This window comes from Delphinus delphis, chromosome 1 (assembly GCF_949987515.2).
Source record: "Delphinus delphis chromosome 1, mDelDel1.2, whole genome shotgun sequence".
Taxonomy (NCBI): Eukaryota; Metazoa; Chordata; class Mammalia; order Artiodactyla; family Delphinidae; genus Delphinus; species Delphinus delphis.
The window spans coordinates 144,181,962-144,326,140 of record NC_082683.1 but is presented as its reverse complement, the minus strand read 5'-3'; the positions used below and the strand labels follow the sequence as shown (position 1 = coordinate 144,326,140).

Below are 144,179 nucleotides of genomic sequence, written 5' to 3'. Positions count from 1 at the left end.
TCCAATAGACTACTAAGCGTCATCGGAATGTTTTTACTTATATTAACATAATTGCTTGGTGCTGCCATGGAAGTCATTTCCTTCTGGTTCTTTCCTCCAAGTAACTAGAGTACAGATGCTTCTGGTTTTTAAGGTAATACTCCAGCAAATCCTTAACACATGTCATGAAAAGACCTTAAGACAAACTCCCCCAAGATTCAGGGACTGCCTCACTGCTTCGCTGAAAGGAGATGATCCAAACTGAACCCTCCACTCCAGGGGACAGGAGCTGTGTTCTCATCTGTGTTCCCCTAACTTGGTAGAAAGTTTGTTGACGGCCAAAACTTTCAACTAGTCAGTATTTGGGGCTACTCAGAGGAAAGAAAACATGCTCTTCCATATATTTAAAAGGGAAGGGCACACTGTGTATCAAGCATGTTATATATATTATATCTTTTAAGTCTTACAACTATCCCAATAGATGTGCATCACTCCCATTGTACAGATGAAGAAACTAAGGCTAAGAGTTAAAGGCATTTGCCCAAGGTCACAGAGCTGATGAATGGGTCTGGCAGAACCTTCTACTGCTCATTAGTATCCATTTTCTCCTTTTCTTTCTAGGCACGTCTTAAACTGTATTTCCTGGTCCTCTTGCTATTAGGCTGACCGCATTACTGAATTCTGCCAGTGAAATAGGGACAGAAGTGACTTTGCCACTTCCGGTCCTAGTGCATAAAAACTTTGGTCCATCATGCCCTTTCCCATCACTATCTGGATGACCCAGGGCACCAGGAAGCCATAAAGATGGGAGGAGCTTGCTCCCTGAGTGACTACATGGAACAGAGCACCCTTCACCTTGTCCTCTGCTACCTGCACTGGACTGTGACTTGGATGAGGTAAACCTTCACCGTGTTAATCCACTAAGAGTTTAGTTTGTCCTGACAGCATGGTGAAGGCAGGATCTAAAACCAAATCCATCAGACTCTAAAGACCATCCTCTCTCATGAAGACATATTGCCACAAATACGGCAGAAATATAAAAGCCATCTATAAAATATTATCTAATCCCACAGTTCACCTCTCTCCCACCATGCCTCTCCCACAAAAAAGAATTAGATTCCTAAAGATTTTAGAGGAAACTGGGTAAACAAAAACATAAAATCAAGCAAGCAATCGACAAATATTTGTTGACTGCGCACTACCTGCCAATCATAGACAAATCTGCTTTTGTTGTCACCTTGAGGTCATGAACTCTGCCCTTTGCTCTCCCGGATGGGAGGGAAGCAGAGGACAAGGTGGGAGGCAAGCCTATGCTTGTTCTTTTCAGCAATGAGATTCTCCTTGGTTCTCCCAGTGTGTTAATGAGCTACCTGGGGAGTGTCTGATTTTATGTTTGAGAAGAAGAATAGACTTTCGATCTGAAAAACATTTTTTAAATTTAAAATACATTGGGACTTCCCTGACGGTCCAGTGGTTAAGACTCCACACTTCCACGGCAGGGGGCGCGGGTCTGATCCCTGGTCAGGGAACTAAGATCCCACACGCGTGAACACAATAAAAACACTGAGCATTAAAAAAAGGAATGTAACTATATATTCAAAGGAGATTTTTTAATTCTTTTAAAAATAAAATAAAATACATTATTTTCCTGAAGTTTCACATTTTACAGATGGGCAGATTGAGACTCAGAGAAGCTTAGAACAGCCCCAGGCCACAGTGACAGAAGTTAAATTTGAACTCAGCTTTGTCTGATTCCAAAGTCCTTGCTCATTGCACTATGCCAGTGTTTCTTAAACTGGGCTGCTCTTCAGAATCACCAGGGGAATAGTTAAAACACAGATTCCTGGGCTTGGCGCCAGACTTCCAAATCACTGACCTTGGGCACGCCTCCCCAATCTCTCTTCGCACACACCCCAGGCCTGAGTGAAGACCAGCCAAGTTTGGGATCCACTTCTCTGCATCTCGCAGTGGGAAAGCTAAGAGGGAACATGGATGCCAAGGGAGTGGAGGGGTAGAGAACAGAAGGGGGCCTTCTATGGCCTTGTCCAGGGCTGGCCCTGCTCACAGTTGAGATCCTGGCCATGAGACCCAGAGGGCAATTAACGAAAGCAAGAAAAGGCCTTTTGACTCAGCTGTTTTCCTTACATCTCTGCTGTGCGAAGAGGGTATCATGCCTGTGGAATTCTGCTGCATCCACAGGCATCTCCAGACCTATTCTTAAATTCGCCAGGAATGAAGAAAGAAGAGTCTGCCAAGGTTCAGAATAGGCTAGTCATTTTCCTGATTCAGTAAAACCGCCTTGATTTAGTGTTCATTGCTTCCAAGCCTGTGCTCTCTGAGAGGTGACTGGGATGAAACTGACTGCCACACTATCTTGGAAGCCAATTCATGAAGAATGGAGACAAAACCGGCAGGAGGGTACTGCTTAGCCTTGAGGAACTAAATGGTTACTTGAAGAAACATTTTAGCATATCTGTATATATCAAGAGGCACTACAGGAGCTCTGCTGGGGAACAGTAATAACTGCTGCCATTAACTGAGAGCTTAGTTTGTACATAGGTTGACCCTATAATTTATCAACCAAACTGAGCAATTGTGAAAGTGAAAGTTGGGAGAGCTATTAGTAATTTCACCAGGACAAGGGTAAACCAGAATATCCCAAGCAAACTGGGATGTATGATCACTCTATCCAAAACCCTGAGCCAGATGGGTTTCAAATTCACACTTTTAAAAGATTTTATAGGTAATACTGTACTTGCGTGTGTATCACACACACATACAAATACCCTAGAGGGATCCAGGGCATCACCTCATGATCAAACATTGTATTTCTGCAGCAAATATATGAATATTCACAAGAGGGATAAACAGATACTTCAGGTCAAATTTTGCCAGCCAATGATTTCTGAAAAATACTTGTTTTCAGAAAAATTTTTTTCAAATTGTGGCAAGGGCTTGTGGACCTGTACCAGAGCTTTAAGTACTTTCCATACTGTGGCAGAGGTGCTAGCTGTCCCACTTTAAAGCTCCTCCCCTTCTTTGACAGTAGGTAAGTGCGCCCATGGTCGTCTGGAATAAAGACTACATTTCCCAGTGTTCCTTGAAGCTAGATGTGGTCACGTGACTGAGCTGTGGCCAATGAGATTTGTTAGTGGAAAGATGTGATCAGGACAACCCACAAGTACAGGTACAGATGTACCTGTTGTTGACAGAGGGCATCTATTCTGATTAATTGAAATCCATGTTGTAAATACTTTGAAAATTACTTCTGGTGTGCAAAAACTTCTAGGAAGTCTCTTTAGAGAGATGGGTATGCTCTTCTCCCCCCACCCCCCCTCACCCCCCCCCCAATCCTCCTTCCTCTTGGCTGGAATGTGGACATGATGGTTGGACCTTGAGCATCCACATCACTTTTGACCACGAAGCTGAGGGCCACAGCTTCTGATGAACCAGAAAGCTGGTAGGGTCTTGGGTCTGGATAACTCCCTGGATGGCCTACCTCTGGACTTTTTATGTGAGAAAATAAAACCGTTTTGATTTACGGCACAATTCATTTGTATTTTCTGTTACTCACAAAGGAACCTGTATTCTAGGATTTGCTCTTGGCCACGCCTCAAACTCTCAGATGGTGATCATGTTTATTTCTCATTCAAAGGCCTGCAAGTGGGCTGCGGTGGCTCTGCTTCAGACTGGGTCGTGTTCACATCTGCTCCACGCGTCTCCGAATTCTGAGACTAGTGGACGCTCAGGACGTGTTCTGTGTGTCAGGGTGAAGCTCAACCACACGAGCACATTTACAGCTTCTGCTAATGTTATGCTCCATTCCTTTGGCCAAAACAAGTCACAGGACAGCCCAACATCAAGGGGAGGGGACGAGGATAAAGGGAACACCTGCAGGTGATCATCTACAGAACTGATACACGTGTCACCCCGTCCTACTGCCGCACATGCACCAGGGGCTTCCAGGCATCACCCCTAGCATCGCGGCGAGCCAGCCACTTCTCCTGATCACTTCCCATAATTCCTGGTATGCTGCCCTCTCCGCCCCTAACCCCCAGAGGGCACTACCAAGGGGAGGGCCACAGGACAAGATGTCCTTCTGTTTGGTGTCCCGTCTCTGTGCTCTCCTCAAGACCACACACCAGGCTACGCCAGTGCACCTGAGAGAGGTTACGCGGGGGGCCCTCCTACCTCACATCTGTGTCTGTCTCCCAGGGGCCTCCTTCTTCTGAACCTCCTCTGAGAGTTTCCACCCTGTGTTGTGCTTAGCCCCTGCCCCACCACCACGGACAGTGAGGGGACTTCTGGAAACGTCCTCAGGAGACTAAGGAAGTGCATTTCCCACAAACCTCTCCTCGGGCCTTACTGTGCAACCCCAGGTCCCACCCCCACCAAACAATAGCTGTTTGAGGAAAAGTTTAAGTAAATTAGCCTCAGGCACACCCGAAAGCCTGAAAAACAATAGTGAGAGAAGCTGGGGGGAGGGGGTGGATGCTGGGTGTGTTGCCCACTCAGCCAATAGGGAGCTGGGTTTGAGGGAAGAACAGATGGGCAGATTTTGCCACTAACTGGCGGTGTGACCGCTGGCAACCCCTTTTCCAGGCCTCCATGTCTTTCTTTGTTAAAAGAGGGGGTTATTCTTCATGGCATTTAAGGTGTCTTCCAGTTCTGACAGGTTGTGACCTAAGGGGGAGGGAATAGGAAGGAAGAGCCAGAGGGTGGGTGTCTGGAAGGACACACACGGTGAGGCTCAGGGAGCTGGGCTAGCATGAGGCGGAAGTTCATGTCCTTTGGCCCTTTTCAAATTGTAACGCCCACCAAGCTCAGCCCTTACCTGCCTCTGGGACCCATTCAGGGCCATGGTCTAAGGTCACAAAAACTGTCCCCAGCAGAGGGATCCATCGGCACTGACTACAGTATGATGACACCCCTGGGCGCTGTAGCAGCTCTGGCCTCAGGGCTCACCACTCCCTGCCTTAAGGTCCAGCAACTCTAAACTACCTTTAGTTCCCAGCACACACCTGGTGACTTTTCACCTCCAGGCTCTTACTTGCGCAGTCCCCTCTCCCTGCGATACCACTGTCTCTTGCTCTCCCGTCCCCCACCCCACCTTTCCCAGCCAATGCCTCCTCATCCTTTGCAATTCAGCTTCATCCCCACCCAGGTTCAGTGCTCCTCCACATGGCTCCTGTAATCCTTCATCATTGCACTCACCACTATCCGCTTGTGTAACTGTCCTGCCCTACTAGACTCTGAGCTTCTTGAGGGCAGAGACCATGTCTTATACATTTTCTTTCATGCTCTTTATCTTTCATAGCACCTGACACATGACAAATGAGCAACCTATGATTGACGAATGAATGAACGAATGAACGAACGAACTGGAAACGAAAAAAGCTGGAAGGAATGTCATCCATGGATGGTAAAGACTACCTTTAGCTTCCCACCCCTTCTATTTGCTACACACATCATATCTGTAGTCTAGGGAAATCACGCTAAAGCAACACCAGAGGTGGCCTTTAAGCCAGGAAAAAGAGATCGCCAAGGGAAGAAGCACTGTGTCTGACTGGAGGGAAATAAACGCCTTGCCTTAATGATGGTGGGGGAGAGAGTGAGTCTGGGGTGCGAGGTCTGGGAGGGGCAGGACAGTCAGGAAAGGAGTCTTTGAAGAAAGCAGGCCTTTACGGGATCATTGAGAAGGTTGGGTTTGGTGGGCAGATGGAAACTGAGCTGTCACACATCCATGGCTGCACCTGGGCAAGGAGACTCTGAGGAGGAAATCTGAGTGTGTGAGGGGTATGTGAGGGCAGAGTGAGAACTTCAGCTGGGTTCCTGAGTCACAGAGGAATCCAGGTGGCAGAAGGAGGGCGGGCTCCCCTTCTCCCCTCTCTCACTCTTTGGCTGTGCAGGGTTGCCTCAGGCCTGGTGATGTGAGCACGGGGGTCAATCCCTCCCGTGGAGCTCCTGGTAAGAGACTTTGTGATGGTCCCTCAGGAGGCTGCTTAGTGGGCCTGATAAGCGGCGGGGCGGGGGGCGGGGTTTAAAGAAGATGATTAAAATTGCATAGTGATTAGATATGAATATTCTAGTCAGGATTTTATTTTTAAGAGAATGTTTCTTTTTAGATGACGTGACAACCACCATTGTTGTTTCTCCGCCAAGGTGGAGTGTGCACCGGGAGGAAAAATATTAAATATCTGAAGCGTTTAAATTGTAGTGGATGTAGAAAAGGACATTTGACGTGCCCTAAGCTGACGAGCCCCACCCTCGTGGGCCCCCAAGAAGGGCGGACCTCGTCTGTCCCTAAGTGTAAGCATGAATGGAACCCTGAAGCCTCCCGCAAAGAGGTCACTTAGCAACAATTAAAATACAGGCCATTACCTCAGCAGACTCCGTGGCTTCGTCCTCTCCAGAAGCAGGAACAGCCGGCACAGGATTCTCAAGGCTGACTGGACGGTCACCACGACCCAACTTAGCTTCAACGAACGACGCAGGAGGCCGGCGCCAACTGGCGGCACTGCCCACGCATACGGTTTGTGCTGTGTGCGCAGGTGCGAGTGTACGCATGCGCCGGTGCGAGTGCGCGCAGGCTCAAGTGCGAATATGCGCATGCGCTGGTGTGAGTGTGCGCCTGCACATCACTAGCTGCTCGAACTCTTGCCGCATCTTTTTCACCATTCCAGACCAGGGTCTCCGCAATCAGGGCTGATGAAAGAGGGCTGTGTAAACTCGTATTCAACTCATTTTAATGGAAGGTCCTGCTGATGACCAGAAATTTTGCGTTAATTCAATAGAACTTGTAAAATGCAAGAACACCTGCTTCTCTCCGCCTAATCAACTCAACCCATCGCCAAGTCACTGGAGATGTAACCTGGGCCCCTCAGGAGCCTCTGCTCCTATCAGTGTCTTACCTGGGCGGCGGACGGGGCTGCAGAAAAGACCCAAGGGAGAAGCAGCTGCAGTTAAGGCCCTGAGATCAAACTCCTCCCCAGTCCAGCTTCCTCAGAGATGATGTTCCTTCTAATGTTTGTTGTTTGTTTTAACCATATTCTTCTAATTCCTTGAAGTTGCGAACAGCTAACCACACTGCCAACTTGGCTGACATAAACAGATATTAGTGTTGTAAATAAATTGAACTTACCCAACAGTTAATAAGACTTGCAAAATGATGTGGAGCATATAGTCTTTATTTTGTTTCCTGGTAATTAATCATGGTGGAAATAAATAAGCCCAACCACTGCTTCCAAGGACTGCATCTCCCAAGCCACAGGCTTCACAGAGGCTTTTTTGATTCCTGGATATTAGCTGTGCTGTCTGGCTTTGTGTTGGCTGTACAGCCTCCAACTCCTCTTTCCTATTGGGTGAGAATCTCCCACTGGATAAGGTCTTGGTAAGTGGCTACTTTGGAGACTAAACAGACCAGGTGCTCCACTTCCCAGCTCCTGTAGCCCAGGGATCTCTTGTTTCTCCACTGGCCTGGCAATGAGGTCCTCTTCCTCTCACGGATGAGTACTCTTTGTGGTTTCTGGTTGGTTTCATGCCCTGTATTTTGCTCTACTTCACAATTTTTCTTACAGCTGTGCTTGGACCAAAGAGAGCTTGAGGAAAGGCTAGAAATTAACTTGTGTACATACTATCTGCAAAGCTGCAAAAGAGTGAACCAAGCCTAGCAGGAATGTCAGCCATGGACAGCAGCCAGCGGGCTGAAATGCCAGTGTGCTGTGATTTCTTCACAGGCTTCCGAAAGACCCCTACACCCCACTCAAAATCATACTTCCTTTGCGTGGGAAATCAGTGCTGAAATTCCACAATTAGAGATACAGTGTAAATATTTCTGGGATGCAAAATGCCTCATAGAACTCTTCAAGGTGGATGACTTTTTTTTTTATGATCCTTTCAAGAGGGCAGACATTGAGAGGATTATGAGTGGGGTGATGGTTAATTTTATGAGTCAACTTGGCTCAGCCACAGGATGCCCAGATATCTGATCAAACATTATTCTGGGTGTTTCTGTGAGGGTGTTTTTGAATGAGTTTAACGTTTTAATTGGTAGACTTTGAGCAAAGCAGATTGCCCTTCATAATGTGGGTGGGCCTCATCCAATCAGTTGAAGGCCTGAATAGAGCAAAAGACCAGCCTCTCTCAAGTAAGAGAGAATTCTCCAACTGACTGCCTTCGGATTTCATCTGCAACATTGGCTTATCCTAATTCTACAGCAGATGGCCTTCAGACTGGATCTAGCATTGGTGCTCCTGGGTCTTCAGCCTGCCAGCTCAGCAGATTTCTGAGTTGCCAGCTTCCATAACTGCATGAGCCAATTCATGTATATATACATACATTCTATATATAAATCTGTTCCTCTGGAGAACCTTGACTCAGTAGACCAGTGTATTGGTGGGTTGAGGGTAGCATCAAAAGATTCCTTTTTTTTTACCTAGGATAGTCTCTACAATCTGTTCTGCTGACAGAGCATACCCTGGGGAGCAAGAGGGTGGTGGGGACAGTGATGTCCCATCCAAGGGGAAGAGTTGAGAGAGGGAAAGGGCAGGGAGGAGGGTGGTGGGATGCGTCAGGCCATAGTGTGGAGGACCTGAACCGTCAGGGTGAGGAGTGTGTAGTTATATTAGTAGTGGCCACTGGGGAGTCACTGGAGGTTCCTGAGGAAGAGAGTGTCATAATCCAAAAGCTAAATCTGGTGGCTCTGTGGAGAGGGATTGAACAGGAGCACTGATGTCAGGAAGCCCAGGGAAAACATAACGAAAGGCTGAACTTGGGCACGAGGAGATGGTAGAAAGTTCACGCGAGGAAGGAACAGAATAGAATCCAGGTGACCAGACCACCAAGGACATGTAGGAGGAATGCTAACTCCAGTAAGGGAACTAGAAAGTGAGGCCAGGGAGCTGGTTTGTGGGGAAGAAATACTGAGTGTAAGGTACTTGTAGGTTGTCTAAGTAGAGATATTATTGGAATTATTATTGACTGACACATATTGAGAACATACTCTCTTCTGGGTACCATGTTAAGCCCTTCACACTCATTATCTCATTTAATCCTCACAGCATCCCGTTGGGTAGATATTATTATCCCCATTTTACAGATGAGGAAACTGAGACTCTGAGAAGTTAAGTACTTCCCAAGTTCCCACAGCTAGTAAGAGCCCAGGCTCGTTACTCCAAAGCTCCCAACCACCTCTAGGCTCTGGCAATTGGACAAGAGGTTAGAAGCTAGTCCACAGCCACAGAGATGACGGTGGGGAGGGTCTTAGGAACGTCCTGGGACCTCCAGGAAATTTGGAGGAGGAAAGGGAGAGAAGAACTAGTCTTTATCGAATACCCTTAGACAAGTCACTTCACTGTCACCATCCATCAGTTAGCCTTTAATCAGACCTCAATTCAGCAGGATTTGAATGGGGTTCGGAGTTGGTATTGATGTCCCACTACAGCTCACTAGCCACAGTGCCATTACCTGAATGTGAAAGAGATCCCTTGCTCTTTCCACTTTCCAACTCAAATTCCCAACTTCTTTTTCTTTTCTAATCAATACTTCTTTTCTGGTTGTGAGTGATGGGCAGAACTTTGAAGCAAAATCTGGACAGCAGATGCAGAGGTGGAGCCAGGGTCGGGGGAGCAATTTTGGCAGTCACTGTACTTTTCAATTATTCCTCAGGAGCTTCAGAGGTAGTCTGGGATGGAGAGGCGTTGAAGAGACAAGAGGGTAGACAGGATAGCCAGAGGAAGAGGGGAGATGCTGGAGACAGAGAAACAGGGAAGGAAGGCTTGAGGGAGCTGGGGCCAAGGAAACATTTACCCTTTCTCCGTCCTCACTTTTATCCCCCAGTATCCCCACAGTGGGCTTCTTGACTCCCTTTTCATCTTCTAAAAGAAAAAAAAACTCAAGAAAACAAACTGAAATCAAGTTGATCTCCTCCCCTTCCAAGCCAGTTCTATGGCAGCAGCTGTCAGTGGTACCTTCTCTTGGTCCCCCGGGCACTATCTTCCATGCTTCCTCCATCCCCATCCCACATCCCTTCAGGAGCCAAGTTCAGCGCGATTAACCTCAAAAACTTCTCCTTCATCAGGCCTTTTCTGTGACCCCATGAGAAAGGGGGTGAGCCTCCGGAGCCTGGAGGGAAGCTCTGACTCATCCACCCCCCGCCACTCAGAGCCTGATGAGGAGAGGGGGGGATGGGTGGGAGGTCACCCACCTTCGGTCATTCCCCCTTCAAGTCTGTCTTCCTCACCCAGGCCTGTGCTCCCAGGGCCCAGCACATTCTGGGTTCCTGACTGGTGTTTGCAGAATGAATAAATATAAATGAAGGAACATGAAACAAAAGGTGCTGGGCTTCCCTGGTGGCGCAGTGGTTGAGAGTCCTCCTGCTGATGCGGGGGAACGCGGGTTCGTGCCCCTGTCTGGGAAGATCCCACATGCCGCGGAGCGTTTGGGCCCGTGAGCCATGGCCGCTGAGCCTGCGCGTCCGGAGCCTGTGCTCCGCAGCGGGAGAGGCCTCAGCGGTGAGAGGCCCGCGTACCGCGGAAAAAAAAAAAAGAAAAAGAAATGCACATTCTTGAGCCTCACCCCAGACATACTGATTCAGAAACTCCGGGTGGGGCCCAGTGACTAGTACTTTAATAAGCTCTCTGGTGATGCTAATACATACTAGATGCAGTGTACTCAGTGTTTTACGTGAATACCTCCTTTAATTCCACAAAGCCTGAGGAACTGGGAGCTGAGATGTCTGACTTACAGATGAGAAACAGGGGTTTGGACAAGTTAGTGACATGCCCCAGGTCTTCACCCGGCAAGTGAACTCTGGGTGTGTGGAATCCCCTGCATTATTGCCTCCCCCTCACTACTGCAGTGCCTCTCAGAAGTGGGATGTGTTTGTTCCCAGAGGACTTCCCTCAGGCAGACGTGGGAGGCAGAAGTAAATGGTGAAGATGGAGCGTTCCCCTGGGCTGGTGAACAGATTAGCCAGCTGTTCCTATGTGGTTTGCAAGACCAACTGGACTGTTATCTTTTATGAAAATAGGGAAATATTTAGCCCTGGGGCTATCCCACTATTAAGCTGGCACTAAGAAGGCATTCCTAGTGGTTTGCAATGCACCCAGAACACCTGCCATCTGCCAAACATGAGTCTCAGCGGCACTGAGACCTGTTGGGATGACTGAGGATTATGGCACCATCGATGACACATTGAGCTCCTACCGCTTGCAGGAACTGTTCTAGAGGCTTTGCAATTTATCTTCCACCAGGTATTATTATGCCCCTTTAACAGATGAGAAAACTGAGGCCCCAAGAAGCTCAGGGACAAAAGCTCATAAGCAAGGGGGGCAGGGCTCTGGCCTGTCCAGCTCTAATGATCATTCCTTCCAATGTGCTACGCTCTGAGAACCCAGTTCTCAGAGCCAGGCAAATCTGGTTCCGGCCTCGGCAGGCAGGCCCACTTTCCCTCTCGGCTCCCTGCCCCAGAAGACAGCTACCTGAAAGCCACCAGCACAGGTGGGTAGAGCGCGGGATACCTGAGCCAGAGGAGCCCCAGAGGCACCTGTCAGCGGCCACACGATGGCGCTGTGGTTCAGGAGACTCTGGGTCCTGCCTGACACCGTCTCCGAGGACCGAGGGTCAGGACCCGGGACCCTTGCGGGACGGGACCCACCAGGATAAGAGAGCTGCCTCGCGAAGGACTCGACCCCGAGGGGGTTAGAAAGACGCTGTTGAGGACGCTCTCCCACGCCCACCCCACCGGAATCTCTCTCCCCTCCATCCTCCTTCCCAGCTGTGACACGGAGGCCCCATCAGGGAGCGCAGGATCCAGAGGCAAGCCTGGGACTCCGCAGCGACACGCAGGCAGCCCCCAGGAGAGCTGCTTCTCCCTCCCGGCCCTCCCTCCCTCTTTCCCCCTCAGCTCCTCCCCTGCCCAGCCAGCCAGTCCCCGCCCACTGCTCGCGCACTTTATAATTTTTTTATAATTGAAATATAGTTGATTTAAAATATCATGTTTGTTTCAGGTGTACAGCAAAGTGATTCATATATATATTGAATTATTACAAGATATTGAATATATAATTTAAAAGCATGCTCACAAGTTGAGGATTTTAAATATGGCAAAACTAAACATCAAAAATGATCTCTCAACTGTTAAGGCATGCTCCTACTTTAAAACTCAGCCATTGAATTTCCTTCTCTATATCAAAAATAAGTAACAAAAATAGGAGTCAGAGTCTTGTACCTTCTGTCACCTCTCATTCCCAGAGTCCTCTCCCATCTCTTAAGAAAAACACACTTGGGGGAGTGGAATTTTGAGTTCAAATCCTGGGTCTACCATTAAAAATCATGTGACACCAAGCGAATCATTTAATCGCCTTGAGCCTCACTTCTCTCATCAATGAAATGAGAATAATACTAGTACCCACCTTACGGGTAGTTGGAAAAACTAAATATATATAAACCATTTACAATAGCACTCTCCATCTCTAGGAGTCACGGTCGGGTCTTTCTTTAACATCTGTCTCTGTCTTGTACTAACCAGTGCTTGGCAAAAGCCCTTGCTAGCAGTGTATGATCACTCCATGTGTATTGACTGACTTTTTGACAAATTGGCTCTGGAGGGGCTCAACCAAACTGGATCTCGAGCAGATCTTTTTTTTTTTTTTTTTTTGGCGGTACAAGGGCCTCTCACCGTTGTAGTCTCTCCCGTTGCGGAGCACAGGCTCCGGACGCGCAGGCTCAGCGGCCATGGCTCACGGGCCCAGTCGCTCCGTGGCATGTGGGATCCTCCCGGACCGGGGCACGAACCCGTGTCCCCTGCATCGGCAGGCAGACTCTCAACCACTGCACCACCAGGGAAGCCCTCGAGCAGATCTTTTTTTTTTTTTTTTTTAACATCTTTATTGGAGTATAATTGCTTTACAATGGTATGTTAGTTTCAGCTCCACAACAAAATGAATCAGTTATATATATACATATATTCCCATATCTCTTCCCGCTTGCGTCTCCCTCCCTCCCACCCTCCCTATCCCACCCCTCCAGGCGGTCACAAAGCACCGAGCTGATCTCCCTGTGCTATGCGGCTGCTTCCCACTAGCTATCTACCTTACGTTTGGTAGTGTATATATGTCCATGCCTCTTTATCGCTTTGTCACCGTTTACCCTTCCCCGTCCCCATAGTCTCAAGTCCATTCTCTAGTAAGTCTGTGTCTTTATTCCTGTTTCACCCCTAGGTTTTTCATGACATTTTTTTTTTTTAAAATTCCATATATATGTGTTAGCATACGGTATTTGTCTCTCTCTTTCTGACTTACCAGCAATCCCACTACTGGGCATATACCCTGAGAAAACCATAATTCAAAAAGAGTCATGTACCAAAATGTTCATTGCAGCTCTATTTACAATAGCCCAGAGATGGAAACAACCTAAGTGTCCATCATCGGATGAATGGATAAAGAAGATGTGGCACATATATACAATGGAATATTACTCAGCCATAAAAAGGACGAAATTGAGCTATTTGTAATGAGGTGGATAGACCTAGAGTCTGTCATACAGAGTCGAGCAGATCTTTTTAAAAGCTGCGATCCAACTGATTAGATTCCATTAGTGGACCCTGCTGAAGCTATTCACAGATCACTCAGCTGTCAATAAAATCTAACGGCATATGCAAATGAGGTGTTGGAGGTGTGAGCGTGCCCTGGGGTGGAAATGGCTTCTAGTTCATCTAGGAAGTCTTCCTGGTCATTGGGGTAGGGGATAAATCTGTAAGTAAAATGGACGCAGTTTGACAAAGTGAGAGGAGAGTGTGGTTTTAGGCCATAGCCCACCCTTTCCTGGTTCAGGTCCTCACTTGAGTCATTCCAGAGTTCCCCTGCCAGCCCCTGGGAACGTTCCAGTGTATGACATCTCTCAGGAAGCTAGCTGAATTTCCTGGAAAACACCATCCACAGAGAGCCGATCCACCACCTCCACCCCCCAAATCTTTCTTAGAAATCCTATCTGTCAGCAGCTAGAAATGAATGGAATAGAGGTGGAAGATTAAGCAATAACCAAATAGTGGGTTTGGGGTGCCGTGCTTACTATCTGGTTTCTTGTCAGGGCCCCTCGATGGCATCTACTCTCTGGGGCAGGACACATTCAAATGAGAAATGTGAGTTGAGCCCAGGGGAAGGATGTCTGAGGGGCTCTTGGATGCTCTGAGCTCTCGCTCAGCTGGCGGAGTGGGGCTGGCACAGCCAGGAGCTCTCTGAAATCCTCGCCTTCCTGTTTCCCTCTTGGGACTTTGAGAGGGAAATCTAAACCGTGAGTCTCTGATTCATTTACTGTGAACTCATCAAATTGGTGCTTGGCAAGAGTCCTTGGATGTCTCAGAAAGGGCTTTTGGTTTGGTTTCGTTTGTTTTCTGTGGTGCTTTTCCTTTGAAATAGGAAGTCTGTTTTTGCCAAGAGTACAGTGAAACACTAGATTTGAGGTTGGATCAGAGCACAAGAAGAAATTAAGATTTTATCCTTTGTGCTTCCCAATTTTTAGCTGTGCAAAACAAGTAATAGATAACGTTTAATTTTGCAGATTGGGTCTATTATTATCCTCATTTTATGAATGAGAAAACTAAACCCAGAGAAGTTAAGTAAATTGCCCAGTCCACATAGCTAGCAAGCAGTAGCCTTATATACCTGCCGAGTGCCAAGGGCCCACAGAATTTTGGGAGGCTTAAAAAAATGCTTCAATTTTCTTTTTAATCAGAAGAAAAAAATTAATTTTAGGTCTGAAGATGTTTTAATATATGATATTAATATATTTGACTTATACCAACACAGCCGTAAAAGTCTGAATTATTTTAGAAGCTGGCACTGTGTTAGGTACCAGGCAGAATTAGAGCATAACGGTGGCAGTTACTTGGTGCCACTGCCCTATTGTAAGCTGACCATTAAGTGCAAAGTGATTCAGACACCACGTTATCCCCTCCCTGGGAGAGCCAGTCCCACATCCTAACTCAGAGCAGCCTGTGCTTGACATAGTGCTACAAGGTTTGGACTAGGTAGGTTACAAGAGGCTTCATGGAGTTGGGAGTTGAGAAGAAAGAGGGTTAAACATGAAAGGAGGGAGACCGGAAAGTGGAGGCATTTTGAGGAATGGGGAATTCACTGGTATGGGGGAGACAGAGGCAGCTGATATAGATGTTGTGTCAGTTATCGGTTAAAACTCTGTTCCAACGTGACTTTTGAATTTTTTTCTTGTACATTTCACATCAAGGACCCACGTTTGGGCTTCCCTGGTGGTGCAGTGGTTGAGAGTCCGCCTGCCAATGCAGGGGATACGGGTTCGTGCCCCGGTCCGGGAAGATCCCACATGCCGCGGAGCGGCTGGGCCCGTGAGCCATGGCCGCTGAGCCTGCGAGTCCGGAGCCTGTGCTCTGCAGCGGGAGAGGCCACAGCAGTGAAAGGCCCGCGTACCGCAAAAAAAAAAAAAAAACACGGACCCACATTTAACTGTGACATTCCATCACAGTTAATATTTAAGACCAAATTGTTACTTAAACTCACAATGATTATCTTTTGTAATAGAAGAGTAAATAAGACTTGTGTTTGTTCGTAGTTCTTTTCTGTAGATACTAGTGAATTCTTTAGCATTTCATTCTTCAGCATTCCACCAATAGTTCGCAAATTGTCCAAAAGGTCATAAGAAACCATCTCACTTCCTTATTTTTTGCATCAAAATGACATACTAAATATTGCAGCATGTTGTCCATGGAGCAGACTGGTGGCTTACAAACAGGGCTCCCCAGAGCTAAGGCTTGGTAAGGATGCCTCAGGAAAAAGGGAACGGCCAGGGCCTGGGTGCTCGGGGTCCTTCTCCTGCTTTAACTGAGCAAGATATATATATATATATAGAGAGATATAGATATAGATATAGATATAGATAGATAGATATGTACATATATACGTATATATATACGTATATATATACCATTTTATTTTTTATTGCACTTCACTTTATTGTGCTTCACAGATATTGTGTTTTTTACAAACTGAAGGTTTGTGGCAACCCGGCATCAAGCAAGTCTATTGGTGCCATTTTTCCAATAGCATTTGCTCGCTTCATGCCTCTGTGTCACATTTTGGTAATTCTTGTAGTATTTCAAACTTTTTTGTTATTATTATGCTATGGTGATCTGTGATCTTTGATGTTACTATTGTAATTATTTTGGCACTTTTTAGTGATAAAATATTTTTAATAAATTTTTATTCTCTCTCTCTCTCTCTCTCTCTATATATATATATATTTTTTTTTTTTTTTTTTTTTTTTTTTCGGTGCACGGGCCTTTCACTGTTGTGACCTCTCCTGTTGCGGAGCACAGGCTCCCGACGCGCAGGCTCAGCGGCCATGGCTCACGGGCCCAGCCGCTCCGTGGCATGTGGGATCTTCCCAGACCAGGGCTCGAACCCATGCTCCCTGCATTGGCAGGCGGATTCTTAACCACTGCGCCACCAGGGAAGCCCCTTATATATTTTTAATCCATTTTTTTTAGACATAATGCTTTGGCTTAATAGATTGCAGTACAGTGTAAACATAACTTTTATATACACCGGGGGCCCCCCAAAATTGTGAGACTCGATTTATTGCAATATTCACCTTATTGTGGTGATCTGGAACCGAGCCCACAATACCCGAGGTATATATAATATATGTAGAGCTTCTATGAAATATTTCATTTTTGAAAAAGGATTTCTCGGGGGCTTCCGTGGTGGCACAGTGGTTAAGAATCCGCCTGCCAATGCAGGGGACACGGGTTCGTGCCCTGGTCCAGGAAGATCCCACACGCTGTGGAGCAACTAAGCCTGTGCGCCACAACTTCTGAAGCCCGAGCTCCTAGAGCCCATGCTCCACAACAAGAGAAGCCACCACAATGAGAAGCCTGCGCACCACAACAAAGAGTAACCCCTACTCGCCTCAACTAGAGAAAGCCTGCGAGCAGCAGCGAAGACTCAATGCAGCCAAAAATAAAAAAAAAATTTTTAAAGAAAGAATTTCTCTGGACTTCCCTGGCAGTCCAGTGGTTAAGACTTTGCCTTCCAATGCAGGGGTGTGGGCTTGATCCCTGGTCGGGGAGCTAAGATCCCACATGCCTCATGGCCAAAAAACCAAAACATAAAGCAGAAGTAATATTGTAACAAATTCAATAAAGACTATAAAAATTGTCCACATCAAAAAAAAAGGGGGGGGGGCGGGGATTTCTCTCAAAAAAAAATGTTTGAAAATCACTGCTGTAAAAACTTCAAGAAAGGTAAACGAGAACTCCAGGAACAAGTTTATTTATTTATACTCTGCGTATTCCAAAAGCAACCTAAAGTGACTTGCAAGACTAGATATGACACAACAAGGGTTTTTTGCTTGTTTGTTTGTTTTGTTTAAGTAAAGAAGGAACAGGAAAGAGGGAAAAATAGTGGCCGGAAAAGTCAGATGTTGCCATGGTAAGGTTTAGGCACCGGTGTCTGGGCTGAGGGGCTGCTGGCAGGTTGGGAAGCAGAGGCTGCAGCTGGTGGGCGCGGTGCCCCAGAAGGGTCATGTAGACACAGCCATTCTCCACCTGCAAGAGGAGATGACACCTTGGGCAGGGCCCCGAGCTCCTCATGGATGCTCCTAGAAAATTCGTTAGAGTCCTTTAAAGGAACTTTACGACCTTGGACAAGCACATCCTCCTCCCTCCTGGCAACCAGTCTTATCCTCCCCTTCCCTGGCAACCCACAGACCAGGGTGAAGGCAGGGCTCTGCCTGACCACCTGGGTGTCTTCAGTCCTCTTCCACAAACCTCCCCCCCCACACTACCATACACATGCCGGCCACCTCCCAAAAAATTATCAGAGAGGGACAAAACCCAGAACGTCATACCCAAGGATCTCTGCTAAATAAGAATAGCAGAGACTTCCCTGGTGAACCAGTGGGTAAGACTCCACGCTCCCAATGCAGGGGGCCGGGGTTCGATCTCTGGTCGGGGAACTTGATCCCACATGCATGCTGCAACAAAGATCCCGACGCGGTGCAGCCAAAATAAATAAATAAATATTAAAAAAAAGAATAACAAACACTTCGGTGTGTTGATTCCATGCCAGACACTGTTCTGACCCCTTTGTATGTGTTAACTCCTCTGAGTCTCACAACAACACTATGATTATCTCCATCTGACAGATCAAGAAACAGAGATGCAGCGAGGTGAAGGTCACTTTCCCAAGGGGTTATGAATGGTGACAGTGGTGAGATTTGAACCCGGTTTGGCCCTATGCTCGTAACTACTCACCATGCAACCTCTCAGTCTGTCAACCCGTCCCAGCCAGCTGGCTGGGGGTAGAAAGGGAGTGATGCTTTCTGTCCCTGAGGCTGCAGTTCCGAGGTTTACCCTCAAGTGGACCTCTCAGCCTCATTCTGTTCTATCCTGTTTGGTGGCCACAGGTGGCACTTTGCCCTCTGTCCAGCCGTTCACTGGTGCCGTAGATTCCAAGGAAAACCCAAGGTTTGAGGGAGTGAGGGAGCTCAGGGCAGGCCTTCCTCACAGTGGAAGGCTAAATATGAAAGACAGCATCATGGTTGGTCCGCGGTTCCATCCTATTGACAATAATAATTGGGACAGATGCCACTGACAGCAGATGCTGCTCCAAACATTTTATATGCATTCTGTCATTTCATCCTCAAAGCAACTGAGCTGCTAGGTGTTACTGTTTCACTGCGGGATGCGGGGTTGGGGGTGGGAATTAAAGCCTAGAGAGGTTAAGTAACTCCCTAGAGGACACAGCTAATCTCCCTCTGCTTCCCCCTGCCCCCTAGGGGTGCAGCACCTCTGCTGTCTCCATGGTCACCACCCCGTGCCCTTGTGCTTCCTAAACGCATTTGCCCAGAAGTTCCTTCATGATTTCTCAGGATCTTTCTTTGCTTCTCTTCCTGCCTCAGACTCAGTTCCTCAAAAATCAGGGCTGTATTTACCAGTTCTCTTTATGGCCTCTTCTCTCCAATGCCAAGGGCCCCACGTGAAGCTTTTCATAAGGTGGACCCTAGTGAGATGCTCCAGCTTCATGGCTACCACTGCATTAGCAGCTGGCACCCCTGGTAGAAATGCACAAATTAGGAAACAGCCAAAAATCTGGTCATCACTCCAAAGAACTCTTCACTTGCATAGATATGCATAAAGCATGTGTCTGTCTAAACCTTTCAGAAAAATGCCTACCCATGAGTGTCTGAGACCCAACCATGTAAATCATGATGCAAATGAGGCAGCAGCCACGGGGCTGGTTGCCAGTCCACAGAGCCAATTGCCTCTGCTCATACCCAGAGATACCAGAATACTGGCAGGAAAACCCCACTCCTCCAAGCTCATCCCTGCCCTGATGACTCAGAGATAACCATGCAGCAGTTTACTTGGCAGCCTCTCAAAGCAGCCTCTTAGCTTCCCTGCCAATCCTCCTGCATCCCCACCCCGACCCGGCACAGGCGGGGAGAGGTGATCACAGAAGAGCTGTTTCTGGCTGTCCTTGCAGGTCAGCAACAGTGACTGCCCAGCCTTGCTCAGGAAAACACATTCATGTAACCCTGAGTAATCCCTGGGCAAGCAGGGGCAATAGAAGGAAACAGGTGTGAGCCTGGCTTAGGTTTGGGGAAAGCATCATTAACTTGAACAGTGCACAGGCTTTGTGACAACGTAGTGATGGGACCAGAGTTTACTTTTGTACAGTGAGGAAACTAATTTCTTAGCAAACTAATCCAATTCTTTGTGTGTTTATTCAATACATAGATAAGAACACACTCAAGGAGGGTTAGAAAACACCCTAAAAATGGCCAAGAAAAAAAATGGATAAGAGAATCTGTCATAGCACCCTGGCCTATTGGTGAGAATCAGGCATTTTCAAGCTGTTTCGAAGACCTCACATGTAGCAGGAAAACAGACCTGTGACTCTTAGTGCTTCCCTCTTTGCTGCGGCAGATTCACAGGACTCTCTTTTTTAGCCCTCTGTCACTCCACTCCGTGATAATACATATCCTTGAAAGAAATAAAAGTCCTTGTGCTTTACAATATTTAAATTATTTATTTTTAATTTTATTTATTTTTTAGGATGTATCTTTTTTAAATATTTATTTACTTATTTATATATTTTTGGCCGCGTCGGGTCTTAGTTGCAGCACACGGGACATTTTGTTACGGCGTGTGGACTTCTCTCTAGTTGTGGCGTGCAGGCTCCAGAGCACGTGGGCTCTGTAGTTGCAACACGCAGTCTCACTAGTTGTGGCGTGCGGGCTTAGTTGCCCCGCGGCACGTGGGATCTTTAGTTTCCCAATCAGGGATCGAACCTGCGTCCCCTGCATTGGAAGGCAGATTCTCAACCACTGGACCACCAGGGAAGTCCCAATAATTTATTTTTAATTCTGATTGCTCTCTGTACCTATGAGATGACCCCAAAGAATGACTTTTTAAAAATCGCTTTGGCTTTGGAATGTACTAAGTCTTTGCCACTCAAAGTTTGGTCCACAGACTAGCAGCATTGGCATCACGTGGGAGCTTGTTAGAAATGCAGACTTTCATCATCCAGATATCCTGGGTCAGGGTCTGTGGTTCAGCAAGATCCTCTGATGCTTCCAATACAAATTAAAGTTTGAGAAGCACCTTGCTGGATATTATCTTCATGGGCAGTGACTCTCCTTGCAGAATTTTGCTTTGCTCCCAAGGATGCTAACAGGGGCTGGTCTTCTCTGAGCATGTGCCTTGTTCTGGGGACAGCCAGCCCTGGGCATAGTTGAGGGTGGGAAGAGCAGAGAGAGAACAACCCAAGGACTGCAAGGACAGATCACGTAGGGAGTGTGTGCATGTCATGACCTTGGCAACTGGCCTCTAGATCAAGAGGGGCAATGAGGGGGAAGAAACCCAGAAAGCAGGCTCTCCCGGGAGGGCAGCAGTGGGGTGAGAGGAAGCACCTGTCTTGATGCAGGTGGTAGGAAGGAAGAGAGAAGCCCTTCAGGCTCAGCACAGTGACCCACGGGGTCTCTATTTCAGCCCAGCCCACAGGGTAGGTGGGCTAGGGGCCGAAGAATGGTCAAAGGCAAGGAGCCAGGCCGAGAACTGGACCCAGATCTAATCCAGATGTCCTGGCCTGTCCGCCCCTGACTTGTGCTGAGAATATGAGAGAAACAGGTTGTGATTCATGGGCAAAGAGGTAAAAGCTGGCCTTGCCTCCAGCTGACAGACCAGAGGAAGCCAGTGGGAGGGGGCGGGGGGTGTAGATGGCACTGACTTAGCGCCAAGTGCTGCACGGGAAAACTTGTGTAATTTTCTCTGGAAAAATCCTGAGCCCACAGGATGAGCACAGGCAGGAGCCACACCACTTTATACCCTTAAGAGATCATTCTAGTATTTCTTTCCTCCTCAGTGTTTCCTAGACAGAAGTCAGACCCCAGACTGCAGGGACATATACTGAGCCCTTCGAATTACCTATTGAATAAAGTATTCCTTGACCTTAAAGGATGGAGGAAGCCCTCCCAAATCCCTTCACAATCTCTTCCCTCTCCACCCTTTTATATCCTCAGTGTAGCTGAGAGGTTTCAATGATCATGTGACAAGCTCTCAGCTACTTTTGTGGTAAATTTTGCTTACAGGCCAGCACTTCCTTTGGAATGTAGCATCTACTGTAAGTTGATAGCTGAGTCAAAACTTTAACATTATATCTTGTGGTATGTGAAACAGAAAAAAAACAAAACTGGGAAAACCCTAACTGTTTATCAATATTGGTTCAGTGCACTGTAGAATACATGCAGTGGTTAAAAAGAACAAGGCCTGTTTCGATGTGTGAACATGAGATGGTATCCAAGCTGTGTTATGGGGAAAAGCAAGTATCTTGTATTGTCTTAGTTACGTCTAAAAGGAGAGGGAAAGATGCTCACATCTTGTCTTTATGTGCATAGAATATTTCTGGATGTACATACTAGAAACTGGATTGTCCACTACTTCTAAGTTAGGGGCCTTAAAGGTCAGAGTTCAGGGGAAGAGTTAGCTCTTCCTGTGTAGGGTGTCTCTGAATTTTTTTTTTTTTTTTACTGTAAGTAGATATTACATTTTCAATTCCCAAAGGATTATAGAGTCATTTAAAATGGTGATTATGAAAATTAATGAAGCAATATGGAAAATTTTATGATGTAACGTTAAATGAAAAAAGCAAGATTCGAAGTCATTATGTGCGTTCTGATTTCAGTCATGCAAAGGTAAGCAAACGAATGAAGACATGACAGACATGAACAAAATTTAAGAGTAGGTTTGTTATGGTTGCTGAGATCTTCTATACTTATAAAAATTAACTTTATTGAAGTATATACGCAAAAACGCACCCATTTTAAGTATACTTTTGGATGAATTTTGACAAATTTATACACCCATGTAATCAAGTTACAGAACATTCCATCATTCCCCAAAGTTTCTTTGCCCCATCTCATTCAATCTTGACCTGCAATCAGTAATGTCTCTAGAAATTAGATTTGGCTTTTCCAGAGTTTCGTATAAATGGAATCATACAGTGTGTACACTTTTTGTGTCTGGGTCTTTTGGGCTCAGCATAATGTTTGTATCCATCCTCCTCTTCTTCCTCAGTAAATCCTGGGCGATGTACCTAGCTAAAAGATTACACCTCCCAGTGTTCCTTGCAACTAGATGTGGTCATATGATAAAATGATGGCCAAAGAAACATAACTAGAAGGGTCATGTGGGACTTCTGGAAGGCTCTGTAAAAGTGAGAGGCAGACAACCTTTTTCTTTTCTTCCCCTTTCTCTTGCTGATGGCCTAGAATATGGACCTGGTGAATGGGGCTCCAGCAGCCATCTTGGAATGTGAAGTGACCCTCAGGATAACCAGGAAATGAGCCTAGGTCTCTGATGACACAGTGGAGCTGCCATACCAGCCTGACTCCCTTCCTTTCAGACTGCTTTTAAATGAGAAAATATATATATCTTGTTTAAGTGCAAATATTTGGGGTTTTTCAATTATTTGTAGTTGAAACTAATGCTATTTACTCCATAAGCCTTCTAGCACTATCTGATGTTTTTAAATTATGTATATGTTTGATTAAAAAATAAATTTTAATTAAAAAATAAGCTTTTATATCAAAATCTGGCAAAAACAGTTCAAGAAAAACATCACAGACCGATATCGCTCATAAACATAGCCACAAAAATTTTTGACAAAATTTTGGCCAGTTGAATCCAGCAATATGTAAAAATAATGCACCATGACCAAATGGGGTTTCCCAGGAATGAATGGTCAACTCAGCATCCAAAAAACAATCAGTGTACTTGACCACGTTAACAGAATAAAGGATTGAAAATCAAGTAATCAGCTCAATAGATGCAGAAAAAGCATTTGAAAAAAACCAATAATCCTTCATGATAAAAATGCCCAGAAAACTAAAAATAGAAGTGAACTTCTTAAATTTGACAAAAGGCAATTCTGAAATAAAACTGCAGCTAACAACATACTTTACAGTGAAAGAATGAATGATTTCCCCTGAGAGAAGGAAAAATGAAAAGATAACTGCTCTTAACCCATCTATTAAATACTATACTGGAGCCTTTAGCTAATGCATAAAGCAAGAAAATGAAATAAAAGGCACACAGTTTGGGGCTTCCCTGGTGGCGCAGTGGTTGAGAGTCTGCCTGCCGATGCAGGGGACACTGGTTCGTGCCCTGGTCCAGGAAGATTCCACATGCTGCAGAGCGGCTGGGCCCGTGAGCCATGGCCGCTGAGCCTGTGTGTCCAGAGCCTGGGCTCCGCAACGGGAGAGGCCACAACAATGAGATGCCCACGTACCGCAAAAAAAAAAAAAAGGCACACAGTTTGGAAAGGAAAAAGTAAAACTCTCTTTACAGGCAGCAAATTGTCTACATAGAAAATTCCAAGAAATCCTTGAAAAAAACAAACAAAAAACACCTAAACTAGAATTAGTAAGTGAATTTAGCAAGGTGAAAGGATACATGATCAACACACAAAAACCAATACACCAGAACAAACAACTGGAAAATTATAATCTTACAAATCCCATTGACAATAACATCAGAAAGCGTCAAATATTTAGGGATAAATTTAATGGAAGATGTGCAAGACGTCTACAGTGAATTTTTATAATACATTGTATAAGCTGAGAGAAATTTAAAATATTTAAATAAAAGACTAGATAATATCACCTGCATGCATTAGAAGATTTAAGATTATCAAATGTCAATTCTCCCCAAATTGATCTATAAATTTAATGCAACCCAATTTGAAGACAACTGTGGTTTCTAGACATTGACAAGATAACTCTAAATTTATATGAAACTTTAAAAATAATACAGTAAATCTAAAATTGAATAAAATAAGATCAATGCTGTAACAGAGGCACATATGAGATTCTACAACAGCACAGAGGAAGGAAGAATAGCTCTGATTAGGTAACTCAGGGGAGGCTCCTCAAAGGAGGTACCATTTGAACGGGGAGTTGAAAGATGACCGAGGACTTACCAGGTGGGCATTGATTTACTTAGGCTTTGCTGATCATAAAAAACTACAACTCATCTCACTTAGTCAGGTAAGGGGGTTGCATGTGGAACTGTCCAGGAGAGAAGTCTCATAGAAATCTTTGGTGAGGACTTCCCTGGTGGTGCAGTGGTTAAGAATCCGCCTGCCAATGCAGGGAACACGGGTTCAATCCCTGGTCCGGGAAGATCCCACATGCTGTGGAGCAACTAAGCCCATGAGCCACAACTACTGAGCCCACGTGCCACAACTACTGAAGCCCACCCACCCTAGAACCCGCGTGCTGCAACTACTGAAGCATGCACATCTAGAACCCATGCTCTGCAACAAGAGAGGCCAACGCAATGAGAAGCCTGCACACCACAAAGAAGGGTAGACCCTGCTCGCCACAACTAGAGAAAGCCTGTGCGCAGCAAAAGAGACCCAACGCAGCCAAAAAAAAAAGAAAAGAAAAGAAAAGAAATCTTTGGTGAGACCTCATGGTTTCTGGGCTCGGAGGGAAGTTCTGGATCTGAGGTTCCTTTCCTGACCTTAGCAGCCAGAACCCCTAAATATTTAATGTAGTCTTATGTCTGTGTCTATCTTTTCTTGCCTCCTCCTACCTTTTGCTTTATTCTCTGCACTTTCAGGTATGAAACTAGAAGGATAGGTTAGAAACAGATGGTGAAAGGCCTTGTTTGGACACACAGGTTCATTTTTATCATTGTAGCCTCTGAAGATTTTTTTTTAACGTCTTTATTGGAGTATAATTGCTTTACAATGTTGTGTTAGTTTCTGCTGTATAACAAAGTGAATCATCTATACATATACATATATCCCCATATCCCCTCCCTCTTGTGTCTCCCTCCCTCCCACCTTCCCTATCCCACCCCTCTAGGTGGTCACAAAGCACCGAGCTGATCTCCCTGTGCTATGTGGCTGCTTCCCACTAGCTATCTATTTTACATTTGGTAGTGTATATATGTCCATGCCACTCTCTCACTTCATCCCAGCTTACCCTTCCCCCTCCCCGTGTCCTCAAGTCCATTTTCTACATCTGCGTCTTTACTCCTGTCCTGTCCCTAGGTTCTTCAGAACCATTTTTTTTTTTTTTAGATTCCATATACATGTGTTAGCATACGGTATTTGTTTTTCTCTTTCTGGCTTACTTCACTCTGTATGACAGACTCTGGATCCATCCACCTCACTACAAATAACTCAATTTTGTTTCTTTGTAGTCTCTGAAGATTTTTAAGCAAGAGAAAGAAATGATCAGGCTTGGTTTTTAGACAGATAGTTCTGTTGGTGTGGAGAAGTTAGAGACAGGCAGACCAAGGAGGAAGGTATCTGAAGGTCAAAACCAAAGGAACTCAGTGAACACACAGACTGGGTAGTAGCAAAATACATCCTACCCTGATCAAAAATTTTACATTCCCTTAGGGGGATGAGGGGATCCCCTCATCCCCCTAAGGGGATGGGAGAGGGAGAGTTAAAGCATCTGCATTTTGAAAAAACTCTCCAGTTGATCCTGCTTGAAAACTACTGGTCCAAACAAGTGACACCCATGGGGGCAGAGAAACAAGAATGGATGGAAGATAGATCTGGAGACCAACTGGACTTGGTGAAAGAAGTCCTGTTAACTTTGCAGCCTCCGGCTCAGGAAACTGAGTGGATAATAGTTTCCTTTTCCAGGACTTGGGAAATGAAGAGCCAAGTATGTTGATATATGGGAGTGGAGGGTGAGAGAGGTTGAGAGAAGAATTATATCTACATGTCCCATAGAGAGCTCAAGAATTCAGTCCCACTAAGTGTGCCCAGCAGGCAGAGAACTGGAGGTAGACTGACTCCAGCCAGTCCTTTAGTTGTTCTCCCACAGGGCAGACCCTGCTGGCAAGAAAGGTGTTACCTGGGCATTAATTAGTTGAACAGATGCTGAGTCATAGGGCTCTGAGCAAGTACAAAGCAATTTTCTCCATGGCTTTGGGGGTGATGGTGGTGTTCTTTAGCATGGATGTGTTGGTTGCTAGCCAACTGGCCCTTGGTTTAGAATGCTGGAACAAATTTGACCAACATTTCAATCACGTTCCTGGATGCCACTCTATGGAAGAGCTTTTAATGAAAGGACAATTTAGAGGGATGTGGGCAGGATTAAGGGGACCTTAAGATGCTGAGGCACCCAAAGGATATCAACAATCGAGAGCTGTTACCACATCTAGGCCCGAAAGGGCAGAAGGAAAGGCTGGGACCCAGTGGAGGAGGGGGCTGTCGCTCCAGGAGTAGCTATTGTCACAGAGGAATGTGGCACTGCCAGATCTGAGGTTCCAAATCAGGGAGAGACAGTCAAGAAACGTCCCAGCCAACCTCTTCCACCTTTCCCCCCCCAGTCTCCTACTGGTGCCTCCCATTGGCTAATGTCAATTAGAAACCAGCCAACAGGGGAGCAGGGGCTGGAGTATGTAAGGGTCAGGTTTGTGGACTCGGAGTGAGGCAGAGAGGGGTGAAAAATGGCTCGGGTGTGTGGCAGCAAGCAAGATACACCAACACAACCACGTCCTCCAACACAGCCTGTGCAAGGCAGTGGCATGGGTAATTCTGTAGAATGGCAGGTAAATCACACCCCAGGATATCAAGATACATGGATCCCTGACAGTCCTGGCCCTGCCATACACCAGCCGTCCTCAAGGGCACGTGGTTGGCATCTGGGACTTCAACTGCTTCAGCTGTTAAAATGAGTAGGCTGGACCACATGACCTTCATAGCCTTCCAACGTGGGGTCCCTTGGCTCTCTCACAAGCACAGACTGAGCTCCACCACACACTCCCTACTCCCAGGGCTCCGCCCCATGCAGATAGGGTGCCAGGCCTGCAAAGGGCAGCCCCGGGGAATCCTGGGACTGGCCAGCATCTGGGACTGCACTTGGTGCTCCTCTCTTCCAGTGAAACCCTGGGACGTGCTGAGTCGACCAGGGGCTTTCTTTCACTGTGATGAGGTACATTCAAAAAGAAAGAAGAGTGTATTCATCTCCAGAGAGCAGCAGCTTCACAGGCCTGTGCTGCTGCAGCTCCGGTCCTGGTGCCCCCCACTCAGTTCCTGATAACTGAAGATGAAACTTGAACAGCAAAAGGGAAGTCTCCTGTCTCCTACTGGGTATCAAATCCTGTTTCTAGACAGTTTCAGTTCTTAAAGACACAGGATTCCATATTTTCTCACCAATAAGCTGGAAGGCAAAGAACCTTCAGTGACCACCAACCACATTGCATGGCCCTGGGGTGAAATGGAAGTACACCACAGAGCTTTTCTGAAATCCTGGTTTGAAAGGGGGTCCAGATATTTCTGAACTGTATTATCATCTTTCTCTTTATTAATGTAAAGAATTAGTCTGGATAAGGGCACAGATTTGCTCAGTCTGCTCTGGGGCCCAGAGTGCCTCTTATGCTTTTACTTTCCTAGCTGTCTACAGGGGTCAGATGACTCAGACATGTGCACAGCATGGTTTTCTTGCGGAGGCGTGAAGACTGTGCACTCCGGCTTCAGGGTTACTCCAAGGGTGGCCTCAGGGAGATGCCCGCTCCTTTGTTGTGCTCAGGAGTGTCCCTGGAAAACAGCCCGAGGTGAAATGTGTCAGGATCTTGCTGCCTTCAAAGCATTTATTTGCAAATACGGGTTCGATCCTGTGCTATTAGTTTTGTGGGCTCTGAAGTTCAATAAAGACGATAGAGGAGGAAAAAAAGAAAGACAAAGAAGAAAATATGAAAAGGAAAAAATGAAACAGGTATCAGTAAGCATTTTCAAGCACAAAGGTATTTCAATACAAACTAAATTTTAAAAGGGAGTGTGTCTGCTGAAAATGAAGAAAGAGAAATATTTCCACGAAGATTCCGTTTATACCCAAGAAGTTTTCTCACTGAAGTCAGGCACCAGAACTGGTGGCTATAAGGTGCTGCAGAATCTTTCACATCAGGATCCATTCATTTGCATATTCATGTATTTAAACGAGCTATAACGAAGAATGGGATGTATGCTATAACTCACTATACAGTGAAGGGGAGCACAGAGTAAGAGCACGCAATCAAATCCTTCTGGGAGGGCTTCTGGGAAGAAAGACCTTTAGCCTATGACATAAAGGATGCTTAGGAATTGGAGAGAAAATGAGGAAGAGGAACAACAAATATGACGGCTTGATTCAGGATAACGCAGCCCAGGACAGCGGAACAGGAGAGATGACCCCAGAGACTTTGTCCCTTGGAGATGACACTCAATGTCAATACACTGTCTCTAGCCACATGGGGTGAACATCTCCCAAACAACAATACTAGGATCATTTGACCCTGATTAAAAATAATTTTTTTAAAAAAAAGGCAAAATCATGGTTCTCATTGAGATATGAAATGAACATGTGTTGAAATTTTTACTTATTAAAGATTAAATAAGATCATAAAGATTAAAGATCATTAATCAGTGGGGGAGCTGAGCAGTTACAACTAGCTCAGAAGAGAATCCAAAGGACAGTCATATTGATAGATTTGGAATATTGAAATGATTGTGCAATTGGAGGCAAACTGGTTTTTGAAGGCAGGGGAAGGGAGGAAGTTGAACTGACAGTCTTTTGACATAATTTGCATGTCTACAGGCAAGAATTGCTTTGCATTGCTATCAATTGGCCACTATTTATAGAATTGTGAAATAGCTCAAAAACACTGAAAAACTGTAGTTAGATAACCCGAAGCATGTCTTCTAGACAACGTACAGGCATACTTCATTTTATTGCTCTTTGCTTTATTGGACTTCACAGATATTTTTTACAAATTGAAGGTTTGTGTCATCCTTGCATTGGGCAAGTCTGTAGGTGCCATTTTTCCAACAGATTTGCTCACTCTGTATCTGTGTCACATTTTGACGGTAATTCTTGCAATATATCAAAATTTCATTGTTATTATATTTGTTATGGTGATCTGTGATTAGTGATCTTTGATGTTACTATTGTGATTGTTTTGGGGTGCCATGAAATGTGCCCACATAAGATGGCAAACTTCATCAATAAATGTTGTATGTGTTCTGCTGATCCACCGACAAGCCGTTCCTCCATCTCTGTCCCTCTCCTCAGGCCTCCCTATTCCCTGAGACACAACAATATTGAAATTAGGCCAATTAGTAACCCTACAATGGTCTATAAGTGCTCAAGTGAAAGGAAGAGTCACACATCTTGCACTTTAAATCAAAAGCTAGATATGACTAAGCTCATCAAGGAAGGCAAAAGCCAAGATGGACCAAAAGTTAGATACCATGCACCAACCAGTTAGCCAAGTTGTGGATGCAAAGGAGAAGTTCTTGAAGGAAATTAAAAGTGCTACTTCAGTGGACACACGAATGACAAGAAAGAGAAAGAGCTTTATATCGATATGGAGAAAGTTTCAGTGGTCTGGATAGAGGATCAAACCAGCCACAACATTCCCTTCAGCCAAAGACTAATCCGGAGCAAGGCCCCAACTCTCTTCAATTCTATGAAGGTCAAGAGAGGTGAGGAAGCTGCAGAAGAAAAGTTTGAAGCTGGCAGAGGTTGGTTCATGAGATTTCAGGAAATAAGTTGTCTCCATGACATAAAAGTGCAAGGTGAAGCAGCAAGTGCTGATGTAGAAGCTACAGTGAGTTATCCAGAGGATCTAGCTGAGATAATGAAGGTGGATACACACTAAACAGCAGATTTTCAATGTTGGCAAAACAGCCTTCTATTGGAAGGAGATGCCATCTAGGACTTTCATAGCTGGAGAGGAGTACTCAATGCTTGGCTTCAAAGCTTCAAAGGACAGGCTGACTCTCTTGTTAGGGGCTGATGCAGCTGGTGACTTGACGTTGAAGCCGATGTTCACTTACCATTCTGAAAATCCTAGAGCCCTTCAGAATTATGTTAAATCTACTCTGCCTATACTCTATAAATGGAACAACAAAGCCTAGGTGACAGCACACCTGTTTACAACATGGTTTACTGAATATTTTAAGCCCACAGTTGAGGCCTACTGCTCAGGAAAAAAAAGACTTCTTTCAAAATATTACTGTTCATTGACAATGCACCTGGTCACCCAAGAGCTCTGATAGAGATGTACAATGAGATTAATATTGTTTTCATCCCTGCTAACACAACATCCTTTCTGTAGCTCATGGACCAAGGAGTAATTTCAACTTTCAAGTCTTATCAATATTTAAGAAATACATTTCATGAGGCTATAGCTGCCATAAATAGTGATTCCTCTGATGGATCTGGGGAAAGTGAACTGAAAACCTTCTGGAAAGTGTTCACCATTCTAGATGACATTAACATTCATGATTCATGGAAAGTTAAAAATATGAACGGTAACAGGAGTTTGGAAGAGGTTAATTCCAGCCCTCCTGGATGACTTAGAGGGGTTCAAGACTTCAGTGGAGGAAGTAACTGCAGATATGGTAGAAATAGCAAGAGAACTAGAATTAGAAGTGGAGCCTGAAGATGTGACAGAACTGCTGCAATCTCATGATAAAACTTTAACAGATGAGGAGTTGCTTCTTATGGATGAGCAAAGAAAGTGGTTTTTTGAGACAGAATCTACTCTTGGTGAAGATGGTTTGAAGATTGTTGAAATGACAACATAGGATTTGTAATATTAAATAAACAGTTGATAAAGCAGTGATGAAACTGATCAGGACCTTGCAGGGCCTTCTCAGGGACAGACCCCACTTCTCCCCTGTGTCCCTCGCCTCTTGTAGGCCTTCCCCGAGTTCCAAAACAAATTTAATCAGAGAAGTGAGGAAATGCAGAAACGAAGGAAAGCAGTCAAGTAAGACACAATAATAGTTTAGCCATAAAACAAAGTGAAGGACTTTTAGTTCCTCCTCAAGGTCTATAGATAATATCCTGAGCCTATTTTTGAGTTGTTTTGCAGATACTAAAACCCCCACCAGGTGGGAAAAGTTAACTGCATGCTGACCACCAGGAAGACCCCAGGCCACTTAGAACCAAAAGGTTGATAATTGAGATTCCAGGCACATCACCCTGTTACCTCACCACCAACCAATCAGAAGGATGTACACAGATGATTATGTACCCTGTGACCCTCTCCCTCGTCTCGCCTTTAAAATCTCTTCCCTGGAAGCCATTGAGGAGTTTGAGTCTTTTGACCATGAGCTGCTCATTCTCCTTGCTGGGCCCTGCAGTAAGCTCTGTACTTACCCTCACCACAGCTGGTGTCAGTAGATTGGCTTTACTGCACATCAGGTGAGCAGACCCAAGTTTGTTTCAGTAGTAGTGACAAGGTTTGAGAGGATTGACTTCGAGTTTGAAAGAAGTTCTACTGTACGTAAAAATGCTATCGAACATCATTGCACGCTACAAAGAAATTGCTTGTGAAAGAGTCACGTGATGCAACAAACTTCCTTGCTCTCCTGGTTTAAGAACTGCACAGCCACCCCAGCCTTCAGCAACCTCCACCCTGATCAGATCAGTCAGCAGCCATCACCATCCACCAGCAGCAAGATACTCCACTAGCAAAAAGATGATGACTCATTGAAGGCTCAGATGATAGCACTTTTTAGCAACAAGGTACGTTTTAGACATAATGCTGCTGCATACTTAATAGACTACAGTATAGTGTAAACATAATTTCTATATGTGCTGGGAAACCAAATAACTTGTGACTTGCATTATTGCTATGATCATTCTAATGCAGTGGTCTGGAAATGAACCCAGACTATTTCCCAGGTATGCCTGTATATTTTTCCCCTGAATTTTTCCCCTACCACTGTTAAATTTCTTTCTTTTTTCTCTCTAGTTGAGGGCCACTGGTGATTTATGTATCCAACTCCTCTGTGCACAGGTGACAAGTTAAGCAATCCTAAATAAATATTAAAGGTTTAAATAGTAATGAGTGTAGGACAAATAAAAGATAACAACTGTATTTACAACATTTAAATGAAATTGAAGGGCTTCCCTTGTGGCTCAGTGGTTAAGAATCCGCCTGCCAATGCAAGGGACACGGGTTCGAGCCCTGGTCCGGGAAGATCCCACATGCCACGGAGCAACTAAGCCCGTGCGCCACAATTAACAGAGCCTGCGCTCTAGAGCCTGTGAGCCACAACTACTGAGCCAACGTGTCACAACTACTGAAGCCCACACGCCTAGAGCCCGTGCTCCACAACAAGAGAAGCCACAGCAATGAGAAGCCTGCACACCGCAAGGAAGAGTAGCCCCTGCTCATCGCAACTAGAGAAAGCCCGTGCGCAACAATGAAGACCCAACACAGCCAAAGATAAACAAATAAATATTTTTTTTAAAAAGGTAACTATCCTTTAGAATAAATAAATAAATGAATAAAATTGAAGATGACATCTGAAGAGATTTGCTCCCTGTGTGTATTTCTGCCGCCCTCCCCCAATCCTCATCAACCAGCCTACTGTTCCTTTCAACAGTATTGTTACCAGGGTTTTATGAAGCAACTTCACTGCTGATTTATGGGAATCCCTAATTTACGACAGGCAAGCTGACCCAGATGTTGAATTACAGGAACAAGAAAAGTAACTTAGGTTCACACTCTTAAATGGGGAAATAACCATGAGAAATTCCTATCACAAATAGAGTCATAGTAAGTTCTTTTTTGGATTGGAATGAGGGTGAGGCCTTAATTGGGATGAAGACTAGAAAAGGGGTAGCCATTCACTCCATCAATCCTTCAAGCAGGAATTCTTAGTGCTAAGCACACGTGCTAGGTACCTAAGCACACGTGTTAGGCAAGTAGGGATATGTGGATAAATAAGACACAATTCCCTAAGACCCCACTGTATAGCACAGGGAATTCTGCTCAATACTCTGTAATGACCTATATGGGAAAAGAATCTTAAAAAATATATAGAGAGTGGATATATGTATATGTATAACTGATTCACTTTGCTGTACACCTGAGAATAACACAACATTGTAAATCCACTCTACTCCAATAAAAATTTAAAAAAACAACAACAAAACAAACAAACAAAAAACACAATACCTGTCCTGTAATTGCTTACATTCTAAGGAGGGGTATTCCCTGTTCCGACCAGACGGAGAAAAATCATTAGATTTCCTCTGCTCCAAGTGAGATAGGTCTGGAGGTAAGTTTTCAGAAATTGTATGACAAGGTGCCCTTTAAGGTGCTCTGGGGCGAGGGGGGGTCTTTCCCTTACTGGCCCTGCTCCCCTCCCCACACGTGCAATGGGTATTTCACTACTAATTGTTTGAAAAATAGCTAATTCGTAAATTCATAATAATAACTATTAATAATGCATTATTTTTATTATTTTAAAAGAAATATTTTATTACTTCATAACTAAATATGTTGGTATATTACAACAATAAATAATTTATTTTATCATTTATTTTTATTAATAAATATATTGGTTTACTGTAATCATTAATGACGATGAATTAAAATAAGTAATTAATTACTAATAAAGTTTCATAACGATTAATCGAAATAATTTACAAATGTGCTGCAACAGCTCAAGAACTACCGCGGAACATTCATTGGTTCTTTCCACTCTTTAGCCTCAGGACACCGGCCACTACTTGTGGTTCTTGAACTCTTGCTTTCTCAATTTCAAAAAAGTACTGCCTGGCAAATTGAGCCTTCTGTACGTTTGTGACATTTCGCAAGGTACTTTTTGGCCTTGCTGCCAGCCTAGAGGAAAGACTGCGAGGAAGCTTGGTGAACCTGGGATGCTCAGGAAATAGTCCTGCTTTCCAGGTCCCAGCACCATCCAAGAATGATTTCCTCTGGGATTTAGAAGCGCAGGGGGTGGATTCAGAGCAGAGCAGAAGTACCACCCTGCACAAGGTGATGGAGAACTCAACCTGGTTCAAGAAGACTCTTGATTAATGAATGGATAGATAACAGTGGGTTATTAAGGGAAATCAGGGAAGTTCCAAGTACACCTCAGGCCTTTCAGGATGCTGTCTTAGAATGCAAACACTGGACTCTCCCTCACGCTTCCCCTCCGTGTCGTGGTTGGAATTCTGGGCTAGTGGCCTTTGGTCTGATCTGCAATGACATTTCTGATCTTCTTAAGAATACCATACCAGAAAAGGTCATGCTAGAACACCCAAAGGAGCAGGTGAGCTGTCTCTAGGGACAGAGTGTGCCCCGAACACAGCCCCAGACTGGGGCACAAGTTCAAGCACGCCACACCAAGCACACCTGCATCTGCTAACTGCAGACTTTCAGTGTGCGTCGTGCTGATGGCGCTGATGTCCATGGCGACAGTAGTAACCACATGGATCTCCTTTGCCCCAAATATCTGGGGAGGAACAATTTCATCAAGGTGGTCAGTTTCCAAATGGGCAATCCAGGAAATTTCCCCTGACTCCAAGCATAGAGGGGTTTCCAGAGACTAGCCTTGGCTAGCTCCACTCTCATGCCTGCAGACGTGCGGCGTTGTTAGGGGAGCTTCCCAATAGCGTACCCTCCTGGGGCTTCAGCATAACTTCCCAGGAGCAGGGATGGTTTAGGTTCAGAGCTCAAGGATCCCCATCACCCTCTTCCCTTCCCCCTTCCCACTTCCTTCTCTCCTTCTCCTTCCCTTCCTTCCTCTCTCCTTCCTCCTCTCCATTGTTTCTTCTTTCCACTTCCCTGGCTTTTGGTTACGAGCCTTCCTGCTGTGGCATGGATGACACTGCCAGGACTTCCTGGACATCCAGGAGGGAAGACATGTCAGTGAGATTGGGGCTACCCCTTTTCTTCTAGCTCCTTCTACGGCAGAACCCACAGCCCTGGTGAGTACACCCAGACTGTGGAAACCCTAGCATTGATGGGAAAGAAGAGAGGGGCTTTTGAGTCTCTCGCTTTCCTGTCCGTTAGAGTCATCATTCTCAACCAAGGTTTGAGGCCAAAACTGGGGCCTGGTTCAGTGATGGAAACCCCAGGCTTCAAGGCTGAGGTGGTGCAATACGGGGCAAGATTGCGGACAGGAAGTGGTGTGGCTGCATGGGTGTGAAGGAAGGGCTTCCTCCCTCTCTGACACTTTCTATTCTAAAGGGGCCTTTCTCAGCTTGCCTCCCTTCCTCCCAGCCCGACAAACAGTCACTCTCAGATTTAATTCAGATACCCAGCCCAGTGTCTGGCACACAGCAGCAGTGTGAATACAGCCAATCAAATCTAGTCTCCAGAACTGGTCTACTACCCTTGTAGCTCCGGGAACAAACTAATCATTTCTCCGATTTATACGGAATTTCTACTTTTTCAGAGGGGAGCTGAGATGGCCCTCAATGTTACTGGGATCTGGATAAAGATGTTTCTAGCAACAAGTTTCATGAACATTTGGTTTTCAGAACTCTGGTCACCTCTCCAGTTATCTTGGAGGGGACTTGTCCCCATCACCATGACTCACTACCCTGGACTACCCTAGTTTTGGTTCCCTAACTCCAAATTTACTGTTGACGTCAGAAATGGGAGCCTAGGGCTTCCCTGGTGGCGCAGTGGTTGAGAGTCTGCCTGCCGATGCAGGGGACACGCGTTCGTGCCCCGGTCCGGGAAGATCCCACATGCCGTGGAGCGGCTGGGCCCGTGAGCCATGGCCGCTGAGCCTGCGCGTCCGGAGCCTGTGCTCCGCAACGGGAGAGGCCACAACAGTGAGAGGCCCGCGTACCGCAAAAAAAAAAAAAAAAAAAATGGGGGCCTAACCCTCCCTAAATGTGAGCTCAACCTCAGTGAACACACAGCCTAGGGAGGAAGCCCCTGTGCCCAGCAGATACTTTGAATAAATTTCTTGATAGTGGATAAGGCAGCTGGCACATTGGAGCCAAGTGGCTGGATTGGGGTATATCTAGGAGACACAACGGAAGGATTTGGAGGAATCAAATATGATGTGTTGGTTTCTGACCAGATGGATGATGGAGCCCTTTATTAAACAGGGAAAAACAGATTGAGAAGCAGGTTTGAAGGGAAGATGATGAGATCACAAGTATGGTTTTGAACTTGTTGAGTGGGAAACGTTTGTGAGACGGTCTTTCAGAGACATGTGATGGGCAGCTGAATACACAAGTCTGCCCTCTGAAGGGAGAGCAGGGCTCTGGGTACCGATGTGGGAGTTGTCTTATAGGGATAGGTGGTGACTGAGGCCCCAAGAAGAGGAGCCCCTTTATACTGAGAAGCAGGTAGAGAGGGTAGAAGCAACACCAAAGCCAGTGTCACAAGCTGTTAGGAAGTAAAGGAAGATAAAGCCTGAGACATGCCCATTAGATTTAGCAAAAAAGCGCCTCCTGGGGACCTCCAAGGGGGCAGTTTCAGTGAGGTGGCGGGAGCAAAAGCTAGGCTGTCTTATGGCAGAGGCTGACAGATGTTCACCTAAGCTCCCTCCTCCAGCTCCTGGGCACGGGGCTGAGTTTCATTTCCCAGCCTCCCTTGTGTCTGGGTGAGGCCACGCGTTTGAGGTCCGGCACAAGGACTGTGCGTGGGAAAGGATGCACTCTTACCTCCAGGATACAGCCCTTCCCCACCATCCTCCAGGGACCCTTCCTACAAGTCGCCCAGTCAGGGTTGAGGATCTAGGGGGACTCCAAGGCCTCGGGGGCCCATAGCAGCTACATGGAAGGAAACTGGTCCCTGGGTTGTTACATGGTGCCAGGGGGCTCTGGCCAGTGGGGCTGGTGGGCACAGACTCCCTGGGGTCAGCAGCGGAGTGGGTGAACAGCCAGCTGGACAGCAGTGACCATAGGGGTCGGAGCAGATCAGCAGTAAGACAGTGAGAGGGGTCTGCAAGCCAGAGCCTGGAAGTACTGCAGGGCCAGGTGAGCCCCAGCCAGCGTGTAAAATGCTCCCTTCTGGAAAGTGCTGGAGTTGAAAGCAGCAGCAAAATGCCTGCTGGTACAAGACACATACTTCACGTGTCCATGCTCTCCTCAGCTACATAGGCCCCTGAGGCCCTGGCTCTGCGTCCATCCTTCACATATGGGCCACTCGCCTGGACTGTGAGGTCCTGGCAGCCTGGTAAGGTGCTGACAGAAGGTCACACCACAGTTAGCCACCAGCTGAGCAGGATCCTGACACGGCGGCAGCCTGACTCTATCAACTACAGTGGATCAGCAGTCAGATCCCCTGGGGTCTGCTTCTGGTTCTGCTTCTAACTCAGAGGTGACCGTGAGCAATCCCCTCCCCCTTGCCACACACCTCAACTACAAAGTGAAGGGATGAGGCTGGATGATTTTAAAGTGTCTTGTGCTGGGAATTCCCTGGGAGTCCAGCGGTTAAGACTCCACGCTTTCATTGCCATGGGCCTGGGTTTAATCCCTGGTCGGAGAACTAAGATGCCACAAGCCGCGTGGCTAGATAATTCCACCATCTCCCTGAAAGAGCTGTATTCAGGAAGCTTTGGCCTGGTCCTGCCAGCAGGCACAGGCCCTGTCTAACAGCAGCCTTCCAGCGCCTCTGACCAGGGAAATCTTGCCACCATCAGCCTGCGTGAGTTAGAAGACAGCAGGCCAGCCTCCAGTAAGCAGGGGAAGAAAGAGAGAAAAGAGGAAAAAAAGAGGAGGCTGGTGGGGATTAGCCAGTATGAATCCTGGCATGAGGTCAGCAAGTTCTTCACCCCTGGGAAGAGCTGCTTTCTATTTCTTTTCTTTTTTTTTAACCATTTACATTTACAACAAAGCACTTTCCCTGCTGTTCCCATTTCTTGTTCCCTTTATGATAGGCTGGCTCCACTTTCCACAACCCCCTTGCTCCAGGAAGAAAGAGAATTGGGAGGGGATGGGATGCGTTCTCCCATTTTGCTTTTCTTGCTGGGACCACTTTCAACTTGGCCTGGTTCTGATTTTCCTGAAAGAATAGAGTTGGATGGGACCTTTAAAAGGAAATAGCTCCCCTCTCCTCATCTACCCAGATATTTGCTTGTTTACATAGGGGACAGATCTCCTCCATTCGAGTGTGATTCAGACTTCCATAAAGTACATTTGTCCCCTAATCCTATGACTACCAATGGAATGGGAGGTGACCCGGGAATATACAGAGCACATGGGAAAACCAGCCTGGAGTAGAAAAGCTTCCAGGACGGTCCAGCCTGGGTGGGAAAGCTGACCAGGATGGAGGGTCACGCAGCGCATAAGACAAGCACGAGTCATGCCCAGCACACCCCTGCATGACCCAGCTGGGGTGGCAGGGGAGTCCCACCCCAAAGGTGCCTCCTCATCTAGCATGGATGTGACCATGGGGGAGATGACCAGGAGGAGAAGCAAGACCCAGGAGCTGCAAAACCACCTGAGGAGACAGGAGATGACCTCTTCAGGAAGAGGAAAGGTATTGTGTCTCTAAATTCTAAGAACTTGGCGAAAGAAGAGAAGATAACACCTTTATTATCCATGTGCTAGAGGAAATGATTCTGCACAAAAACGGAACCTACTAGCTGCCAGAGTGGATGCGCAGTGATTCCTGAAGATGGCCTCCCTGCCTGGATCCGCTAAAGGCTCTGAGTCAGGGGCCTGTGACAGCATCATGCTGAGCCTGGGCTGCTGGGGACACGGCCCGGAGCTCCTAAGAGCTGACCCGGCCACAGGTCCCCCGGTACATGGATGCAGAGGGAAGCCTCTTCCCAGGTGTGAGAAAGACCAACGCTCCTTGCTGGGCAGAGGAGGACCGTCTCTGGGCTTCACCGGGGCAGGCAGCCAGCCACGGGGTCCAGCCGCGGCACCGGCACAAAGTTCACGGGGCAGAGCAGCAGCGGGCATATCTTCTCGTGCTCTTTCAGCACCTCGCTCAGGTGCTTCAGCTCCTCCGTCAGCTTCCCGATCTCTCTCCGCAGCACTGTGTTTTCTTGCTCCAGGCACTCATACTCCTGGGAAGACAGAAATCAGTCTTCAGCATCGGTTCTGAAACCACGTGCCCTTCCTCTGTCCTCCGGGCAGATCTAACCCCGGGCACGATGCTCACCTCCTTCCCTGAAATCTTTCTCATTAGCCGCCTCCACCACTCAGATTTGTTTGTTCATTTGCTTCACGTCTCTCCCCTCCCACCAGGATTAGGGCCGGGCTTTGTCTTCTGAATCATCTTTATTATCTTATTTATAATTGACATAAAATAAAATGCACCTAATTTTAGGTGTATAATTTGATGAGTTTTGACAAATGTAAACACCTGTGTTGATCAAGACAGAGAACATTTCCATCACTCTGAGAAGTTCCCTGATCTCCCTCTGCAGTCAGTGACCCTCTCCCCACAGCCGCTGATCTGCTTTCTGGTGGTTTCTGCTGGGTTCACTGTTACAGCCCCAGCACCTGGAACAGTGCCGGGAACATAACACATGTTTGTCGAATGCTGAGTAAATGAATGAAAACACCCCTTGCCTTGGCTTTGCTCCAACGCTCACCTGTTAAGCTTCCACTATATCAGAGTTTACAGAGGCTTAGAACTGCGGGAGATCAGAGAGCCCTTAGCCCAAACCACACAGTGCAGAAACCTTCCCTATGTAATTCTAGCTCCGACACCCAACTTGTGCTGGACACTCTCTCCTTCAAAAGACAGTTCCTGCTATTTCTGAGCTGCTCTATTAGAAAGCTCCTCTTTGTACTATCCAAAGTCATTCTCTCCTTTAAACCCACCCACTGGGCTTGGTTCCACCTATGGAACCACATAGAGTACATGCAATACTTTTTCAACATCACAGTTCTTGAAATGTTAGGAGACGTCCCCATACCACTTCCCCTTAGGTATTCTCTGAGCCCAACTGCTTCAGGTCCTCTGAGTTTCTTGGGTTTCAGGACTTCTGGTTCCAACGCCCTTTGGGAGGCCATTCCCAACACACGTTCCAATTTGCCAGGAGCTCTGAGAAAATGTTCCCAAAACACAATGCACGATTCTGGGGATGGTCCCGCCATTCAGAGGGCAAATGCGTGAGGTAGTCTGCTCTGGGTGGGACCCAAGTGCGCAGCCACCTAGCTCTGGGGATTCTCTCTGAGAATGCAGAGCAGTGCAAGCTTCGTCTGCATCGGCCGCTTCTCTGTTCGTACTTGAACTACAACTGATACTTTGGCTTAAGGGTGGGCCTTACATCCTCTTCTACTGAATGTCGCCCTGTTTGCTTGGTCATCTGCCAGCCTAGCAAAATCTTTTTGAATATCGATTGTGTCAGCTCCTGGGTTAGTGATACCACACAGCTCTAAGCTGTCCGCTAACTCGATGAAGTAGGTCTTCCTTTTCTTCACCCAACTCATTAATAAGTCCTACAATACTCGGCCACTTACAGAGCCCTATGGCATATCAAGAGAGACCTTCTTAAGGCTGACGATCTTATTTGCATCTTGTTGAAATGTTGTTTTCAATCATTTCTAGGTTGATTCATATGGTTAGGCTTTGTTGAACCATGCATGCCATGCATTTCCTGAGCTGGGAGCCCAACCTTATTATCTTACCAGTAACTTTTAAGAAATAGTACTAAAAAAGTCTGATCTTCTTACAGGCCATGAAGATACATGCAAATTCTCAGCTCTGCCTCTTTACTAAAGCTGTTATCCTCAACTGGGCTGCCTTCCTGCTTGTGTGTGGAAGGTCAAGCCCAACACCTCCAGGAAGGCTTCCCAGATCATAGCACCTAATGGAACCACATCTCTCATTACGTGTTCTATTCAGTCTTGCATCATAGTCAATCTTACTTATATTAAGTAAGGTTTCTCCCCAAAGATCAGAAATGTATAGCAACTAGGGGCCTCTGCTACCTTCTCCTGTACCCCTGCCCGACAGGCCCCAGTGCCAACATCTACGAGCTCAGTGACTCCACAACCCTCGCCCTTGGTCTCCTTCTCCTGCCCCCTTCCTTCCCTCCCTCCCACTCTAGGCACTTTCCTCCCTCTCAGAACAAGGGCCTCAGAGAGGTTGCACATAGAGGCCATCAGAGCTATCTCTCTGCCTCCTGTCTTTCCCAGGCAGGCTCTCAGGGTGACCCGGAATACTCTCCATGGCAGCGGGCCTCGCCCACCCTGCCACAGGCTGAGCTGGGCCACTTTGGCCCCCTAGTACCCTGGCTGCATTACGCCTTCAGCTCTCCTCCAGGCCTACCACCCCCAATGCCCCAGGCTCTCCTCTGGCCTCTGACAGCTCTAGTCCGGGAGTCAGAATGCAGTCTCTCAATGCAGCAAGAGGCCCTCTGTGGGCAGGAAGGGTCTGGCTGGGAGGAGGGGATGGGGACCTAGGCATCGTGGGGAGCGCTGCCTGTAGCAAAGGGCTGACAGAGGCCACAGCTCTGGGTAGTTCGTACATGCGCGCATGCGCGCGCACACACACACACACACACACACACACACACACACTCTCTCTCTCTCTCTCTCTCTCTCTCTCTCTCTCTCTCTCTCTCTCTCTCTCTCTCTCTCTCTCTCTCTCTCCCTCTCTCCACCCTGCAACTGGAAATTCTCTTCACCTCCAAGTAAAATGAAGAATACATTTGAATGGTTCCGATGAGCTAAGATTTTTTTTTTTTTTTTTTTTGCGGTACGCGGGCCTCTCACTGTTGTGGCCTTTCCGTTGCGGAGCACTGGCTCCAGACGTGCAGGCCCAGTGGCCATGGCTCACGGGCCCAGCCGCTCCGCGGCACGTGGGATCCTCCCGGACCGGGGCACGAACCCGTGTCCCCTGCATCGGCAGGCGGACTCCCAACCACTGCGCCACCAGGGAAGCCCAGCGATGAGCTAACATTTTAACTAGATTCCAAAGAACAGAATTCTTCCTGTAGCAGAATATTCCACATGCCTTTGTATAGTTACTGAATGCTGTGGCAAGATGCTTCTGAGCTTCTGAGCTCTCCCTCTGGAAGCCACAGGGGCCATGCTGCCGAAGTCCACGGCTCTCCCCGAGCCCCAGCTCAGAAAGGCCACAGAGCTGCCTGTCGCGGGCCTCCAGCAGGCCCCTCGGCTGCCTTCTCCACAGGGACTTTCTCTTCTGGGATTTAAGTTTTACTCATAAATCTGCGGAGGGGCTTTTACTGAGCTGAGGGAATAAAAAGAGAAGAAGTCAAAATCTTCTTCAAGCGAGACCAGTTCCACAAAAATAGAAGAGGGAGCTGAGAGGGGAGAAACAGGAGGTGAGAACACTGAGTGGGTACAAAGGGGAATAGTAAGACCCACTTCAACCTGAGGAGAGATTACCTGGACTTAACATATGTGAAAAAGAAGCCAAGAACATTAGATCCTTTGTTATTTCCAAAGAGATGATCAGTTTAGCTCAAATATCACTGACTTTCCAATCTCCTATCTCAGGAGGATTTGAGGTCACTGTGTTGCCTTCTCTGGGTATGTGCAGGACACAGTCACAAAGCAGAGACCAGAAATGGGAGGTGTTGAAATCTCTGCAAATCCCACTTCTGCCTCAGAAATTAAGCTGTCTAGGGCAATAATTCTCAACTGGGCCAATTCTGACAGTCCCTGGGGAACATCTGGAGCGGCTGGCGACAGTTTGGGTTGTCACAGCTGGGAAGGGGGCACTACTGCCCCCACCCCAACGAGGAAATAGCTGACCCCAAAGGCCAATAGTGCTGCGGCTGAGAAACCCTGGTCTGAGCTTCTAAAGAGAGGCTGATTGAGGAATGAGGTGCCGTCTGGGGGGGGATTCAGGGTCTAGGATGCCTCTGAGGCAAAGACTGGTAAAGAAGCTCATGTGGGTACCAGGGACCAGAGGTGATAACTAAGGTGGGAAGGAAATGAGGGGAAGGAAAAGGCCATCAGGAGGACACAGACCCCATTTCACAAGCGAGACAACTGAAACTCAGAGGTACGGTGGCTTTTCTGAGGTCATGCAGACTTGGGGCCTAATCCCTGACTTCAAGGTCAACTGCAGCTCTCAGGCAATGACAGCAATTCTGCTTTCGCTTGGCAGCGTCTGGGCCCAAATTTCCCCCCATGGTGGTTACCAGCAGTAAAGGGCTACGTGAGCTCAGGATTTTACCATAAGTCTATTCCCAAGCCTTAAGCTCATATACTTCCCAGCAGAAAAACTGTGTCACCAGCAAGGGCTGTACAAATTAGTGTCATCATCAGTTTCTAAACCCAGTGAGGACTGACATGAAGGATTCTCTTAGAGTATGCAATATCTGAAAACACCAGGGCAACACGTACCACAACCATGTTGCCCAAGAAAGTTGTCAGTTTGTGACATTTGGGGCTCCTGAGGATGGCATCGCTGCCTTCCTTTTCTGACTCAAAGTTCTTTCTTAGTCTTACACCTTTGGGTGCCTGGCTTGAACCAGTGTGACCCACTTCTGAGACACTTTCAACTGGGCTTAGAGACCTGGACTGTTTTCTTGGGTTCCCATTTGTGAATCTGCACCCCGGCCATGTGCCTAATATTCAGAGATGAATACGGGTCAAAGTCTCCATGAGAAGGGTAAGTGCCTTGAAGGGAAAACTCGAAAAGCCACAGTGAACAGCGAGGTGCACAGATACACACTAGGAACTGCTTCTCATCACTGTGGGGCGACTTTTGGCAGCCACCACCCTGAGGGGGAAACTCAGACATCTCTGAAGAGTGACCCCAGTCTCTCTCTGGCTTGGCCTGCTCAGCTTCTCCTCCCGCCCTGCCCTCCAAGGGGGTTCTGCCCTGATGGATAGTCCCCGGGCTTTGGGGATGGAGAGCTGGGGGAGGAAGAAGGCAGCTGAGAGACTTGTAACAGCTGGGACTGGAGGAGGATTTTCTGGATGTTGGAGGTGAGAGAGGCTCAAGAACTGAGTGGGCAGGAGAGGAAGTGGGAATTTTAAACATGTCTTGCTCTAAATATTCCCCTTCATGGTGTTCAGGAAAGGCAAATAAAGAGCTTGAGTTACTTGGAGATATTTAGCAATGCTAGCCCACAGTATAGGATAGAGGAATTTATGGGATAAGGGCTTTACTCAAAGCCCTTTTTTTTTTTAACATCTTTATTGGAGTATAATTGCTTTACAATGGTGTGTTAGTTTCTGCTGTATAACAAAGTGAATCAGCTATATGTATACATATATCCCCACATCTCTTCCCTCTTGTGTCTCCCTCCCACTCTCTCTATCCCACCCCTCTAGGCGGTCACAAAGCACCGAGCTGGTCTCCCTGCGCTGTGCAGCTGCTTCCCACTAGCTATCTATTTTACATTTACTCAAAGCCCTCATGATGGGCTCAGCTCCCCAGGGAGTAGTGGGCAGTCGTGGCTACCAGGTGGCAGTTTTCTGTGCCCTTCGGTGTCTCCCCATGAGCTGGCCTCATTCCAAGTCTGAGGAGAAGGTTTCCATGCACTGTGTCTGGCTCTTACTTTTCCCAACCTAGATGTGTCCTGGGAGCCCCAGGGAGCCTGAGGGGCTTTCAGCTGTGACCCAAAGCAGGGTGCTAAGTCCTCTGCCGGCAGCTCACTGGAGCACAGTAACATTATTCATCACCACATTTCTTAACCAGACATCCCACTCTCAATATGTAGATGTTTCTCAAAATTTAAAAACTAGTCACCAAAGTGACTACTGACACCAGTGACCAATGACACTTGTGTGTAGCTAGTGACGGTAAAGGGTGGACTTCTGCTTTGGGGCCTGTGTATGGATGGAAGCACTGTCCTGGCCTCCTTGATACTATGTTTCCCAACAAAACTGGCGTTGCTGAGGTGATCTGCCAGTGGTGCATGACCCTAATCCATTCTTGTAGCTCCACAGAGAAAGAGGAGAAGGGCGTGTTCTTCTGTGGAGGGACTGGGTTTCAGATCAGTCGGCCCCCTTCTGGAAAGGGCAACTGGCACAGTTATGTTTATGGACAGCAGAACAAGCTAAGAATCCTATGAAGGGCCCTCCACCCACCATTCTAAGAGGGATTAGGCAGGAGTAAATGTGGCAAATCACCCCTAAATTTCCCGGAAATCTAGTTCATTTCATTATCACATCCAACAATGACAGAAATTGAGAGAGACCCATCTTTTTGTGACACTGTAGTAAAGTATTTATGTTTGTGGTAGTCAGAATAATGCCAACCCCCACGATGTTTACATCCAATCTCTGGAACCTGTGAATATGTTACCTTACATGGCCAAAGGGACTTTGCAGATGTGACTAAGTTGAATATCTTAAAAGAGGGAGATTATCCCAGATTATGCAGGCGAGCCCAGTGTAATCATGAGAGTGTTAGGGAAAGAGGAAGCAGAGAAGGAGATGTAACAACAGAAACGGTGTCAGAGTGAGGCAGGGTGAGAAAGACTCAACTGGCCAGTGCTGGCTTTGAAAATGGAAGGGGACCAACAAGCCAAGGAATACAGAAGCCTCTAGAAACTCGAAAAGGCAAGAAACGGATTCCTCCGCAGAGCCTCCAGAAGGAATGCAGCCCTGTTGACACCTTGATTTTAGCCCAGTGAGACCCATTTCATATGCCTGGCCTCCAAAACTGTGAGATAAAATAGATCTGTGTTGTTTTAAGTCACCAACTTTGTCACGATTTGTTACAGCAGCCACAGGAAACGAATACACTTTCCTTGAGACTCATGCCTCCCAAGGACAGGAATGAGATCTCAATCCTCTCCTTGTGACCCAGTGGCAATGCCTTGCCTGCAGTGGTTCTTGATCAATATTTGTTGAACGAATCTACTCGACCTTGCTCCATGAAAGATCTTGTCCAAGTCATTCAGTCACCTCCACACACATAATCACTTGGGAGTTAAAACCAGGTGTTCTCTAGTGTGTTTTGATATTGATGCATCTGGCTGCAACTAGAAGTTCCTCGAGAGGAAGGGTCCTGCTAGCACATGTGTTCTGAATATAGGGCCTTGCACTGACCAAGCCACAAGTCCCTTCTGGGGGTTATTCGGTAGCATGAAGCTAGAACCAGGCTTGCTTCAGGAGCAAGGGGGAGGGAAGAAAGGAGGCAAAGGGCACCCCAATTCCTCTGTGGAAATTTTACAGAACTAATCCCGGCTGGGACAGACCTTCCCTGACCCTGGTCTGAAGATCCTAGTCTCTTTCTACAGCCCAGACTTCCTACTTTCAAGAAAGAACGTAATATTTATAATCTATGGCCCTCTGGGAATTTATATCAGTGGGTCACCTCTCCCTGGAGCCTGTGCATTCTAAATCTGTTCTCTGCTCAGTGTGAAGCGGTTTTTAGAGACTGTCATTTCCCCCTCATAACACCTCAGAGTCTCCTGTGCTATCAATGTCCCTCAGACTGGCCTTGCTGAGACAATCTATGGCCAGAAAGTGTGGCAGGAGAGAGCTGAACTAAAACCCTTAATACTCACACCAACCCTGTGCAAAGACAAGAGCATGGGAATGCCATCCATTCCTTGGACAGATCCTGGGATGCCTTCGACGTCGGTTCCCATGTCCTGACTGTGAGATTACGTGGGATTATGCACAGGGATAGAGGAAAATGGAAGAGTTTAGAATAAAGCTCAGGTTCCTGATTTGGGTGATAAGATAGATGGTTAGTTAGCTCCATTAACTACAATTTGATGACAGTGAGAAGAGAAAGTCTCAGGGTGAACAGACAGGCTATCGTGGTCATGCTGCAGCTGAGGAGCTGTGGCGACCCATTTGGAAGTATCTAAGCAGACGCTGGTCATGTGGGGTTAGGGCCAGAGGTCTTGGAGTAATCAATGCCTACCTGAGAGTAAGTGATGTTGGGAGCTGACGTTGGCAGAACAGATTAATAGATTAAGCCTTCCAGGGTGAGAAGAAAAAAGGGCAGGGTCTGAAAGCCTGGTCAGCACCAACTTTTAAGAAAACAGACAGAGGTAGAAAAGTGAACAAAGAAACTAAGAAAAAAGTGGTGAAGAGGGTCAGGAGAAATAGGAAACTGGTCTTTTAGAAGCTAAAGACCTTGAAAGAAGGTTTCAAGAAGGCGAGGATCAATGGTGTCAGAGGAGCCAGCAAGGCGAAGGATGAGGGGACTAGAAAGAGGTCCCTGGACCGGGCAGTGCCAGGGCACTAGTGGCCTCAGCGGAGCAGCTTCTGTAGGAAGTGTGCATGTGCGTGTGTGCGTGTATGTGTGTTGGGGGAGCAGAAACGATACCACAGAGGACTGGGGAATAAACAGGAACTGAGGACATGGAGACAGCATGTCTCTTTTTAATAAGCAGGGGAATAAAAGAGGGAAAGAAAAGAAATGGGGCACTAGCTTGAAAGGGAATCAGGATCAAAAGGTGGGTTCTTCATTTTGTAATAAAGGAAACGTGAGTGTGAGATGCAACCAGTGAGGGAGAAATGAAGACACCAGTGAGTGAAGACTCAGAACACTGGGCTGGAAGGACACAGCAGAACTAGACATGCATGTGGCCGAACTGGTGAGGACCAGGGTGTGACCTTAGGTCCACCACAGTGCAAGGGTGGAGGATGACTCCTTGCCGTGGCCCTTGCATGGCTCTGCCCTAACCACACTCTCACCTCATGGAGTTTGTCAGCCTTCTGGGTCTGCTTCTTCCGGCTTCTCTGAGCAGCAACTCGGTTTTTTTCCCTCCTTCGGACCTTCCTGTCATCATCCTCAGGGCTCTGGGGGGGAAGGTTTGGTCAGGTGTGATGCTGAGGCCCCTCGCCTCACCTTCCCTGCCCTTTCTCTTCACCCAGCATTGCTTACGGAGCGTCACCATTTTCTTTGCAGCCACAGCAGTGCTTGCTGCTACATCAGTGGGGTAACAGTGGCCCCACGTCGAGGAGCACTCACCATGCGCTATGACTGTGCTAGCTGTTAACCCCTGTCGCCACCCTGAGAAATGTGTGGTGGGACCGCCATCTAAAAGATGAGGAATAAGAAACTCAGAGATGCTGAGGAACTTGCTCCAGGTATCACAGCTAGTAGCGGGGAGAACGGGAAGTGGAACTCAGGTCTGCTGGACTCCAAACCAACGTTCTCAAACCTCTCCCCTGCAGGGCCTGTGCCTGGAAGAGGTGTGGTGTTGGTGCTCATCTGAGGACGGGAAAGGCAGAAGGCGGCTGCTATCTGGGACTTGCTGTGGGCCGGGGCTTCTGCCACCACACACAAACAGGTACTTTTTTTTTTTTTTTTTTAATTTAGAAGATATCATTTAAAATTTTTAGTTGGTAAAACATCTACATAGTTTAAAAATTAGAAAGAATAAAACATTGAAAAGCAGACCCCTAGTTAACCACTTTGGTTTCTTGTAGATAGGAAGCATCATTTCTAAAACATATTTCTAAAATGTTTGCAAACAGGTCCTTTTGAGACTGTGTACAAATCACCATTACGCTGATAACTAACTGCAACCACGGAACTCTCCCAACATACCACGTGATCCTGAACGCCACAAGAGGTTCCTTTGAACACTGTCTGACTGACGTTTTGTTTCACACACAGGTCAGGGCGAATGAGAAAGCAAATTTATGATGTGTCTTGAAAGCTCTTGGCTGTATATGAGATTTAACCAAACTTGGTCAAATCCTTCAAGAGTTATCCTGAGGGCTTCCCTGGTGGCGCAGTGGTTGAGAGTCCGCCTGCCGATGCAGGGGACACGGGTTCGTGCCCCGGTCCCGGAAGAGCCCACATGCCGCGGAGCGGCTGGGCCCGTGAGCCATGGCCGCTGAGCCTGAGCGTCCGGAGCCTGTGCTCCGCAACGGGAGAGGCCACAACAGTGAGAGGCCCGCACACCACAAAAAAAAAAAAAAAAAAAAAAAAGTTATCCTGAAACAGGCAGGCAGAAAAATCCACCTACCATGGTAAAAACACTTTATCCAGTTATAGAAAACATGGAGAGGTGGGGCAGTATTTGCTTTCCAGAACCCTATGAGGAGACACCCGGGAAATACTACCTTTAAAGAGTTTAAAGGCCAAGAGATTAGTGGGATACAAACACAGGAAAGCTACTCAATTATTACTATTAATGGAAAGCAAATATTGATAACATAAAATAATGGATGTTTTCAGTTACCATTTTATCTGGTCTAATATTCCAAATAAGAAAAGACCCATATCACCTCCCCAAGTTACAGCAGGTAAAGAATTTTCAGCATATGCAAGAATATAAAGCTATGAAAGGACAAGAAGAAAGAACATAACAAATAGAAGTGGACTGGAGGCAGTGCTTAAGGGAACAGGCATAGAACGTTAAAATGTAGTCCCTTAGAGGCAAAGAAGTCTTGGTAGATATAACCGGAACACAACAGCGAGTGCAGCAGACAGAACTTTTAGCTTTAGAAATACACAGTTCCTGGTTTTGTCTCTTACTATCAATATGGTGTCGGGCAAATGATTTAAACTCTCTGATTTTTCCATTTTCTCATTTGTTGTGTGATTCATTCATTCCTTCAGCAAGTATTAACTGAGTACCTGCCATGTGCCAGGCACTGTCCTGGGCACTAGAGACACATGCCCTGAACAAGTGGTCAGTAATCTCTGCAATGATCATCCTAACAGCCCAATGCTTGGGGCTGCATAGGATAAAATGAGATTTTATCCCAAAGCTACCAGCGCATGGTACGCCCTCAATAATCTCTGTTAAGGCTGCTGCTAGTTTTTATTGAGTCCCCCATAGTGCCTGTCACCAAATCATGCCTCTCTGTTCATCATCAGAAATTCATAGGGCACATGAAGCAGTCTGCATTCCGCCCTGTAGGAGCAGACACTCCAACTGGATTTATCACCTATCATATTGTCATACCTGACAACCAGCAGAAACATTGAATCAAGATGGAAAGAGGGGGGCTTCCCTGGTGGCGCAGTGGTTGGGGGTCCGCCTGCCGATGCAGGGGACACGGGTTCGTGCCCCGGTCCGGGAAGATCCCACATGCCGCGGAGCGGCTGGGCCCGTGAGCCATGGCCGCTGAGCCTGCGTGTCTGGAGCCTGTGCTCCGCAACGGGAGAGGCCACAACAGTGGGAAGCCCGCGTACCGCAAAAAAAAAAAAAAAAAAAAAAAAAAAAGATGGAAAGAGGGGAGCAAACTGTTGAGATATTCATGTATTATTAACCACATCTCAATTAGTTCTCATAAATATCATGAGAAGTTGATATTGTCATATTGATTTTACACGTGGGGAAATTGAGGTTCAGAGAGGTTGAGCAAATTGCCCAAGGCTACTCAGCCTGTGTGTGGCAAAGTCCAGGCCTAAACTCAGATGTGTGGCTCTCTAGCGTCACCCGATGACATCCTGTGCCAGGCACCGAATTGAGAAGGGCATAACCATGAAAAGACTCAGTCCTAAAGCAGCAGAGCGGGAAGTTCTCATACTGCAGTCCCTGCGGGCAACTTTGTGTCAGTTTCCCCAGTACGCGGTTGTAAACGTGGTGGTGGACAGCGCACAGGACCGAGCGCCAGCCAAGAGCTTTCCACCAGTTCTGAGGGTGGAGTCCGCCTACTTCTGGCCCCTACCTCGCACCGCTAGGCCATTCGGGAGGCAGCCGGTAGATGTTGGGAGTGCCTGGGCACGAGTTTCCCCTTGTAGCGGAATTTCCCCTCTCCACACCTTGGCCCCCGCTCGGAGCGGCGGGGAAGGACCACGCGCTCCAGCGGTGGGGTGGCAGCCGGCGGCGACGCATGGATGGCGACGCCCAAGGCAGCGGGGACCCCACGTGCGGGGGAGCGTGGACAGTGCCCAGCCCTACCAGGCGACGGCGCCCTCTGGCCTCTCCCCCTCCCAGGCTCAGGAGCCCAGTCACCATCCCGGACGCCCCGGGCACCGTGCGTGCGCGGGGACGGCAGGGCAGAGGCGCACGCCAGGGTCCCTGGCCCGCCCCCGCGGCCCCCACACCGCTCGCGTCTAGCTCCCGCAGGGCCCTCCACCCTTGCACTCAGTGGTCGCCACACTGGAGCCCCGGCACCCACCTCCTCGCGCCCCCAGGCACGCCCACCCCCGCATCGCCCGCGGTCCTCCCCGAGCCTCTAGTTCACTACCTGCGGCTGCGCCTGGTTCCCCGGAGCCGCGAAGCTCCTCTGCAGGACGCTGCCGGCGGCCGGGAGCCCTTGCGACATGCCGCGCGCTTCTCCGGCCCGGCCCGCCCCGCCGCGCAGCCTAGCAGAGGAGCGGCCGCCCGGCCCGGCGCGCCCTGCACGCGGGGAGCTGCCTACCGGCTCTCTCCAGCCACCGGCATCCCCGCGCCCCAGCACCTGCCGGCCGCCGCCTCTGCCGCGCCCCCTCGGGCTTCCCGCTTTCCCGGCTCCAGCGCCCTCTGCGCAACGCCCGGGTTTCCCCACCCCCCAGTCCAAGCCCGCCGTCCTTCCCGTCCTCAAGTCCGCCCCGCCCCCTCCTCCCACCCCCGCCTCGTTTCCTCCTCTCCCCGCCCTCTCGCCGCACCTCGGGGTCCCAAATACCACCCCTGTGGCAGCTTTCCGCTGGGGCCTCACTCTTCGTGGAAGTCACGTGGTGACTCCGAAACCCGGGAGGGAGCGCGAAGCCCACCCACAAGAAGCGAGGCTGGGCAGGTGGGGGTCGAGGAGGTGCGGCGCAGCTTCTGGGGTCTTTCGGCCGCTCTCGGTGAACTCGGGTTGAGAAACACAAGTGGGTGGTTTGAGGTTGGTGTTTTTTTTCCCGGTCCCATCACGGCATCTTCCTGCGCATCGGCCCCGCCTTCCCCCAGCGCAGGGGTCACAGTCTCGGGGGACTTTCTCCGCCGCGATCAGTCACGCGGGCGCCACTCTCGCTCCTTCCGCGGCCCCCGGCTGCCCTGCCCAGGAGGCGCTGTCCCCGGGAGGGGACAGCGGCTTTACCGAGTCCCACTGCGCACCCTGAGAGCCACGGGGCACTCCAGGGCCTTTCTGAGGGGAGCACCTACTCCAGTCTTCGCAGGGCTGTGGGAGGGAGCCAGGCGGGGCGGCCCCGAGGGTGAATTCCCTCAGTGGAGGGTGGCAAGGAAGAGATTGTCCTGGAATTTAACAGTGGCTGGGCTTCCCCGAGAGCCAAGCTGGCACGGTGGACGTCTCTGTTTAACAGGTTCGGGGATCTGGACTCTCCGTGCTAACGTTAAATGGACCAGATCCTTTTTCTTTCTCAAGATTAAAGTGGCAGATGCTCTGTCAACAGGTTAAGATGCATGACTTCTTCATGCCAAACAGGATGAGACAGAGGTCCTGAGGCGCGTTCCCTCCACCTGCCTGCCAGTTAAAAGATGCAAAGTCAAGACCATTGTTGTACATGGTCCCAGCAGAGGAAAAACAAGTGGTTATGGGTTTGCGGTCTGCCTTACTGTGAGCACCGGGAAGGAAAGATAACCGCGAACCTGGGTGGGCGGGTGGGAACCAGAACCAGGAGGTCAGACGTGCCTTCCTTCCGAGTGTAGCCGCTTAAGCTTTCAGGCTCCAGGCTCTTGGACAGCAGTGGGGATGGGGGGGGGGGGGAGGGGAGTGGGGGCGGGCACTTCTGACTCCCAGTCTAGTGCACGTGGCTCTCCGCCAGGATTAAGACCCTTGCAAAAGCTTTGAGATGCAGCCTGGCCGAGGGCAGGGAAGCAAGTGGAGAGTCTTGTCTGTGTGTGCAGGGGCTTCGACCAACTGAGAGGAGGGTAGAGGTGCACAGCGGCGGCAGGAGGATGGAGGGAGGGCACAGCCCTTCACAGGGACAGTGCCGCACCCCACACCATTAAGGCTGCACAGCGGAACCATCTCTACATCTACCTAGATTTCTCTTCTCATCTCCCTTTTATCGTTTTCTTCTCACAGCATAACTCATGGTTGTCCTGGGGCTATTATTCTGCCTCGTACACAGGCACACACAATGTGCCTAGCACAGGCTCCATGCACGAGTGATTAGTAAATGTACTGCTGTAGGTCAACTGAGAGCCCTCATTCCTGGAAACTCAGCAGGACTCTAACAAGATAGGAAAACCTCTGGGTCAAGTGGTCTTTAATTTTTAGAAATGCAGTCATTCCCCAAAATGGGGAAGGGACGAGCAAGGTGAAAACGCAAGGACATTTAGGGGCACTCCCACACTTCACTCTGGTTATTGCTCCTTTTGTGTTCCCACTGAACCACACCACATCCTAAGTCCTTTGGGACTATACTTTCCCCAGGGAGCCTGGAATCCTACCCCAGCACACAAGAACTCTTCATACAGGCATAGACGTACTATCTCAGTTATTCAAGGGTTTTTTCAAGTGTATTTAAAGGAAGAGTGTTGGTTAACTAGTGAGCATTTAAGGAACAGATTAATTTAACCTGCATATCATTTACATCAAAATGGATGAATGAAATAATTAGATATAGAAAATAAAATCAGGAAGATAAAGCAGAATTAAATCCTTTATCAAAGCCCTGGGGATAAGACAAAGCGGAGAGAATATTCTAAGATGACAGATGATGGGAAAAACCACATTGATAAAGATCTGAACTGTATAACAATGTTAAATTTCTTCAGATGACAGTATAACAAGTAAATTTAAACCAATAGCTGGGGGAAAATATTCACAATAAATATGAAAAAGGGTTAAAATCTCTATTATATATACAGCCCATGAAAAGGAATAAGAAAAATATTGAGACAACCTCCCAAAGGTAAACCGAGCAAGTGACAGGAACTGGCATTTCCCAACAGAGAAAACAATCAAGGAAAATAGATATAGGAAAAATACGTATTAAAATAAGAAACGTTTTATACTATTAAATTAGCAACAGAAAAAGTGAGAGTGTGGTGAAATTGGTACTCTCATATTTCACTGGGATCATTGTAAACTGGTACAAACCACTGGGAAGCCATTTTATTGTAATTTTTAAGAACCATGCAAGACATCACTTTTGACTTAGTTTTCCCCAGAAAACTTCTAGAAAGTCAAGTTCATTGAAAGTATTAAAGAGAAAAATACTGTATGAACTAAAAGTTCATAATAATATTTTGAGTGAAAAACTGTAAGCAACATATATGTCCAATTATAGGTGAACAGTTAAATAAAGTATGTTATAACCATGGGATAGAATATTATGCATCTTTAAAATTACAAGCATGTAGACAAATTGGCTACATGGAAGATTTATTTGATATGAGGTAAAGTGAGGGAAAAAAATCAGGGTACAAAAGGTACAAGTATGACACATATGTAAAAATATATGGGGACTTCCCTGGTGGCGCAGTGGTTAAGAGTCCACCTGCCAACGCAGGGGACACAGGTTCGAGCCCTGCTCCGGGAAGATCCCATGTGCCGCGGAGCAACAAAGCCTGTGAGCCACAACTACTGAAGACTGCACGCCTAGATACCATGCTTCACAACAAGAGAAGCCACCACAATGAGAAGGCTGCGGACTGCAATGAAAAGTAGCCCACGCTCACCACAACTAGAGAAAGCCCGCGAGCAGCAACAAAGACCCAACACAGCCAAAAATAAATAAATAAATTTATTTTTAAAAAATATGTGCATAACACTCCTGTACTGTACACTTAAAATGGCTAAGATGGTACATTTTATGTTGTATGTTTTTTACCATGATGAAAAAGTGTATGCATGAGAGAAAAAATTGGAAGGGAATATACCAAAGTTCTAGCTTTTCTTTTGTGGTGGTGGGATTATGAATACTTTTACTTGTCTTTTTTTTTTTTTTTTTTTTTTGCCGTATGCGGGCCTCTCACTGCTGTGGCCACTCCCGTTGCGGAGCACAGGCTCCAGACACGGAGGCTCAGCGGCCATGGCCCATGGGCCCAGCCGCTCCACGGCACGTGGGACCCTCCTGGAGCGGGGCAAGAACCCGCGTCCCTCGCATTGGCAGGCGGACTCCCAACCACTGCGCCACCAGGGAAGCCCCCTTTTACTTGTCTTTTTAAAACTTTTTGGAAAATGTTTTATTATGTTAACAACTTAAAATATTTTATATTTACAAGTGATATTATCTCCCCTGGCCCTAAGCTCATTTGTCACAGCAGGATGCCAAAACCCTCTGAATAAGTGGGAGGCTCTAATAACAGCCTGTTTTCTTGCTTTTCTGTGATATTTTCTGGTTCATTTTATTCGAAGTCAGGAGGAGAAAGAAAAATGAAAAGCAAGAAAAGATAAGAACAAACATTTCAAGTGACTCCTTTTCTTCTTTTCTTTTTATTTGTATTTTTTCCTTTGAAATGGGAAGAAAAGTTATATGATTTGGCAATTTCCTATTACTACCGCAGTGACTCTGGATTACATTTTGGGGAACAAGGGGAGGAGGTGCACGAGATTTATAATTCAGTGATCAAATCCTCCGGTGAGTCACTTCACAAGAAAACAGTTCTATATAGAAACAAGCTGCTCAAATGCTAGAAAACCCTGCCACTATGTCACCTTTGCTCTTCTCTTTTAGGGAAACTGGACTTCCAGTAACTATACTTTCACTGATCTTTCTCAGAAGGTGGTCCTGCAGGCTGCTGGTGGGGCTAGAGAAAGGAACATTTAAGGCAGAAACCCCTGTCTTTACCAGAAAACAGTCATTATGTCAGGCACTGGGTACAGCAGTGGACAAAACAAAGATCCACACCATAAGGAGCTCACATTCTAGAGGAGGGAGACAGATAATAAGCAAAACACAGATACTGCAAACTCTGACTGCACCAACAGAAACTCAGAGGCCCTTTTAATCTGGTTAAAGAGAAGCTCAAGAGAAAGTGAAACAGCTCCCATTCCTTGTGGGAGAAGGCTCCAGGCCAGCTGTGTGGCTGACAGGGTCTTGGTGCTCCGGCCGGGTGTCAGGCCTGTGCCTCTGAGGTGGGAGAGCCGAGTTCAGGATATTGGTCCACCAGAGACCTCGCAGCCCCATGTAATATCAAACAGCAAAAGGTCTCTCTCCCAGAGATCTCCATCTCAACGCTAAGACCCAGCTCCACTCAACGACCAGCAAGCTACAGTGCTGGATACCCTATGCCAAACAACTAGCAAGACAGAAATACAACACCACCCATTAGCAGAGACGCTGTCTAAAATCATAATAAGGTCACAGACACCCCCAAAGACACCACCGGATGCAGTCCTGCCCACCAGAAAGACAAGATCCAGCTTTATCCACCAGAACACAGGCACCAGTCCCCTCCACCAGGAAGCCTACACAAGCCACTGAAACAACCTCACCCACTGGGGGCAGGCACCAAAAACAACGGTAACTACAAACCTGCAGCCTGTGAAATGGAGACCCCAAACACAGTAAGTTAAGCAAAATGAGAAGACAGAGAAACACAAAGCAGATGAAGGAGCAAGGTAAAAACCCACCAGACCAAACAAATGAAGAGAAAATAGGCAGTCTACCTAAAAAAGGATTCAGAGTAATGACAGTAAAGATGATCCAAAATCTTGGAAATAGAATGGAGAAAATAAAAGAAACGTTTAACAAGGATCTAGAAGAACTAAAGAGCAAACAAAAAATGATGAACAGCACCATAAATGAAATTAAAAATTCTCAAGAAGGAATCAATAGCAGAATAACTGAGGCAGAAGAACAGAGAAGTGACCTGGGAGATAAAATAGTGGAAATAATTACCGCAGAGCAGGATAAAGAAAAAAGAATGAAGAGAATTGAGGACAGTCTCAGAGACCTCTGGGACAACATTAAATGCACCAACATTCGAATTATAGGGGTCCCAGAAGAGGAAGAGAAAAAAAAAGGGGCTGAGGAAATATTTGAAGAGATTACAGTTGAAAACTTCCCTAATATGGGAAAGGAAACAGTCAATCAAGTCCAGGAAGTGCAGAGAGTCCCATACAGGATAGATCCAAGGAGAAACATGCCAAGACACATAATAATTAAACTATAAAAAATTAAATAAAAAGAAAAAATATTAAAAGCAGCAAGGGAAGAGCAACAAATAACATACAAGGGAATCCCCATAAGGTTAACAGCTGTTCTTTCAGCAGAAACTCTGCAAGCCAGTAGGGAGTGGCAGGACATATTTAAAGTGATGAAAGGGAAAAACCTACAACCAAGATTACTCTACCCAGCAAGGATCTCATTCAGATTCAACAGAGAAAGTAAAACCTTTACAGACAAGGAAAAGCTAAGAGAATTCAGCACCACCAAACCAGCTTTACAACAAATGCTAAAGGAACTTCTCTAGGCAAGAAACACAGGAGAAGGAAAAGACCTACAATAACAAACCCAAAACAACTAAGAAAACGGTAATAGGAACACACATATCGATAACTACCTTAAATGTAAATGGATTAAATGCTCCCACCAAAAGACATAGACTGGCTGAATGGACACAAAAACAAGATCCGTATATATGCTGTCTACAAGAGACCCACTTCAGACCTAGGGACACATACAGACCAAAAGTGAGGGGATGGAAAAAGATATTCCACACAAATGGAAATCAAAAGAAAGCTGGAGTAGCAATTCTCATATCAGACAAAATAACTTTAAAATAAAGACTATTACAAGAGACAAAGAAGGACACTACATCATGATCAAGGGATCAATCCAAGAAGAAGTTATAACAATTGTAAATATTTATGCACCCAACATAGGAGCACCTCAATACATAAGACAAATGCTAACAGCCTTAAAAGGGGAAATCGACATTAACACAGTCATAGTAGGGGACATTAACACCCCATTTTCACCAATGGACAGATCATCCAAAATGAAAATAAATAAGGAAACACAAGCTTTAAATGAGACATTAAATAAGATGGTCTTGTTATTTATAGGATATTCCAACCAAAAACAACAGAATATACTTTCTTCTCAAGTGCTTATGGAACATTCTCCAGGATAGATCATACCTTGGATCACAAATCAAGCCTTGGTAGATTTAAGAAAATTGAAATCATATCAAGTATCTTTTCTGACCACAACGCTATGAGACTAGATATCAATTACAGGAAAATATCTGTAAAAAATACAAACACATGGAGGCTACACAATAAACTACTTAATAACCAAGAGATCACTGAAGAAATCAAAGAGGAAATTAAAAAAAACCTAGAAACAAATGACAATGAAAACACGATGACCAAAAACCTATAGGATGCAGCAAAAGCAGTTCTAAGAGGAAAGTTTATAGCAATACAATCCTACCTTAAGAAACAAGAAACATCTCAAATAAACAACCTAACCTTACACCTAAAGCAATTAGAGAAAGAAGAACAGAAAAAACCCAACGTTAGCAGAAGGAAAGAAATCATAAAGATCAGATCAGAAATAAATGAAAAGAAATTAAGGAAACGATAGCAAAGATCAGTAAAACTAAAAGCTGGTTTTTGAGAAGATAAACAAAATTGATAAACCATTAGCCAGACTCATCAAGAAAAAAAGGGAGAAGACTTAAATCAATAGAATTAGAAATGAAAAAGGAGAAGTAACAACTGACACTGCAGAAATACAAAGGATCATGAGAGATTACTACAAGCAACTATATGCCAATAAAATGGAGAACCTGGAAGAAATGGACAAATTCTTAGAAATGCACAACCTTCCAAGACTGAACCAGGAATAAATAGAAAATATGAACAGACCAATCACAAGCACTGAAATTGAAACTGTGATTAAAAATCTTCCAACAAACAAAAGCCCAGGACCAGATGGCTTCACAGGTGAATTCTATCAAACATTTAGAGAAGAGCTAACACCTGTCCTCAAACTCTTCCAAAATATAGCAGAAGGAGGAACACTCCCAAACTCATTCTATGAGGCCACCATCAGCCCGATACCAAAACCAGACAAAGATGTCACAAAGAAAGAAAACTACAAGCCAATATCACTGATGAACATAGAAGCAAAAATCCTCAACAAAATACCAGCAAACAGAATCCAACAGCACATTAAAAGGATCATACACCATGATCAAGTGGGGTTTAACCTAGGAATGCAAGGATTCTTCAATATACGCAAATCAATCAATGTTATAAACCATATTAACAAATTGAAGGAGAAAAACCATATGATCATCTCAATAGATGCAGAAGCTTTTGACATAATTCAACACCCATTTATGATAAAAACCCTCCAGAAAGTAGGCATAGAGGGAACTTTCCTCAACATATTAAAGGCCATATATGACAAACCCACAGCCAACATCATTCTCAATGGTGAAAAACTGAAACCATTTCCTCTAAGATCAGGAACAAGACAAGGCTGTCCACTCTCACCACTATTATTCAACATAGTTTTGGAAGTTTTAGCCACAGCAATCAGAGAAGAAAAAGAAATAAAAGGAATCCAAATCAGAAAAGAAGAAGTAAAGCTGTCAGGAAACACTCCCATTTACCATTGCAACAAAAAGAATAAAATACCTAGGAATAAACCTACCTAATGAGACAAAAGACCTGTATGCAGAAAGCTATAAGACACTGATGAAAGAAATTAAACATGATACAGACAGATGGAGAGATATACCATGTTCTTGAATTGGAAGAATCAACATTGTGAAAATGACTATACTACCCAAAGCAATCTACAGATTCAATGCAATCCATATCATACTACCACTGGCATTTTTCACAGAACTAGAACAAAAAATTTCAGAATTTGTATGGAAACACAAAAGACCCCGAATAAAGCAACCTTGAGAAAGAAAAACAGAGCTGGAGGAATCAGGCTCCCAGACTTCAGACTATACTACAAAGCTACAGTAATCAAGACAGTATGGTACTGGCACAAAAACAGAAATATAGATCAATGGAACAGGATAGAAAGCCCAGAGATAAACCCACACACCTATGGTCACCTTATTTGTGATAAAGGAGACAAGAATATACAACGGAGATAAGACAGCCTCTTCAATAAGTAGTGGTGGGAAAACTGGACAGCTACATGTAAAAGAATGAAATTAGAACACTCCCTAACACCATACACAAAAAGAAACTCAAAATGGATTAAAGACCTAAATGTAAGGCCAGACACTATCAAACTCTTAGAGGAAAACATAGGCAGAACACTCTATGACATAAATTACAGCAAGATCCTTTTTGACCCACCTCCTAGAGAAATGGAAATAAAAACAAAAATAAACAAATGGGACCTAATGAAACTTAAAAGCTTTTGCACAGCAAAGGAAACCATAAACAAGACGAAAAGACAACCCTCAGAATGGGAGAAAATAGTTGCAAATGAAGCAACTGACAAAGAATTAATCTTCAAAATTTACAAGCAGCTCATGAAGTTCAGTATCAAAAAACAAACAACCCAATCCAAAAATGAGCAGAAGTCCTAAATAGACATTTCTCCAAAGAAGATATACAGATTGTCAACAGACACATGAAAGGATGCTCAACGTCACTAATCATTAGAGAAATGTAAATCAAAACTACAATGAGGTGTCACCTCACACCAGTCAGAAAGGCCATCACCAATAAATGTACAAACAATAAAAACTGGAAAGGGTGTGGAGAAAAGGGAACCCACTTACACTATTGGTGGGAATGTAAATTGATACAGCCACTATGGAGAACAGTATGGAGGTTCCTTAAAAACTAAAAATAGAACCACCATACGACCCAGCAATCCCAATACTGGGCATATACCCTGAGGAAACCATAATTCAAAAAGAGTCATGTACTGCAATGTTCATTGCAGCTCTATTTACAACAGTCAGGACACAGAAGCAACCTAAGTGTCCATTGATAGATGAATGGATAAAGAAGATGTGGCACATATATATAATGGAATATTACTCAGCCATAAAAATAAATGAAATTGAGTTATTTGTAGTGAGGTGGATGGACCTAGAGTCTGTCATACAAAGTGAAGTAAGTCAGAAAGAGAAAAACAAAATACCGTATGCTAACACATATATATGGAATCTAAAAAAAAAAAAAGATTCTGAAGAACCTAGGGCCAGGACAGGAATAAAGACGCAGACGTAGAGAATGGTCTTGAGGGCACGGGGAGGGGGAAGGGTAAGCTGGGACAAAGTGAGAGAGTGGCATGTATACATATACATTACCAAACGTAAGGTAGATAGCTAGTGGGAAGCAGCCACATAGCACAGGGAGATCAGCTCGGTGCTTTGTGACCACCTAGAGGGGTGGGATAGGGAGGGTGGGAGGGAGGGAGATGCAAGAGGGAGGAGATATGGGGATATATGTATATGTATAGCTGATTCACTTTGTTATACAGCAGAAACTAAAACACCATTGTAAAGCAATTATACTCCAATAAAGATGTTAAAAAATAAAATAACTAAAAAACATAATAATAATAAGCAGGGCTTCCCTGGTGGCGCAGTGGTTGGGAGTCCGCCTGCCGATGCAGGGGACGCGGGTTCGTGCCCCGGTCCGGGAAGATCCCACATGCCGCGGAGCGGGGCTGGGCCCGTGAGCCATGGCCGCTGAGCCTGAGTGTCCGGAGCCTGTGCTCCGCAACTGGAGAGACCACAACAGTGAGAGGCCCACGTACCGAAAAAAAAAGAAAAGGAAAACATAGTATTTAGATGGTGATTCAGTCTATGGAGAAATATAAAGCAGGGACAAGAAATGGACTTGTGAGGGGAGGTCAAGCAAGGTTTCACTGAAGGAGATGGAAGAGCTGTCCAGGCTCCATGAACAGCAAATTCAAGAGCCCCATGGGACTGTGTCTGGCCACTCCAGAAACTGTAGGAGACTGAAGTGGAGTGAGGAAGGGCTGGATACCATGAGGTGAGGTCAGAAAGGCAAAAGGCCAGGTCACTCAGTGCCACCTGGACTATTAGCTTTTACTGGAATTGAGATCGGAAAACGTTGGAGGCTTTTGAACAGAGGTATGACACGATCTGACTTAAGTTTTTACAGGATCTCTTTGGGCACTGTGTTAAGAACAGACTGAAAGGAGCAGGGAAGAAAGAGGAAGTGATGGCAACAATCCAGGAGAGCGTTGGATGAGGGCTTGGAAGATGTTGAGAGTGGGGGAGGCTGAGCCCAATTTGCCAGGAAGTCAGTGAGCATAAGCTTCAAGGCTCCTCACTTGGACAGGTTCCTTTCAAGGCCCAGAAGGGGCCCTGGTAATGTGTTCACATGGTGATAGGTTGCAATAAAATTTGCAAAACTGGGGTATTTCAACCACAAATGGTTAAGGCCACTGTCTCTTTTCCACCCCAACTTCCCCTCAGTCCCCTCAAGTCTGGTGGTATTGAAGTGGCTGTGGGCATTTGGGGGAAGGTTTAATCAGAGACATATTTTTATATTGGGATACAGGGATGTGGTTTGCAGTCACTTCTGTCAAGTCCTATTATTGCTTACTGTATGGCTTCCAGGAATACTCCTACTGCGCTCCATGCTAACTTACCTGACAAGGTATGTTGTACTGAGACAGGAACATTCCTACACTGCCAGGCACCAAACTTATGTCAGTGGTGGAAGAGAAACAAGGTTTGAAATGTACAGCCCCAGAAGCTAATCTCTGAAAATTCTTCAGATCATCACACGTGTAGAATGGTAAGCAGAAGATTCAGCTTCTGTTTATGTCTAGTCAAAATAGCATTCTCTCCTGCCAGGAATGAAATCAACCATACAGCTTATACAATAATAAATGTACCATAAGGGATTTTTTTCTTTGTTAATGGGAGTGATATATTTGATAAAGCTTGAATATGGCATTTTAACTGCTATTTGGAAATATCTTCTGGAACATTTTCAATACAAGAGAGTACAGGGACTTCCCTGGTGGTCCAGCGGTTAAGACCTGGCCTTCCAATGCAGGAGGTGCAGGTTTAATCCCTGGTCAGGGAGCTAAGACACCACATGTGTCACTGCCAAAAAACCAAAACGTAAAACAGAATCAGTGTTGTAACAAATTCAATAAAGACTTTAAAAATGGTCCACATCAAAAAAAAAAAAATCTTAAAAAAAAAAAGAGTACAGACTTCTGATTTTTTCCTTATAGGGAGGACACTATTCTTTCTCATCTCTAAATTCATTTATGTATAGGGTGGGGAGTTAGATGAAAGAGGTGAGGGGAATAAGAGGTACAAACTTCCAATTATAAAGTAAACAAGTCACGGGGAGGTAACTTACAGCATAAGGAATATATACAACGATACTGTAATAACTTTGTGTGGTGTCAGATGGTTACTAGACTTATCATGATCATTTTGTAATGTATTTAAACGGCAAATCACTATGTTGTACACCAAAACTCACATAATATTGTATATCAACTCTATTTCAATCAAAATAAATAAATAATTTTAAAAGTCAATTCATTTATGTATTAAAGAATTGAGAGAAAAAGATACATAAAATTAGTGAAATGTAAAAAAGAGTTAAAGTAATTAAAATCAATAGAAATTTTTCTGACATCAATATGCAAATAATAACAACACATTTCAGATTATACTGCAAGCAGTAGTTCATTCAGAGGAAAAGATAATGTCAAATGGAATCAATGAACAGGCCCTTGGATTGTCTGATGATCCAATAATGAGGTAGAGTACAGTATACAATCACAAAGGAGAAACATTTACAATTCTTGCTGCTCTCATGTGAAATATTGACATTGATAAGGAAAATATGCCAGTACAATGAGGACATCGGTAACAAACTGGTTAATGAATGTCATCAGTTCTAAGAATATTTAAGATGAATCAATGGAAAAGAAACATGAAATGTCCTGAAATATTACAACTCACACATTGACAAATTTAGAGGTTTTTCCAAATCTGACAAAAATTCTAAAAAATTATATGACAATTACCAGTAACTTGCTGTGAGGCTGAAAGAAATTATCTGAATATTTTTAAATCAAATTTTTATCCATCACATGGAAGGACTGAATTATCTTTCTGGTCTATAGAAAATGACATTACAGGAGCATTGTCTTATGAAAAGAACAAAAAATGTGCACTTAAAAGGTGAGAAAAAAGTATTATAAAGGTATGTCAGGAAGGTAATTAATAAAAATATGGTATTTTTCTTAATTTTTCTGATATTTTTGGTATTTGTCAGTTTTTTACATTTGTAATTTGTTGTAGGTTTTTTGTTTGTTTGTTTTGTTTTGTTTTTCAGAATAAGAGAATTACTTTCCTAATTACAACCTTGCTCGTCAACACTGTGGAAGAGGTAGGCAGGTAGTTGGCACCTAATAGTCAGCCAGCTAACTTTATAACCTTTAATATATATATTTTTTTCTGGTCATACATGATAGTAAAATCTAGAATCAATTGGAAAGCATATAGAAGAAAAAGACTCTGGGCTTCCCTGGTGGCGCAGTGGTTGAGAGTCCGCCTGCCGATGCTGGGGACACAGGTTCGTGCCCTGGTCCGCGAAGATCCCACATGCTGCGGAGCGGCTAGGCCCGTGAGCCATGGCTGCTGAGCCTGCGTGTCCGGAGCCTGTGCTCCGCAACGGGAGAGGCCACAACAGTGAGAGAACGGCTTACCGCCCACCCCAGCCCCTGCCGCCACCAAAAAAAAAAAAAAACCCAAACCTTAAAAAATAAAAAAAATTAAAATATGTTGCTTTAAACAATTTTATAATTCATTCTATTAATGGCCTTTCACTCGATTTTGCTGCACTGTAACATCATGGGTTGGTTTAAACAATTTTTTCAAATCATATTTAAAGGGAGATATGAAAGAGAAAAGGGGTTGTGTTGGGGGAAAAAATGATTTCTGAGAATTCTGAGGCTTTGATCTATGTATTAAATAGTGAAGGGAACCACAGGCTTATCTGCACATCTCGTAAGCCATTCGAGGAAATCTCTGGAGAGTGTGACACCTTCACAGATAACACGGAGTAAACTTGATCATGGTCCCTTTGATGCCACATCTTGTCTTGTTCCTCCTCTGTTTCCTCCCTCTCTGATCCGACAACAGCTGGGAGGCAGGAAGGGGGGTCCAGGGCAGAGCCCCCAGCAGATTAAGTCCTATATTTCAGGGAGGGCAAGCCTGGGAGTGTTGGAAGTCGGGGGTGGAGTGGCCACAGAGTCCATCACCCAAGCAGAGAGAACACAATATTGATTTATGTTTGTTTGGGGTTTTTTTAATTAATTAATTTTATTTATTTTTGGCTGCGTTGTGTCTTCGTTGCTGCGCGCGGGCTTTCTCTAGTTGTGGCGAGCGGGGGCTACTCTTCATTGCGGTGCCTGCAGGCTTCTCACTGCGGTGGCTTCTCCTGCTGTGGAGCGCAGGCTCTAGGCGCGCGGGCTCATTAGTTGTGGCACGTGGGCTTCGTTGCTCCGCGGCATATGGGATCTTCCCGGACCAGGGCTCGAACCCGTGTCCCCTGCATTGGCAGGCGGATTCTTAACCACTGTGCCACCAGGGAAGTCCCTTGATTTATGTTTTTGAACTTTGTTCCTTTTGAGTGTGAAAGACAAATGAAGCGAGGATTCGTTTAAGGAGTATTTCTGGAGAAGCAATCATTTGTTAAATCTGAAAAATTCCTTTAAAAGAGGAATTCTTGGATTGGTCTTATAACAAACGGAAATCGCAGAAAGTATTAAGATTTGCCAGTAAATTACAGGAATTTCTTAGTGCTACATCTTAAGTTTTCGAAACCAGACAAAACAATTGCTTGCAAGCAGCTAATTCCACATAAGTCTCAGAACACATGAGTTTTAACCTCATCTTCCCTCTGGGAGCCTGGAAACCTAGCAACAGTGCAAGTCCCATCCCCCCACCCCACTGCTGGCCCTTTCCTTCGGCTCCTTTTTGTCACCCCATTGAATTCCCAGCTGCCACTGATGTCTCCCGTGACCAATGGCAGATTGCTTGTGGGCAGGGTCTGTGCCTTGGTTTACACGTGTCTAATACCTCTTAGCACACTGAGTATTTGTAGAATAAAAGAAGGAGTGATTGTGAAAAATGATTTTGAAATGGTTTGGAATGTGATTGGGAAAGATGATAAGGCTCTGGAGCTGGGAGGTGTGGGATGGCACAGAGGTGTCCTACAAGTTGGTCAAATGTTATTACTCTACCCTGTCATTCCCTAATTTCCACACCCTCACAGGATCAGAAGTGGGCAGCAGACGTGACATATGTCAAGTATGACAAATCAGAGAGAATTCATACCCACACTTATTTGAACCTTCTTCCCACCACATTATTTTCAACAGGGAAGGAAATGAAGCAAGATATGCAGGTCAAAGCCTCCTCTCTTCTTTTTCCCACCTACACTTCTGGTGGAGATGCTCAGGTGTTAAATGCCTCAAAAGAAAAGGAGCTTCAAATGTAGGAACAAAGGAACTCTAAACTGGGAAAAGTCACTGAACCAGCTGGTGCTGCAAAGGGCAGGGATGGGGGGATCCAGGCGCTGTTGAGGTGATGCAGGCAGCAAGAGCCCTGAAGGGCGAGGGTAACCACTGGCTGCTTCAAGGAGGAACTAAACCTCAGAAGAGTCTGAAGGAACCAAAAGAATGAAACGCCCAAGTCTCAGATACTTACGGACTGGTGAAGGGGATTCCCATCCAGGCGACGCCAGGAGCAGAAATGGACAGAAAGCTCCAGTGCCATTGTGGCGGAAGATGTGGGCCACAGAGCCACATATGCAGGCAACAACGGAGGCCTTAAAACCCATGACTAGGTATGAGCTCAAAGGCATGGGAGACAGTCTCTGAAATGAAGCTAGTCAAGGTGATAATACAGTCGGCGTGAGCCTTCAACAGTCACAGGTATCGGCTGGAGCAGTAGACCCAGAGGAGTCAGCTTTTCTTACCTGGCTCTCCCAGGCCACCTAGTAGCTAAAGGAAAGGAGGGCCAGAGGGCAAATATATCTGCTGGCACCAGGGAGTCAGTCTGAGGGGTGTGTATGCCCTCCTCTGCTCTGACATCCTCAGGGCTACAGGGATTAGACTTCAATGGTAGTAGCCAGAAGACTCCAGAGTTCTCATTCAGGGAAGCTTCCCAGTGATTTGCCCTCAGGACTTTAAATCCCCCAGCCACGCACCTACTCCCCACTCCACTCCCCTGCCTCCCGCTAGGAAGACTGTCTTCTAAACTCAATTAATAAAGAATATGAATACCACAGGTCACTAATGCCTGAGATTGTGATATAGGGAAACTGAAAAGTTAGAAATTTGCAATATGAAATCATTCATTCATTCATTCAACTAATATTAGTGGAGAGCCCACGGGGTACAAACAACTTAGGGATACAGCAATGAATTATAGGAGGACTCTTCAACCCTGAAGCTTCAAATGAATATAGTATTAATTTCTCCAAATCCTTTCATATAAAATCTCCACTAACCTATTAGTGGTTCTCTAGAAAGATTTTTTTTTCTTCATTTTTGTACAGAGAGGCTTGATAATAGAATCTGTTTGCAAAACAAATGGTCAGGGAGCAGGGGGCAGGGGGTAACTCCAAAGAAACCAAAATGAACAGCTAAAAACAGTCTTATCTGAAATATACTGAGATAATGGAACTGAAACAGCTGAAAGAGCCTCTGGGGTACAATTTGTTTCTTAATTCTCAATGACAGGAAGAAGAGTCATTGAGAATTAAGACAATTCATATTCACTTGCATTTGTGTTATAGTTTTTAAATCATTTAAAAATCAAATCTATTTTCATGCAAGTATTATATGCACATAATTTAAAGAATCAAATCTATAAGGGTTATAACAAAAAATATCAGTCCCTTGGCCCACTTTTCCCACTTAGATTCATCCACAGTTAGCTACTTCCATTCTTTTAGCTGTGTTTTTCTGGCATTTACTGAATAATATCCATCTCCGGCTATCTCTTGAGTCGGCTATTTTAGACACTTTGCACTGACGAAGATTTCACTCCCCAACGTTCCCACTTCGTGGCTGATATTCAGATGGTCAGAGTTACAACCATATGGGTTGTTTCAGCACTGAAAAATGAACTTCTGTACTGGTTGGTACAGAAGCTTCCTCAGCATCCTATCCCTGTCACCCTGGCTGCTCCAGTTCCCATCCTGGGAAACCCTGGACTTCCCCAGGACCCAGCAGATAAGCGGGCATTCCAGATCCCCTGCTCCAGTGTTTTGACCACTGTCTGTTCTGAATGTCCAGTACTCATGCTGTACTCATTGTTAATTCCTAATCTTCTTGCCCTCCCAATATAACTGTCTTGATTTTTTATTGAGTTCAGATTTGGAGTATACATTATTATGCCTATATAAATATTATTCACTGTGGAGCCAACTATTACTACTTTTCTTGTGTAACTTTCTGCTTTTATTGTAGTGAATAATTGCCTGATATTTGATTTGTCTCTTTGAACATCTGAACACTATAAAATACCTCTTCTGTAAAATTTTCCATGTTGTCAGTTATATTTTCTCCTCCCAAAAATATCTCTTTTGGAGTCTGACATGTTCATATTCCAACCTGGTCTGACTGGACTCTTCTCGAGATCTGCTGAACAGTGTCCTGTGGACTTGAATTGGCTGCTATCTTGTAGCCTCTCTTTCCTAGATCCCATGGGTTTCTTCTTTGGTTTACCCTTTGTAGTGGTGCACATCCTCTAGAAGTGTCCCCAAACAGGATGCTTTGGAAGTAATTTTTTTCTTTTCTTTTCTTTTTTAAGATTTTCCATGTCTGGGAAAGGCTTTTAGCTAACCTCACACTTAATTGTTTGGCTGGGTATAGAGTCCTAGGTTGCCAATCACTTATACTGAGAATTTCCAGATTGTATTGCTCCAGGGACTTCTAGATTCAGGATTGTTATTTAGTGGTTTGATGCCATTCCAATTCCCTTTTCTTTATGATCTTTTTCCTCTCGCGGAAGCTTTTAGGAACTTCTCTTTATCTAACATTTCTCAGTTATGTGCCTTGGTGGGTGTGAGTTTGTTTTTTGTTTCTTGTCTTTTTTCATTCCTTGTATTGAATACTCAGCTTTCATCCTCTGGAGTCTTGGTATCTGGGAATGTTTCTTGTATTATTCTTATTTCTTCACTCTCTTTTTGAGATATACTTCACGTACCACACAATTCACCCACTTAAACTATACAGTTCAATGGGTTTTATCATTCCAGATGATTCCAAGTCTTATCATTCCAAGTCTTATCATTCCAGAGCAGAATTTCATTTTGCCCATTTTTTTGTAATGAGTTTCACCCTTCTCTCCAGAGCATCTGTAGTTCAGTTTTTCAGAAAACAAATTCCTTTGGCGAAGATTAATTACTGACAGTGAGTGGAGGAGATAAGGACACAATCTCATTTTCAGGCTCCTCCATCTCATCTCAGCCTTTTGTGGTGGTGTAGTGTCCTCCATTCTTCCACTGTTCAGAGATTCTGGGGGAAAACTGGATTTCTCTTATCAGTGCATCTCTCTGCAGACACTTAGGATTGATCTTCCTCTGATCTGCTACATCATTTCTCTTTCCTCCATATACTTTCCTTCTTCATATGCTAAGGTTTGGGGCAACGTATCTCCTGGTTTCATCAAAAGATGAGTGTGTTTCTCTTTCTTTTGCTATTTTGGGATAAATGCTACAAAAGGAGGAAAATGGATTCAATGGATTTCCACTTCCTTTTCCCTCATTTTCTGAAATTAATGGCTCCTCATCACCAATTCTAAGAAGTACAAAATTCTTAAGAGTTGATCCTGCTTCTTCGGGTTCACCTGTAGCAAGCCTCTTTAAACAAGACCCACATAGAGACACTTACCTGATGGTCCTCCAGTACACAACGCTCCGTCACAACCACCTGCTTTGTTAAATTCTCTCAGGCTGCCAGGAATCTTCCTCCCTGATTATTCGCCTAAAATATTCAAGACTGTTCAAATGTCACCTCCTCCACAAAGACTTCCATGACTTCTCACCAAAGTTCCCTCCACACACATTTATATAGCAGTTGCTGCACTGCACGATCATTGTTCACATGCTTGTTCTCCTCACTAGAATATGAGATTCTTGAAGACAAGTTTTATCCTATGGGTGTTTTCACTTCCTTTGTCAAACCAAGTAATAATAATGCTTATGGAATGCTTACTATGTATACTACGCACCAAGTACTGGTCTAAGGACTTTATATTATGAACTCATTTCCTTCCCATAATAACACTATAAGGTGGGTTTTATCATCACACCCATGTTACATATGAGAACACTGCAGTGCAGAGAGGTTAAGCAACTTGTCCAATTCTATCTAATAACAGGAGAGCAGAAATCTGAATGCAGATGATCTGGCTGAGAGACTATGCTCTGAACCTCTCTGACTTTTGAACTGAGTAGTGACTAACAGGAATCTGCTGAATGGATTAATGAATGAATGAAGGTGTGTAGGGAAAAACCAAGGCTTTCAATAGAAGTCAAACAAGCTCATTCTTAGAGATAGCTACATTCTGAAGCAAATTAAAAGTCTGATGTCATTGGCTTTGTTCTCTATGCAGCCCAAGCCATAAAGACCCAGAGAAAGAGGTCTAGGAAAAGATTTCTCTTATCTAGTGTTATGGACTAAATGTTTGTCTCCCCTCAAAATCCATAGGTTGAAGCCCTAACCCTGCCCCCACCCTGCCCCCAGTGTGGCTGTATTTGGAGTTGGGGCCTCTAAGGAAGTAATTAAGGTCAAATGAGGTTATATGGGTGCAACCATGATCAGATTAACGTCCTTACAAGAAAAGACACCAACATCCCCCAACCCCCAATGCATGCACGATGGAAGAGAAACCTCACCAGAAACCGAATTTGCCTTGATCATGGACTTCAAGCCTCCAGAACTGTGAGACATTAAATTTCTGTTGTTTAGGCCACCCAGTCTGTGGTATTTTGTTATAGCAACTCAAACCAACTAATACAGTTTCTAATGTCTGAAGTTTGGAAAACACAGATATTCCTTCAGTGTTTTCAGAAACCAGCTGCTTTAACAGTGTTCTCTCTCCAGTGGAACTGGATTTAAACTTCCCGTGTTGTGTTTTTTTGTTTGTTTGGCTTTGGTTTTTGTTGAAAGGAAATTTTAAGACTCCATCCAATCCAGCCTTCTTTTTACCATAGGTAGGTCAATATTTGATTTTCTGTTCCTTCCTTGACTTTCTATTCCTTCCTTATATTCCCTGCAACTATAAACTTTCTGGACTTTTATCACCTTAGCTTAGCTTAGTTCTTGGTCTATGCAGAAACTCAATTTCTCTTCTTAAAAATGTATATTATCAATATTATTACTGATATCAGCCATCTTTATCTTAGTTAATAATGCTAATATATTTTCTTTCCTAATGGTATTTCATTTGTAACTCTGCTATAACTGTGGAGTGAAAGTTGGGGCTCTCTGAAAGATTTCAAGTTTCAGGGACTTCCCTGGCAGTCCAGTGGTTAAGACTTTGTGCTTCTAATGCAGGGGGTGTGGGTTCGATTCCCACCCCTCCCAAAAAAAAGTTTCAGCTGCCTGTCTGAGCACTTTAAAAACAATACTTTTTTTTAATTACAAAAATTTCCAGACCCAGGAGTAGAAAGATTAGAGCCTCACACAGATCCAACATTATCAAGATTTTTGTCACACTTGCTTAATCTATTCCTTTTCCTTTTTTTTCTTTGCTGACATATTTCAGAACAAATCTAAAACATCAAGTCATTAAACTCTATGTATCTCAATATGAATCTCTTAAAAAAGGGAGACATTTTCTTATGTAAACACATTGTAATTATCTAATCTAGGAGAATTAACAATAATTCTTTTGTCTGCATGCTTCTGAAGTGAAACTACTCATACAGAATTCTGTACTATGAAAAAGTTAGCACTGCATTTGTATAGCAATATTCTGTAGACTAAAAAGAGTTTTAAAGTGAAATTTAGTATGTTCTGAAATGCAAGGTGCTGATCTACCATCTAACTAAAGCTGAGCTCAAGAAGGCCTGAGACAACTCTTAAAAACACACAGGGGCTTCCCTGGTGGCTCAGAATCTGCCTGCCAATGCAGGGGACACGGGTTTGAGCCCTGGTCGGGGAAGATCCCACATACCGTGGAGCAACTAAGCCTGTGCGGCACAACTACTGAGCCTGCGCTCTACAGCCTGCGACCCACAACTACTGAAGCCCGCGAGCCACAACTACTGAAGCCCACATGCCTAGAGCCTGTGCTCCACAAGAGAAGCCACCACAATGAGAAGCCCGCGCACCACAACGAAGAGTAGCCCTCACTCGCCGCAACTAGAGAAAGCCTGCACGCAGCAACGAAGACCCAATGCAGCCAAAAATAAATAAGTTAATTAAAAAAAAATACACAGTATAAGGTTGAAGTCTTTGTACATTATTTTAATAAAAAACACACTGCTGTGTACGAATATACAGATCTCAAGTTGTAACATTCAAATACAGAATGCGATGAAGTAGCTTTGTGAGTTTTCTTCACTGAGACAGATTTTCTGTCACATTTAGACTTTTATGATTATTAAGACATAATGAACAAGAGAAGTACGGATTTTCCAGCCTCATGATTAGTAAATTCCTCTGCAAACGAATGAAGGTATTCAGTCATTAATAGGGAAACAGCTGGCAAATTAGATGACACTGCCTACAATGTATTAATGTAAGAGACACAATAAGATATAAGAAACTGCAGTTAATGTTAGAAGTATAGGCAATATAGCTTTCTCAGATTTCTACCAATGATTATATACTTGATATATAAACATTCTTAAATGTAAAATAGTTCAGTATGATTGCATCTATATTTGTTCCACAATGACAATTTGTTTAATGTATTAATCTGATATATATTTTTGACCTGGAGTCATTTACAAAGAAATAATGAGAAATCCTGAAAAGAAACTTATTAGTTCCAAGTCAAATTATGTTTAAAAGTTAAGAGATCTATGGAAAACAAAAGTGTGGGTAAGAAACATTGGCTACATGCCAATTTTTATTTCTAACAGAAATTTTTACACATAATAATCATCTTCACAAAATAATCATCTTCTTTACCTTACAAAACAAAACCAAAAAATCCTAAAATTAATCCCACAAATCCAAATTAGCGGAACTTAGAGTAACAAAGTCAGAGCCAGTCTTGTCACCTGCACGCTAATTTGATAAATCAAACTGCTTTGCAGGGGTGGGGGAGGACTGCATCTGCTCCTGTGCAGAACTGATGATGACTTTCAGTCCTTAAATAATGACAACTGTCACACAGCTCTTTTTTAAAAAGAAATATGTATATCCAGGAAACCCAATGGAATATGTTACTTCTGAAATTCCATAAAAGCTATAAGGCAGCCAAGCGTTGATGGTATTCAAGGACAGTAAAAGTTTGCACTCTTAATGACCATTGACAGGCTTTGTGCCAATATTCAAACAATACGCTTTTCACTGACTATCAATGCAAAGGTGAGGAAAGAAATACAATATTACATCATACCCCAGCACAGAGCTACTATATTTGTGTAAAAGAATCACTACTTATCTGTTGTTTTAAATGAAGTCCCGTCCAGGCATTAAGCTGGAATCTAAATGTTGATAGTGCCTAATCTCAACTCCCAAGATAAACAAGAGTTTAGGTGTCAAGACTGATCCTCTTTGGCCGCAGTGGATACCATTTTCTCTGGGGGCAGTCTTTAGTTCGCTTTCTTCTCAGTACCAAGTCAGTGTCTTTCCTAGCAGAACTCTCTGCTGGTGTGGTTTCTATTTGTGCTATAAAGCTCTCAGGTTTAACATCTGGTTTTCTACAACAACCGGAAAACACTTCTTGGTGGACTCTCTGCAGCTGGATAACAGGCTGCATCTTTAAAACTTGGGAAAATCCATCTCCTTGTTCAATTAATGCAGGCAAGGACTTAAAAAACAAACAACAGTAATACTTAACATTAATCTCAGGTTGAAACGCAAACACACAGAGATAGACACAACACTTGAGTATTTTAACTCTTCAGATCAAGGCTTTTTCTAAAACCTAATTTTTTAGGTCATAGATATTCAACTTTACCTTAAAATACCAGTTTTAGCTGAGGAATTTTAACAAAAAGCTAAAACTAAAAAGATATGTTCTGTTCCTATAATGCCTGGTAGTAAAATAAAACTCTGGCAAAACAGGAGGTAACAGAATTTCAGAGTTTAAAATTTAATGTCTGAAATTCCATATTTTACGATAGTAAGTATTTTAGAAATCTTAATTATCAAGAGCAGGGATCAGCACATTTTTTCTGTAAAGGGCCATACAGTAAACATTTTAGGCTCTGAGGGCCTTTACATCTCTGTCGCAATTATTCAACTTTCCTGTTGTAATGTAAAGAAGCCATAGACAATAAGTAAACGAATGTACATGGCTGTCTTCCAAAATAGTTTTATTTACAAAAACAGGTGGCAGGCTGGATTTTACCCTGTCCCACCACAGTTTGTCAACTCCTGATTAAGAACATGTTATGAGGGCTTTCCTGGTGGCGCAGTGGTTGAGAGTCCGCCTGCCGATGCAGGGGACACGGGTTCGTGCCCCGGTCTGGGAAGATCCCACATGCCGCGGAGCGGCTGGGCCCGTGAGCCATGGCCGCTGGGCCTGCGCATCCGGAGCCTGTGCTCCGCAACGGGAGAGGCCACAACAGTGAGAGGCCCGCATACCGCAAAAAAAAAAAAAAAAAAAAAAAACATGTTATGAGAGAAGTGAGAAGTGTGAGTACCAGAAAATCATGGCATCAGTACAAACCACAAAAGAGTGTTACAGAAGATGATCAAAACAGAGGAGATTCTGAAGGAGTTTTAAAATAATTTTCCTGTACTAGAAATCTAAATATTTTCTGTTTGGGCAAAATAAATGTCAATAATATAAACAATTTATGATAATAATATTAAACTCCAAGTTGGATATACAGTTGATGGAAGAAATTTTCACATATTGAGGTATGGGGAAATCACTCTGGCTTATACATGATTTAGGCTGAACTTTATGCTAACTGAAACAGCCTGTCTTGTGGCCTGTCAAACATACATTGTACATCTGCTTTCATCGTTAAAGAAAAGAATTTGTTCATCATCCACTTACATAAAGGGTTAAGCTGCAACCCACTGCAGCCACCCAAGACAGTGAGCCCTCAGGGGAATTCAGGCATTCTGTGCTTTGGATGTATAGGCTTCTAGATAGTTAAGATGCATATTTAAGGATGAATTTCAACGACCCCAGATTCTTGCATCTTCCCATACACAGAAAAAATCCTAAATTCATTAACTTGAGATGTCTGTTCTTTGTGGTTAGCAGTAATCTTTTACCAAGCTGTAACCTTGACCACATTTTTTCCAGCCAAAAAAATTCATATATCTTCTCTCCTCCCCTACCCCTTCGGAGCAGTCCCAGCAGAGCTACTGAGAAGCTGTTTCCTGGGCTATAGTCCTCAGTTTGGCTCTAATAAAACTCTTCTTCTATTCTTATTGTATATTGTTTATTGATTATTTGCATCAACACAGAATAATATAGTGGCTGAGAGTACAGGCTCTGGAGCTAAACATCTAGGGTTTAAATCCTGGCACAATTACTTATTTGGGCAATCTACTTAGCCCCTCTGTGCCTTGGTTTCCTTATCTGTAAAACAGTAGCAGTACCTATCTCAGAGGGTTAGTGTAAGGATTAAATGAGGAAATATAATACATGTAAAGCAGTTAGATGGTGCCTAATCCAGACTAAATGCTGGCTAAATGTTAACTGGTATTATCATCCAAAATTGTGTGATGGATTGCTAACTCTCAGAACTCAAAAATATAACCAACCTTTAAAGAAGCCAGGTATAATACTGGCACATAGTAGGTGTCTAATAAATGGTAATTATTCTGAATGTTACCGTCAATTAATAATTCATTAAAGATCTATTTAAAAGACTACTGAGAATTCCTGTTACAACAGACTAAAACACCTAAGAATGCTAAAAGCAAACACCTAGCCACACATGTTATTCACTTATAATTTAGTATGTAGCTTTTACCTTCATGGCTTCACTGATCTCCTTAGCTATTTTTTCTCCTCTGCATTTCAAATTTTCCATACGAGGGGCTGCAAAGAAACCGTCAAACAGTATTTTAGGCTTTTTATCTAATACGAAGTCATAAAAGACATGCAGATGCTATCTGGACGACAGTCTGTTAGAATTATTCACCTTGGCTCAATCTTTCTTAGAATACTTTGTAATCTATTTAAAACAAGTGTCCTATTAAGTTTATCCAGATAAATAAAAAGACCGTGAAAATATTAGAATAGCAGAGAAAAACTTATGGTTATAAGTATAAAATGATAGACAGGGATGTGCCTCGTGGCACAGTGGTTAAGAATGTGCCTGGCACGGGTTTGAACCCTGGTCTGGGAAGATCCCACATGCCGTGGAGCAACTGAGCCCGTGCGCTACAACTACTGAGGCTGCGCTCTAGAGCCCACGAGCCACAACTACTGAACTCGGGCTCGAACCCATGTTCCCTGCATTGGCAGGCAGATTCTTAACCACTGCGCCACCAGGGAAGCCCCACTCAATGCTTTTCTGATTCCTAATACATTTTCTTTTCTTCCAATCTGTGTTACAAATGTTCATGCCTACTTCATAACAGAACTGCATATTTAATGATACCTCTGTATAAAAATCCTAATAAAACTCCAAGTGAAACTGGAGATAAGAAAAATCATTCCATTATGAAATCATCTACAAATTAGTTTTTTTTGGTTTTTTTTGTTTGTTTTTTTGTGGTACGCGGGCCTCTCACTGTTGTGGCCTCTCCCGTTGCGGAGCACAGGCTCCGGACGTGCAGGCCCAGTGGCCATGGCCCACGGGCCCAGCCGCTCCGCGGCATGTGGGATCTTCACGGACCAGGGCACGAACCCGTGTCCCCTGCATCGGCAGGCGGACTCTCAACCACTGCGCCACCAGGGAAGCCCCTACAAATTAGTTTTTAGAAGAGTAGTTCTCACTAGAAATTTCTTAACGTCTAAGCAAGTATATAACTATGTTAGGAAGGCCACAGTTTTACTGACTTCAACAGATTGGCAAATAAGCCAAGCAAAGAATTTCTTTCATAGCTGCTCTTTTTCTTTTCTGACTTTTCTTGGCTCAAAAAAGTGAGAACACATTTAGAATAAAGAAAATGAATAGCAAAGGCAACTGAGAGATGCCGGAGAGGGTGTGGAGAAAAGGGAACCCTCTTGCACTGTTGGTGGGAATGTAAATTGATTACAGCCACTATGGAGAACAGTATGGAGGTTCCTTAAAAAACTAAAAATAGAACTACCATATGACCCAGCAATCCCACTCCTAGGCATAAACCCTGAGAAAACCATAATTCAAAAAGACACATGCACCCCAATGTTCATAGCAGCACTACTGATAATAGCCAGGTCACGGAAGCAACCTAAATGTCCATCGAAAGATGAATGGATAAAGAAGATGCAGTACACATATACAATGGAATGTTACTCAGCCTTAAAAAGGAACGAAATTGGGTCATTTGTAGAGACATGGATGGACCTAGAGGCTGTCATACAGAGTGAAGTAAGTCAGAAAGAGAAAAACAAATATCTTTTATTAACGCATATATGTGGAATCTGGTATAGATGATCTTATTTGCAAAGCAGAAACAGAGACACAGATGTAGAGAACAAACATGGATATCAAAGGGGAAGGGGCAGGGTGGGATGAACTGGGAGATTGGGACTGACATACACTACTGATACTATGTATAAAATAGATAACTAATGAGAACCTACTGTATAGCACAGGGAACTCTACTCAATGCTCTGTGGTGACCTAAATGGGAAGGAAATCCAAAAAAGAGGGAATACATGTATATGTATAGCTGATTCACTTTGCTGTACAGTAAAAACACAACATTGTAAAGGAACTATACTCCAATAAAAATTAATTAAAAAAAAAAAAGGAACTGAGAGAATGGGGCCTTAAAGGAGAAAGGCAAAGGCAAAGGCAACATCATAGCCTTAGAAAAAGGGTTCTTGACCTTTTTTAGTTCCCAGAGATTTCTTTGGCAATTTGGAGAAGGCTATGGACCCCTTCTCAGAATATTTTTTAATGTATTTATTTTTTAAATTGAGGTATAATGTACATACAGTTAAATGCAGAACTTAAGTTTAGCATTCAACCACCTTTGACAAATGTACACCAAAGACATGGGACATTTCCATCACTCCAGGAAGTTTTCTTGTGCCCCTTTCCCAATCTTCTATACAAGAAGCAACCACTCATCTGATTTCTATCATTATACGTCAGTTTTGCTTACTCTAGAATTTCAGAACAATGTTTTAAAATATAATTTAAAAATATAATTACTTAAAAATTGTAATAGGTAATACAGGTGCTTCTTTATAATGATTTAAACAAAAAGATCGAGTGGCAGGTCTAATTACCATAATAAGAAAATAATGAGTATAAACAATATTGCGAGGTGTCTGCAACAACAGAAACTGAAAATATCTGTGGCTTCCAGTAGCAAAAAAAAAAAAATTACAGGTACTGCTAATACTACCACCATTACCTGCATTCAAAATGGAAGGAAATGCTAAATTTCAGTTTGAGGTTAATAAGAATAACACTGTAATTTTTTTCCTCTCCAAGTTCACAGCCTCCTATATTCTCAGGACCCTTGCCTTAAAATAGTATGCTGATTTAATTTCAATTCTTTTACGATTTGGGGAGATTCCCCCAAGAGCACTCAGGCAATTATTAAATTTTCCCCTGGGTATGGCAAATAAATGATCCAACCTTCAGTACTCTTGTAGCAATCTGTCTTCCAGCCAGGCCCACATTCTCTCCTCATCAAACTTGCACACCTGTGTGGAGCTGCCCATTCTTCTAACATTTATTATGTACTTTCCATGGACGAATACCAGTAGTTAGGTATTCAGAGTAAGGAAAAATGGTCTCTGCCCCTCAAGGAACTTTCAGTTTAAAAGAGACACATGGAGGGCTTCCCTGGTGGCGCAGTGGTTGGGGGTCCGCCTGCCGATGCAGGGGGCGCGGGTTTGTGCCCCAGTCCAGGAGGATCCCGCGTGCCGTGGAGCGGCTGGGCCCGTGAGACACAGCCAATGGGCCTGGGCGTCTGAAGCCTGTGTTCCGCAGCAGGAGGTGCCAGAACAGTGAGGGACCCACGTGCCGCAAAAAAAAAAAAATAATAATTCCCTACATTAAAACATGAGAAAGTGTAAGATTAAATCCAACAGAAAACATATCTCCTACTTTGAAATTCCACCATAATTCAAATTACATTCAGTATATACATCCATTCAAAAAGAATTCAGAGATCACACTGTTGAAAGGCAGTGGGCAATAGAGAATGGATAAGACAAAAACAGAAATATGAGAAACTACAGAGAAGATATGTGGTTGACCTTTGTGGATAGATTCAGAGTAAGAGTAAAGAAAAGCAATCTAAAACTCGAATTAAAAATTTAATATTCACATAATTTCTTATCACTGTACAAAAATAGTTTTTAATATTTACTGTGGCAATAATAGGAAGTATTTAAAAATCATTTTTATAATAAAAAATGAGATTCCTATACTTCGTGTGCTTCTATTAATTCAGTAACATTTGGTTCTATTAAAAGGACTCTCAAATCTTCTATTACATATTTCCCATTAGCTTTGTTCTACACACAACGCTCTAAGTAATTCATCATCTTTTGAAAAAAGGGAGTATGAAAGTTGTAACTGGATCTAAAACATTTCATAATTAGACTGATAAAATGTAACTGGTTGCAAAGAGTTGTTTCTTTTTAGTTCAATTTACCTTTCCTGCACATGTAAACTAACAGAGATAGAAAGAATATTTGAAGAAATATGATGATGATAGCAGAGGGCGGAACACTCCCAAACTCGTTTTACGAGGCCACCATCACCCTGATACCAAAACCAGACAAAGATGTCACAAAGAAAGAAAACTACAGGCCAATATCACTGATGAACATAGATGCAAAACTCCTCAACAAAATACTAGCAAACAGAATCCAACAGCACATTAAAAGGATCATACACCATGATCAAGTGGGGTTTAACCCAGGAATGCAAGGATTTTTCAATATACGCAAATCAATCAATGTGATACACCATATTAACAAATTGAAAGATAAAAACTATATGATCACCTCAAAAGATGCAGAGAAAGCTTTTGACAAAATTCAACACCCATTTATGATAAAAACCCTCCAGAAAGTAGGCATAGAGGGAACTTGCCTCAACATAATAAAGGCCATATATGACAAACCCACAACCAACATAGTTCCCAATGGTGAAAAACTGAAACCATTTCCTCTAAGATCAGAAACAAGAAAAGGCTGTCCACTCTCACCACTATTATTCAACATACTTTTGGAAGTTTTAGCCACAGCAATCAGAGAAGAAAAAGAAACAACAGGAATCCAAATTGGAAAAGAAGAAGTAAAGCTGTCAGTGTTTGCAGATGACATGATACTATACATAGAAAATCCTAAAGATGTTACCAGAAAATTACTAGAGCTAATCAATGAATTTGGTAAAGTAGCAGGACACAAAATTAATGCACAGAAATCTCTTGCATTCCTATACACTAATGATGAAAAATGTGAAAGAGAAATTAAGGAAACACTCCCATTTACCATTGCAACAAAAAGAATAAAATACCTAGGAATAAACCTACCTAATGAGACAAAAGACCTGTATGCAGAAAACTATAAGACACTGATGAAAGAAATTAAACATGATACAAATAGATGGAGAGATATAGCATGTTCTTGGATTGGAAGAATCAACATTGTGAAAATGACTATACTACCCAAAGCAATCTACAGATTCAATGCAATCCCTATCAAACTGCCAGTGGCATTTTTCACAGAACTAGAACAAAAAACTTCAGAATTTGTATGGAAACACAAAAGACCCCAAATAGCCAAAGCAATCTTGAGGGAAAAAAACAGAGTTGGAGGAATCAAGCTACCTGACTTCGAACTATACTACAAAGCTACAGTAATCAAGACAGTATGGTACTGGCATAAAAACAGAAATATAGATCAATGGAACAGGATAGAAAGCCCAGAGATAAACCCACACACATATGGTCACCTTATCTTTTATAAAGGAGGCAAGAATATAGAGTGGAGAAAAGACAGCCTCTTCAATAAGTGGTGCTGGGACAACTGGACGTGTACATGTAAAAGAATGAAATTAGAACACTCCCTAACACCATACACAAAAAGAAACTCAAAATGGATTAAAGACCTAAATGTAAGGCCAGACACTATCAAACTCTTAGAGCAAAACATAGGCAGAACACTCTATGACATAAATCACAGCAAGATCCTTTTTGACCCACCTCCTAGAGGAATGGAAATAAAAACAAAAATAAACAAATGGGACCTAATGGAACCTAAAAGCTTTTGCATAGCAAAGGAAACCATAAGTAAGACAAAAAGACAACCCTCAGAATGAGAAAAAATACTTGCAAATGAAACAACTGACAAAGGATTAATCTCCAAAATTTACAAGCAGCTCATGAAGCTCAATATCAAAAAAACAACGCAATCCAAAAATGGGCAGAAGACCTAAATAGACATTTCTCCAAAGAAGATATACAGATTGCCAACAAACACGTGAAAGAATCCTCAACATCATTAATCATTAGAGAAATGCAAATCAAAACTACAATGAGATATTATCTCACACCGGTCAGAATGGCCATCATCAAAAAATCTACAAACAATAAATGCTGGAGACGGTGTGGAGAAAACAGAACCCCCCTGCACTGCTGGTGGGAATTTAAATTGATATAGCCACTATGGAGAACAGTCTGGAGGTTCCTTAAAAAACTAAAAATAGAACTACCATACAACCCAGCAATCCCACTACTGGGCATATACCCTGAGAAAACCATAATTCAAAAAGAGTCATGTACCACAATGTTCATTGCAGCTCTATTTACAATAGCCAGGACATGTCAGCAACCTAAGTGTCCATCAACAGATGAATGGATAAAGAAGATGTGGCACATATATACAATGGAATATTACTCAGCCATAAAAAGAAACGAAATTGAGTTATTTGTAGTGAGGTGGATGGACCTAGAGTCTGTCATAGAGTGAAGTAAGACAGAAAGAGAAAAATAAATACCATATGCTAACACATACATATGGAATCTAAAAAAAAAAAAAAAAGTCATATAGAACCTAGGGGCAAATGGGAATAAAGATGTAGACCTACTAGAGAATGGACTTGAGGATACGAGGAGGGGGAAGGGTAAGCTGGGACAAAGTGAGAGAGTGGCATGGACATATATACACTACCAAATGTAATATAGATAGCTAGTGGGAAGCAGCCGCAAAGCACAGGGAGATCAGCTCGGTGCTTTGTGACCACCTAGAGAGGTGGGATAGGGAGGGTGGGAGGGAGGGAGACGCAAGAGGGAAGAGATATGGAGATATATGTATAACTGATTCACTTTGTTATAAAGCAGAAACTAACACACCATTGTAAAGCAATTATACTCCATAAAGATGTTAAAAAAATAAAATAAAACAATGGGTCCAACTGCTGAAATGTATTAAATAGGATAGTTTCCTGATGTTTCCAGATTTTTTGGACATTTTGACTGAATTTATTGTACACATGAAAATATAACGGGCATATTATTTGAAAATGTAACATACTTTTTAAAAATAAGTTTATCCTATGTTTCCCAACTATGCAGACACTCTATCTAGATCCAGGTGGCAGTTGCATGTCTTAATGTGTACGTGTGTTTACCAATTCATCAAGCTGTGCACTGTATATTATAGCTCAGTATATACAAACATACACACAATAATGAACAGAATCTTTTTTTAACATTTACTCTAGAAAGTTCTTACTTTTATGTATAGAGTAAGGCAATCATTTCCTTCTTCATTGCTATTGCATGAATCTATCATCCAAGGGATTCTTAACTTTTTTTATAAACATATGCTACTTTAAAAAATGTTTCTTCTATAAACCCACAATGATGGACAGTAGCTGTTTTCCATCTGTTGCACAAGCAAAGACAACGTAAAAAGCGCCAAGTAGTTTGGGTTTGTGCGTAAAATGGAGTTTAGGTCCCAGGCTTGAATAACTATGAACAGATTTTCACACATGAATGTTTGGTGGAACATTCTAAAGTTGTGCTGCACTTATAAGACATTTAGTATTCCTGGCTCCTGACTACAAAATGCCAGCTTGTACCCTCCCATTACTGTGGTAACAGAAAACTTCCCCCCACTTTTTCAAAGGGCCGCTAGGGGGCAGTACTGCCTCCAGTGAGAACCATGGTGTTCTTTTCCACCTTTCAGAATTTCCCTGGGAACAAGAACCTCATTCTCTTAATCTTGGACGGTCTAGTGCTGAACACAGTGCCTGACATGTAGAGTAGGTGCTTAATAAGTATGACAGACCAAGGCTATGATAAAGTATTCTATGGAGGCACAAAGGGAGGTGAGGTCAATCCAACAGGGGAATTGAAAGGAGAGTAAAAACTACATAGATGTTGTAAGAGAGTTGCCTAGCCTAAGAGGACTTGGATGGCTGGGGGTGAGTGGGAATAGGAGGTGGGTGGTAGAGGATGTGCTATACCAAAACAAGGGAATAAATCAAGAAAGAAGAAAACACAGGAACCAGGAAACATGATCCAAAACAGAGAAGAAGTAAAGGAAATTCCCAGGATGATGAGGAAAGGAACAGACAGGATGAAAGCTTTGCAGCAGGCCTAGAGAGCAAACAGTCCAGATTATACTAGGAAGACAAAGACTCCCAGAGGAATACCTCCAAGAAAAAAGGAAAGGGTTTTAAAATGGATTTGATGGATAACCATTTGATGGAAGTGTTTACTATACTGAGAGGAATTTTACAGTTCTATTGAAGTGTTTGGGAAAGAATTAGTGAAAGACACAACAGCAAACAAAGCAAACAGAAAAATAAAGCATTCTGAAGGGGGATGGGAAGATGTTCAAGAAAGAAAATATACTCATAGTATGATTACCTGGCTCATTTGAAGAACATTTAACATAACAATATCAATGCTAAATACCAGTGATTATTTCTGACAAAAATGAGAGATTACAAGTAAAGCTGATGTGTGTAGATTATTCTTTTGAGAAACCTGGCTATGAAAAGGAGGAGAGTTCAGGGAAAAGAAACACAATGGCATGAAAGCTTTCCCTACTTGATCCTACGACAGCCCATTTCTGGTATTATGGGCTGTCATACATTGCCAATCAATCTTATGTAATAACTTTAGCAACTCTGTGAGGCAAGCAGATTTCATCAGCCTCCTTTTATATATAGGGAAAAAGAAGCTGTTCAGGGCTGAGAAATGTATCTGAACTGAATGAATAACTGAATAAACATTGAATAGAATTAGAACCCACAGCACATGCTCTTCTGTATTCTATACATAACTTTCCAAAATATCACTTTGCCAGGAATTATACTATACTCAGAAGAATGATCAAAAATTAGCTCCAATATAATGAAAATCTCTTGAAATAAAAATAAATTATGCCTGGTAAAGAATTAAAAGTAGAATAAGTCTAGAGTTAAATTTGTTTCAAATGTTAACATTACAGTACCATTTTCTTTCTTTTTAGTTAAGTGAATTAAATTCCTTTCTTTGAAAACTAAGGATCATCAATAATTTTAGGAATAAAACCAAACACACAAAGATTTTTTTCTTTGGCCACACCGTGCAGTATGTGGGATCTTCATTTCCCACCCAGGGATCGAACCCACTGCCCCCACATTGGAAGCGCAGTCTTAACCACTGGACTGCCAGAGAAGTCCCAAAACACACAAAGATTAAAAAAAAAAAACAAGGGGGAGGGGAACACACAATTAAATATCACTAAACATGAAATGTCTGTAAAGGTATCAGAAAAGCATTTATCAACATTAACATCTGCTTTGGAAATTTCAAAATATATAAACTTTTCAATCCCTCACTTAAGATTCCTTTTAATGAATTTTTCACTTTTTGTAACTAGTAAGAGCATACAGATACTCCTGATATACACCCATTTGACTTAAGAATGTCTCACATGCAGACAGCTAGTCCCTGCCATGCAGGAGATGGGGATGGGCTTCCTCCAGAAGCGTTCCCAATGGCTCTCTCCATAGCCTCAATGGGAACATCTTCATGGGACCACTGTTCATCCTCTCACCACAAACAAAGGTGTTTAGGAATCCCTCCTATTTAAACATCATGTAGTAGAACTAACGTGCATCTGAAATGTGATTCTCCTAATGTTTTTCATCATAAATGTGCAGTATTGATATTTCAGCTACCCTGTAGGTTACGTAGATCTTTAAAGGGTAGCCTAGAAACTAATTCATTTATAATACCATTTGTAAATTGTTTTTCAGGGGGGAAATACAATTCAAATTCCAAAGCTCAGATTAAATATGAATGTCTGAAATGTAAGTGGGTGACTACCTGTAAGTATTCTGGCAGTGGCTTAAGCAAGTCATTATTAGGAGAGAAGAGGAACAGCCTCTAAGTTCTCTGCTTGTAGGGTCACCAAAAGAACTGGAACTATCATAAAGTCTACTACAGAGAAACTTAAAATAGCTCCTTGTCATCACTACATGTTTAGAGAAGGACAGGAAATAATTAAAAGGGAGTCTCATTGATAAACTTCAAAGAACTTTTAAAAAATGACGATATGGAAGCAATGATTAGTTTTACTAATAGGATCACAAAACATTATAAGTGACAAATGAAAACTCATCCTATTAGTAGATAGTTAATTAAAAGATTGCTGCAAAGATATTAAAAAGTTTGCTCTTAAAAATGTGGAAGTTATACACCCTTGAGTACACTGCCTTCCCTAGTCACTTGCTTTCTAAAACATAGGGAAATGAAAAAGTGGAAATGAAAGATTGAGTAATCAACCTTGTTTGGCTTTCAGGTCATTGCACTGACTAAACTAGGAAACATGAAATTCCAAAAGCCTGCACAAATTCAGAAATTCAGCAAAAAAGCATTAACTGAATGCTTCCTTTCTATTTCCACTGTATTTTATGAGCATGTATGAGCAAGCATGCATAACAGAGGATGTCTGGCTTGTACTAGTTTCTAAAGGGGTAACCAAAGGCATGAATAAGAACCATGAATTAAAAAGTACCATCCCTGGTGAAAATGAAACCAAAAACTAAGCAGTGACTTATGACTTTCTGGAAGATAACACTTTGCTACAATTTAAACACATCTGTTTAACACACCTGCTAGGTAGCAGGTATGTAATCCTCTGCAATCACTCCCACATGCACCTCACCAGCTCCTTCAATACTGAAGAGTTGCATCTGTCTTAAGCTACCACATACTTTCAAACTCCTAGCTTGTGTTACCTGGTCTCAGCCAAGTCTCTAACCTTATCCTGTAATGCTCTTTCCCTCTATTTCTTCCACCACAGCTTCAGTGGTCTCTTGTTCTATACTCAACCTCATTCTTAACTTACGAACCTTGTTCTAGCTCTTCTCCCTAACTGAAAAGTTCTTCCTCTTGATTGTCACAAGGTAAATTCCTTCTTGCTGCTTCCTCAGAAAAGTGTTTCCCATCACCTAAACACACCACCGTAACACTGATTTTACTTATTTATTTTACTATTTGTTGATACTTTTCTTCTCCCACTAGAACATAAGCTCCACAGAGCAAGGACCCTGTCTGTGTTGTTCACCATTACATCCTCCACAGTGAGAACAGTTCTGGCATATAGTAGACATTCAATAAATATGCTGAATGGATGGGTGAATAATAATCAGGCAGTAAGTATTTACTGAGCATGATACTATATCATGCAAACACAAAGTAAAAAGCTCATGAAGCTTTCAGTTTTGTGAGAAACCATAAAGAAACACACAAATACATATCGTAACAAATGATATTAAGGAAATAAACAAGGGTTATGATAGAGAACTGGAGAGAGGCTATTTTAGTTAGCGTAGTTAGGGAAGATCCTCTGAGGAGGTAGCCTTTAAATGCGAAAGAAAAATTGAAAAGATGTCAACCTTAGAAGCCCTGGGGAAAATAAACTTACGCACTTATGGTTAATTAATCTATGACAAAGGAGGCAAGAATGTACAATGGATAAAAGACAGTCTCTTCAACAAGTGGTGCTGGGAAAACTGGACAGCTTCATGTAAAAGAATGAAATTAGAACATTCTCTAACACCACACACAAAAGCAAACTCAAAATGGATTAAAGACCTAAATGTAAGACTGGATACTATAAAACTCCTAAAGGAAAACATAGGCAGAACACCCTTTAACAAAAATCACAGCAATGTTTTTTTTGGATTTGTCTCCTAGAGTAATGGAAATAAAAACAAAAATAAACAAATGGGACCTAATTAAACTTAAAAGGCTTTGCACATCAAAGGAAACCATCAACAAAACAAAAATACAGCCTATGGAACTGGAGGAAATACTTGCAAACTATGTGACCGACAGGGGATTAATTTCCAAAAATACACAAACTCCTCATACGGCTCAATATCAAAAACAAACAAAAAAACACCCAATCAAAAAATGAGCCCAGAGACTTCCCTGGTGGGACAGTGGTTAAGAATCCGCCTGCCAATGCAGGGGACGCGGGTTCGAGCCCTGGTCCAGGAAGAGCCCACATGCTGCGGAGCAACTAAGCCCGTGCGCCGCAACTACTAAGCCTGCGCTCTAGAGCCCGTGAGCCACAACTACTGAAGCCCGCATGCCTAGAGCCCGTGCTCCGCAACAAGAGAAGCCACCGCGATGAGAAGCCCACGCACGGCAACAAAGAGGAGCCCCCGCTTGCCGCAACTAAAGAAAGGCAGGGAGCAGCAACGAAGACCCAATGCAGCCCAAAATAAATAAACGGATTAAAAAAAAAATGAGCAGAATACCTAAACAGACATTTCTCCAAAGATGGCATACAGATGGCCAACAGGCACATGAAAAGATGCTCAACATCACTATTTAAGAAATGCAAATCAAAACAATAATGAGGTATCACCTCACACCAGTCAGAATGGCCATCATCAGAAAGTCTACAAATAATAAATGCTGGAGAGGGTGTGGAGAAAAGGGAACCCTCCTACACTGCTGGTGGGAATGTAAATTGGTGAAGCCACTATGGAGAACAGTATAGAGATTTCTTAAACAACTAAAAATAGAGCTACCAGCAATTCCACTCCTGGGCATTTATTTGGAGAAAACTATAATTTGAAAAGACACATGCATCCCAATGTCCATAGCAGCACTATTTATAATAGCCAAGACATGAAAACAACCTAAGTGTCTACTGACAGATAAATGGATAAAGAAGCTGTGGTATATGTACACAATGGAATACTACTCAACCATAAAAAGAATGAAATAATGCCATTTGCAGCAACATGGATAGACCTAGAGATTATCATGCTAAGTGAAGTCAGACAGAGAAAGACAAATATCATATGATATTGCTTGTATGTGGAATTAAAAAAAATGATACAAATGAATTTATTTACAAAACAGAAATAGACTCACAGACATAGAAAACGAACTTCTGGTTACCAAAGGGGAAAGGATAGGAGGAATAAATCAGGAGTTTGGGATTAAAATATACACACTACTATATATAAAATACATAACCAATGAGGACCTACTGTATAGCACAGGGAACTCTATTCATTATCTTATAATAACCTACAATGGAAAAGAACCTAAAAAGGGATATATATATATATATATATAGAGAGAGAGAGAGAGAGAGAGAGAGAGAGAGAGAGAGAGGGAGAGAGAGAGAGAGAGAGAGAGAGAGAGAGAGAGAGGGAGAGAGAGAGAGGGAGACCACTTTGCTATACGCCTGAAACTAACACAACATTGTAAGTCAACTATATTTCAATAACAACTTAAAAAAAAAGAAGCATTGGGAAGAAGCATATGTGAAAGTGAGGTACTTTCAAAGAACTGAAAGATCGGGTCTAGGGCTACAGCAAAAAGTGCCTGAAATGAATTTAGAGGAGCCAGGTCATGTAAAGGAATGCTGAGAAGTTTGAAGTCTATTATATTTAAAATTGGAAGATTTTAGGATTTTAAGCAAAGGAATTAAAGTTGATTTGTGTTTTTAAGAGTATCCTAGATTTTTATTCAAGTTGGTCTTGGAAGTTCATAAACTCCCCACCTTTGTCCAAAACACCATTGGATAAATACAGAAAATTAAAAAAAACAAATCCCAAAGCATATATAAAGTAAACATTTCTTTGAACCAGAAAAACGCAGACGAGAAAAAGCTGTAAGTCAGGCTGAAGTTGCAGATCCACTGGTAGGCAGATGGTAGGTAGGCAGTAAGTAACCAGGAATTTGCTTCCCACAAGATAAAAGGGGATCAAAGTGCTCCAGAGGGGCAGGAAATGGGGAGAGTCGACCTCATAATCAAACCAAGGGCTGAAATGGAGTTTTCCTACCCTGAAAAGGAGGCTGGAAAAAAAAAACCTGACATTAACCACTGAAAGGAGCTGCAGCATACTTAAAGCTACACTAGAAGTTGATGGGAAGCAGAAAATACCTCAAAGCCCAGGCCTAGATTAAGCTGCCTGCTGACTTAGTGACTAGATCCACTATCTCCAATATTGCAGTGGAACAGGGGCCCCACAGTGTCAATTTAAGATATGGTTCTAGCCTGGGACTGTTCAAGGGCCAGACGGAAGGAAACCACAAAACTACTAGACAGGAAGAGGGGAAAGCAGCAATAAGAAAATAAGCACATGAAAAACTTAGTCAAGAAGCACTTGCTAAGCAAAATTCTTAAATACATGAAGAAATTACAACCATGGAAGACAGCCACTATAACCAATGTCAAGGAGAGGAACCTGCTGCAGATGGAATAAAAATAGAGCAATCTGAAAATGATTTTTAAAGGTTTAGGATCCTCCAATAGCTAAAGGAAATCATAACAGACATTACAGAAAAAAAATACGCTATGAAATAAAAACAAGAATACTACAAAAATAGAAAAAATGATAAAGAAGCAAAGTTGAATGATTAAGTTAAAGATTTTCTAGAAGATGGGAGTCCTCAGATTGAAAGTACACACAGAGATCTGAGTGGAAGATGAGAAGAAAAAGGAAGCAAGCAAAACAAACAAAAAATCCACCCAAACCAAAAAAATATGTGTATGATCTATTTAAATAAAATTGTGTGTATATGTACAAAAACATAAAGAAATTACCAATAAGCAGCACAGAGGTGAACTATATGTTACATAGTTGAGTGAAAAAAAATAACGGAATATAATATATTGTATAATACTTATATATAAAAAATAAATAACTCAAAACTCCCTGTGCCTATCTGCCCACATACAAATGCACTGATATAAAGATCTAAAATTAGACATATCAAACAGTTACAGTAGTTATCTATTTGAAGGTGTGTGGCATCAGATAGACTTGGGAAGACAAGTATGGTGGACTTTCATTTTCTACTATATATACACCACTGATTATTTAAAAGTTTATATTAAGCTTACACTTATTAAGAGAACAAAACAAAAACTAATTATAAAAATATAAAACAGTTTAAAATAATAATGTTAGATCTATGGCAGCTGAATTGGAGGATTCTCCCATATACTTAGGTTAGAAGAGTCAGGTGTAGATAATCTGAATACATAAATCAATTTTCTGTAAAATAAATTATGCTCCCCAAATGTCTAGTACATATGTATTTCTATATGATTATATGAGAAGAGAAAAATGGATAAATGGATTCATACCAGATTAATGTTGGACATCTGAAGGAGCAGTAGATGGGAAAGGAGAAAGGAAGCCAAAAACAAAAAATAAAATGCTATCCTTATTTTTTAATTTAAAAAGAACATGTATAATTATGTACTTATTTCATAAATATTTCCTGAGTGTGCTATGTCAGATAATGATCTTAGAGCTACGGGATACAAAAGTGGACAAAACAAAGTCCTTGGCGGGGGGAAGGGATGAAGACAATAAAATGAACAGAAATTACATAATGTCAGTAAGGAGTGGGGGAAATAAAGCAGGTTAAAGTGATAGAGCATGACCAAGTGGGTCAGTAGGGGATTTGACACAGATTGTCAGGGAAGACCTCTCTGATGAGGTAACACTTTGAACAGACAGCTGAATGAAGTTTCAGATAGGAATGGGGGAGCAGCAAGTGTGAAAGCCACAGGGCCACTGTGTGTTTGGCACATTCTTGGTGAAACAGAAAGAATGCTAGTGTAGCTGGAGCTCAGTAAACAAAGGTGAGAGTGGTAAGAAACCGGGGTCAGAGATGGAATAAGAGGAGCACTCAGGGACCAGGTCAGAGAGACCAAGGGAAGTATGATGGGGAGCCACTGGAGACTTTTAAGCAGGGGGTGACATAATCGGATTATGCTTTAAAAAGAATCCGCTGTGTGGCAAACTGAAATGGAAGGAGACCAGTGAGGAGACTACTGTAGCAGTCCCACTAGGAGAATACAGTGACAAGGACAACAGCAGTACAGATGGATTTGGTAGGAAGTAGTTGGATTCAATTTTCAAGGTAAAGGAAGCAAGACCTTCAGGTAGATTGAAGGTGTAGCCTCAAGCAATATATTATAATACTTGGTCACTGGTTATAAACATGTTAATAGTGATTATCTCTTGAGTACATGATTTTGTGTGATTTAAATTTGTTTCTTACGCTTTTAACACTTGTGGAATGTGAATGCGTTTATACATAATGAAGAAAAAGCAATAAAGTTCCTTTCAACGTTTAAAAAAAAAAGTGCACCTCAAGCACCATGCTACGTAAATAAAAATAAACATCTAGCCACATTATGGTAAAAGTGCAGAACATTAAGAATACAAAAAGAATTCTGAAAAATCAGGAGAGGAAAAATAGATTATCTATAAAAAAATGGCAATTAGGGCTTCCCTGGTGGCGCAGTGGTTGAGAGTCTGCCTGCCGATGCAGGGGACATGGGTTCGTGCCCCGGTCCAGGAAGATCCCACGTGCCGCAGAGCGGCTGGGACCGTGAGCCATGGCCGCTGAGCCTGCGCGTCCAGAGCCTGTGCCCCGCAACGGGAGAGGCCACAGCAGTGAGAGGCCTGCGTATCACACAAAACAAAACAAAACAAAACTACAATGAGGTATCACCTCACACCGGCTGTAATGACCATCATCAAAAAATCTACAATAAATGCTGGAGAGGGTGTGGAGAAAAGGGAACCCTTTTGCACTGTTGGTGGGAATGTAAATTGATACAGCCACTATGGAGAACAGTATGGAGGTTCCTTAAAAAACTAAAAATAGAACTACCATATGACCCAGCAATCCCACTACTAGGCATATACCGAGAAAACCATAATTCAAAAGGACACATAGGGCTTCCCTGGTGGCGCAGGGTTAAGAATCTACCTGTCAATGCAGGGGACACAGGTTTGAGCCCTGGTCCAATACACGGAACAACTAAGCCCATGCACCATAAATACTGAGCCTGCACTCTAGAGTCCCTGATCCACAACTACTGAAAACTGTGTGCCTAGAGCCCATGCTCCATAACAAGAGGCTACTGCAATGATAAGTCCACACACCGCAACGAAGAGTAGCCCCTGCTCACTGCAACTAGAGGAAGCCTGCATGCAGCAATGAAGACCCAACTTAGCCAAAAAAAAAATTTTAAAAAAAAAGGACACATGTACCCCAATGTTCATTGCAGCACTATTTACAATAGACAGGACACGGAAACAACCTAAATGTCCAACAACAGATGAATGGATAAGGAAGATGTGGTACATATGTACAATGGAATATTACTCAGCCATAAAAAGGAACAAAATTGGGTCATTTGCAGAGATGTGGACGGACCTACAATCTGTCATACAGAGTGGAATAAGCCAGAAAGAAAAAAACAAGTATCACGTATTAATGCATATATGTGGAATCTAGAAAAATGGTACAGATGAACCTATTTGTAGGGCAGGAATAGAGACACAGACGTAGAGAACAGACATGGGGACACAGCGGGGGAAGGAGAGGGTGGGACGAATTGGGAGATTAGGTTTGACATAAATACACTACCATGTGTAAATACACTACCTGCTGTATAGCACCAAGAGCTCAGCTCTGTGTTCTGTGATTACCTAGATGGCAGAGGGCCGGGGGCGGGGGGGGGGGGGAAGGGGGGAGGGAGGTCCAAGAGGGTGGGGATATAGGTAGACATATAGCTGATTCACTTCACTGTACAGCAGAAACTAACATAACAATTTTACTCCAATTAAAAAAAAAAAAAGACAGAAAAAAAAAGACAGAAAATAACAAGAGCTGATGAGGATGTGGAGGAACTGGAACCCTCGAACACTGCTGGTGGAAATGTGAAATGGGGCAGCCACTTTGGAAAACAGTTCAACAGTTCCTCTAAACATAGAGTTCCCATATGATCCAGCAATCCCATTCCTAGCTATATATACTCAAGAGAACTGTAAACATATGTCCACACAATAACTTGTACACAAATGTTCATAGCAGAATTATTCATAACAACCAAAAGTAGAAACAACTCAAGAATAGCTATACATTGATAAATGGATAAATAAAATGTGATATGTCCATAAAATAGAATATTTGGCAAAAAAAGAAATGAAATACTGATACATGCTACAACATGGACCTTGAAAACATGCTAATTCAAAGAAGGCATTCTTAAAGGATGACATATTACATGATTTAATTTATAAGAAATGTCTAGAATAGTCAAATCTATATAGATAGAAAGCAGATTAATGGTTGCCTAGGGCCAAGGGAGAGGGATGAGAGATTAGGGGGAGAATGTAGGGTTTCTTTTTGAAGTGATGAAAATGTTTAAAAATTAATTATAGTGATGGCTGCATAAAACCCTGTGAATATCGAGTTGCACACTTTAAATGGGTGAACGGGATAGTATATGAATTGTACCTCAATAAAGCCACTAGAAAAAAATAAGTGTCAAAGATAATGATGTAATATATTCCATATGGTACATGAAAGTAAATAAAACAAAATTCAAGAGCATGAAATAAAAACTAAGAGTCTACCGCCCACAGACTTTTACTCAAAGTACCTAAGGAACCCATCAACAGAGTAGTAAACCTAGAAGGAAGCCATGACAGAGAGTTTGGAACATTTTGCTATAAATTTAATTAATCACTGAGTGCAAAAAAGTAGCAACTATTGAAGTGTTTTTTAACAAGAGAAGAACTAAAGTTCTAGACACAAACAAGAAGGAAAATTGGGGGAGGGGTATGCTTATTCAGTGGGTAATGTGTAATAAAGTCCTTTTCTTGCCCAGGAGGGGACTTGAAATACTGTATAACTCCCGACTGTGTTAGATAATTTTAAAATTATAGTATGCTAAAATTTTACAGGTAACACTAAAGGAAAAGAAGCGTAGCATATAGCTTCCAAACCAGAAAAAAGGAAAATAAGAGAATAAAGAAAAATCTATCAACATGATAGATGGCAAAAAAGAGGGAAAATAGTAAAACTCCTATATTTGGAAACAAAAAAATATTCAGAGCTGAATTGTGAAAGTTCTACATGTCATGTCTCGAGGATATGGCTAAAGCAGGACTTAGAGATAAATCTAAATGTACCCTTAAACATATTTATTAAAAAATAAGACTGAAGTAAACTTAAGTGTTTAACTCAAGAAGCTAAAAATAACAGAAAACTCAAGAAAGCAGGAAGACCACACTAAAGATAAGATCAGAACTCAAGGAACCAGAAAAGTAAAAAAACAATAGAGAAACTCAGCAAAACTAAAAGCTGACTCTCTGCAAAGACCAATAAAAACAAAGAAATCTAGAGCAAGATATCAAGAAAAAAGAGAAAGCAAAAACAAACAACATTAAGAAATAAGCATATGTGGAACAAATTTTTTTAATTACAAGCAACTACTACAGTTTCATACCAACATATTGAACACATGGATGAAACAGACTATTTTCCAAACAAATATTACCAAATTTGATTCAAGAAAAAATTAAAAACCTGAAGAAATCAATAACCATTAAGTATACTAAATCAGTTAAGTCAAACTTACCCCCATACATACCCCAGGCCCACACAGTTTTATACATGAACCTTATCAACTCTTCAAGGAACAAAAAACCTCCAACATTTAGAAACTGTTTTGTGAGGGCAGCATAACCTTGATGACAAAACTGGAAAGGGACAGTATGGTTTGTTTTTTTCATTGAAGTTCACCTGCTTTACTATTATTTTTTTCCTTATTATTGTATAATTGCTCCACAATGTTGTGCCAGCTTCCACTGTACAATGAAGTGCATCAGCCATATGCATATCTATATCCCCCCTCTTGAACCTCCCACCCACCCCACCCTCCATCCTGCCCATCTAGGTCGTCACAGAGCACCGAGCTGAACTTCCTGTGCTTTACAGCATGCTCAGGCCAGCCATCTTTTTTACACATGGTAGTGTATACATGTCACTCCCAATCTCCCAACCCGTCCCACCCTCCCCGCCCCTCCCCACCATGTCCACACATCCATTCTCTACGTCTATGTCTCTATTCCTGCCTGTTCAGTATGTTTTAAAACACATGTTTATTTTTTGTGTGACTACAGATGCAAATATACTATAGGTTAATATACTAAATAAAATACAGGTATAGAGTATAAGTAAATTTAATTCAAGTGTATAAAAGAAAAAATATACTAATGAGTGTGGGGTTTTCTCTATGAATGCAAAGATAACCATCAGAAAAATCTGTCACTGTTAACTCACCATATTAACAGTTAGAGACAAAAAAGCATACGATCTAGGGGCATAAGGGAACTTCATGAGTGATGAAAAATTCTATATCTGAATTGTGGTCACAGTTACATAGTTGTATACATTTGTCAAAACTCAAACTGTATGCATAAAATTGATGTATTTTATTATATGTAAACTATACCTCAATAAAGTTGGTCAAACAAGTATATGATCTCAGTTGATGCAAAAGAAGTGTTCAATAAAATTAAACATTTATTCATAATTTTAAAATATCATGGCCACTGGGGTTCCCTGGTGGCGGAGTGGTTAAGAATCTGCCTGCCAATGCAGGGGACATGGGTTCGAGCCCTGGTCTGGGAAGATCCCACATGCCATGGAGCAACTAAGCCCGTGCACCACAACTACTGAGCCTGCACTCTAGAGCCTGCGAGCCACAACCACTGTGCCTGCACGCTGCAACTACTGAAGCCTGCTCACCTAGAGCCCGGGCTCCACAACAAGAGAAGCCACCGCAATAAGAAGCCTGCGCACCGTAACCAAGAGTAGCCCCTGCTCGCCACAATTAGAGAAAGCCCGCGCAGCAACGAAGACCAAACGCAGCCAAAAATAAATAAATAAAATAAATTTTAAAAATATATATATATCATGGCCACTATCATTACTAGTATTCAACATTACACTGGACGGTTTTTTTTTTTCAGTTTTTGGTTTTTTTTCCTTAAAAATTTTTTTGTTGAAGTATAGTTGATTTATAATGCTGTGTTAGTTTCTGGGGTACTGCAAGCTGATTCAGTTATACATATGTATATATATTCTTTTTCATATTCTTTTCCATTATGGTTTATTATAGGACGTTGAATATAGTTCCCTGTGCTATACATTAGGACCTTGTTGTTTATCTGTTTTATATGTAGTAGTTTGTATCTGCTAATCCCAAACTCCTGATTTATCCTTCCCGCACCCCCTAAATATTTATAATGGAGGCTCTAATCAATGCAATAATAAGACAAAAATAGAACATGTATAAAGTTAGGAAAAAGATAAAACCTAGCATTACTTGCAAATGATATGATTATCTACATTTTTAAAAATCTAGTTGAAATTAGATAATCCATTAGAACTAACAAGAGTTCAGCAAATAAAAATCGACGGTATTCCTAAACACCAGGAATATTCAATTACAATGTGCAATCCCAAAATATTACTATTTACAATAGCTACAAAAAGGTATCTAGGAACAAATAAAAGATGTGTAAAACCTATGTGGAGAAATTTATAAAATACTGTTTTTTCCTTAAAACCATCTTTATTACATGTCTTTAAACACTTCTCTACATGCATTACAGAATATCTTATCAGATCCAGTCCCTTAAATAACACTGTTTTCAACATAGCAAGCAGGCAGCATTCTTATAAACATCTTTATTACATGTGTTTATAAAACACTATTGGAGGACATTTTGAAAAACCCAAAATGAGATATAATATGTCCACAAATGGGAAGACATATATTGTAAACGTGCCACTTCTCTCCAAATTTATCTATAAATTAAATGCAATCCCAATCAAATCCCAATAAGATTTTTCAAGCAATTTTACAAGTTGATCCTAACAATTCCTATGGAAGAGTAAAGGGCCAAAAACAGGCAACAAAATTTGGAAGAAATTGCAAGATATCAAGACTTCTTTTTAAACTACAGAAACTTAAAAAGTGTGGTAATGGTGCTGAGACAGCCAAGTCAACAAATAACGTTAAAAGAGAATCCAGAGGAATTCCCTGGTGGTCCAGTGGCTAAGACTCCACATTTTCACTGGCAAGGGCCAGGGTTCAATCCCTGGTCAGGGAACTAAGATCCCACAAGACGTGGGCCCAGAAAAAAAAAAAAAAAAAGAAAAAGAGAGACAGAGCCCAGAAACAGACCCCCAAATACATGGAAACTTAGTATATTAGAGAGTGACATTACAAAGCAGTGGAAAAGAGATGGACTATTCAATAAATGATGCTAAGACAACTGGCTACCAGTACAGTAGAAATTAGATCCCTTCCTTATAAAATTTTTTTAAAAATTCAGTTGCATTCAAGACCTAAATATGATAATCAAAAGTCTATAAATAAAATAACAAAGGATCTTTATGTCATTTAGATAGACACTTAAAGGCACTGAAAGAGCATTTATAATGGAAAAACTCTGGTAAATCCGACTACATTAAAACTTATGTAAGCATATATAAAATGTCATTATAAAGTTATAAGACAAGCCAAAAATTTAGAGCAAATATTTACAGTGCTCATAAGCTAAATATCCATAATGTATGTGTGCATGTACATTCATGTGCCTGTACATTCATGTGCCTGTGTATATGACTCTTAGAAATGAATAAGGAAAATTCAAATAACCCAACCAAAAAACGGGCAAAGAATATAAATAGGGAATTCAAGGATGCTCAACCTCACTTTAAATACTATCGCACGTCCATCAAATTGGCAGAAAAAAAAAAATACAGAAAGCCTGACAGTAATAATTGTTGGCAAAATGTAGAGAAGCAAGAACTTTCAAACACTGCTGGCGGGACGGTAAACTGATACGACTCTTTTGGAGGGGTAGTAAAGCTCATATGTAATAAAGCTGAACAGAGACAAGCCCTGTGGACCTAGAAATTTTGCTTTCAGAAATCTACCCCACAAAATATGTGACATACTTACACTTTACAAGGACACAGGTATAAAAATATTCATTGTAATATTGTTTATAACAGCCAAAAAAAAAAAAAGAAACTAAGTGTCCCTCAGTAGAGGAATGGATTTACAGAGGTGTATTCATACTCAGGAATATTATTTAGAAACTAAATGAATAGAGAGATATGTGTGTATAAAATATTGAGGGGGGAAAATAAGTTGCAGAATGATATGACTGGTATGATACAATATATGTAAAATTTTAAAACAAATGCCATACATTGTTTATGGATACATTGATGAAGTATCAATAAAAGCATAAAAACATGGATAGGAACGGTCCACTAACCTTGAGGATGGTGGTTACTTCTGAAGTAAGAGGGAGTGGAATGGGATGGTGAAGGGTACAAAGAAAGTTTCAACTGTATCCATATCTTTTAATTCCTAAGAAGGTCTGACCCAAGTTTGGCAAATTTGAATAGCCCTTAAAAATAAGTGGTAAATACAAAGATGTTCATTATGTTATACTCCATGTTTTCTATATGTTTGAAATTTTCAAAGAATTTTTTAAAAAATCAACTCTGCTTGAGGTGCATGCAATGGATTGGAAGAGAATAAGAGTGAAACAGAAGACCTTCAGGAAAGCACGTCTACAAATCCTGGCTAGAGTGATGGTGACCTAGATTAGAGGTGATAATAGAGAGGTGAAGAGAAGTGGATGAATGTGAGATTATATTTCAAAGGAATAATTTGTAGGACTTATTGATGGATTGTAGATGAGGAGTTCAGGAGAGGAAAGAATCAAAGTTGACTTCTCACTAAAGCAGTACGTAGGAGAAGGTGCTGTTTACTCGGATGGAGAAAACCGGGAAAGGAATCAGTTGGAGAGCATGAAAGAATCCTGTTTTATGTTTATCTCTTATTTCTACTCAGACATAAGCTCTTTACGGGGAGAATCTTTTTTATCTCCATATCCCCCAGAGTTCCCCCTGGGAACTGAGGCTTGAAGTCAAGTGACTTGCCCAAGGACATCCAGCTAATAAAACAATAAGTTAATTTTGCTGTGCTTAAAGAGCTGCTGCTATTCTAAGCTTATAAACATTATGAAAATGTATAATGACAAAAATCTCAAAATTTATCCAAAAGATAGATTCTAATTATTTGCTTAACTGTTAAGTCAGAATCACATGACAAAGAAGATTTTTCCACTAATACTACATAACTGGAATGGTAGGAAGAAAATCACGTAGACTGTCAAAGGATCATTTACATAAACCTGTTTTCCCTCCTAAGATAAAAAGGTTAACCAAGTTTCTTTGGAGAATTAACTATAGTTAAAAAGTAATACTTGAGTATATTGTGACAACACATTTTTCAATTATTATTTTTTTGTTGTTCAAAACCAAAACAAGTATATGTCAACCACTGCATTTTGGCAACTAATCCTTTTTAGTGAACCATGACAATTAAGTGTTAGGTCCTAGGTCAATTTTTATTATCAAATACAGTGAGTGCTGTGATTTTAACCAATTTCAGAGTATCTTTACTTCCCCCTCTCAGTTTATCCCAGTGGCTTGGGACACTTACGAAGGGCAAGGGGACATGTTAGAAAGTAAATCAGAATTCAACAAGGGTGAGGTACTCAAAGCCATATGTATAGAAATCCCATACAAATAAATGAAGGTCTTAACTGTTTCACTGATATTTCAGAAATGGTACTTTTGAGCACCAAAGGCAAATTTCAAAAGGTCTCAAGAAAACTGCTAGAAATTTTTAAATGTGAGAATACAGTCATTTAAAAATACATATGATCCACATTTTTAGCAAAGTCAGTTCTATTGCTGGATTTACAAAATTGGTATAAATTTTATTTCTTTGTGATTTAGAGGATGCACCTAAGTGGAAACAGAATTGAGTTCAAAGGCATAACAAGTGTATGTATCTCTTCTTAAGTTCAACATTATATTTTTGTTGGATTTTATTCTGCAAATAATGAGAAACCAGTGATGGTTATCACACTAAGGAGAGACACCGTGAGTGCTTTAATAGTATAACTTTGGCTGTAATGCAAAGAATGGATGGTTTAATAGCATTAGAGATGGGAGGGTATTATAACAGAAGTTAGAGATTGACAAGGTGTTATAATAGTCTAGGTCAGGAGAGTGCTTAATAAAAGTCCAGATTCCTAGGTCCTAGCCCTGGAGATTCTGAGTTGGAAGGTTTAGACCAAGTTCTTATAATCCTAAGTGAAAAAAAGAGTTAAACACTGATGACTGGTAGTGAGTTAGAGCATCAAAGGGAAGATACCCTTGATGCTGAAACCTTTAAAAGAGTATCAGGAACTCCTGAAAATTACAAGCTCATGCTTAACTTTTACCATAAACACTGACTCACCTGGATCAGGGTCATGTTTTAGGTCCAGTGAATGTACAACAGGGTGGTATTGCTTCTAAACATAAAATAAATTAAAATAGATTTAATTTAACAACTTAGTGCCTCATACAAACATTTTCTTCAGTTTATATAAGCAAATATATTATTAGTCAGTAGTACCATTCTTTTGCTAAAAAAACAAAAACAAACAAAAAACCCCAAAATTAGATCCTGAAAATCTGTAGGAAAGGGAGGAGAAAAGAAAAGATCAAACTAAGACTGAATTATACCTTTTATAGTATTGCCACCTACTGCATACACTAAGATATAGCACCATAAAAAAGCGTAAGAGGGAATTCCCTGGTGGTCCAGTGGTTAGGACTCCACGCTTTTGTTGCTGAGGGTCAGGGTTCAATCCCTGGTCAAGGAACTAAAGTGCAGCCAAAAAAAAAAACCCAGGAAAAACAAAAAGCATAAGAAAAGCAATCAAGCAAATTAGAGGCATAGAGATGGAATCTTGTGTTTATAAAGTACAAGGTAGTTTTCAAATTATGAATGGACTGTTTTTCAAAAGTTCATTTTAAGAAGTGTTTAGAACTCAGAACTCATAGTCCCACAGAAACTGTTTTAAAAAGTGGCCAGAAAAAAAAAAACCAAAAACGTGGCCAGGCCACTACCATATCAGCACACTAATGCCTACCTACGTATCCTGTGATACACTGGGACTGCAATAGCAGAACTATAAGAACGGGATCCAAAATTCAGGCAAAAAGAAAGAGAAGAATGTCTCTCCTTTCTCTTGCCCAAAGTAGCAGAAGCCAAAAAGTTTTTGTTACTGTTGTTGTTGTTTGTTTGTTTTTTAAAAAAGCTGTCTTTAGTATCCTTACCCCATCCATTTTGCATCAATTTTAAACTTCCACAGCAGTACCCCACCTAGGCCGGCCAACTTCCTTTCTTTTATGCAATACTGATTACTAGGTTTGGGTGGGGGAGGAAGGGTAGTAATAGAGAGGGAGATGCTGGAAAATAAATACATTTTGAATGTTTTTCCCGAGGAAACTTTAAAAGTGGATGAGGCAAAGGGAGTGGGGTATTTCTTGGAGGACTGACTTCTATGGAAGAAAAAAATGAAAAATTTTGCTTATAATTATTTTTTTCTCACAGAATGATAACTAAAATGTTTTAGAGAAAGTACCTGTCTTCACTCTCTAAAACAATTCCTGAAAGGAAAGCAACTAGAAAATTTATATGTGAAAGTATGCTAATTTCAAAAACTAATGACAAAAAGTAAAGCACCATCGAAAGCAACATGTATGTCTCACTCCACAGGCAATGCCATTCCCAGCAAACCTACTTCCACCTCATCATGATTTTTGGAACAAAACAAATTATACACAATTCATAAAGCAAATTTTGTTGTTAAAAAACAGGTAGTCAATCTTCATCATCGATTTAACTAAAGGGTCTTCCAAAATACATAAACATATACAAATAATGTGCCAAACACAAATGACGGATAGAAGGAAAAGGCTTAAAAAATACATTTCTTTTTCCCTCCTGGTCTCAGAATTAAGTCACTGTCAGTCTTCTATCTTCAAATTCTATTTTATTTTATCATCAGCTGTATTCAAAACCTAGTGTGACTCTGAAGGAGACAAACAGTAGCAACTGAGGCAGGAAAGACAAAGAAAACAAAATGTCACTTACCTCCACTTGGATCTCATACTTTAATTTTTTTACTGTAGTAAAATAGACATTACATAAAATTTACTATTTTAAAGGTAAATCATCTTACCAGAATTTCTTGTTTTGCTTTTATGATTTTGATGACACATTCAAGGATCTTTCTGGGATACTGCTTACGTTTTGTGGCTATATCGACTATGATTTCATCAAACTGGTCTTCAAGGACTTTGATATCAGAATCTATTTCGAGGGAAAAATAATATCAAAAAATTCCTTAAACACATTTTTTAATATTCTATATGAAAATGTAACATAATAAACTAAATTTAGAAAACACAAAATTTAAGGAAAACAAATATGGCAAGTTAATGGATGCTCCACTTTGGTAACTGATTCATTTATTCATTGAACAGTCGATTACTTACTGAGCCCCTATGGGAAGCCAAGCCTAAATCAGAGAAATACAAAGATGGACAGAACATAATCCCTGTTCTCTAAGAGCTCACGGTTCACTGGAAGAAACAGACATACAACTGCAAAACAACTGAATAAATACAGTAGAGGTATGAACAAAATGCTACCTGGACAAAGAACAGTGGAACACTAACTCTGCCTTGGGAATTTAAGACTTTAAAGAGAAAATAACATTTGATTTGGAACTTGAAATATAAGTGTAAATCCACTGCATAAAAAAGGTAGGGAAAAAAATAATAGGGAGATGCATTTGAGGCAGAGAAAACAGTATCTGCAAGATCAAAGAGTCTTTAGGAAACAGAAAAAGATCTAAATGGCTGCAGGTTAAAGTATAAGGAAAAAAGGATGATAATATATAGAAGAGCCACACTGTAAAGAACATTTAACATCAGGGATGCTAATAAGTTTTGACTGTGTCATGTGGTGAACCAAAGCAGTGACAATAGCAGTGAGTGGAGTAGCTAGATTTGAATCAGGTACAACTGGATAAATGGCAGGAAAACATAAAAGATATGGTGACTTTAGAGTTTCTTTGATTTGGCTAAAGCTATCTTGTCAGTTGCTTTCCTATGTTTTAAAGTACAGTTGACCCTTGCACAACGTGGAGGTTAGGGACACCAACCATCCTTGCCGTCAAAAATCCAAGCGTAACTTTATAGTTTGCCCTCTGTGGAAACTTTAGAGTTTCCACATCTGTGGATTCAACCAACTACAAATGGTGTCGTACTGTATTTGGTGAAAAAAATCCCTGTATGAGTGGACTCTTGCAGTTCAAACCTGAGCTGTTCAAGAGTCAAATGTACTGATTCTCAAACTCTGAAAGAATGAATAATCACCTGGGGAACTGCAGACATATTTTTTTACTTTTTAAAAAACAGCTTTATTGAGGTATATCTGTCATACAGTGAGCTGCACATATTTAAAGTATACGATTTGATAAGTTTTGACATATGTGTATACCCTTGAAACCACCACTACAGTCAAGATAATGAACACAATCATCACCCCTAAGTTTCCTAATGCTCCCTTGTAATCTCTCCCTCCTGCTCCTCCCAAACTGCTCTCTATCCCCAGGCAATCACCGATCAAATTTTTGTCACTATATTCTAGTTTTCATTTCCTAGAATTTTATATAAATGAAATCACACAGTACATACTCTTTGGTAAGGAGAAGTGCAGAAATTTTGATTCCTAGTAGAGTTCTCTGGAATGGGGCCCAGAAATTAAGCACCCCAGATGAAATGAATGCAGGGGATACATCAACTTTATTTTGAAAATCACTTTAAAAAGTAGCAAATATTAAGTAGCTAAAAATACTAAAGAGCTAGGTCCTCAGCTTAACTGGTCTTACGTCATTTGTGTTCTGCTATGTCAAAGTCTATCATAGAAATAGATCTATTTATTTTATTGAGTAGAGCTTCATTAGGGAGAAGTCTGAAACATGTTACATATTTTGAGAACATTTTGAGACACTGCTGACATACATCAGCATAAACATATATATCATAAAGATTAATGAGGTATATATCATGTATGGCCTTGCATTCGTGAAAATAATATTCACCAAGTCCAATTAAATTACTTCTTCTGAGAGTATTATAAAATATAGTCATTTCTTACTTTGAATACTCATTTAAATGAGCAGTCTTCCCTATATTTTAATTTATTTAAAAAGTTCAATCACTAGCCTGAAAGGAATATTGTAACTATTTCACAATCAGTTTAAAAAAACAAGTCTCCCAGCTAAATCTTCCATGTAGAGAAGAAAACGGTTTCTTAGCGCCACCTAATGATAAAGCTACAAAACTGAAATATATAAATTTGAGCAGGGAAGAATTTGTCATTAATCTAACAAATATGTACTGTGTGCCTAGCCAAGTATTGAAAACATAGTGATGAGAAAAAAATATATAATCCCTGCTCTCAAGAACTTATCTTTTAATTCTTAAATGTGTCAGGTCCAGCCTTCTGAATTCAATTCCTTTCAGGGTAGAGGGGCAAGGAGAAAGTTGGTTTCATTTGTACATTCATTCATTCTTTATTCATTCACTCATTTGCACAATGATCTCAATGAACAAAACAGACAAAAACCTCTGCCCTTGTGAAGCTTACTTATTGATTCTATGTATCAGATCAGACACAGATCCTATTAATTCTACCTGCTAACATCTCTTGAACCTGTCCTCTTCTCTCCTTTCTTAGGGTAAGTCTTCACCACCTTTTGGTATATTACTGCAATAACGTCCTAAGGTCTTAGAGGTTCTCCCTGGAATTTCTCCCTTCTCCAATCTGCCCCCACACAGCCAGCAGTTAGCTTTCTAAAACACAAGCCTTTTCTTGTTATAGTAGTGCACCCTTATCTGTGGTTTCATTTTCTGCAGTTTCAGTTACCCATGGTCAACCATGGTCTGAAAATATTACATGGAAAATTTATAAGTTTTAAATTGTGCGCCATTCTGAGTGGCATGATGAAATCTCGCAACATCCTGCTCTGTCCCACCCAGGACATGAATCATCCCTTTGTCCAGTGTATCCTGCCCATTAGTGACTTGGTAGCCATTGCTGCAGTATCGTGGTGCTTGTTTTCAAGTAACCCTTATTTTATTGATACTTAATAATGGGCCCAAAGCACAAGAGTAGTGATGCTGGCAATTCAAATATGGCAAAGAGAAGCTGTGCTTCCGTTAAATGAAAAGGTGAAAGTTCACAACTTAATAAAGGAAAAAAATTTTATGCTGAAGTTGCTAAGATTGACAGTAAGAATAAATCTTCTATCCATGAAATTGTGAAGAAGGAAAAAGAAATCCATACTAGCTTTGTTGTCGTACCTCAAATTCCAAAAGTTACAGCCATATTGCATGATACGTCCTTAGTTAAGATGGAGAAGGCATTAAATTTGTACAATAAGATATTCTGAGAATGAGGGAGAGAGATTATATTCACATAACTTGCATTATAGTGTATTATTATAATTGTTCTATTTTATTATTAGTTATAGCTGTTAATCTCTTGCTGTGCCTGATTTCTAAATTAAACTCTATCATAGATATATATAGGATGGATAAACAACAAGGTCGTACTGTATAGCACTGGGAACTATATTCAATATCCTGTGACAAACCATAATGGAAAAGAATATGAAAAAGAATATACATATATGTATAACTGAGTCACTTTGCTGTACAGAAAAAATTAACACAACATTGTAAATCAACTATACTTCAATAAAATTTTTTTAAAAATAGTAGATATAGGGTTTGGTAGTATCTGAGATTTCAGGCATCCACTGGGCGTCCTGGAACCCATCCACCTCAGATAAGAAGGGACTACTGTAATTTTACTTTAAAAACCTTCACCAGCTTCCTATTACCTACAGGATAAAGTGCAGATTCCTCAGCATATCCTACAGGGTTTTTTGTGATCTGGTCCCAACTTATCTTTCTGGCCACATCTGTCATTAGCATTTCCAATTCACTGCTGACATTTTGCAAACATATCACTCCTTTGTGCCTTTGCATATGCTTTTCTCTTTGCTTCAAATGTCCTTCCTACCTCCTTTCTGTCTAGCACACGCTTACTTATTAAACGCATTTCCTTTAACAACAACCTACTCTGTTACGTCTTCTCCTACTTCCTGAAGAGTAATAGTGATTCTTTGTCTATTTCCTTCCCTTAGTGATGAGCTCCTAAATGGTAAGAACCATATCTTTTCATCTATTTCCTGGAATTTGGCAGTGTCTGGCATTTATCAAGTGCCCATGAAAGAAGGTAAAAATGTAGTATTCTCAGCTATTTCCCCTCAGAGTTATAAGGGGGAAAAGGGATAGAGAATATCCACACTTCAGAGCCATCTACCCAGGCTGCCAACCTGTCAGAAAATACATGGTAATCTATAAACTGATGAATCATACTGCTGAAGGCAGTCTGGACCAATCAATAAAGCGATTCCAAAGTGAACTTCAAAGAACAAGAGTCAGCTGAACACACAGTAGAAGCTGTGTAGTTTGAAAATACTCTGAGGTGATTATGATACACTGCCCCTCCCCCACTAATTGGCAATCACTCTGATAATATTTGGAAAAGCTGACATTTTTTCCATTTTAATATATAAACCGGAAAGTGAACTTTGGTGACTTTGAAGAGACAACTATAATAATGCCGAGGATTAAACAGTGAAGTCTTCTGGGCAAAGAATTATCTTAATGTTGAGGAGAAAAATTATAGCCACAGAGAATTACTTGATGGGCTTGGAATAAGCTCAAGGGTATCCTGATGGGCTTGGAATAAGCTCAAGGGTATAAGTGGTTAAGCTGAACAGCTAGCAGTGATATCAATCTATGCTGGTCAAATCTCCATACGATTACTATGGGGACCAACAAGACACTCCAGTCCTCTTATCGGGGCAGCCCTTCTCCTGGACATTGCTGGAGAGTTCTGCCTCTCTTCCCACACTGATCACTCTTTTTCTACTACATTTTTTCCTTCCTACACTAACCATTTTCTTTCTATTAAAACTTTTTCTTTAGATATGTCAACATCATTAGTTAGGGTACAATCTAGTCTGCTCTACACCAGGAAAATATTGTTTTATCAAGGAGGTTTCTACAAATACTGACCTCATCCTTTCCATGGTACTTTTATAGTTTAACTTCACATTTCTAAGAGTACTTCACTATCTACTCAAAGGATCACTTGTAAAAATACAACTTGATTTATAAAGTATTAAGCATAGGGATTCTCTGGACCTGTTTCTTCATCTGGCGATAGTTCTACAGTATTTTCCAATAAGCTATTGACAAGGGTACTTCTGAAGTTTAATCAGATGAAAGTCTTGTTGGAAATGCCAGATAGTATATATATCAATATAAAGGATCACAGTAACCACTACGGTGTTTGCCTCAGCTTATGACCTCAATAGTCTTCTAGATTACTTTTCTCTTTTTTCCAGCAAAGGAACTCTTCCACTAAAGGAATTTTAAAAGAAGTGACACTGAAAATGGGGATAAGAATTAGCACTCAAAATAAAACTAGAGGGAATTCCCTGGGGGTCCAGTGGTTAGGACTCCGCACAGGTTTGATCCCTGGTTGGGGAACTAAGACCCTGCAAGCCTCGCAGCACGACGAAAAATAAAATTAAATTAAATTAAATTAATAAATAAAACTAGCCACAAAAATAACTCAGAAATGAATGACAGAGGAACAAAGTGAAATCACATACCCATAAAGTAATTGTCTGAAGCTTCCTGCCATGCTTGCCCATTAATGCTGACATTCTCTTGCACAGCTGATTCAAAAGTCTGCAATAAAGTCACAATAGTCAAGTCACTGAAAGTAACTTTAAATACTGAATTCAAACATTTTGGCAAAATAACAATTTCAGATTTGTGATAGAGAATATTAGAAAAAGTAGCAGGGGCTTCCCTGGTGGCGCAGTGGTTAAGAATCCACCTGCCAATGCAGGGGACAAGGGTTCAAGCCCTGGTTCAGGAAGATCCCACATGCCTCGGAGCAACTAAGCCCCCGCGCCACAACTACTGAGCCTGCACTCTAGAGTCCGCGTGCCGCAACTACTGAAGCCTGCTCACCTAGAGCCCGTGCTCTGCAACAAGAGAAGCCACCGCAACGAAAAGCCTGCACACTGCAACGAAGAGCAGCCCCCGCTCGCCACAACTAGAGAAAACCCGCACGCAGCAACAAAGACCCAACACAGTCAAAAATAAATAAATAAAATTTTTTTTAAAAAAGAATGCATATATAACTGAACCACTGCTGTACAGTAGAAATTAACACATTGTAAATCAACTATACTTCAATAAAATAAATTTTAAAATAACTATCACAAAAAAGACTGTGATAATACTATATTATGTGGTTTTAGATAAAGAGATGTCAACATAATTAAAGCCTCTGCCTTTTATCTGTTCTCTTAATTAAAGTAAAACACAAGTTAATTCCCTTGGTAGTTTAAGTCTTCACACCTTTTACCTTCTAATCCACTTTCTCATCCATTAAATAAGGTATAATAGGTTAAGCCAAGTTCCTTTTTTTTGTAAGATAATTAAATGTTCTAAGCAGCTTAGCACTTCCTAGAAAGGGGTAAACTCTAAGATCATTACACAACAGAACAGTCTTCTTCCAAGAAACTACTAAAAATGTCCTCAGGTATGTCTCTATTCTTCCCTTGCTTGCGAGGAGAGAATGATGTAAGAGCCAGTGTACACAACACTGGAATACAGAATCACAACCCAGGGAGTGTTCCTTCATCCTTCATCCATTTACCCTTTATTTTGGTTGCACTGTGGTCATTCACACTCAAAACTGTACTGCATTATAAACATTTTAACTTTTTTTCCTGAATATAGATTGTGTGCTTCCTTTTGACAGGCACAAATCCCTCAATTTGTTGTGTCTTTCCCCAAAAAACTATCTTCTTCAGGGCTTTGCAAAATATTTAAGAAAGGAAGGGGAAATGTATTATAAGGGCCAGTGTGTGATCTTACTGAAGTTTATAAAAGCAAGACTTTAGACTTGTAGGGAAAAAGTTCTCGCTCTCTTTACAAGATGTTCTAAAACAAACAAAAGGAAAGACCAAAAGCTAGCCTGGTGACTGACTGACTGACTTCCAGGATTACCCTCTCCTGGAGAATTTCTCATAGTCTCTGTCTGCATCGCCCAATAGGGAAGCAACTAGCCACTTTATGGCTGCTGAGGCCTTAAAATGTGGCTAGTAGGAAAGGAGATGAGCTGTAAGTTTAAGACAGATTTGAAAAGCTTAGTATGAACAAAAGAATGTAAACTATCTCGTTCATTTTTTAATTATTACAAGTTAAAACGATATCTTAGACATGGTTAAATAAATGTTATTAAAATTAATTTCACCTATTTTTTCTTACTTTTAATTTCAAGTTACATACATGGCTCGCCTTGTATTTTTCTGTCGGACAGCATTGGTCTAGGTAATTAACAATACCCAGCTGCCTCTAGCATCTACTTCGTTCCCTCCCGTGTCCCGAGCTGCTTCTAACCAAGCGTGGGGCACCGTTAACTCTGCCGAAGCCTGGCGTGCGCTCTTTCTGACCACTGAGACCTGGGGTGTGGAGAGAGGGGGTGATAAAACAAGACTGGGCCCGTACCCACTGCGCATCTCGCAGCACGGGCTCCCGAATCTCCTCTGGCAGCGCGTCCCCCAGCTTTTGCACGAAGCGGCCGCACAGTTCTAGCATTTCCGTCACGGCCCGCTTCGAGGTGCAACGCACCCGGAAGTCTTTTCGGGAAGTGGCAAGAACCGGGGCCCCATCGTCTGTCCCGGCCACTCTCTCCACGTCCCGCGGAGCAGAAAGGGCCACCGACGCAGGAGCCCCCTCCATTTTCCCAACTTGAATTGTGGGCGGGAACTCTGGGAGCGGAAGAGCGGGTTCCCCTGGAGGAAAGAGCATACGTCCGGCCGGAAACTCGGCCTGCAGCAGCAGCGTTCCGCCTGAGGCTCCGCGGGCAAGTCGAGGGATTCAGTGGCTGCGGCGATGGGGGCGGTGGGCGTAGGGCTGGTGGACTGTCACTGCCACCTCTCCGCCCCGGACTTTGACCGCGTATGTGAGGGCGAGGTCGGGCCCGTGGGAGCAGGGAGGCCCCCATTCTTTCCCTTCAGGCTATCCTTGTTCTCCTCCCTTAGGGCGGAGCCCCAAATCCTCCCGGGCCCCCGTCTGTGGTCCTGTGCGACTTGCTCCTTACTCCTTATTTAATCTCACTCACACTGATTTTTCTTTCTCATTCCGAATATCCATATCCCCTATCTCCACTTGGCTTTTATTTGCTGTTACTGGCTACTGGAGTCCTTCCCCCTACCCCGCCTTGGCCCGGCTATCCTACCAGCCTCTCAGCCCCGGGCAGAGAATCCACTTTCCCCAGGAGGCCGTCCGCGAAACTCGGGCTCACTCCCGCACGCCGCGTGCTCCAGTTCTACAGGGGAGCGAAGCAAACAAAAACTACCGCGCGCACACACACACACACGTAATTTCAAAGTGTTTTATCCGCTACATTGGAAACTAGAGGCTAATAAAAAAGAAGAGCGGGGTCTATTTTAGGGGAAAAACCTCTCAAGAGGTGAAGCTTAAATTGGTGCTGGAAAGACAAATAGGTGAGTGCATGGTGGTGAGGAAAGCAAGCGGGTTGCAGGCCTCCAGGCAAGACAGAATTTGGACGTTCGAGCTACCGGAAGGCTGGGTGGAGCCTGATGAGCTAAAAAGACGCGTAAAACAAGACCGAAGAGGTTTGCCGAGGTTTAGTGAGTCAGGAGTTCGCATTTCATTAGAAGCACAATGGGGATCCAGTAAAGGGCTTTGCTTTTTAAGGAGAGAGACAAGATCTGATAATCCATTTAAAAACCATTTTGCTGATGTGTGGCTAATGGACAGAGAACAAGAATGGAAGCTAGAAGACCAGCTTAGAAGCTTTTGTAGTATTTAGACTAAAGATAGTGGTTGAGTTTGAGAGAAGCAGATGGATTCAAGGTATATTTTAGAGATAGAATCTGTAGTACATGCTGAGAGGAATTGAGGAAAGAGAGGGAAAGGGAGAACTTGAGGATGCTGTAGAGAGGTGGTGGTGCTGAGATGAGGGAAAACAGGCTGGAGAGGGCAGGCAGAAAGAATAGGTTTGTTGAGAAATGGTTATGTTCCGCACATGTTGAAACCTAATATCCATCCAAGTGGAGATGTCATATGGCCATTTAAAAATGTGAATCTTGGGGCTACTCTGGTGGCGCAGTGGTTGAGAGTCCGCCTGCCGATGCAGCGGACGCAGGTTCGTGCCCTGGTCCGGGAAGATCCCACATGCCGCGGAGCGGCTGGGCCCATGAGCCATGGCCGCTGAGCCTGCACGTCCAGAGCCTGTGCTCCGCGACGGGAGAGGCCACAACAGTGAGAGGCCCGCGTACCACTAAAATAAATAAATAAATAAAATAAAATGTGAATCTTGGGTTCAGGAGAGAGTTATAGGCTGGAGATAAAAACTGGGGACTCATTAGCATAATGAGCATAGTAATAAGAGTACTTAAGGTGAGTCAGAGAGAGAAGCATAGGGTTCTGAAATCAGAGAAGAGAGAGCCAGTCAAGGAGACTGAAAAGTAGCAGCCAGCTAGAGAGGAGTATTTGCAGAAGCCAAGAGTGGAAAATATCTCAGAAAGGAAGGAGTGGACAAGTGAGGAGTTTCTAATGCTGCTGAGGGGTAGAGTAGGAGGACAGAGAAGTGTCCTTTATATTTGACAATACAAGTTTCTGTTTTAGTAGAGTGGGAACAGAAGCCACATTTTACTGAGAGAGTAGATGGGAGGTAGGGTCAGCATAGGCTCTTCACATTCCACCACCTTGTTCCTTGCCATCATTGTCATTCTTTATGGTGCCTCAATTACATTGATATACACAGCCAAAGGACACTTACTTATCCATCTAAAATGATTGTGATTACTTATGTTTATTTTAGGATCTGGATGATGTGTTGGAGAAAGCCAAGAAAGTAAGCCAATACCTATAATTGCCCTTTTTTTGGTTGTTTTTATTTTCCTCCTAATTTTGATCTAAAACAGCTTGAAATTTAGTTATACTATGTTGTTGTTACTTCAATAATAATAAGTTAATAATAAACAGCATTTATTGTTTACTGTGTGCCAGACACTGAGCTAAGCCCATCCTGTACATTATCTCATTTAATGTTTCACAGCAAGCTTCTGAGGAAGCTACTATTTTATAGCCAACCATTACCATTTTATAGATGAGGAAACTAAGGCCTAGAGATTAACTTGTCCAAAGACACACCACTAGTGAGTGATGTAGACGAGATAGTCTGAATCCAAAACACATTCCCACAGCCACCATGCTTACCAGCAATATGGAACAAATTGGTCCATCTTTCAGTTCTTGAATTAACATTATTCTGGAGATCTTGGAGAAATTATAAAAGTTTTCTGAAACAGTTTGATTTGTGTGGGAAAAAAATTATTAATCTTTGGAAGTGTTTATGAAGCTAGCATTTTGTGATCTTCCCCAAAATTGATAGTCAGAAATGGTTGCCATTTTTACATACAGCCATCTTTCACTGTGGCCGCTTAATTAGGAGTATGGGGTTTGGAGTTACACAGGGCTAGTGATGTTGGGCAAGTTATTTGACTCCATCCAAAACTCTGTCTCTTGATCCATACAGTGGATTACAGCAATGCCTATGTCATAGGAGTATGTAGATTAAATGGGGGGTAATATTTATATTCACCGAACATAATACCTGAAGCATAGTAACTACTCAGTGATAGCTATTATGATTATATTGATGGAGTGTGAGTGAGCAAGGATAACTAAAAGCACAGAAAACTTTAAATTTTTATTTAATTATATTGGATGTATATTGTTTGAGACTCTAACTATTCTCTTCATTTTTGTTGCAGGCCAATGTTATGGCTCTTGTGGTGGTTGCTGAACATTCAGGAGAATTTGAAAAGATTATGCAGCTTTCAGAAAGGTGTTACTTCTCATTAAGATTTAGAAAGAGTTGTTAATAAGGATGCAGTTATGATTTCATATTTATAATATCAAAGATCATCAATTTTTAAAGAGAATGAGAAGAAAAACAATCACATTAACATAGCCCTAAAAAAATTCTTTCCTACTTGTTCTTCAGAGTAACTTTGTCTCCTAGTCTAATATTCTGCTTTCTTAATTCGTTCTACATTTTTAGGTATAATGGATTTGTTCTGCCATGCTTGGGTGTTCACCCAGTTCAGGGAGTTTCACCAAAAGACCAAAGAAGTGTCACGTTAAAGGTAACAAACAGTCTTATAAAACAAGAACCATAAAAAAATCATAACATCTTTTGACTCAGTGCTCCTCCTCTTTCAAATTAATATTATAAGGCAATAATCCAAAAGAAATAAATTCTATCTTCTTTCACAAAGATGTTTGTTACAGCAGTTACTTGAAATAGAGAAAAAGTGGAAAGAGCCTAGAGGTTAGGAGATAAATAACTAGTTAACTTATACAATGTTAAATATAACTATAGAAAGTGTGGACTATAAGGTTTATGTAGCAACATGGAAAATGTTTACAGTATAGTGTAGGGAGACAAGCAGGATACCAAATGGCTTATTCATTGTGACATCCATGTAAAAATATATTCTATAAGGAAAAGACTAGAGGGAAAAGTACAGAAATTATACTCGTTGTGATGGTCTGGTAGAGTTATAAGCACCTTGTTTTCATATTTTTTATCATGTTATCATATTGCTTTGGCAATAAAAGTGATAAGATATCCAGAAAAAGAAAGATACAAATTCATAGATGCGGTACTGTAAGGGAACAGATGAGTTCAAGTACATAGTGTCTTCTTTGAACATTGAACTATCCCTATAGGAGTGCTCTTGATCTGTTAAACTGCATTACTTTTATACCCGCTCTAAAAAAATTCCTACCCACAAGATCTCACTGACTCACAGTAGTCAATATGTCTTATGTTTCAGACTTTTCTCCTGACTCAGCATCAGGGAGATGCACAGTGTCCTGAGTGCTTTATTACATAATGAGATTGAAAGCCCCATGTTGAAGAAGTAAAGACTTTTTGTTATCTATGAATAAATTAAGATATGAAGACTATCATTTTTTATAATAATAAATCTGTATTCCTACATTGGGGTACCCGAGGTAGTTTTACTTATTTTGAAACAAAATTACTTTTAATTCACTTCAGGTAAAAATAAATACTTATCCTGTAGATTTCCTGAGTTGTTGATATGATAAAATTAGCTAAATTGCCAGAGAGTTGCAATTCCCAAGATGTTGGGGATGATAGCAGGACAGTATTTCTTTCACTTATGTAGAGATTTATACTAATAGTCCTTCATTTCAGTAGTCAGTCAACAAGTGTTTAGTGAGCATGTACTATATTTCAAACACTGTTCTAAGCACTATAGAGTAAAATCCCTCTCACAGAAGCCAGATTCTGGATTGGGGAAGACAGTCAACAATTAGATACGTGAACTAAGTGCTTTAAAGGCAATGAAACAAGATTATGTGATGGGGATTGTGGATGCTGGTTTTTAGATTGTGTAGTCAGGGAAGGCCTCTCTGAGGAGGTGATGTTTGAACTGCAACCTGAATGCAGTTGGCCATGCAAAGAGAGGGGTGAGAGTGTTGAAGGCAAAGGAAACAATGAAGCACAAAGGTCCTAAGGTAGTTACAAGTTTGATGTGGTCAAGAAATAGAAAGACGACTGATGTGACTAGATGGAAGAGGAAGGAATAGTGAGGTCAGAGGGATTGGGCAGGGATCCCCACTCACCTCATACAGGGCCTTGTTGGATTGTAGTTTACATCAGTGGGGGATTTAAAGTAAGGAGTGACAAGATGTGATTTCTGTTTTGAAAAGATACCCTTGGCAATGGTGTGAAGAATCAATTTTGAAGAGGGCAAAAAAGGAAGAAGGGAGAATAGTTAAAAGACTGTTGGCAATAGTCCATGTGAGAAACGATGGTGGATTGGACCAGAGTGGTAGCAGTGGAGATGAAGAGAAGTGAGTGGATTTGGCATGTTTTTGGCATGAATGTAGAACTGATGGGACTATTTAACTTACAAAACTAAATAAAATACCAACAATATACAGGTAAGTCTAGATTCTCAAAACAGACAGGAACTCAGCAAATCTCAAGATAGCCCGCTGGAAAAGACCAGAGTTAAGCAGTTTTGTTCCTAACGTGCTTGTAGTCCCCACAATAGTTTAGTTTTCCCATTGTGGTTAGATTACAAGCTCCTACCATGTGGTACAAAGGTAGGTATGTACAATATGTAAGTATTCATTAAATTACCTTGGTTTATAAAATGAAAATTGCCTAGCATCACACAAATCTTTCAGCATATTCAATAAATATTATTACCAGGCAGAATTTAAGCCCCTGGGATACCCTGGGGAATCACAATTCACTGTCTACAAGCTACTGCCCCCTCCAGGCAGGGCACGTGCTGTCCATTTGGCTCCTGTCCCTACTTAACCCACTTCACTCATTTCGGTTACACGCCTGACCCCTGTTCTAAAGGTTCTGAAGACTAAACATTTTCTTTAATAAAAAAATCAATTCTAATTATTTTAAATCATTCAGAATAAAGCTCTCCTCCCTCCCCTTGCCCTTCTTTCTTCCATCCTTTCCTTCTCTCTCCTTTCTTCTCTCAACAGCATAGTGGAAACAGCATGGGCTTTGAAGTCAGAGAGACTTGGCCTACTGGCTTCTGTGATCTGTGGCACTTAACTTTGCCAAGTCTCAATTTCCTCATTTGTAAATCGTGAATAATTATTTAGTTGTAGTATGCCCAGTCATAGGGTATAGAGGTATAGGATATTTTAAAACCCTACAATAGAACCATTAGCTGTTAAAGAACTTGAGACTTCATGGAGGAAGTGGGAATAGAACTGAAGTCAGTTTTAGACCTATGAATGTCCTTATAAATATTTTTACATCTATTAAAATGATAAAGACCACACATACATTTATACATATTGAATCTGTGATATGAATTATATTAATTTCTATTTACTATACCTGACTTGCCAGAAACTTCCAAAATATTTCATGAGGAATGGGAACAGTCTCATTGTAAATGTATTTTGCTTCTTTTTATAGATAATACATATTCCAAGAAGCATATTTTCCCTGTATCTCGTCTTCATCCAAATGTGTAATTTCTTTCTGACTGAAGACTTTCTAAGTGTCAAACATTTCCTGAGTAATCTCTCCAACTTCTCCAGTCCCTTTGAGGTCCCACAGACACACAGTAGTTTGGATGTTTGATATGGAAAATCTTTGCCTGACACTTTGACCTACTCAGCTATTGCCAGACATCTTCTCTGGTATTTAGGGTTATATACTCTTAGCTCCACATGACAATATTAATTCTTCTTCATTGAGTCTACTGGAATGTCTGAGGCCTTGATTTACCCTTCCTCATCTTCTTTTCTCTCTCTTGAGGTATAATTATAAAATCTCCTCTTCTTCCTCTACCATATGGTTTACCTCCCTTTTCTTACGATACGTGGGCCTCTCACTGTTGTGGCCTTTCCCCCTGCGGAGCACAGGCTCCGGACGCGCAGGCTCAGCGGCCATGGCTCACGGACCCAGCCGCTCCGCGGCATGTGGGATCCTCCCAGACCGGGGCACGAACCCGTGTCCCCTGCATCGGCAGGCGGACTCTCAACCACTGCGCCACCAGGGAAGCCCTACCTCCCTTTTCTTAATTTTCCCTTGTTCTGATTATCCTCACTAGAAGTACCTTGAATTTACATATTCTGAGACTAAAATCCTCAAAGTAGTTTAAAATATCTAGAAGCAAATTTTCCATGTATTTGTCTTTCCCTTGTCTTAAAGGGATCCCTCACAGGGGGAATTCTCTTTAAGTGGAAATAGTAATATCATGGAAACTAACAGTACACAGTTACTTCAATAGTTGGCAAACAACATATTTGTGGTATTTAATATGTATATTGTTGAACCTTTAGGACAAAAATAGGCTACACAGGACTATAAAGACAAAAGAAATTAGTGAAAATAGTGCAAAGGATGTATGGGATTATCACTATTAAAAATTCACAAGGCATCAGTACCCTAAGAGGAGAACATAGCAGTGCACTCCCCAAAACTCACAAAGGTGACCACTTGGTGGCTTTCTTCTCTCTTGCTCAGCTATTCCAGGAAATCCAGTTCACTCCTCCTAAATGCCAGGAAATGCCTCCTGAACAGAAGGAAGGGTTTAAGTGGGAATCTTCGTAAGAAGTTATGTTCTTGGGACTTCCCTAGTGGTCCAGTGGCTAAGACTCTGCGCTCCCAATACAGGGGGCCCGGGTTCAATCCCTGGTCAAGGAACTAGGTCCCACATGCCACAACTAAGAGTTCCCCTGCCGCAACTAAAGATTCCGCATGCCACAACTAAAAGATCCTGCATGCCCCAATGAAGATCCCGCACACAGCAGCGAAGATCCTGTATGCCGCAACTATGACCCGGCACAGCCAAATAATAAATAAATACTTTTTTAAAAAGGAAGTCATGTTCTTGTAACATAAATGGATGTGGGATGTTTGTACTCAAATTTCCGGACAGAAGTACTCACCATCATAGAAGGATTACATTCTTAGTTCCTCAACTGGTTAAAAGGTATTGACTATGTAAAGGACCCAGTATAGCATAGTGCCTGGCATATAATGGGTGTTTATACAAAACCTATAAAAGTCCCTTCTCCTATTTTAATAAATTTACTTTTTTTTCATCCCAGGATTTGGATGTAGCTTTGCCCATTATCGAGAATTATAAGGATCGATTGTTGGCAATTGGAGAGGTAAATACCCACTAGCTGATCAAGTGATTTCTAATCCAGACTTTCATGTGATAGATGAAAATAGTCCTTAATTCAGTATTAGTGATTATAACAGACTTGGATAATTATGTTCACCCTGTTCAGCTGAATAATACTTTGTCAGTACTTCCTCAATAATCAAAAGTGCTTAGGGATAAAACAATAGAAGTCTCCCCATGGGCTTATGTTAATGAAAGAAAACTATTACCATTTCAATGTACTTTCCTCTTTTTTTCCTTTTGCTTACGTAGGGTTATCTCTCTGGTTAGTTAAAATAGTATATACAAGCATACTTTAAATAGGTTAGAGTTTATAATTAAAGAACATTTTTATTAAATAATTTACAGCTGTGAAACATCGTATCACTTGGTAATTCCACTTATAATTAAAGATAAAAAATAAGAATAGCACTTACATTCAGAATCTAGGTTATCACGATGCATGCCAGAATAGAATCAAGGGAAGCAGTCATTTATAATCTTCACTGTCCAGTGTGGTTACCACATGCAGCTGTTGAGCACTTGAAATGTGACTGGCCCAAACTGAGATGTGCTATCAGGATAAAATGCACTGAGGATTTCAAAGTCTCAATACCTCAAAAAAGGAATGTAAAATAACTCAATAATTTTTTTTATTGATTATGTGTTGACATAATAATATGACTATATGATAATATTGATAATGTTTTAGATATAGTGGATTAAATATATCATTAAAATTAATTTCACCTGTTTCTTGTTAGTGTTTTTAATGTAGCTACTGGAAACTGTAAGGTTGTGTATGTGGCTTATGTGTGTGGCTTCCATTATATTTCTCTTGGACTGTACTGTACCATAATATGTCTTCGGGGATTCATTAAACCATAAACATGTAATTCTGTTTTATTTTTCCATTATAGGTTGGACTAGATTTCTCCCCCAGAATTGCTGGCACTGATGAACAGAAGGAAGAGCAAAGACAAGTCCTAATCAGACAGGTCCAATTAGCCAAAAGACTAAATTTGCCTTTGTAGGTTAATTATCATCTTTCTATATTAATAGTTACAGAGCAAATTAAGTAATGATTCTCTTGAAATTGAGCTCTACTTTTCTTTTTCTCTGAATTGCTTTAATATAACAAAAATAATAATTTCATATTAAGTACTCAAAACGAATTTTTTTTTTGTTTACCAGAAATGTTCACTCACGTTCAGCTGGAAGACCCACCATCAGCCTCTTAAATGAGCAAGGTATTTAGGTTCCTGAGAAAAATGTGCCTAATGTTTAAGTTTGACAATTCCAGTCCATATTCCCAGTAGAACAAGCCATGCTTTACTTGATTTCTTAAAGGGAAGGGAATGGGTCAAAGGTAGAGATGGAAATCAACTAAGATGGTTTTGCAAGTCAGCCTACTATTTACAAGGTTTTCAGTGTGATTATGATGTTTATCAGGCCAGGGTAAAGCAAATGAAAAATTGGATCAAGTAATTTTAATGCCTTAATTTGAAAATTAGCAGCTCCAACATTTTAGTCAGCGTATGTGAGAGAGGAAAAAACAAAGCAAAGAAGGGTGATCACATTGAGTTACTGTTTTTCATGTTTTATGGCTGCTGCTTTAGAAAATGGTATTATACAGATTGTGGCCATCTTATATAAAATGCACTGTCATCTTCACCAGTTGTTCCTAAAGAAAAAATACTTCTCATAGGATTACTTTTCAAATTTTTAAAGTGCTGTCCACGGTAAGAAATATACTTTATTTTGAAACTCGATATATACACACACATACTGTTTTTGGCACTGACTTTATTTCGAAACTCAGTATATACATATACAGAAAACTGACAAAAGTTCAAGCAGCAGTACATCTATATGTGTGTGTGTATAGATATGTGTGTGTGCGTGTGTTTATGCACACAAATATATAAGCACACACTGGCCAGTCGTGACCCACTAATTTGATTTCATAATTCACAGTAGTAACTCACTAAATGTCACACCTACCAACAGTATCAAATAGTGAAGTAAACATAATTGCCTACAACTAGAAAGCACTGTATTTCTCAGTGATGAGTACTGAGTCCCCCTGGATTCACCAAGAACATGATTTTTGTGCAGGCTGAGCAGCCATCCTTTAAGAACTGGAGATGGTTTTTGTGAAACTAACTCTGAGTGTTGAATTTGTGAGTCATTTATTTCCTCATTTCTTCTTTCACTAGCATCCTTCTTAAGGACAATTTGCTTAAAAACCTATTAGGAACAATAATTTGACAGTTCAGAAACTTTTGGAGAAGGTTTGATGGTATAGGAAGTTTAAATAATTGCTTAAATTGTATTTATTAATTTTATTCTGAAGATTTGGAGAAGGTTTGATGGTATAGGAAGTTTAAATAATTGCTTAAATTATATTTATTAATTTTATTCTGAAGATTAAGAATTTGCTATATTTTTATTCTACTGGTTGAACACTATATGTTTATCTACTCTTTAGAAATCATAGAACCTTATAGTGACCGACATTTACTTAAAATCTGTGTTGTTCAGTTTGATTAGTGGTAAAATCTCTCATTAAGGAAATAAAATGGAACTGTGATTTATCTTTAATTTTTGAGAGGTGCTGACAAAGTGTTGCTGCATGCATTTGATGGTCGGCCATCTGTAGCCATGGAAGGAGTAAAAGCTGGGTACTTCTTCTCAATTCCTCCTTCTATCATAAGAAGTGGACAGGTAAATTCTTTCATTAAACCTCATTTTATACTTTGTGAAATATACTCTGAAATATGAACTTTTATTATATACTTGTGATACTATTCTGGTTTCATTGCAAAAATTAATCTTAGGTCCCTACCTCATATAAAGAGTAACTCAAAAGTGGATCAGAGACCTAAGTATAAGAGCTAAAATTATAAAACTCTTAGAAGAAAACAGATCTAAATCATTGTGACCTTGGATCAGGCAGTGGTTTCTTAGCTATGACACCAAAGGCACAAGCAACCAAAGAAAAAATAGATAAATTGGATATCATCAAAATAAACTTCCACTAACAAAAAATTGGGCAGCTCATACTCAAAAGACCTGAACTTCTGATAGCTTTCAGAAAAAGGATATTAAAGGCAGTGTGAGGGAGGAGGCTGCAGGGTATGTGAGCAGCTTGTGCTCAGTTCTTGAATTGATTGGCGTCAAGGTGAAGTTTTGAGCATCATCAATCTTCTGGTTTCAGCTGGTCTGGGGTCTACATGCTTGAGGTCAGCAGTTTCCATCTGGTTGGGGTCTGCTTCCTGTAAGAACAGCTTAGGAGTGTGTGTCAGGCCTCTATCTATAACTTTCAGGGAACTGGGAATTTGGTGACTCTGCTATGTGGCGAATTCATAGTCTAAGTTGTTACCAGTTTTCCGACCCAACAGCTATTCATTGCTCCTACATCTTCACATTTCCTAATCACTAATTCTTGAACCAGCCTTTTGAGGCCCAGGGGAGGCCTGGGAGACTTGAAGCAAAAGCATTTACTTCAAAATACAGGGACACTGGGCCTTATATACGGTTTCAGGTGGAAAGTTCTAGAAATGTCAATTAGGTCATGTTAATTGATAGTCCATGATTACTTTTATTTTTCCTACTTTTATCATTTGTGGAGAAATTTCTTATTTATTTATTTATTTAATTTATTTATCTTTGGGTGTTGGGTCTTCGTTGCTGTGCGTGGGCTTTCTCCAGTTGAGGGGAGCAGGGGCTACTCTTCATTGTGGTGCATAGACTTCTCATTGGGTGGCTTCTCTTGTTGCAGAGCACGAGCTCTAGGTACGTGGGCTTCAGTAGTTGTGGCAGGTGGGCTCAGTAGTTGTGGCTCATGGGCTTAGTTGCTCCATGGCATGTGGGATCTTCCCAGCCCAGGGCTCAAACCCGTGTCCCCTGCATTGGCAAGTGGATCCTTAACCACTATGCCACCAGGGAAGTCACTCTTCCTTGGATCTTTCAGTAGGCATATGATATCAGATGTTTTGGTTCTTGTTGGATGTTACCTCATTTTTCGTTCTTGGTTACTACTCTTTGGGTTCCTAGAGGCTTTGGATAATTTTTGGCAAAGAATATTTCTTCTTAAATCTAACCATTAATGTAGAATGATGAGAACATAGTGAACATTTATTAATTGAATATTAAAGTATGAATTTTAGATTCTTGCAGAGTAGTATGCATTGACATGTGGGTTTAATGCTACTTATTTAATCTTTACTTCTCATGTTTTAAACTTACTAGCTTTCTCTTTTCTCTAAGAAGCAGAAACTTGTTAAACAGTTGCCTTTAACTTCGATTTGCTTGGAAACAGATTCACCTGCGCTAGGGCCAGAAAAAAAGGTAAATGATTTTCTAATTTCTACATTATTTAGATTGTGTCTTTTATTTGAACTATTTTCAGTTTAGCTGTGTTTCTCATTCCAGTGTAAATATAATGGGATCCTACTTTAATGCTAGGTTGAAAGGTTATATTGACTTAATTTCAAGTCTTTTGTAAATATGGCTGTTGTGCTACACAGAATATTATTTGATATGGGTCATGTCCTAATTTACGTAATATTGAAATCCAGACCAGTATAGTAAAAAGCTTAGTGTCTAGAGGCAGAAAGGGCTGGATTCAAATCCTGTCTCTGATACCCACTAGCTGTATAACTTTGGGCAAGTTCCTTAATCTCTCTGAAACTGTTTCTACATTTGTAAAATGTGGGTAAAATAATAGTAAAATATTTTGAAGTATTACAGTGGGGATTAAATGAAGTAATGTATATGAAAGTGCCTAGGGCTTCCCTGGTGGCACAGTGGTTGAGAGTCCACCTGCCAATGCAGGGGACACGGGTTCGTGCCCCGGTCCGGGAAGATCCCACATGCCGTGGCGCGGCTGGGTCCGTGAGCCATGGCCGCTGAGCCTGCACGTCCAGAGCCTGTGCTCCGCAACGGGAGAGGCCACAACAGTGAGAGGCCCGCGTACTGCAAAAAAAAAAAGAAAAGAATGTAGAAGAGGAATGAGAAAATAGAGGATTATAACCACATTTATTTTCTTGTTTGACTGTAGGACAGAATGGTACAAAATTGCCTTCCTGGTTAGTGTGAAATAGGATGAAAATGACCTAGCTTTTTCACCCTAAACAGAAACGAATTTCAAATGCTCTTATAACTCAGTTTTATGTTTGTATTTAGATAATTTGATAAAAATTGTGGGTTTCTGGCATAGTGCCTTGCACATAGTAGGTACTCAAAAACATTTATTGAATAAATGAATTTTAAAACTGAGGAATTCCCTGGCGGTCCAGTGATTAGAAATCTGCACTTCCACTGCAGGGGGCACGGGTTCAATCCCTGGTCGGGGAACTAAGATCCTGCATGCCACACAGCGCAGCCAAAAAATAAAAATAAAAAAAATAAAACTGAATATGCTTTTTGTTAAGTAAAATGTGTTTGTTCTAGAAAAATAGAAAACAGAAAATCATAAGAAAATAGAACCATCTACCACTGAAAGGTTACCACTATAGTATAGTGGTTAAAAGCATAAACTCTGATGTCAGCTTGCACAGGTTTAAACCTCAACTGGGCTACTTACTCGCTGTTTAGGATCCCTTCTTATCTGTAAAAAAGGGATGCTAATAATAATAGTACCTATCTCACAGAGTTATTTTGAGGATTAAATGAGAAATTCCATGAAAACCTTAGAACAAAACCTTGCCTACAACAAGCACTAAATAAATGAAGGTTCTTATGTCCTTCCACACTTCTTTATGTCCATATATGTATACATAATATTTTTTTCATAAAAATAGGATTAGCCTCAACACATCATTTCATAACTTGCTTTTTTTTTTTTTTTTTTTGCGGTACGTGGGCCTCTCCCGTTGTGGAGCACAGGCTCTGGACGCGCAGGCTCAGCGGCCATGGCTCACGGGCCCAGCCGCTCCGCGGCATGTGGGATCCTCCTGGACCGGGGCATGAACCCGTGTCCCCTGCATCGGCAGGCGGACTCTCAACCACTGCGCCACCAGGGAAGCCCCCATAACTTGCTTTTATGTGGTGAACACATGTAAATATCAATAAATATACTTTTCCTCATCATGTTTAATAAGTATATAAATTTTAGTGTGTGAATGTGCCACAATATATTTAACTTGATACTGTCATTTAGGTTATTTGTTTCCAACACAGTACAGTTGACCCTTGAACAAGAAGTGCTTAGGGGTACCAACACCCTCCCCAACCCCCCAGCCCCGCCCCATACCATGGAAAATACATGTCTGTCCACCCTCCACGTCTGCAGTTTTGCATCTGCGGATTCAGCCCTCATTTTCGTGGTTCTGCATTCACAGATTCAACCACGCTTGGATTGTGTAGTACTGTAGCATTTATTGAAAAAAAAATCCATGTATAAGTGGACCCACACAGTTCAAAACCATGTTTTTCAGGGGTCAACTGTATTATAAACAATATGATGAATGTCCTTGAACCTAAATCTTGGTGTGCATTTTTCATTGTTTTCTTAGGCTACTTTATCAAGGTTATTTTTTAACCTTGTTATCTTATTCCTCTGAACATTATCATCCTGAGTCGATAACTTAATAGTAACAACAATAATATATTTCATCAAATCTAAATGCCACTGATTGTAGATGTACCACTGTTTTGTGACCATTAAGGAAAAAAACACTACAATTATACTTTCACATGCCACTGAATGTCATTAAAATAAAATATATGTCAATTTCAGAGATGTTAAGGTAGGGGAGAAATGCATCTTAGAATCAGTGAAATCTGACTACATAATCTGTGTAGTCTTCCAGACACCATGGCATTACTGAGTCAAACTGTAACGTAGCCTGTGAGTTGAAATGGCCAAGCTACAGAGCTTGACCTTTGCAAGCACTCACTTGAGGAACAAACCAAAGCACAGTTAATTCATCAGTCAGGCAGGTCACCAAGTGTCCACTTTGTGCAGACTGCTTCATATGCTAGGTGCTGGGACCTCGACTGGTAATACCCCAGGGCTCTTTTCAGAAGCAGGATAGACTTACAGTTAATGTTGTAGCCTTAGCTTTCAAGCTGAAGTTCAGGGCCTTTTCCTCAGCTTCGCCTCACCCCCATTAAAAGAAAAAGAAAGAGCTCATCAGTTGTTTTTACCAACTCATTTTCATCTCTTTTATCTACAGTCTTCAAGGATTGCTTCCCTTGAGTGTCATGTTTGATTAATGTCTGCTTTGTCTGTCTCAGGTACGGAATGAGCCCCAAAACATTTCCATTTCAGCAGAATATATTGCCCAGGTGAAAGGGATCTCAGTGGAGGAAGTTATAGAAGTGACAACACAGAACGCATTGAAACTGTTTCCCAAACTTCAGTACCTGCTCCTGAAATAGCTTCAAAACAAAATCAAGTGCAGAGGGCACTGTTTGAGAAAAATAAATGTTCTGATGAAGAGTCTGAACTGAAGAAGCCATTGTATCAGGATTATAATTTTAGAGAAATATTTTTCTTAGAAGTAAAACTGGGCTTAGATCCTAAAACCCTGGGTTCTAATTCTACCTTGCACTGCTTTTCAATTAACGGAGTCCTAGCAGGAGATTGGGAAATACCACTGCTTCGTACTTTGCCCTGTTAAATAGAACCACCAAATGAACTGAAACCATTTCTTCTGGCAAGGGTGGCTCCCACAGGTAAGAAATAAGTGCTACTGTGATGGCGTGGAATAGGCTAAAGTTTGATCCTTTACCACCTGTTTGACTTCCCACAGGATTTATCCAGTGAAAGGAGAGTGTCTAGTTTTTTGTACTATCAGAAATCTTATCTTTTCTGGGTTTACAAAATTGAACTTTTAGTACTTTGAATTATCTCTCATTTTAAGAGAAAAATGTACAAGGTTTTTATATAGATCTTAGATTTTGACTTATAATGCCCATGGTTCGTGCAATCACCGTTAAATACCAAGCACCACAGTTTAATTAATAAATTGGTTTTAAGTTCCAGTCTGAATTTTGTCACATGTTTAAAATGTACATAGCTCTATTAAAAATGTATCTGACTTTTTTGCATGCAATAATATTTTATATTTTTCAGTTTTAAAAATCTCTGGTATGAAAAGAGTCCAGTGGATGGTGGTGATAGTAGCACAACAATATGAATGTGCTTGAAGCCACTAAACTATACCCTTAAAAATTCTTGAGATGGTAAATTTTATGTTATGTGTACTTTACCACAATTTTTTAGAAAAACATCTTAGGTGTAGGTTACAAGGTATTGAGATCCATACCAAAACATGAGTATTTAACTTTGTTAAATTACATAAGCAGCAAATACTGGAAAAAGTACCTGTCAGAGAAATAAGTTAACTTCCTAAAAAGCCAAGTGATTTTACATAATCTTCAATACTCTGAAATGAATTCATTTATAGAAGAATCAAAACTAGTTCTAGGGCAGATTGTCCAAATCAAACTAGACTATCTAAGAAGCAGAATAGAACGCTTTATGAGATACTTAACCACTTATCAGCATCATGACAGGTGAAATGCCCACATTTAATGGGAGGTTATATTAAAACTAGACTTCTGATCTCTCTTTCAACTCTATATTTCTTTTGCCTGTTTTCTACCTCCTTAAGCTCCCATTCCCTTTCTCAGACTCTCACCTTTAAATCCTTTAAGATCCAACTTAAATGACTTCACCCTATGCGATCACCCCAGCCAGACATGATCCTTGCCCTCTAAATTGCATAGCCATTTTCTTCACTTATTCATCAGTTTCTTTCATTTTACACAAATAGTTATTGCTCCTCCTCTAGGTTACCCATTAATCTAGGTCTGTAGGCTACAGAGAGGAATAAGATATGGTTCTTGCCTTCAGTTCATACTTTACTAAAGAAGATAGACAAGTGGACAAATTTCAAAACAATGTGAGAAGTACTATAATAAAGGAAGAATGAAGTACTATAAAACCAGTCTAATGACATTATAACACATAACTCCTTTTTACTAGGGTTACTTTATGTTTTTCACCTCCAGAGATTGCAAACCTTTTGAGGACAAATACTTTTTTTGTTTTTGCATCGTAGAAAAAGACATCTTCTACATGTCTTGCAACAAGGTTTGCAATATCATATACTCTCATGTATCTTTTACATAATGGAGAAGGTCTCTGAGGAGGGGCCAGGATGGCAGAGTAGGAAGACCCTGAGCTCACCTCCTCTCATGGGCACACAAAATTACAACTATTTACAGAGTAACTGTTGATGAGAAAGACCAGAAGACAAGCAGAAAAGAACTTCTGCAACTAAAGAAGGAACAGCAATGAGACAGGTAGGAAGGGCGGAGACATGGTATAGTCAAGACCCATATGCCCAGGTAGGTGACTCATGAATGAAAGGATGATTACAACTGCAGAGGCTTTTCTCAAGGAGTAAGGAGCCTGAGCCCCACATCAAGCTCCCCAGGTCCGGGTGTCCTACACCAAGAATATGAGCCCCCAGAATGTTTGGTTTTGAAGACCACGGGGGCTTACTTTCTGGAGACACAGAGGACTGCGGGAAATAGAGACTCCACCCTTAAAGGGCGCACACAAAATCTCACACGTGCCAGGACCCAGGGCAGAAGCAGTGATTTGAAAGGAACCTGGGTCAGACACACCTGCTGATCTTGGAGAGCCTCCCCAAGAGGCAGGAGGCACCTGGAGCTCACTCTGGGGACATAAATAATTGCAGCAGAAAATTTTGTGGAGCTGCTTCTACCACATGGACACTGGTACTGGCAAGTGCCATTTTGGAATCCTTCTTCAAGTTTATTAGCGCCGGGACCTGGCCCTGCCCACAAGCCTGTCAGCACCAGTACTGGACACCTCAGCCCAAACCAGCTGGGGGAAGATGCTGCCCCATCCACCAGCTGGCCTGCTGTCTTCAGTCACCCTGGGACATGGCCCTGCCCACCAGTGCTAGACCCTGGACCAGCCTCATCCACCAGTGGACGTACATCAGACCCATGATCACCTGGGCTGCAGCCTGGGCCCCGTCCACCAGCAGACCATCTTACCAACCCTGGGACCCCCAGGGCGTGCAGCCAGACATCCTGGGACACAGCTCTGCCCAGCAACAGGCCAGCACTAGCCCCAAGACCCGGCTTCCCCCTCAAGCATGCAGACACCAAGCCCAGGACCACTGCAGCCCCTTAGCCCAACCTATGTCAGGACCCAGCCCACCTACCAGCAGGCCAACACCAGCTCTGTGACACCTTGGGCCCCTCATCCAGCAGCCCCAGGATCCAGCTTACCCACCAGCAGGCTGACACCAGCTCAGAGAAACCTTGGACTCCTCAGCCAACTGCTCTAGGATCTAGCCCAACTCACCAGCAAGTCAGCACCAGCTTTGGGACACCCCAGAACCCACAACCAGCCATGTCAAGAACGAGCCCACCCACCGGGAGGCTGACACTAGATCTGGGAACCTCAGCCCCACAACCACCAGTCCCAGAACCTAGCTCCACCCACCAGTGGGCCAGCACTAGCCCTGTGATGCCTGGGACTCGACAGCAAGCACTTCATGACCTGGCCCTGCTAACCAGCACCTGGCAACCAACCAGACTGGGGGCCAGCCACACTACCAGACCTCCCACAGTACTCAGCCTGCCACAACAGGAGGACCCACACAGCCCACATAGGGGGCACTCCTAGAGCATATAGCTCTGGTGACCAGAGGGGAGTGTGCTGCTGAGATGCATAGGATGTCTCCTATGAAAGGCCAACTCTCCAAAGTCAGGAAATGTAACCAGTCGACCACATACACAGAAATAAAAACAGCAAGTTAGGCAAGATGAGGTAACACAGGAATATGTTCCAAACAAAGCAGCAAAATAAAACCCCAGAAGAGCTAAGTGAAGTGGAGATAGGCAATATATCTGATAAAACGTTCAAGTTAATGATCGTAAAGATGTTCAAAGAACTCAGGAGGAGATTGTATGAACAGAATGAGAAGTTAGAAGTTTTTAACACAGAGTTAGAAAATATAAAGAAGAACCAAACAGAGATGAAGGATACAGTAACTAAAATGAAAAGTGCACTAGAAGGAATCAACAGAAGATTAAATGATATGGAGGAATGAGTCAGCAAACTGGAAAACAGAGTGGAAATCACTGATGCTGAACAGAAAAAAGAATAAAAAGAAATGAGGACAGTTTAAAGAGACCTCTGGGACAACATCAGGCATACTAACATTCACATTATATGGGTCCCAGAAGGAGAAGGGAGAACAAGAGCAAAGATCATATTTGAAGACAGAATAGCTAAAAAATTCCCTAACTTGAGAAAGGAAACAGACATCCAGGTCCAGGAAGCAGAGAGTCTCAAACAGGATCAACCCAAAGAGAACCACACTAAGACACATTGTAATTAAAATGACAAAAATTAAAGATAAAAAGAGAATATTAAAAACATCTAGGGAGGGACTTCCCTGGCAGTCCAGTGCTTAAGACTCCATGCTTCCACTGCAGGGGGCATGGGTTCAATCCCTGGTCAGGGATCTGATCCCTCATGCCGTGTGACGCATCTAAAAAAATAGCAGGGAGGGAGGGAAGGAGGAAGGAAGGAGTCTGTTTAAAAAAAAAAAAAAAGCATTGACGGAAAATCTACAAGTTACATACCACAAGGGAACTCCCATAAAGCTATCAGCTGACTTTTCAGCAGAAACTCTGCAGGCCAGAACAGAATGGCATGATGTATTCAAAACAATGAAAGGGAAAAACCTATAACCAAAAATATTCTACCTGGCAAGGCTTTCATTCAGATTTGATAGATCAAGTTTTGCAGACAAGCAAAAGCTGAAAGAGTTCAGCACCACCAAACCAGCTTTACAAGAAATGCTACAGGGACTTCTCTAAATGAAAAAGAAAAGGCCACAGCTAGAAACATGAAAATTACAAAAGGAAAAAGCTCATTGGTAAAGGCAAATATACAGTAAAGGTAGTCAAGCATGTATGAAAGGAGATTAAAAGACAAAAGTAGTAAACTCATCTATATCCTCAATATTTAAGGGGTATACAAAACAAAAAAATACATGTCAAAAATAGTAAACATTGGGGGGGAGTGGAGTAAAAATGAAGAGTTGTTAAAATGCAGTTGAACTTAAGAAATCAGCAACTTAAAACAGTCACATGTAGAGTCACATGTACATAAACCTCATGGTATCCACAAACCAAAAATCTATAATATACAAACAAAAAAGAGAAAGGAATCCAAACATAACACTAAAGATAGTCATCAAGTCACAAAGGAAGACAAGTACTGTATGATTTCACTTATATGTGGAATCTTAAAAAAAATGAACAAACATAAACAATTATAGATACAGAGAACAAACAAGTGTTAGCCTGAGGGGAGGGGGTTGGGGGAGGAAAAAAATAAGTTAGGGGGACTAAGAGGTGAAAACTTCCAATTGCAGAATAAATGAGTCGCAGGTATGAGTTGAACAGTGTGGGGAATATAGTCAGTAACTATGTAGTATCTTTGTTTTGTGGCATATCATAACTAGACACCGTGGTGATCAGTTTGAAATGTATAGACATCACTGTGATGTGTAACATAACAGGAACTAACATAGTGGTGTAGGTCAATTATACTTCAAAAACAAACTCATAAAAAAAGGAACGGTATTTGTGGTTGCAAGAGCTGGGTGTGCGAGGAGGGGGAAGTGGATGAAGGCAGTCAAACAGTAAAAACTTCCAATTATAAGGTAAATAAGTACTGGAGATGTGATGTACAACATGGTAAATATAATGAACACTGTTGTATGTTATACATGTTAGTTTTTTTTTGTTTTAACATCTTTATTGGAGTATAATTGCTTTGCAATGATGTGTTAGTTTCTGCTTGAATTGAATCAGCTATATGCATACATATATCCCCATATCTCCTCCCTCTTGCGTCTCCCTCCCACCCTCCCTATCCCACCCCTCTAGGTGGTCACAAAGCACCGAGCTGATCTCCTCCCTGTGCAATGCAGTTGCTTCCCACTAGCTATCTATATTACATTTGGTAGTGTATATATATCAATGCTACTCTCTCACTTCATCCCAGTTTACCCTTCCCCCTCCCCGTGTCCTCAAGTCCATTCTCTACGTCTGCGTCTTTATTCCTGTCCTGCCCCTAGGTTCACCAGAACCATTTTTTTTTTTAGATTCCATATATATGTGTTAGCATACAGTATTTGTTTTTCTCTTTCTGACTTACTTCACTCTGTATGACAGAATCTAGGTCCATCCACCTCACTACAAATAACTCAATATCGTTTCTTTTTATGGTTGAGTAATATTCCATCGTATATATGTGCCACATCTTCTTTACCCATTGATCTGTAGATGGACACTGAGGTTGCTTCTATGTACTGGCTATTGTAAATAGAGCTGCAATGAACATTGTGGTACATGATTCTTTTTGAATTATGGTTTTCTCAGGGTATATGCCCAGTAGTGGGATTACTAGGTCGTATAGTACTTCTATTTTTAGTTTTTTAAGGAACCTCCATGCTGTTCTCCATAGTGGCTGTATCAATTTACATTCCCACCAACAGTGCAAGAGGGTTTCCTTTTCTCCACACCCTCTCCAGCATTTATTGTTTGTAGATTTTTTGATGATGGTCATTCTGACCTGCATGAGGTGATACCTCATTGTAGTTCTGATTTGCATTTCTCTAATGATTAGTGGTGTTGAGCGTCCTTTCATGTGTTTGTTGGCAAACTGTATATCTTCTTTGGAGAAATGTCTATTTAGGTCTTCTGCCCATTTTTTGGATTAGGTTTTTTTTTTTTTTTTTTTTGTGGTATGCGGGTCTCTCACTGTTCTGGCTCTCCCGTTGCGGAGCACAGGCTCCGGACGCGCAGGCTCAGCGGCCATGGCTCACGGGCCCAGCCGCTCCACAGCATGTGGGATCTTCCCGGACTGGGGCACAAACCCGTGTCCCCTGCATCGGCAGGCAGACTCTCAACCACTGCGCCACCAGAGAAGCCCAGGTTTTTTGATATTGAGCTGCATGAGCTGCTTGTATATTTTGGAGATTAATCCTTTGTCAATTGCTTCGTTTGCAAATACTTTCTCCCATTCTGAGGGTTGTCTTTTCTTCTTGTTTATGGTTTCCCTTAGGTCCCATTTGTTTATTTTTGTTTTTATTTCCATTTCTCTAGAAGTGGGTCAAAAACGATCTTGCTGTGATTTAGGTCATAGAGTGTTCTGCCTGTGTTTCACTCTAAGAGTTTTACACTGTCTGGCTTTACATTTAGGTCTTTAATCCATTTTGACTTTATTTTTGTGTATGGTGTTAGAAAGTGTTCTAATTTCATTCTTCTACATGTAGCTGTCCAGTTTTCCCAACACGAGTTAATGAAGAGGCTGTCTCTTCTCCATTGTATACTCTTGCCTCCTTTGTCAAAGATAAGGTGACCATATGTGCATGGGTTTATCTCTGGGCTTTCTATCCTGTTCCCTTCACCTATATTTCTGTTTTTGTGCCAGTACCATATTGTCTTGATTACTGTAGCTTTCTAATATAGTCTGAAGTCAGGGAGCCTGATTCCTCCAGCTCCATTTTACTTTCTCAAGATTGCTTTGGCTACAAGTTGTGAAATATTTTCTTCTAGTTCTGTGGAAAATGCCATTGGTAGTTTGATAGGGATTGCACTGAATCTGTAGATTGCTTTGTGTAGTATAGTCATTTCACAGTGTTGATTCCTCCAATCCAAGAACATGATATATCTCTCCATCTGATTGTGTCATCTTTGATTTCTTTCATCAGTGTCTTATAGTTTTCTGCTTACAGGTTTTTTGTCTCCTTAGATAGGTTTATTCCTAGGTATTTTATTCTTTTTGTTGCAATGGTAAATGGGAGTGTTTCCTTAATTTCTCTTTCACATTTTTCATCATTAGTGTATAGGAATACAAGAGATTTCTGTACACTAATTTTGTATCCTGCTAATCTACCAAATCCATTGATTAGCTCTAGTAGTTTTCTGGTAGCATCTTTAGGATTCTCTATGTATAGTACCATGTCATCTACAAACAGTGGCAGTTTTACTTCTTCTTTTCTGATTTGGATTCCTTTTATTTGTTTTTCTTCTCTGATTGCTGTGGCTAAAACTTCCAAAACTATGTTGAATAATAGTGGTGAGAGTGGGCAACCTTGTCTTGTACCTGATCTTAGAGGAAGTCGTTTCATTTCTTCACCATTGAGAACGATGTTGGCTGTGGCTTTGTTGTACATGACCTTTATTATGTTCAGGTAGGTTCCCTCTATGCCTACTTTCTGGAGAGTTTTTATCATAAGTAGGTGTTGAATTTTGTCAAAAACTTTTTCTGCATCTATTGAGATGATCATATGGTTTTTATCCTTCAGTTTGTTAATATGGTGTATCACATTGATTGATTTGCATATATTGAAGAATCCTTGCATCCCTGGGATAAACCCCACTTGATCATGGTATATGATCCTTTTAATGTGCTGTTGGATTCTGTTTGCTAGTGTCTTGTTGAGGATTTTTGCATCTGTGTTCATCAGTGATACTGGCTTGTAGTTTTCTTTTTTGTGACACCTTTGTCTGGTTTTGGTATCAGGGTGATGGTGGCCTCGTAGAATGAGTTTGGGGTTGTTCCTCCCTCTGCTATATTTTGGAAGAGTTTGAGAAGGATAGGTGTTAGCTCTTCTCTAAATGTTTGATAGAATTCACCTGTGAAGCCATCTGGTCATGGGGTTTTGTTGGAAGATTTTTAATCACAGTTTCAACTTCAGTGCTTGTGACTGGCCTGTTTATATTTTCTATCTCTTTCAAGTTCAGTCTCAGAAGGTTGTACTTTTCTAGGAATTTGTCCATTTCTTCCAGGTTGTCCATTTTACTGGCATAGAGTTGCTTGTAGTAATCTCTCATGATCCTTTGTATTTCTGCAGTGTCAGTTGTTACTTTTCCTTTTTCATTTCTAATTCTGTTGACTTGAGTCTTCTCCCTTTTTTTCTTGATGAGTCTGGCTAATGGGCTATCAATTTTGTTTATCTTCTCAAAGAGCCAGCTTTAAGTTTTATTGATCTTTGATATTGTTTCCTTCATTTCTTTTTCATTTATTTCTCATCTGATCTTTATGATTTCTTTCCTTCTGCTAACTTTGGGGTTTTTTGTTCTTCTTTCTCTAATTGCTTTAGGTGTAAGGTTAGCTTGTTTATTTGAGATGTTTCTTGTTTCTTAAGGTAGGTTTGTATTGCTATAAACTTCCCTCTTAGAACTGCTTTTGCTGCATCCCATAAGTTTTGGGTCGTCGTGCTTTCATTGTTATTTGTTTCTAGGTATTTTTTTATTTCCTCTTTGATTTCTTCAGTGATCTCTTGGTTATTTAGTAGTGTATTGTTTAGCCTCCATGTGTTTGTATTTTTACAGTTTTTCCTGTAATTGATATCTAGTCTTATAGTGTTGTGGTCGGAAAAGATACTTGATATGATTTCAATTTTCTCAGATTTACCAAGGCTTGATTTGTGACCCAAGATTTGGTCTAGCCTGGAGAATGTTCCATGAGCACTAGAGAAGAAAGTGTATTCTGTTGTGTTTGAATGGAATGTCCTATAAATATCAATTAAGTCCCTCTTGTCTAATGTGTCTTTTAAAGCTTGTGTTTCCTTATTTATTTTTATTTTGAATGATCTGTTCATTGGTGAAAGTGTGGTGTTAAAGTTCCCTACTATGATTGTGTTACTGTGATTTCCCCTTTTATGGCTGTTAGCATTTGCCTTATGTATTGGGGTGCTCCTATGTTGGGTGTATAAATATTTACAATTGTTATATCTTCTTCTTGGATTGACTCCTTGATCATTATGTAGTGTCCTTCTTTGTCTCTTGTAATAGTCTTTATTTTAAAGTCATTTTGTCTTATATGAGAATTGCTACTCCAGCTTTCTTTTGATTTCCATTTGCATGGAATGTCTTTTTCCATCCCCTCACTTTTAGTCTGTATGTGTCCCTAGGTCTGAAGTGGGTCTCTTATAGATAGCATATATATGGGTCTTGTTTTTGTGTCCATTCAGCCAGTCTGTCTTTTGGTAGGAGCATTTAATCCATTTACATTTAAGGTAATTGTCGATATGTATGTACCTATTACCATTTTCTTAATTGTTTTGGGTTTGTTATTGTAGGTCTTTTCCTTCTCTTGTGTTTCTTGCCTAGAGAAGTTCCTTTAGCATTTGCTGTAAAGCTGCTTTGGTGGTGCTGAATTCTCTTAACTTTTGCTTCTCTGTAAAGGTTTTAATTTCTCCGCTGAATCTGAATGAGATCCTTGCTGGGTAGACTAATCTTGGTTGTAGGTTTTTCCCTTTCATCAGTTTAAATATGTCCTGCCACTCCCTTCTGGCTTGCAGAGTTTCTGCTGAAAGATCAGCTGTTAACCTTATGGGGATTCCCTTGTATGTTATTTGTTGCTTTTCCCTTGCTGCTTTTAATATTTTTTCTTTGTATTTAATTTTTGGTAGTTTGATTAATATGTGTCTCAGCGTGTTTCTCTTTGAGTTTATCCTGTATGAGTCTCTCTTCACTTCCTGGACTTGATTCACTATTTCCTTTCCCATGTTAGGGAAGTTTTGCACTATCATCTCTCCTAATATTTTCTCAGACCCTTTCTTTTTCTCTTCTTCTTCTGGGACCCCTACAGTTCGAATGTTGGTGCATTTAATGTTGTCCCAGAGTTCTCTTGAGACACTCCTCACTTCTTTTCATTCTTTTTTCTTTATTCTGCTCACTGACAGTTATTTCCACCATTTTATATTCCAGCTCACTTATCCGTTCTTCTGCCTCAGTTATTCTGCTATTGATTTCTTCTTGAGTATTTTTAATTTCAGTTATTGTGTTGTTCATCACTGTTTGTTTGCTCTTTATTTCTTCTAGATCCTTGTTAAATGTTTCTTGTATTTTCTCCATTCTGTTTCCAAAATTTTGGATCATCTTTACTATCATTGCTCTGAATCCTTTTTCAGGTAGTTTGCCTATTTCGTCTTCATTTATTTGGTCTTGTAGGTTTTTACCTTGTTCCTTTGTCTGTGACATATTTTTTTGTCGTGTTTTTTTTTTGTTTGTTTTTTTTGATGGCTGGGGCTCTATTCCTATCTTACTGGTTGTTTGGCCTGAGGCCTCCAGCACTGGAGTTTGCAGCCACTTGGATAGAGCCGGGTCTTGGTGCTGAGATGAGGACCTCTGGCCTCGCTCTGATTAATATTCCCTGGGGTCTGAGGTTCTCTGTTAGTCCAGCAGTTTGGACTCGGAGCTCCCACTGCAGGAGCTCAGGTCTGACCTCCAGCCTGGGAACCAAGATCCTGCAACCTGCGTGGAGCGGCAGAAAAAAAGAAAAAAAGGAGTAGTACAATATCAAAGAATTAAAAAACAAAATAAAATTGGAAACATCAAAAATATATTAGGAGGGCTTCCCTGGTGGCGCAGTGGTTGGGAGTCCGCCTGCCGATGCAGGGGACACGGGTTCGTGCCCCGGTCCCGGAAGAGCCCACATGCCGCGGAGCGGCTGGGCCCGTGAGCCATGGCCACTGAGCCTGCGCGTCTGGAGCCTGTGCTCCACAACGGGAGAGGCCACAACAGTGAGAGGCCCGCGTACCGGAAAAAAAAAAAAAATATATATATATATATATATATATAAGGAAAAATAAAAATATAATTGAAACAACTACAACAAGGTAAAATAAAACCACAACAGATAAAAGAAAAAAAGGGGGGAGGGGGGGACGGGGGAACAAGCCAAAAGGAGAGAACAATAACAAAGTGTAAAGAATAAAATAAAATTAGAAAAATAAAAGATTTATTAGGAAAAATAAAAATATAAATGAATCAACAACAATGAATCAACAAGGTAAACAGAACCCCAATCTAAAAGAGGAAAAAAAGAAAAACCCTTGGATTTGGGGGTGGAGTTTAGGGGTGGGGGTGGAACTTAGGCAGGGGCAAGGTTTAGGGTTGGGTGGAACCCAGGCGAGTGGGGGGGGGGGTGACGTTTGAGTGTGGGGCGGGACCTAGGTTCAGGACCCACGCGGCAGGAAAAGACCTTGGGGGCGGGGCCTGGGCAGGGCCTAGGCAGTGCCTCTGCTTAGCACCTGGGCTGAGGGAGAGAGGCAGCACGTCCAAAGGAGGGGCCTCTGGAGTGCGGAGTTCCGGAGTTTGGATGTAGGGCCCTGGGTGAGGGTGTGTGGGTGTGTTTTAGGCCCAGTGCAGTTGGAGGGGGTCTCAGAGGGGGTCTCCGAGTGTAGAGGTAGGGCCCTGGGTGCGGGTGTAGGGGCGGGGCTCGGGCTCTGGGCGACAGGAGGGAGGCTCCGAGGACAGAGAATTAGGCCCGGGAGCCCAACAGACTCCCTGGTGCCTAAGTGGACAGGGAAAGCGTTGGCCGCGTTCCCTTCCATTCCTCCGTGCCCCCCCACCATGGTCTCCCCCAGCGTCTCCCCCGTCCCCTTTGGACCCCTAACTGTGGGTGGATCCTGCTGGGTGTGAGAACACCTCCCCTTCCCCAGCCACCCCTCAGGGGTGCTGGTCCTGGAGGTCCGGCCTTTACTTTTGCTCCCCCTTCCCTCCCTCCCACTCCCTCAGGACCCGCATGGCTGGAGGGGGCCTAGGTGGGCAGAGGATCAGGCCAGGGATATCAGCAGGTTCCTGGGAGCCCAAGTGGGCACGGGAAACTTGTCCGTGCTCCCATTTGATCCTCTGCCCTCCCAACGGTTCTCCAATTTCCCCCTTCGGGCGTGGGATCCCTTCCCCTCCCCCAGCCACCTCTCAGGGACGCCAGTCCCGTCCTGCCTCCACTTCTCCTCCACCTTCACTCCCCACCATGCCCCACATTCTACCCAGTCGCTGGGGGTCCCTCCCATCCCCTTAGGTGTCCATGGTCCCTCTCCGGTGCCTGGTAGGTGCCCTAGTTGTGCAGAGACCCAAATTCCACGTCCTCCTAGTCCGCCATCTTGACTCCGCCCCTACATGTTAGTTTTTAAGAGTAAATCCTAAAAGTTCTCATCAGAAGAAGAAATTTTTTTCTATTTAATTTTGTATCTGTATGAGACGATAGACGTTCACTAAACTTACTGTGATAATCACTTCATGATGTATGTAAGTCAAATCATTATGCTGTACACCTTAAACGTTTTCAGTGCTGTATGTCAATGATATCTCAACAAAACTGGAAGAAAAATTCGTGAATAAATAAATAAGGGAATGGAGACAGTAAGTCCAACTGATTGCAGTTGAGAAGTCCAGTATTTTATCTTTCAAACTACTCTTTGAAATGGATATTGGATAATATGTATGTCTTCACTGGGTTTATTATTTGTTTTTAGATACATATTTTTCTCCTCTAACCTATAAACGTATTAAATACTACTCAAGTATTTTCTAACATTAAACCTTTTGAAAAATAGGAATAAACTCACCTGGTCTGGAAAAGCAACTCTTTTTGCATTCTCTAGGAGCTGTTCCCCAGCTGAAAGGCAAAAAGAGCTTCTCCCCTCTATGCATATGGTGACCTGCCATACTAAAGGAAACAATTTTTTTAAAGCTTTTTTAAACCGTTTTTTTCTTAATTTCTATATTTTTTCTTGTTTTCTTTTAATTTGTATTAATTTATTTGTTTTTGTGATTTGGCTGTCCTGCGCGGCATGCAGGATGGTTCCCCGACCAGGGATCGAACCCAGGCCTCCGCACTGATAGTACCAAATCCCAACCACTAGGCAACCAGGGAACTCCCTAAAGAAAACATTTCTTATTCCAGCTCTCATCTTTTTTTTATTATAGTAAGAATCAGATAGGATAGCATCCTTCCTTTTTTTTTTTTTTTTTTGGCTGTGTTGGGTCTTTGTTGCTGCAGGCAGGCTTTCTCTAGTTATGGCGAGCAGGGGCTACTCTTCGTTGTGGTGCACGGGCTTCCCATAGCGGTGGCTTCTCTTGTTGCGGAGCACAGGCTTTAGGCTCACAGGCTCAGTAGTTGTGGCGCATGGGCTTTGTTGCTTCGTGGCATATGGGATCTTCCTGGACCAGGAACCGAACCTGTGTCCCCTGCATCAGCAGGAGGATTCTTAACCACTGCACCACCAGGGAAGTCCCAACTACATTTTCTTTAATTTTCTTTTTTTTATATCAGAAAAAAAGAGAGAGAGAGAAGATTTCCAACTAAGCTGGATATCAAGAGTTCTATGTTTTAGAACTTTAGGGTTCAATTTATCATGCTTTCAAAAGTTTGCGCAAGGCATACAACAGAGGCCCTCTTTCTGGATGGGTCTAGCCATTTACCCTAGGGGCAAAAAAAGAAAAAAAATAATACCCTCCATTATTGCTTATATTAGCCCCTGAATATTAGCCCCCAGTTTTTATTTTATACTGTGTGGGCTCAGGTAACCCTATTGGTTTCCTTTAGTATGTTTAATTAATATTGCCTGAGCAGCAGATTTATGTGCCTGTCTTATACCAGGCAGAGGAAGCATTCCCTAGTGAGACATAATGCCTTTCCTGATAGGGATAGAATAGGATAGTTATACAGGTAGTTGTAGAAGTCCCAATAGGGGACTATACATAGAGAGGGAAACCTAGGAAAACTTTGGGAGACCACTGTAAGTTAATGATCACTCAAGAAAGCTATTGGAACTTGTGGAACGAAGCAGCCTAGCTTAACTATAAAGCCATAAATAAAAACACCAAATCCCAACCACTAGGCAACCAGGGAACTCCCTAAAGAAAACATTTCTGGAGATATGCCCCAGGCCATTAGGTGGAAGAAAAATGTTACCACCTTTCTACTGATAATCCTAGTTTGCTCTCATAGGGTCAGACACTCTCCAGCCTGATACGAAGGAGGAACTAGTGATGTAAGCCTCATGTCTACTCGAAGAAGGGGATCTTTTCCCCTTTCATGTCGGAGTCCAGCTCCAACGAGTCCAGGGAAACCTGAGGGATGGATGGCGTCGGCGAAGGAAATGAGACCTGACACCCTTGTAGATGTCAGCACATTAAGCTAAATTTATTTTTTAGAGCAGGTATTTATATGTAGGCAGGTTTCATCATCATGTACAAAATTTAAAAATCTTAACATGTTCTAACCTCAAAATGTTTTTATCAGTGTTTTGAAAATGTCCCCAGTTTTTAGATGTACTAACAAGATAATTTTCTAAGTTTTCATTAGTTGCAGGTTATTTTCTAGTAGTTAAGCCAAGCTATTACGTAAGTTTTTATTACAGAAGTGCAATCTTCGTGTTCTTTCTGCATGGGCAAGTTTTTTGAATAGTGCCTTGAAAATATTTACAATTTATCCTACAGTTCCTGTGTACCTGACTCCACTAGTAGCACTTACAATACCTCCTACGCTCCTGTTTATCACCTGGCAATTGTTGCCAGAGTATTAACCTTTCTTTATAGTGGACCCATATGAAAGCAAAATCATCAACAACCCCTTCGTAGGGCCACTGTTGTTCTATTGGGGGTGTTTTCCATAGGAACATCCCTATATTTCCAGATTGTGTATTGCGTTCCCAGTTTCCTGAGGCCGGAATAGGTACTTTCCATTTTGTGGTAATAATAGTAGGGGGGGGGGTAGTAGTTTTTCTCATTTTCCTAACCCTGGGCACAAATCCCCCTTGTGCTGTTTCCTTAACACAAGCAGACTTAACATCAATAGAGATGTAGTCCACCGACCTGGCACAGTGCTGCTTTGCAGTCCTGCCTTTGATTGCATCATGACTTTGTCACAGCGCAGGGACTCCAGGATGGCTTCCAACACTTTCCCTTTCCTTTGACTATAAAATTGTAGCCCACTTAATCCTCAGGGCAGAGCTCCCTCGCCTGCCCGCTTGCATCTCTTACAAGTGTCCTATATTAATAAATCTACTTCTTGCCTATCGCTTTGCCTCTTGCTGAATTCCTTCTGTGCTGAGACACAAAGAACCTGAGCTTCAGTAAGTCCAGACACTAGGTGAGTGATTCTAATTAAAAGACCATGGGTCCAAGTCCCAATCAGGGTTTTGGCTGGGTTCGAGTCCCGACACGGGTTCAAGTCCCAACCTGAGGTGCACAGTTTCAATCCCACAATCTAATTAGGCAAAAGAGATCTAACCATCTTGTATAAAGTCCATTCAAATATACCAATTTTTATAAACTGTCACCTCAATTCTATTAACTCTTATACCTTTAATTTTAGCCTTGATTAGGATCCCATCAACAAATCTTCTGAAACAAGAAGTCTCAGAAACGTACGTTTTATCTCCAGCCATTTTACCCATTTTTGTATAAAAGGCTCTGAGATCCCCATTGAGGGACTGAGCCAAGGGACTCAGGCCCTTTTGTCAGTATTTAACTTGATTTATTATCCTAACTGTCCCCAAGCAATTACTGGTCAGGTATCTCAGTGTAATTTTCTTGCAGGCTTTTAAAAAGTTTTTTTAATTGTGGGAAATAGAGCAGACTTGTTCCAGGCCCTTTAATGTTGGGGGAACCAGCAGGGGATCTCTTTGTTCCATCCAATCCTAGGTGTGTTACCGAGTCCAAGCTCACTCTGCTCACCACACAGGCCAATAAATCGGACAGGAGGCGTTGAGGCAAGGAAAAGACTTTATTCTTCAGAAAGCCAGCAGACCAAGAAGATAGCAGACTAATGTCTCAAAATAACCATCTTATGGGGTCTGGATGCCAGTTTCTTTTATAGAACAGAGAGGGGGAGGAGATGAGGAAGTAAAGTAAAAAGGCCATTAGTTTTGCCTGGCTGGGGAGGGAATGTGTTAATTCCTTCTTTTCTGCAGCCATTCACAGGTGGGCAGGGTCAGATTGCCTCCCTGTGAGCTGAACAAAGGCACTTTAGTTTAACATTCTGGCAGAGGGGCAGGGTTCCCTGAGGCAGGCCACTATGTATGATTATAATAACAAAAGCAACGAAAAGCAAAGGTTAAAGTCGAAGAAACAGATCCGAAGAGTCAAAATGGGCTCTTCCCTGTTACAGGTGGTGTTGTATTAAAACCTTTGTTTTAATTCCATTAATGTCATTTTTATTTATTCCATTTCTTAATAACCATCTAAAGATGTCCATCCTGGACATCCAATAGATGCTGGAGAGGGTGTGGAGAAAAGGGAACCCTCTTGCACTGTTGGTGGGAATGTAAATTGATACAGCTACTATGGAGAACAGTATGGAGGTTCCATAAAAAACTAAAAATAGAGCTACCATATGACCCAGCAATCCCACTACTGGGCATATACCCAGAGAAACCCATAATTCAAAAAGACATGCAGGGCTTCCCTGGTGGCGCAGTGGTTGAGAGTCCGCCTGCCGACTCAGGGGCCACGGTTCGTGCCCCGGTCCGGGAAGATCCCACATGCCGCGGAGCGGCTGCGCCAGTGAGCCATGGCCGCTGAGCCTGCGCGTCCGGAGCCCGTGCTCTGCAACGGGAGAGGTCACAACAGTGAAAGACCCGCGTTCCGCAAAAAAAAAAAAAAAAAAAAAAATTCTTGCGATAAATGATTTATTTGCTTTCATTTATATAATATTTACTATTCATTAGACCTTACTATTTTTCATTTCTCTTTTCCTTTCTCTGTATTTAAAAAATTTTGTAAATTATTTATTTTGGGGGGCCTTGCCATGTGGCATGTGGGATCTTCCCCAACCAGGGGTCGAACCCGTGACCCCCTGCGTTCAGAGCCCAGAGTCCTAACCACTGGACCACCAGGGAAGTCCTATCAGAATTTTATAATCAGTTTCTTGTATGGAATTCTTTGTGTTTGTTAAGAAATGTGTTGAACTTAATTTTTGACACAGTTGATTAATTTTGTGACTTTTGAACTTAAAGATAAATTTCCTCCAAATGTTTTTTTTTTATTCAGTCTGAAATCTTCTTTATCTGTAGATTTTACTGAAAAATGTTTATTTAGTGACCTAAATAGACATCAGATTTTCTTTGGCATTTGTAGTCTCTGTGGTTTGTAAGAATATTTAAATTTTTCCTTGAATTCCATTTATTGACTGAGTTATGTTTTATGGTGTTTGTTATTAGGAGGCAAATATGTAACATTCTATTTCAGTAATTCCCAAATAAGATTTAATAAGTAGTCTCTATATATTCTATCCCTCTTAGGACTTGTAACTAAAAATTTGTAAAACTGGAGGATACTTTACATATATAAAATGCATATGTATATTGTATATATGTATGTAACATATAATATACAAAAACTTTATAACTCATCCCCCAATTTATAGATAATAGTGATCTCTTAATTTTCTTTGGGACAGGAAGGATTAATTTGATAAAATGAGCAATAAGACAATGGCTGAGGATAAAAAAAAATCACTGAACATGTTTTGCCTGCCTAAAAGTAGTTCTATAGATAATTATTAAAAAAAATTAAAGCCTACTTAAGTTTATATTAAAACTGCAAATATAATGTTGAAGTCATCATTAAACATGTAATGTTGACATAAATGGAGATGAACTCTAAGAAAAAAAAAAAAAAAACTATTATCTAGGTACTTCAGAGAGAAGCTAAAACAGAGGATATGGGGGAAGGCCTGTCCTGGGAAGGCCCCATAAGGTCCTGCTCCGTTACAAGTTCAGGATTTTCCTTGAAAACAATTTCAAGTCTGTTGTAATAGTCATGCACAAGTTTGTTAGTCCTTGAGTGCATGCTTTGATTTTATTCCAATCAACAGGTTTTGGGAAGGCCCAAGGAATGGCTTCATGTAAAGTTTTTGGTATTTCTTTGGCTTCAGAGCTGTCAGCTGGCAT

The 144,179-nt window shown here is 42.1% G+C and overlaps 3 protein-coding genes across 4 annotated transcripts; 1 reads left to right on the top strand and 2 right to left on the bottom strand.

Moving 5' to 3' along the window:
• Positions 1-38,814: 38,814 nt before the first annotated feature.
• Positions 38,815-51,580, bottom strand: BATF3 (basic leucine zipper ATF-like transcription factor 3). The gene is made up of 3 exons (XM_060009967.1): positions 51,298-51,580; positions 47,839-47,943; positions 38,815-39,308 (listed from the first exon to the last, which is right to left on the bottom strand). Exons 1-3 carry the CDS (start codon positions 51,373-51,375, stop codon positions 39,123-39,125), a joined length of 369 nt encoding a protein of 122 aa, XP_059865950.1. The 5' UTR covers positions 51,376-51,580; the 3' UTR covers positions 38,815-39,122.
• A 20,822-nt stretch (positions 51,581-72,402) lies between these two features.
• On the bottom strand, positions 72,403-110,419 carry NSL1 (NSL1 component of MIS12 kinetochore complex). The gene is made up of 6 exons (XM_059995048.1): positions 110,186-110,419; positions 108,271-108,349; positions 102,688-102,818; positions 100,914-100,968; positions 76,066-76,133; positions 72,403-73,934 (listed from the first exon to the last, which is right to left on the bottom strand). Exons 1-6 carry the CDS (start codon positions 110,417-110,419, stop codon positions 73,656-73,658), a joined length of 846 nt encoding a protein of 281 aa, XP_059851031.1. The 3' UTR covers positions 72,403-73,655.
• Positions 110,420-110,426: 7 nt separating this feature from the next.
• TATDN3 (TatD DNase domain containing 3) lies at positions 110,427-126,399 on the top strand. 2 transcript variants are annotated; one of them, XM_059995071.1, is made up of 10 exons: positions 110,427-110,638; positions 112,530-112,562; positions 113,485-113,558; positions 113,775-113,859; positions 118,346-118,408; positions 119,325-119,434; positions 119,599-119,654; positions 121,019-121,131; positions 122,680-122,757; positions 125,650-126,399. In XM_059995071.1, exons 1-10 carry the CDS (start codon positions 110,573-110,575, stop codon positions 125,791-125,793), a joined length of 822 nt encoding a protein of 273 aa, XP_059851054.1. In that variant the 5' UTR covers positions 110,427-110,572; the 3' UTR covers positions 125,794-126,399. The 2 variants fall into 2 exon arrangements, with proteins under 2 accessions (XP_059851054.1, XP_059851044.1); XM_059995061.1 differs by having other exon boundaries at positions 122,677-122,757.
• Positions 126,400-144,179: the final 17,780 nt, after the last annotated feature.

What these genes read in the sequence shown, in the direction of transcription:
- BATF3 (XM_060009967.1), bottom strand. Translation starts at nt 51,375, where the DNA reads ATGTCGCAAGGGCTCCCGGCCGCCGGCAGCGTCCTGCAGAGGAGCTTC. An exon ending in GGAACCAGGCGCAGCCGCAG is followed by an intron (nt 47,944 to 51,297) that starts GTAGTGAACTAG and finishes CTTCCCCCCCAG; the next exon opens with AGCCCTGAGGATGATGACAG. An exon ending in AGGCTGACAAACTCCATGAG is followed by an intron (nt 39,309 to 47,838) that starts GTGAGAGTGTGG and finishes CTGTCTTCCCAG; the next exon opens with GAGTATGAGTGCCTGGAGCA.
- NSL1 (XM_059995048.1), bottom strand. Translation starts at nt 110,419, where the DNA reads ATGGAGGGGGCTCCTGCGTCGGTGGCCCTTTCTGCTCCGCGGGACGTG. An exon ending in TTCAGACAATTACTTTATGG is followed by an intron (nt 102,819 to 108,270) that starts GTATGTGATTTC and finishes CCCTCGAAATAG; the next exon opens with ATTCTGATATCAAAGTCCTT. An exon ending in AAAACATGACCCTGATCCAG is followed by an intron (nt 76,134 to 100,913) that starts GTGAGTCAGTGT and finishes GTTTCTTTGCAG; the next exon opens with CCCCTCGTATGGAAAATTTG.
- TATDN3 (XM_059995061.1), top strand. Translation starts at nt 110,573, where the DNA reads ATGGGGGCGGTGGGCGTAGGGCTGGTGGACTGTCACTGCCACCTCTCC. An exon ending in TGTTGGAGAAAGCCAAGAAA is followed by an intron (nt 112,563 to 113,484) that starts GTAAGCCAATAC and finishes TTTTTGTTGCAG; the next exon opens with GCCAATGTTATGGCTCTTGT. An exon ending in GATTGTTGGCAATTGGAGAG is followed by an intron (nt 118,409 to 119,324) that starts GTAAATACCCAC and finishes TTTCCATTATAG; the next exon opens with GTTGGACTAGATTTCTCCCC.